Source organism: Microtus pennsylvanicus, chromosome 10 (genome assembly GCF_037038515.1).
Source record: "Microtus pennsylvanicus isolate mMicPen1 chromosome 10, mMicPen1.hap1, whole genome shotgun sequence".
NCBI lineage: Eukaryota > Metazoa > Chordata > Mammalia > Rodentia > Cricetidae > Microtus > Microtus pennsylvanicus.
The window spans coordinates 59,546,689-59,690,867 of NC_134588.1; the positions used below are offsets into that span (position 1 = coordinate 59,546,689).

General features: G+C 46.4%; 1 protein-coding gene and 1 long non-coding RNA gene across 3 annotated transcripts; one reads left to right on the forward strand and one right to left on the reverse strand.

The window, feature by feature from the left end:
* Positions 1-27,570: 27,570 nt before the first annotated feature.
* Positions 27,571-44,676, reverse strand: LOC142858784 (uncharacterized). 2 transcript variants are annotated; one of them, XR_012912084.1, is made up of 4 exons: positions 44,550-44,676; positions 30,405-30,468; positions 28,357-28,521; positions 27,571-27,694 (listed from the first exon to the last, which is right to left on the reverse strand). It is a non-coding gene; the product is annotated as an uncharacterized LOC142858784 (long non-coding RNA). The 2 variants fall into 2 exon arrangements; XR_012912083.1 differs by lacking the exon at positions 44,550-44,676 and adding an exon at positions 30,779-30,821.
* On the forward strand, positions 43,839-119,294 carry Fam78b (family with sequence similarity 78 member B). Its single transcript, XM_075988511.1, has 2 exons — positions 43,839-44,618; positions 118,583-119,294. Exons 1-2 carry the CDS (start codon positions 44,356-44,358, stop codon positions 119,103-119,105), a joined length of 786 nt encoding a protein of 261 aa, XP_075844626.1. The 5' UTR covers positions 43,839-44,355; the 3' UTR covers positions 119,106-119,294.
* Positions 119,295-144,179: the final 24,885 nt, after the last annotated feature.

Below are 144,179 nucleotides of genomic sequence, written 5' to 3' on the forward strand. Positions count from 1 at the left end.
GCACAGCACGGCACAGCACGGCATGGTATGGCACAGCACGGCATGGTATGGCACGGCACAGCATGGTATGGCACGGCACAGCATGGTATGGCACAGCACGGCATGGTATGGCACAGCACGGCATGGTATGGCACAGCACAGCATGGTATGGCACAGCACAGCACAGCATGGCATGGTATGGCACAGCATGGTATGGCACAGCACAGCACAGCATGGTATGGCACAGCACGGTATGGCACAGCACAGCACAGCATGGCATGGTATGGCATAGCACAGCATGGTATGGCACAGCACAGCACGGCATGGTATGGCACAGCACGGCATGGTATGGCACAGCACAGCATGGTATGGCACAGCACGGCATGGTATGGCACAGCACAGCATGGTATGGCACAGCACGGCATGGTATGGCACAGCACGGCATGGTATGGCACAGCACGGCATGGTATGGCACAGCACGGCACAGCACAGCACGGCATGGTATGGCACAGCACGGCATGGTATGGCACAGCACAGCATGGTATGGCACAGCACGGCACAGCACAGCACGGCATGGTATGGCACAGCACGGCATGGTATGGCACAGCACGGCACAGCACAGCACGGCATGGTATGGCACAGCACGGCATGGTATGGCACAGCACGGCATGGTATGGCACAGCACGGCATGGTATGGCACAGCACGGCATGGCATAGTATGGCACAGAATGGCCCAGCATGGCCGGTGGAGTCTGATATTCTGATAACCAGAATAAAGCATCTTCATATTGTAATGGTGGCACATCAGAGCTAGGGAGTTCTCAGAGACAGATGAAGCTACTCAGTCAGAGCAGAAACACCCTCAGTACTAACAACCCTGGGGTTATAAGTCTGTTCTATGTAAGTACAAAAGCATTAATAATAACCTGAACTTTACAAGTCACCCAAGCCTACTAGTGGTAATCCCATGGTGGGGGGACCAATAGCATAGATAACCCAAATAGTGGTACTTTTTAAAACAAATAACACCAATGCTGTTTCATAAAGTATCAAGAAACCTCATTGTTTTACATTTACCTAAAATTATACTACATATATATCTATTTAAGATATATTTACAATATAAATCTATATTAATATAGGAATATATAATAAAGTATATATGTATATACATGTGGGTATATGTATGTATGTATCTTAAATCTTAAAGAACATTATGCCACTTGGACTGACTATGTTCCCCCCAAGAACCATAGACTAACAAAATCTCCAGTAACAGTCACAAGAAACGGATGGTCTTTGTAGTCCAAATGACTCCCATGACAGTGTAGACTTTTGATATAGCTTTTGGTCACCACTAGGAAGTTGAAGGTAAATCCCTATTACCGAAGACACCACCCACTTAGGACATGCAACTAACCTGAAACTTTCCTGCCTGTGGTCTAGCTTCTATGGTACCTGATAATACTATGCAAGCTGCAAGCAAAGGAAGCAATTAATAGTCCAACCCAGACGTGATGCCTGTGAACTACAATAGTGACCAGCATGGCAAGACATCTATAAAGATGCAGGAAATGGCACTCGCATATTGGTGGTCACCAACAACTGTCTAATTGGACTTTGGGCCCACTCAACAGGACGGAAATCATACTTGGTACTAGAATCATAGCCAAAGCCCGGGGCTAGTGAGGTCAGAGATCTTAGAAGAGAATCTACTACTGCCACTTTGCTAAACCAGCATAATTCCTAACCTGAGTCTAAATCTTGTCTTTATATCCGCAGATAAATATAGCTCTCACCCCTCACCAAGGAAGTGTCTCTTTACAGCAGATGGAAATCATCACACACATGAACACACACACAACAACAAAAAAAAAAAAAAACAAGCAGGCACAATGAAATGATCAACTAATGGTAGGGCACCCAGCCCCTGAGGAGACATCTACATCACAGGTCCTGCAATAATGGCTCAGGGAGCACCACAGAAGAGGGGGCAGAAAAATTAATAGTGCCAGAACACCAGGATGTCTGCTATGAAGCAGTCTGTCATGGAAAGGGCTGCATAAACGAGACCTGAACAATGACAGTTATCAATTGACATGCTAATGAGAAAGAAGAGAAAAATCTCATGAGGCTACATCCCTGAACAAAGAACTATAGACAATTGGTGAATTAGCCTCTCCCAAGGATGAGGCCGCTGATAAGCTCTCCAAAACAAAGTGGTCTGCCCTGAAACCATATACATATGAATAACAAAAATGGACTCAGTAAGGTGTATTTGTATAGTTGTGCATGTGTGTGTGTGTATATATATATATATATATATATATATATAATTTAATAATAATGACAAAATAAAAAATTGAGAGTGAGGGGATAAAGACATGCAAGGAATTGGAGGGAGGAGACTTGGGAGGAGATGGAGGCAAGAAACAGAAGAGAAAATGATATGATTATTTTTTTAATTAAAAATGTATTAAAGGTAAAATAAAGTTCGCCATAGTTTTATAGAGAAAAATAAATAAGTAAAAATACTTTGATAACCTACCCATTCAAATTTTAGTTTATGATTCTTGTCCTCTTATCTCTTTCAAGTGCGTTTTCCCAGTTAGTCCAGAATCTTTGACAATAAGAAGCATTAACTTTCTGAAACTTTGAGAAACGTTATGGAAAAGAAGCAAGTTTTGCATTGTTCCCACGGTTTGGGCTCTTACTCGGGACTTAAAATCAGTACATGTATTCAGGAAATGTTTTTTTTCTTTTAATTAAAAAAATACTGGCTCACGGAACTGACACTGGCCAGCTTTTTGCTTGGCGCTAAGGCCCACTCTCAGAACTAGACTCCTTGAAGACGGTTGTTCTAAAAACAAAGGTGGCCACAATCATTCTCAATCACACTTCAGTCCCTTGCTCCTTTAGTGTTCAAACATCTCTCATATAGTACGCCAAGTTCTGCAGCAAGACAAATGATAGGAAGATGGACGGCTGCAATTCCTAACCTCAGCGACTGGATATGCGAGCCGACCATTAAAGCAGCAGTTGCAATAACACATGGTAATGATACCAGATCCTTCTGAGCTCTTACATAGGCCAGGTACTGCACCAAGGTCTCTTATATTCTTTGTGGTGCTTTGCCTTTGAACTCCTTGCTATAGGCTGATGTACTTAACACTTGATCCCCTGCTGGTGGCACTGTTTGGGAAGGTTGTGGAATTTTGGGAGGCAGAGCTTTCGTGGAGGAAGTGAATCACTGGAGACAAGTATGCTGGGTGTTTATTTGTCAACTTGACACAAACTGGGGTCTTCTTGGAAGAGGGCTTTATTCTGTTAAGGCAATGCCTCCATCAGATTGGCCTGAAGGCAAATCTGTGGGTCTTTTTTTTTTTCTGATTGATGTGGGAGGCCCCAGCCGTTGTGGCTATACCACTTCAGGGCAGGTGGTCCTGGAGTGAGCAAGCCATGAGGAGCAAGCCAGTAAGCAGCAATCTTTTGATGGCTTCTGCTTCAGTTCCTGCCTCCAAATTCATACCTTTGTGTTCTTGCTCTGACTTCTTTTAGTGATGGACCAAAAGCTAGAAGACAGACAAGCCCATTCCTCCCCAGGTTGCTTTCAATCATGGTCTTCATCACAGCAATAGAAAGCAAACAAATAGAGCAAGCCTTGAGGCCTTATAGCCTGGACCCATTCCTGATCATTTTCTGCTTCCTGGGTGTGGGTGGGGTACGATCAGACAGCTTCCTGTGCCTGTCACCATGCCTTCCCTACCGGTTCCCACGTCTCCACCATCAAGGACTGTATCCATCTAGAATGGTAAACCATAATCAACCCTTCCTTTCCTACCTTGTTGTTCTCAAGGTACCTTATCCCAGCAATAAGAAAGTAACTAGCTGTTTATTTTAATTCTTATAATAAACAAATAGGTATTATTGATGCCGTTTTATAGACAAATAAACTGGCAAAGTGGAGAAGTGACTTGCCTTAGTTCACATGGCCATTTAGAGGTGAATGTGGGGGCCAAGCTAGAGTTCATCATACCATGAGTTAGAGTGGGGTCAAGTTCCATAGCAGCATAAGGGAAGAAGCATCGAATGCCTGCAAATGAATTCGTTGCACATCACAGGAACCAGAACATTTTATTCGCAACTTATTGGATTTGAAGCATTTCTTTCAAGCAATAGGATCAGCATGGCGGATGCACAAAGATGGGAGGAAGCTCAGGGAAGCCTCTGGAATTCACCAGATCAGGGTAGCCGTGGGCATGAAGTGAGGATGACAGGGGGATAGGCGACATGGTCAGAGGTGGGGACGGTCCATGAACACGTGTCTTGATTATACAGGGTTTCAATGCCTCCAGAAACAAAACACATGCCATTTAATGCTGTCTTATTGTCTTACAGTTAATAGCTCTCGGTGCCTGCGTCACTCCAGCCTGAACTTGATTTCCTGCACTTGGGCCTACTTTCCTTGACGGATGGGCTCGCAGGGCGGCTCCTTATGTTTGTCGAGTCTCCAACATAAAGACTGCCACACCAGGTTTGTTTGCATCCTGATTTTCAGTCCAGAGGGAGATTTAAAATGATACAAATTATCTCCAGAACATAAGCTAATTAGTTTAGACTGGAGAATTTGGATTCATCAAAACGCATTGCTACTCCACATCATCACAGCTGTGCATGAATACAATCAGTTTTAAAGACGGTGAAAACACACCAGTCTTTTAAGAATGATGTGTGTATTTTTGTTGGTTTGTGTGTTTCTTTCCTTATTTATTGGGCAAGGGGGTCAACTCCAGGGTCTTTTAGGTACTAGGCAGGAGCTCCATCTCTACTACTAAGGCCAAGTTTTCCATAATGAACCCTTTGCTTTTTAGAATTAAGGAAAGAAGTTCCAGATTGGAGAGCAGACACCTCATCAAGTCAAAGTGATGGATGTACACAGTTCAAAACCTTTGCCAAGGGACTAATTAAGAAATAAAAGTTTGCCTTTCACTTCCATCTTCAGTCTTTACCTCTAAAGTCAACTCACTAACACTTCGGAATGTTCTTTTTATAGTTACACAGACACGTTGTAGCTCTTCTGATAGTCTGTATAAGTATATTGGTAGATTATGTAGCTCATGTTCATTACCTCCCTCTGCCCTTTGCTACTTCCCGATATATTCATGAGCCTCTGCTTAGCTCCTTCATGTACAGATATTTGGTTTTCAGTATTTAGAGGCAAGCCTTAGGCAAAAGAGACAGACAGCTCAGTGGTTTGCTTACCTTAGAGATTTGGTAAGTAGCACACATTTATTTCACTTGTTATAGATAGTCTCTTCTAACATTCCATTGGTTGCAAAGAGCACATGGATGCTTCTAGACTGGTCCTGACTCGAATTGGGACCATGCTTTCTCTATCAGCTTATTCTAGAATGACAGCATTTTCATCATTATTTAAATGACTGTGAGTGCATGACCTATCACACCTGCTTTTATCTCTCCTGATCATAACCCAATTCCTAAATTTTTTGTCATATCCGGTACCATCCCAAGTCCTCCTTTTCCCCCAGGCTGGTCTCCTAGAGTCACTCTCTTCTGGCTTCTGAACTGGCTGTCCTGTAGTAGAGAGCGTGGCTGGCTCCCAGGTCCCTTTTATAACAGATAAACAGAGAGACACAAGATTTAAATGCTTACTGAATAAATTTTCCCAGCACTACCCATTCCCTCTGTTGATTCAGCTAACTAGCACACACCACCCCTCCACACACAGACATTTCACCTCCATACCTGATGTATTATCTAATCTCAGTGTAAGCTCTATAAAGGAAAGACAGGGGGTTTGGGTACGTGCGTGTGTGCGTGCGTGTGTGTGTGTGTGTGTGTGTGTGTGTGTGTGCGTGTGAGTGTGAGTGTACTTCCATATGTCCACTCAAAATTATTCATTCATTTGTTCACTTATTTGACACTGGATCTTATATAACCCTGGTGGCTTTGAAGTCTCCAAACAGACAAAACTGTCCCCAAACGTGTGCTCTCCTTGCCTCTCTCGGGTGTGCTGTATTTATGGGCATGAGCCACTCACCTGTTAAGATGGTCAGTTTTGTCCTTTTTATCTTCTGCTTTGTCCTCAGTGCCTAGGACAGTGCCTGGCACAGTGTGGGCACTAAGGCAAAGGATTGAGGCTACCGCATCTCTTTGCTAGAGGCTCTTCCAGGAGTGGGCAGCCAAGGCCAGTGGGGTGAACGAGATGTGAGGAGAGCCTACACGTGATGCGGCGTAATAACGAGGTTAGCTTAATATGAAACAGCAAAACTTAATGAAGGGACAGCTTACAACACCAGGGATCCAGCAATGGGCAAGAAATACAAAAGGGACCGGCAGGGCTCACGCCCACCAGATTTATACATAAACATTAGCCCGAGGCGAACACACCCCGTTGGGCTGGGCTTCCCCTCCATCTCCCCCTTTTGTCTAAATAAGACAGAACCAAACCAAATACAACTATATACAATAGGAACAAATAATAAATATAAAATTACAAATAACAAACAATATTGAGCAAGAAACATATAACAAAAGTTTTGCTAAACATTTTATCTCAAAGAGTCTAAATAATGTAGAGAGTAACTACAGTTATCTAATCTTTAACTTTGTCAAATATCTGAGAAGGGAAGTAATATTACTTAAACAACCAGGAAGAACAAACGAGAAATTTCCAAAATGTGCAACAAATGACAGAGACAACTGACTACCTGGGCAATCACCCAAAGTCTTGTTAGTAATGTTGAGTCAACCAACTTTGGCTAAAACCTAACATAACTGACATACCATTATTAAAGGCAAGGAACTTTCTTAGAACTATCCTACCCTGTCTTGGCAAGATAAGACAATCCTGTTTTATCCACTTATGGATACTCTGTATCATTGTCAGTAGTTGAGGTATAGGCTTTTCTTAACCCAAAGGCCAGTTCTGCCAAGAAAAAGACAAGCTCCCAGTGGAATGTCTTTGGTGCTCAACTTTCTCTAGGGAGTAGAGCGGTGTTGCCAGGAGTGATTGTGTCTCGTTGGCATGGAATTCTAGGTTAGATTAAGGTCATTTTTTACAGTTCTTCGAAGAGGTTGAAGATTATACTATCTATACTAAATATAATCTCTATGTATCTAAAAAACCTGATTATCCTAAATATAAATGTGACAAGCATATAATTCTCAATACCTATCTAACTTGAAGACTAAGAGAATAAACAACTGTGCAATATATGAGGACAATGATCTCCAACTGTAAACAATGTCATTACATACCAAATGTATCAGAGGTAGAAATGTACATTGCAATATGGTAAATATATCAATACAATATAGACAGAGGTATAAGCATACTCTTATACAATAGAGGTAGAAGCACTCACATTCAATATTCAATATATCAATATACAAGAATTAGTACCAATACAATTTTCTAAAAACAGTAATTCACAAATACCAATCATCCCATAAACCAGTTAATCCCCCCTTTTTTTTGAAAGTACCCCTAATTGATGCGGCGTAATAACCAGGCTAGCTTAATATGAAACAGCAAAATTTAATGAAGGGATAGCTTACAACACCAGGGATCCAGCGATGGGCAGGAAATACAAAAGGGACCGGCAGGGCTCACGCCCACAAGATTTATACATAAACATTAGCCCGAGGCGAACACACCCCGTTGGGCTGGGCTTCCCCTACATACATGAAAGGAAATCCAGTCAGTCAGTCTCTCCAGAGATGCGAGAAAAGAAGTAGCTGCTCGGGTTGCTTCTGTCAATCATCTTGTGAGAAAGAAGGGGGTAACCTTGGGGCAAACTCAATGGTGTCAGGTCAGGAAGACATTGGGAGTCTGTACCCTTGATAATCCTTGAACCATTTAGTCAGGGAGCACTCCCTACTTTTGGTTTGTATTTAGGCTGATTTGAATGTATTATTTCATTCACAATTAAAGAATCTTACTGGATATCTTGGCTTTGCCCAGTGCAAGCCATTTCCCGTCATGTTTTGTTTGTTCAGTTTTTTATCTATTTGTTTTTATTGTTGTCATTTTGTTTGATTTAATTTGGTGTTTCAAGATATGATCTTGCCATGTAGCCCAGGCTAGCCTCGAAGTTGCAGTAGTCTTCTTGTCTCAGCTTCTCCAGTGCTGGGGTTGCAAGCATGCGCAACCACATCTAGTTTGTACCAGTTGCCTTTACAGAACCACGTCTCTGCTTTTCTGGACCCAAATGGCCCTTTCATGAACCCTGTGTCTCCTTGTGAGGCACTCCATGCTTAAACTGGAACATATCCTGGGAAACTGTCTATAAAATTGATAAAGAACATATTTTCTGAGTCCTTCCATGTCTTTAAGTGCTTTTCATTTCTCCCCTTGAACTTCTCTGATGAATTGGGTAGATATGGGACGTGAGCTTGGTGACCGCAGCATCTTAGGGTTTTGAAAGCACCCTCAAAATGCCTCTTATCATCCCCTTTGCTGATGTGATTCTTGGTGATCTTACTCTATTTTGAGGAATGGGATAGCTACATATAACAAAGAGAATACAGGAAGCCTGATTCATTTCGCATTTCAGATACCCTGTGAAATATCTGAGGCATACTCAAAAACTTACCCAATCTCTCTGCTATTAAATGTAACCAGTGTTCTTTTTATCGGCCCAACAGAGGCCCCCATTGCTATATTCTTAATTTACTTGGTCTATTTTTAGTACTACTAGTATTACTAGTCAGGGCTTTTCTTTTTGTGTTTTGAAAAAACCTCGTGGTGTTAATGTTAATTGAACACTAAGAAAAAAAAGTATGATACTTGTTGGCATGTTCAACTGGCAGATCACCTTTGCCTGGCAGAGGCCCCAACCCCCTGACAGCTTGGGTTTGAGGGACTACAGCAAGAAAAAAAAAGTATTCTATTACATTAACCATAGTGTCAGAACAGCTCTAGAGAATTCATTCTTAGAGCAGAGGCCTGGGAAAACTAGCCCGCTCCCCACAGGGCCCTGTAGCCTAGTTAAATGATCTGATTTAAACCTGACTACCCAACTGACATTTCACACAAGCATCAGTAAGCAACCTCTGAAGGGGGCTGAGGGTCAAACTGAAGAAAGCTTGGCTTTATATGAGTGAATATTCTAGATACATTTTTGAGCTTGCCACGTGATTGCTCTGCCATGACCTAGCAGGGAGATGTGCTATCTCCAAAGAAAAAGATGATTGGCTTTTAAAATACATATTTCTTGAAGTTAACACAGAGTAAACAGGCCAGAAAGTAAGCAAAGAGATACAGAGATAAGAAGCAAAGCGGTGGGAAAACTAGGCAAGGTAAAGATAAGTAAGACACAGAAGTTGAAAGAGCTATAGTCAGGAGAGATTTTGAAAAGATGATTTTTAGAATTATTGCACTAAAGATGACCTTAGATATCATCTAGTTGTTATCTAGTCTAGGCTGGGGAGGGTGCAGCTCAGTGTAGAAGAGTACCTACCTAACATGTAATAGACCCTAGTTCTGCTCCATAGCATGGAAAGGAAGTGGGAAGGGAGAGAGGGAGGGAGGGAGGGAGGGAAGGAGGGAGGGAGGGAGGGACGGACGGACGGACGGACAGACGGACGGATGGTCGGACGGACGGACGGACGGACAGACAGACGGACGGAGGAGTCTAATCCAGTCCCAGTTCTTCATTTTACAACTGACAGTAACAAGGAGGAGGCTTGCCCTGAGTCACAAAACCCAGGGAAACTAAGCTCCCCGATTCTCCAACAAGTGTTCGCTCTGCTCCACTGCCGCTGCTGTTCGGGACTACTGAACAGCGTCCCCACTCACGCCTACCCCCATTTAGTGATCTCGACATCCTCTGCGAGTGACAAACCTCCATGTTCCATCCCAGCTCAGGGGAGCAACTTCACCCCAAATCCCATATCACTAGGTAGTGCAACTCCACTGGGGGGGAGGGGCATATCTAAGAAAAAAATGTTCCCCTTACCAAAGACATTGCCTGTGTCCCTGAGCCTGTCCCATGAACATGTCTGTTGGGATGTAAATGACTACCTTCAGCGTTTTCCTCGGGTCCCTGCAGAAGGCCCTAAACAAAGGCAGGTTTGGTGGTACATAACACAGGACAAATGCGTTTTGATTGGGCGAGGGTGGAAGGGCTAGACAATGGTCTGGATTGCATCGGGACCCATCAGGTCGATGGCCGCAGGTGCGCACCCCACCATCGCTTCACACGAGAACAAAGCCACAGATTGCTTTGTGCTCTCATTGTGTTCCTGTCATCAGACTTCCCTTTCTGGCTTCTCGTGTCACAGCAAGATATTTTAGTAGACCCAGTTTCCCTGATTACGTGAATAATTCACATTTTGCATCTGAATATGGGATGTTTTCAGCAGAGCAAAACTTCCTTGAATGGCGATTTTGATGTTCGAATCAAGAATCACTCTGTCTGGCCTCAAACTTGAAAGAATTACTCGTCATCCATGAAGGTCATTTGTCTTCTCTCGGTGGCCACAAGTTAAGGAAGAGGTCCAAAAGGTCTCCTTTATTTTTTTTTAACAAATGGGTAACTTTCATTTTAAGCAGATGGTGTAATCAAGAGGAGAGATCAGAAAGCTGTTTCTATGTTTTATTAAGAAAACATACGTGGGAATGTATTAAAAATTAATTAGACAACCATTTTCGAGAGATGATCTTACTGTGTAGTCCTGGATATACTTGTATTCTCTATGTAGACCAGGTTGGCCTCAAATTCACAGAGACCAGCCTACCTTTGTCTGCCAAGCGCTGGGGCTAAAGGCATATTCCACCACATCTGGCTGTGTGAACAACTCTTAAGAAACCTGACTACGACCTAAAACAGAAAAATTTTATTGAAATGTTTAGGCGGCTGTCTCGTTGTTGGTTTTAAGGTGAGAGACTTGAGAGTTTCTGTTGGCTTGTGAGTATAAATGGGACGTCTGCTTGTTCATCTGGTTAGCAGCATCACTAATGCAACTGTGAACAAAGAGTCCATCCAAAATCATCAGTTAGTCAAGAGGTCAGAGTCTCAGTCATAAATCCAGCAGAGAACCAACTCCTGCAAGCTATCCTCTGACCTCTGCACATGTGTATGTGTGAGTGCTTGTATACAGCCATGTGTGTGCGCAGGCATGTGCACATGCACCCCCCCCACAAACCCCAGAAACCCCCGCCTTGAAACTTTATTTTTTTAAATTCAGGTTCTTCAATTCCTTGTATTCTTGAGTCCGTGCTATCTCTCCATTTGCTAAATATAGTTCTCAGTTGGCTCAGGTGCCATGACTGTACGAACAAGGCTGAAAAGAGCTGCAAAGCTAATGTGGCCATTGCAGGAACAAGGAAGCAAACACTTGATCGGGAACACGTTTTCCATACAATAAGCACGGGGAAGCACTTTACTGATAGTCATTTGCCCCTCCAGAAACTGTGCAAAATAGGTAAAGTTTTTGTACCTCTTTCATGAGTAAAGAAACAGATTCAAAGAGATTAGCAAACTTGTCCAAAACCATTGAATTAACAAGGAACAGATCTGAGCCTTAACCACTAGATTCTACTATCTCACAGGAGTAACGAGTAAGCCTGATTTAATATCACTACTTAGTAATGTAGGAAAGTATCATGACTTAGGTGGGCAAGACGGCTCCATGGATAGAACGCGTGCCGCACAAGCCCGACAGCTTGAGTGGACTGACTCTCTCTCTCTCTCTCTCTCTCTCTCTCTCTCTCTCTCTCTCTCTCTCTGTGTGTGTGTGTGTGTGAGAGAGAGAGAGAGAGGGGGGGGGGGAGAAGAGGAGAGGAGAGAATTATGGAGGAAGAGCCAAGGCCAACTTGGGGTCATATTTTCTGCAGGGTTACAAGGAGCCTTCAAGAGAGATTCAATCCTCTGCTGTTTTTAGCAAGTGGCACCTGGTACCCAGGGAGGAGAAAATAAAGTCATTCCATCAAAATGCCAGAACATGGGCCCTGGAGCTGCGTTATCAGAGATCCCAGTGACAGGATTCATAAGTAATAACCTAGAAAACTGTTTCAACTGGAACAAATTCTTAACAATATAAAGCAGCTTGTGGCTGCTGCCAAACTTTCCTCTTCAAAGTGACCTACAGTGAGCCTCTTCAAGTCTGTTTAATAGAAATTTCAGGCCATTGTTTTGGGCCAGACTGGAAATAAAGATGGAGATGCTAATGCTAAAGTTTTGAGGCACCAGGCTGAAACTGAGATTAGAGACATGGAGTCAAATTTCCCATACAGAGCAATTTTAGTTGATATGATAATGAAGTCCATTGTTCCTTAATCTTTATGTCCCCAAAAGGTGGTGTGAAATAATCCAGTATATACTACCATGATTTACTATTTTTCAAGTCTCTGTCCTCTTATTATATGGAAAATAATATATTGAAACAACCAAGCTGCTTTTGGTTTTGTTTCAACTTTCTTTAAACCCCGTTTGGTTCCATTTGAACACTCATTCTATTTTATATGTTAAATGGTTTCCTGGCTCCAGAATAAAAGAATCTATGTAGTTTGCACCTTTAACTCATAATAGTTAGCAGTCGGCTGTCAACTTCATCGTCGCTGGCCTGCTTGGGAAAGGATGTCTTAATTGGGTGAATTGATGTGGAGGACCCACCCTAAAAGTTGGCAACACCGTCCCTCGGATGTGATCCTGGTGTCTATGAGGAGGAGAATGGGAGATGAGCACAAACATTTGTCGTTCTCTTCTTCTTAGCGAGGGATGTAATGGGACCAGCTGCTTCAAGCCCTTGCTGCCTTGACTTCCCCTTCATGATGGCTCTCACTTGAACTGTAAGCCAAAGTCAACCCTTACCTCTTTGAGTTGCTTTCATTAGAATATGGCATCACAGGAACAGAAAAATAAATAAGACACTTGTAACTTTGTTCTTCAACAAGTCCTAGGACTCTCTGATGAGATAGTGACTTGCTAATAGAACACATGTATGCACACACACAAATGCACGTGCTTGTGCACGCATACATACACACACACCTAAAACATCAACAGATAATTTTTTAATATCTATCAGTTAGGAAAAATATAGTAGTTTAAAACAAAACAATGGAAAGAGCTCTGTCTGGTTTATCTCAGTACCCCTATGCCCCAGAACAATACCTGGGACATGGTATGTGCCTAGTAAATTTTGTTTAACGATTGATGAACACTATCCAGTATATAATGATGGTTGTGTCCACCACCTGTGCTCCAATCTTCCAAACACCCAGAGACACTCACAAAATCCACTTACCTGGATCATACTGATCTACATGCCTCAGGGAATTGCTGTAGGTTTTACCTTTTCAAACTTTTGACTTTAATACATTTTGGAGCCTTCTGACTTTAAGAAGTAATCCTGTTAGCATAGATAAGTTTCTAGACTAAGTATTAAAATCCTTTTATCTGGTGTTGAAGAATGATAGTCGCCAATACCACTTATATGATGGTTTTCCTTGATTGTCAACTGGGCTACATCTGGAATGAACTAAAACCCAAGTGGTTAGGTACACATGTGAGGAAATCTTCTTAATTAAATCATTTGAAATGGGAAGATCCCCTTTAATCTTGGCCACACAATCTGCTGGGCTATATAAAGAACATTGAAGAAGGAAGCTCACTGGCAAGTTCATCCCTTTGCAGGTATCAAAGCTTACTTCTTCAGGATTTCAGCAAACATTGAAGACCAGCTGAGATATCCAGCCTTGTACCTTCTGTTGATATATAGCAATTGTTGGACTAACAGGACCACAACCTGGAAGCCTCTCTAATAAGTCGTGTGTGTGAGTGTGTGTGTGTGTGTGTGTGTGTGTGTGTGTGTGTGTGCTCATTTTATCAGTTCTGCTCCTCTAGAAAACCTTAATACAATTTAGGACCATCTTTTCAGTGCAATCATGTCTAATCAGAAACTTTATTTGGAATTCCAATCTCAGAGAGCACTAAGGGGAATTCTCCTGATAGAATTCATCTTTGGATACAAGTACTCCTTAACCCCCTTTTTTCTGAGTACCCACTTACTCTTTTTTGCATCCAAATGCCTCCTGGCTCTCTGGTTTCCTGAGTCTCAGTAAATGGTACCATATGCCCAAGCTATTCTAGTCTAGTCGGATATTTTGCTATTATTACCCTGAACCCTTATATTCACTCTGTAGTGTGTGTGTGTGTGTGTGTGTGTGTGTGTGTGTGTGTGTTTGTGTACTTACATATATACACCCTATCCATCCATTGAATAGACTATCAGGTAGCAATGATAACCTTGGTCACTTTAGTTCAGCTAATTATCTTTCTGACTACTACCGAAAACCATCCCCGAGTTTCAGGAAAAAGAAAACTACCAATACAGTGAGCTTCCTCTCTCGATACATATCACATTTTCCAAGACATCATAAGCTGCCGTGCTCATGAACATAACGCTGGAGTAACTAATGAAGCTCTGGAAGCCAGTAAGATCTCCTAGAAAGGACTATCGTTTTCAGCACCTTGGAGAGAGCAAGCAGCACCCCAGGTTTAGAATCTCAAAAGATCCAGAAAGCAAGCCAGAATTAGAGTTGTAACCACTGTGGAAGGCTGCAAAGAGGGCAGGTTAGCCATTCTGCTCAAACAAGTTTGCTCTCTGACCCAGGAACACATCACATCCATTCCCCGCCTCGAGTCTTTGGCCCCAAGGCTTTTCCCTGATTGGATCCCTCTGCCCAGATGTTTTTGAATTGCTGTGCTCGGTTCATCCGCAGGTCTCCGCCCCATGACTTTGCAGAAAAGCCTTGCCTCACTCCTTATTTCTGTATTTTACTCTGTTCATTGTGTTGTCTACATTTGAAACCAAGCAGTTTATTCACTCTGTGCTAAGCTATTCTCTCTCTAGCCCCAAACAGAAAGTGGACCTTGTGAAAGAATAGACCATCTTTGTGTTATTCAGTGTTGTATTTTTAGGGTTTAAAGCCTATCTGATGCCTAGAATGTTCTCTGTAAATATTGGACAATTAAGGAAATGAAGTAAGACAAGCAATAGGACCATGAAATTAGACCTGAAGTGTAGGAGACAATTGACAACCTTGAACTGCACAGCTTGAGTAGACACCAGATGCTTCTTATTAGGATTTAAAACAGTACTATGGTTCAAGATAAAAAGGTTTCTGTTCGTTAGCATGGTCCATAAAAGAACTCGTATCTACCACACTCATTAAGTGGCAAAGCCAATCCTAAATTTTAATTTCTAGAGAAGTTAATGTCCAGAATAGATAATTTTCTTAGTGATGGGATATTTTGTTTTACTGTTAACCTGTTTTGGTGCTGACTCAGTGTCCCTGTTTACATAGTCCAGGCTGGCCTCAAAGTCTAGATCCTTTTTCCCAGCCTTCCTCAGCCTCCTGGAGGCTGGAACTGCAAGCATGTGACAGCTTTGAGATAACCAATACAACTTTTAAGATTTATTTTAAAAAATATTGTGTGTATGGGTGTTTTACCCGAATGTCTGTGCACCACATGTGTGCAGTGCCTGTTTAGGCAAGAACAGGACCCACCTGGAACTGGAGACTCAAACAGTTGTTAGCTGCCATGTGGGTGCTGGGAATTGAACCTGGGTCCTCAAAAAGCAAATAGTGCTCTTAACCATTAATTCATATCTCCATCCTCGATTAATACATTTTTTAAAATAACAGAAACTAAGCAAAGGCAATCCCTCTGTGGTTCTCTTAAAGGCAGCTGTTGTTCCCTCTTCAACCATAACAAAGAACTTTGATTTTCTCAGAGACATCAGGTAGAGACTGATAAGGCGAATAATTGAGTGTTGCCTGAACCCATAGCCCCTGTCATTTACTTGCAGAATTACTGGGAGATGAGAGCATCTCTGAACATGGGGAAGGGATGGATATATGCCAAATAGTTATGGGGAAGGGATATATACCAAGTAGTGGACAAATTGCTTATGAATCCAGCAAACAACTTTAATGTGGACCATGAAATGTCTTTAAGTCTTCCAAATCATTACCACTGTTTTTGAAAAGTTAAATTGAGATATATAGAATTTCTTAAAAGTTCAGAAGTTCTGGAATTATTGGCCTTGAAATTCTTACATAGAAATATAACCTAATGTGGGTTGGCCACTGCTTCTTTAAAGGTGATGTGTGGTCTCCAGGCAGTCATAGACCTGGCACTTTATCTGTGTAACACCCAGCCTCATTTGTTTACCTGTATTAACTGCATGGCCCCCAAATGCATTTGGGTCTAAAGACTTCTACTATATACTATGTTCTGATAAGTCTAAGGACTACAAGACCAAATGTGAGGATAGGTTTCTATTTAAATACTACACCACAATTTTCCCTCCAAAACTATCAGTCTATGGTATGGTGCCACAAGCATGAAACTTGAAGCTAAGTGCATATTAAAGACGTTTATAAGGACATGGCACAGTGTGAATGTACCTGCTTTTATACATATACAGCTGGTGTTAAACAAATAATTATTGCATAAATTCATAAAAGTATAAGAGCATTGACCAAAACTGTAAACCCTAAAATTATGACTTATTGTTATGCATAGTACAGTTTCTGAATCCACTATTTTTTCCTTTTTTCTCACACTTTCCTCCACCTTTTATCTCAAGATTAAGAACAGAGCAGGTACTTCATTAATTAAGGCTTAATCAGATCATCTATTAATCTTCAGTTGGGCAGTCGCATTACTGTGCTGCACCTCCATAGTGCTATCCAAGGACTGAAGTCGAATCTCCTTGGTTTGGAGAAGTGGGTCTGGCCCTGGTTGTCACTCTTTGAACAAGCCTCTTGGTTTTCTAGTCCAAAGTTCGTCCATCTGCGGAACCAGGTGGTCTCCACCTGGACTTCCTGCTTCATAGCCTCTGTCCCTGCAAAAAAAAAACAGACAAAAGGTAAGTGACTGGAGCTTCAGAGATAGCAGAGTCCAGCAGGAAAAGACGAGAAGAGACACCCGTACCCTATAATTAAGGCAAAGAGACTTCCAAGCGTCCTGGCAGCAATCCACGGAGGGCCAGCAATGGAACACGAACTCATTAGCAGTGTGTTGAGTAAGACTCAGAGAGAAAGACAAGGCCGATGAGGAGGAAGTCCAAACGGAGACAGGGGATTACAAAGCAAGAGTGGGGAAACTATTGCTAATTAGGTCATTTAGACACTGAACGACTGAATGTGATTCCTTCTGTAGCATTAAGAGAACAGCCAGGGGAGGCATAATAGTACAGGAATATATGCTAGTAGGCAAAAACAGGATCCCTGAGTAACTCGGGACAGCAATACCCAGGCAAGCTAATGGATGTCAGATGGAAAACAGCACCCGATTTTCAAGCCAATCTCACCTGAGGAGACAGACTTGGAAAAAAAATACACAAAAGAAGCACATATACGTAAGCACCCGGAAAATATTTGTTCAATCGGATTCTATCTGCAAGAGCTCAGGTTGCTTTACTGTTCTAAAACCCTAACTTGAAGGAAATGAAAAATACAACAAATCTCAGAGTGATAATTCCAAACAGAGTCAACAAAAATACATTCTGGGCAAAAAACCCTTTGTCCTTAAAATATAAAATTGAAATAATTCTATTTGCCCAGATTCATCGCTAGCCTACATCAACAGGATAGAGGCCAGGACCTATATTGAATTTGCATCCACTTGGGCCTAACAGCACTGGGCACAGTAACTTTGAATGCATACATGCTTACGTCTAGATTATTTGTTGGCATAAAACAAAGCATCCCAGATTAAGTCTCAGACAACAGCTACTTTATTCTCTCATCATTCCATGGGATGACTGTGTCTTATAGGAAGCTCTTTGGGGTCTCTTCCTTCTCTCTTGTGATGAGCGGCATATGTCAGTTGACAGTAAGTTATCTGGAGACCAGGGGGCTATGGTGACTTTCCCTCCACGTGGTTTTTCACCCACCACCACCACCCCCTGTGTGGACTCTCCGTGGAGTCAGCCTAGTGAGGTAGACAGACATCTCACATGGGGTTAAGTATTTCAAAGCACAAAATCAGAAGCTAGCAGGTCTTCTCAAGCTTTTGAGCTAGAGCTGGGACATCTGGAATATTCCGCTGGTTAAAGCAGATCACAGGGCAAACCTATGACTCAATGCCTGAGGCAGCGACGAAAGAATGAGTCTGGGGAAAGATGGTTCATTGACGTTTGCCCTCCCTCTTCCTGTGGAGCAAGCAGGCTTAGAGTCATCTACTTGCTAGCACGTACCATTCTTTAGAGACAGGAAGAATGACTCACAGATGAGACCCAAAGCCCAGAGGTTGAAACCAAGAGCTGAGAGGAATAATCCCAGAAATCAAAAGGGAGGTATGAACACAGAGAGTCCCTTGACTTAAGTGGAAGAAATCAGGGACTCCGCCAGCCTGGATTTCAGAATTGCTGTAATCCCCTTCCTCCTCCTTTGGAAGAGAGAGCACAGTAGTTTCCTGACTCTTTCACTGCTCCGTAGTGGCGAACAGGGGACACATAGATTATTCCCTTCCTTGATCTTTGTCCCTAAGAGGAAGGGCACATAAGGAGTCTCAACCATGTTGCGTTGTGATCCTGAACTTTCGCCTGATTTCACACAGCACGAGAAGACATGAATCAGAAAGGTGGTGTCAACAGGCCATGACCCCCACGTCTATTACTTTATGCAGATTCCTCTCCCACTTGCCCTAGGACTTGATGCAATGACGTGGCTGTACCTGGAGGGACTGACACTCCACTGGCTAGTGGGAGCCGTGTACCACTGAAAGCCTCCATTTGCTTCACTTTTTCAGAGACTGAGCCTCTGGGTAAGAAGTCTGGCAGTCACTGTTCAGAGACCACCCTTCAGGATGACATGGAGGCCATGCAGAGAGGGAAAGGCCCTGAGACTGATAGGAGAGAAAAAGAGGCCCAGCAGATCTAATAATGCAGCTAAGACTCCACTCGCTATCCCTATCCAAGAGAACAACAGAGATCCTGGCATATAAACTGTCAGTGGGGTCAACCATAACCATACGAAAGCAATAAAACACTTGGTTTTAGCCACTGAATTTTAGGACAGTTTACTAACACAGATGCTGGCAACCCCCTGCCATAAATCAGTGTGTGATCATGGGCAAAATATGATGCTTAGAGGTTATGTTTTTATATACTAAGCCAGTTTAGAAACTGAGACTATATGAGAAATATGAGAATATGATATGAAAAAGAATCCTCTCATCTATGTTGGCTAAAATCAGGAGATTCTCAAAAACAAATTATGAACCATGTTTATAGTCAAAACATGTCTCAACGTCCTTATGGCCTATGGATAATAAGAATTCCTTTGACCTTTTTCCAATTTGTTTTTTTTTATCTCATCATCTTGTAGACCTGTACTCTGTGTGTGTGTGTGTGTGTGTGTGTGTGTGTGTGTGTGTGTGAGAGAGAGAGAGAGAGAGAGAGAGAGAGAGAGAGAGAGAGATTGATTTAAATGCAATTCTATTGAAAAGCCTGTGCCCACTCTAGGATCCATTCTACTATCCTCTTCCTAAGTCCCCCCCAAAAGATACTGAGCTTAAATATACATTAAAATTCTTTCGATTAATTGCAGCAATTGAGTCATTTTGAAATTCCTCTCTATGCTGTTAAAGCAAGAGTTCCAACTGCACCTCACAAGAGGTCTCTGGAAATGACACCTCCAGAAGCCATAACCATCAACATTGTTGTTCATCTCTCAGTGCCATCGTCAATACAAAGGTCTGGTCTCAATCCAAGGAGTGTGTATTGAGCCTCTGCATTGGCATGGAGGAAAAAAATGGAGCTCCTTTGGATCCACTTACCTCTTTCACCCCGGGGAATCAGGCGCACCCTTAGACATAAGGAAAAAGTTTTAGCTGAAAGTTAGGCATCTCCACGCTATCGACTCCAGCATCCTTACAGTGGCCTTGAAGCAACAGCGGCAGGAAGCCTCCACTCCGGGGACCCATGACATGATAAAGTGATGTTTGAGGTGTTCATTTAGCAGGAGTATGGAGACAGGCTGTGGGGGTGTGGGATGGAAACTGATTTGAGTCTAACCCAAGGTGGACCCAAAGGAGAGAGCTGGGTGAAATATAGCATGTGAAAAATCACAAGGTTGGGAGAAAATGGTGCCATTAACATAAAAACGTAGGACTGCGAGGCAGCTCGGAAAGCAGTAATGGATGGAGATCCACCCAGAATTACACTCACTCGTTTGGATCAGAGGATAAATTAACAGGGCTATTGTATGGGCTGTGGGCAGCAAATGAGTGTCGGGAAGCAGACAGGTAACCCAGGAAGGTACGAATCCAGGATGCTGCCATGTGCATCCATGTGTGTCCCATGATAAACGTCTGCGACCGAGGGTTGGAATTCCAGAGAACTGCCTCATCAGACTTCTTCCTGAGGCTGTCGTCATACTTCTAGACAACCCAAGAGTCACAGTAGAGAGGAAGTGCACAAGGCACCGAGCCTAACTTCACACCCACTGGAGATTCATTATCACCTACCCACCAAGCAAAGTAATAAAATTCCATTACTTATGCTTCAAACAGGCACTGTATATGGAAATGAACTCGGTGCCTCACCGATAACTTGGTAACATCTCAGCATCCTCCAGGCCCTCTGAAGAAGCATCTGCCTTTCATCACTCGTGGGTCCAGAAGTCCTGTATTTAAGGCAGAAATTGGAAATGAACAATACTGTGACAAGGACAGCATGCTTGGGTGGCTTTGGCTCTGTCATGCCGAGTGACCAATTGTTTTATGCCTCAAAGTTTAAAACAATGAAACAGAATTTGAAAACCATGCTTAAATGAATCTGAAATCCAGATGCCTCTTTAATGTATTTTTATCGTTTCTTTTGTTTGTTCCAAGTTGCTTACTTGCATATATTGTGTTCTGTATATTGAATCCTTGCACCCCCTGTCCTCCCTTCCCTCAGCCCCTCCTTCTTCCTGTTGGTTTTCTTTGGTACCCCAGACAATTTTACTTCTACTCCCATGTCATGTATGTGTGTGTGTATACGTGAGCATGTATGTGGGAGGGGGAGATTTGTGTATTTACATAAAATCTGGGAACCACAAATGAGATAAACAATATTTTCCTTTCTTTTTTCATTTGTCTTTTAGAATACTTTTAATGCCTAACTTTTTAAATTTTTTGAGAATTTTACACAAGAGAGCTGTTACATCATTTCTGCCCATCCATCTTTCTCCTCCCTCCAACTCCTGTCCCCCCTCACTCCATCTCAAATTCACGAGCTCTTCCTTTTTAATTATTGTTACATATTGTGTGTGTGTGTGTGTGTGTGTGTGTTTGCTCCTCTGTATATGTGATTAGGGCTGACCACCTTGGGACTGAATAACCTATCAGGGGCCTCATCCCTGGACAAGACTCATTCTCCCTCTCTCCACAGCCATGATAGACTCTAGCTCTTCATCTAAGTGTAGGGCCTTGTGAGATTTTCCTCAACAGTGTCGGCATGTCAGCTGTCTTAATGGTGCCAGGCTTATTTAGGCGACCATATACTTGAGATCCTATGAGCCCAGCATCCCTGTTTTTTATAGAAGACACCATCTTTACAACAGATACCCTGGTCCACTAGTTCATATGATCTTTCTGCCCCCTCTTCCTTGATGTTCCCTTCTTGATCTATACCTAAGACTAATTTAAATTACTTAATATGATTATCTAATATGATTATCTACAGTTATACCCATTTCCCTGCTAGCAGCATAACTTAGTTCTTTATGGATTATGAGAAAACCTTGTTGTGCGTGTGTAACACATTTTCCTTGTCCGTTTTCTGTTGTTGGACACCTAGGTTGGCTTCACAGTTTATCTATTTTAATGTACTTTCAAAACCAAAGTACATAGTTGATACCTCTCCTATTAGGGACCAACTATAGTTTATATTATACCATTACAACTCTTCAGTAATTGCTTGTTCTTCAGAAAACAAAATATTTTCTTTTAGGTAGGGCCATTTTAAAACTATTGTGGTACATATTGATAATTTTTAATATACAAAATTTCAGCTGGCTTCACTTTCTTTTTAAATCTTTTTTCTTTTAAATAAACTTTATTATAAAACTTGCACGCAAATAAAAAAATTCAATTTTTTTATTTCAAAATTCTTCTCAGAAATGTGTCCCAATATCATCTGTGCCCATGGTGAACCATCCCTACTGGCCGTGCTGTGCTAGACAGTCTCAAACGCAGTTGCACAGTGAGATGGCACTGACATGCCTCAGTTTCCCCAGAGTAAATGGCTGTCAGTCAGAATGAAGAGACAGACTGGAGTTCTCTTAGTCACAGCTGAACAACCAATGTGGAGCGACATTGCTTCCCATTACCTCTCCCACACTGTCTCATATTCATACGACAATCAAAACAAGAACTAGTATTTTCACCACTTCCTCTAGGCCAGGTCTCACATGAGGGGCTTTACAGAGAGAATCTCATTCAGTTCTCACAGCAATGGTCCACGGCACTCCATCTCTCCTGCCTTGTCAGCAAGTTAAATTAGCTTGGAGAAGCCCAGCCGGCCACCCAAGGATTGAGTCAGTGCGCTGTTGCTTGGACTGCCAGTTCTCCACGGTATCTGACCTTTTCTCTCTCTTTTTCTTTGACATACTGCTAGATCGTGATCTTAACTCTATTGCATCTAGACTAACTGCCGCCAGTGGGATGGAGAGAAAGTGATTAATGCCACCCTCGACTGGTGCCTGAAACAAGTCCCGCCGGATTGCCCCTACTTGTTTTCTTTCTGTGTCTGCCGGATGAATGCAGGGGGTGTGTTGGAAGACTTAGAGGAAGGAGCCTGGACCCCTGCACTAGGGTTCCAGAGAGACATGGAATAGGATGGATATACACACCTGTAAATATACATATTAGTGAGTGCACACATCCATAAACTGGAAAAACATACAGGCACACGTGTCAGTAGGTTGGTTACGCAATCCTGGCTCACAGAGTTACAAAAACTGAGGAGTCTTAAGTCCTGTGAGGTGGGATTCAGCAAAGCTGGTGGTACAAAGGCCAGAGAACTGTGGGGAGAAGATTGATGCTCCTGGCCACACTTTCAGATGTGAAACCAGAGAATCTTCTCTTTCTCCATCCTTTTCTTTTCCTTAGCCTTCAGCAGACTAGATAAGACCCTCCCACACTGGGGATGCTAAACCTCTTCCTCAACACATTTTTTTATTTTTTGCTGGTCTCTTTAAGACACACTCTCACAGAAATAATATTTAATGAGATTCTTGGACATCCTGTGGCCTAATCAAGTTGACAGCATGAAGTTAGCCATCACAATCCCTGGATCTCTTCATGGATATATGTAAACACGATCAAGTTCAAACTAGTCTTCTGAAAGACGAATTTTCTGAAAGATGGAATTGGAATGAGCCATCTCTGCTGAGCCAGCTAAGTTTAGACAGCCCTCAGCCTTCTTTGCAGCTGACCACAGATGTGCAAGATTAAAACACACACACACACACACACACACACAAACTACAACATGGGAGACAAATGCATCCTTATTGTGAGAAGACACTGTGAATTTTATATATTATCACTGTTGCTTTTAATAAATTCCAAATCCTGTTCTTTCCAGAGGCAGAAAGGCAAGACAAGTGATGCATGCCTTGTCCTAGTGAAGTTCTCCATGGCCACCTTGCTGTTTAGAAAACTAACGCTAAGACACCTTACACGCGGGCTTTCACCAGTACTAGAAAAAAAATCTGGGGAAATACTCTCATGGGAAGGTTTTTGTTATATAACAAGCTGTCCCTAAACCGAGTAGCTTACAGTGAGACAACCCTGCATAAATACCAAACCCTTCAAAAAAAAAAAAAACCAACAACAACAACATATTTCAGTGCACAAGTTTGATACTCTACAGTGTTTGCTGGGTGCAGCTGGGTCATTCTGCCCCTAACCCATGCTCTGCTAATATCAGCTGGGCTCACCCAGATATCTGAGCAGCTGAGGGTTGAGCGGAGTGATGAAGTAAGCATGACTGAGCCAGTTGTCTCCAGTTGGAGTGTCTCTTCCTCCAGTAGACAGCTGAGCTTGATAGCTTGGTAGCCATGGCAGAGGATGCAAGAACAGCAAGAGAACAAAACTGCCTGCCGTCAAGTTATTTGGTCTAAAACAGGTTCTATGGCTATGCCAAGAAAAAGTGTGGGAGGCCATTATCAAATGCATGGGTATGGAGAGAGAGAACAAACAGGGCGGTTACTACAGCCATTCTGCTCCAGCATCCTAGGGTCATCATATAGGGACCAAAGTGCCAACAGCTACACCATCAAAGTCATTTCTTCTAGTCTCTGACCTTCAGACCTCCAGCTAACCAACAGTAACAGAATCTTCAGGACAGCAACACCAGTTACCAGTTAGGGTTTTTTTGAGGGGGTTGGTTCTTTTGTTGTTTTGTTTTTTGGAGTTTATTGGTAACCACACTTGGAAAGAAGTGACCGATTTGTTGCTCTTACGTGTTTTGGGAGGGCGCTGGGAGGCAGAGCACTAACTCCCTCTGATTGAAGCATGTTTCCGCAGGAGATGAGAAATCTCCCTGCAAAGAAGGAATTGTGAGGTAATGAGCACCCGGCCTCCTTGTCCTCCTCCACATGGCAAAGATGCTGTGTAGCGATTTCCTGAGACAGAGCCCTCCATCTTGGAGGGAAGCTCACTAGGCTGAGGGAGTGAACCTCTCACAGACTTCAGGAAACCCCTGGAACTGACCAGGTTTATTAGGTCCCTACCTCCCCAAGCGTATATAAGCAGTAAGAACTGCTGAGAGACCATCCCAAACAAAATGAACTGCCTACAAGGCTTCCAGACAAGCTGACCCGCCTAAAAGACGGTCAGACCAGCCAGGCTACCTGGAAGGAGACAAGACCTGCCAGATTACCTAGAAGGAGCTCAGATAAGCTGAGGTTCCAGAAAGGGACAGTCTCATACCCATTATGCATGCATTCTAGGTTTCCAGCTTTCATTGGCTGTCACATACGTGGGGGTAAACTTTTGGTGATGGAGCTGTCCAAGTCAGTTTGCTCCTATAAGTAACTGCTCACCCATATTTTTTCAATAACCCCAATAAAATTCACCGGATCAGTACAACACCAAGTTGGACTTCGGTGGTATCCTGACTTTGGTCTGTCCTTGGTTCCCTATCTGGGGTGAGTAGATGTTTGTTTACATCTCCACAGGAACAGGGTCACACAACAGAGGATGTAACCAGCTGAGTGTGGTACTCTCTGGCCCTTAAAGTGGGAGGAATACAGAAAGATAGTGAGGTTAAAAGAAAAATCAATGGAGCTACTGTCCAAGCTGCTACCCAGGTTTTCTTCTATTAAAGCTTCTTCTTTGCCTTGGTTTCTACTAACAAGGGCTTCTCTTTGTGACTTATTGTCTCTATAAAAGCACATTTCATTTAACAATATCTCAGCCAAGAAAAACAAAATGTCTCACCGCAGCGATAACTCATTTCAGGGACTTTAGACCAGACTGTTGCTAGTTTGAGCTGTGTCTGCTTCCAAACTTGGATGCCAATGTTCTAACCCCAGTAGTTCAGAATGTGGCCCTCCTTGGAAACAGGGTCACTGCAAATGCCATCAGTTAAGACAGAGTTGTGCCGATAATACACACAAAGAAAATAGCATATGGTGATGCCGTCAGAGACTGCGGTGGCCCAGCGGAAGCCAGAGAACACCAAGGATTGCCAACAAACTCCCAGAAATTAGAAGAGAGGCATGGATAGGCTGCCACAGATGACTACTCTCCAGAAATATAAGAAGCATTTCTGCTGCTTAAGCCATTCCACCTGTGGTCATTTGTTATGGCGGTCCTAGAAAAAGAGCACACCCGTGAATCATCACCCGAGTTACAGATCACTGCACACTTATCCCAACATTGGCTTCTTACCCTTAAGATTGCTGGCCCCAGTTCCATCTATGAACACAGGCTGATGTTTGCCTGGGCTCAGATAGCATGATCCAAAACCAATTCAAACCCTTATCTCCTGACCCTAACTATGCACCTTCCTTTGAACGTTAATTACTCTGTAGATGTTTCTAACAATAAAAAAGTTGAGACCAAAACAAAGGAGGGACTGCTGCTTGAAGGTGCCCCCAATTGTGAAATAGATTGGTTTCTAAAAGAATTAGTTCTTGATCGATTCCTTATCAACTCGATGGTATTTTAAGTGCTCCCAAGGCATTTCCCATTTAAAAGTGCCCTGTGGGGGCTCCTTTTGTATGGCGAAGGGTATTTTCTGCCATGTGAATGATTACCTGCTTCCTTTTAAATTTGTTTGCTCTCCAAGTGTAATTTCCTTTCCTCCGAGACATTTGTGTGCGTGCATGAGAGTAGGCTTGCCTTCAGTCCCCTGCCTCTCCTTGGCTGGCAGGGGTTGGCAAATGCTTGCCTCTGCCATCCTAGTTAGTGACCGAAATGAAGGCCTCCCACAAGCAGCAGTGTCTTTTAAGCGCACGTGGTGTCTGAAATGCCTCCCTCCCAATTTCCAGCCATTTTGAACATCCTCAACTTAATGACCATTGCTTGCATAGGAGAAGGGGGAAAGCATTGTTGTGCTAGATGCCCACACTGAGCCATTAGTTACTCCCTAACTATAGTGAGCTCCGTATTAATTGCTATTCCAGATACTTAGGTGTGTGTAAAGCGGCAGGTGCCTGCTTTCCTTCTCCGGGTTCCCATGCAGGAAGAAATCCTTGTGGCCCAGGAGAGAAGAGACGGCTGTGGCTAATAACGTGACAATCATGTGACTTTAATAATTGTTTCTAGGGGCAACAGAAGTGGTTCTGAGGTTAAGAACACTTGCCTGGGTTCGGTTCTCACCACAAACATGACAGCTATTAAATGCCTGTAATGCCACTTCTCAGGGATCAGATGCCCTCTTCTGGCCTCCTTGGGTATCAGGCATTCACGTGGTGTACATACATACACGCAGACAAAACATCTCTGTACATATTAAATCTAAATCTTTAATAACAGTTAACATTGTGGAATGAAAGTTACCAATGTTTTCATGGTTCTCTCTTGCTGTTGTCTTTGTTGCTGATTAATTTTATAAACACCCGTAGAAACCCCAAATGTCAGGCACACAAAGGTGAAGGACTCTGGCTCTGTGTCTCACATGTTCTGTGTCCGCTGAGAAGATAAGTATGTAAACAACAGTCACAGCAACCCGGAAGTACAGTGTTATAGGAAGGCACTTTGGAAACACAACAAGAGGGGCCACACTTTGCTGGAAATGAAAGAGCATTTCCCCAGAATTGGTGGTATTCTCATGAAATCTTGAAGAGTGAGTAGGTGTGTGTCAAAGGCATGATGTCATACAGGACCTTTCAAGAAGAGACAGTCATTCAGTCTGTGAGGCACTGATGCGAGCCCAGTGTTTGGAGGCTGGTGGGTGGCAGGACACAGGAAATGAGGACGAGTAGGAGATTACTTGAAAACATTCATGGTGTCAAGACCACAATGCAGCTTGGGCATTCATTTTTCTGCGGAAGGATTTCATCCCAAAGGGGTGTCTTAGTTACTCTTCTATTGTAATAAGACACTAAAACCGAAACAGCTTGTAGAAGAGTTTATGGAGGCTTACAGTTTGAGAGAGTGAGTCCACAGCCATCATAGCAGGGAGCATGGCAGTATGCAGGCAGGCGTGGTGCTGGAGCAGTAGCTGAGAGCTTACATCGCAAAAGAGAGGGGGGAGGGGGAGGGGGAGGGGGAGGGAGGGAGAGGGAGGGAGTGAGAGGGAGGGAAGGAGGGAGGGAGGGAGGGAGGGAGAGAGAGAGAGAGGGGTAACTGATAATGGCATGGGCTTTTGAAACCTTGAAATCCACCCTTAATGACACACCTCCTCCAACAAGACTGCACACCCTAACCCTTCCCAAACAGTTTCACCAACACGGGACCAAAGATTTACGTACACAAGGGCCAAGTACTCAAATACATGGACCATTCTTATTCAAACAGCTACAATAAGGTAAGGACATGATGAAATTCGGTATCCTGGGAAATGGTCCAAAATCTATTGGGGCTGAGGGCAGGAAAACTGAACCAGAGACAAATACAATACCAGAACAGCAGCTATGGGGAAGAAGAAAAGGCAAAGCATTTACACAAAAGTGGTGATGTAAAATTCTACAAGTTGGTGACTGTGAGATAAGAGAAAGAAAGATCTTGGAAGATCACACATCTCTGGCCTCAGCATACATGTGTCCTTAAGGAGGAAGAAAAGAGAGGTGACACAGCCAAGCAATAAGCTACTAGGACAGACTTCCTGAGGCTAGAGTATTCAGAAACTGCAGAGGGGATTTTTAGGAGTGAGATCCCCAGTCACTCCTACCTGCAGGTTTGGGATCTGCTCGCTCATTCTGACCCAGCTACTCCTCAGAGCTCTTACTTTCGGCCAGAGTAGAAATTAGCTTGATTTGCAGCCGATGGCCAAAGGAAGCAGTTGAGAACTGTATCTGTCAGAGCCTCAGTTCCACACAGCAGAATGTTCTGGCTACTTTAGTCAAGGAAGAAAAGAAATTATTAAAATATATGATTGGCTGATAAAATCACCCAGAAGGCCAGGGATGACACTTGGACCACACTGGGCCACTGATGTTGGGCTCTGGAACCATAAAATTCTGCCTTCAATGCTCACAGGTCATGCTGATTGATCAGAAAATCATGTTGATTGATCAGAAAAGTCACACTGATTGATCAGAAAATAGTCTCCGTCCTCATTTCCTCCCTTGACTTTTTCCCCACCAAACTCTCCCATCAATGAATGTAATTGGTAGAACTTGAATCTACAGATATTTCCAGAGGTGAAAATGCAAGAATCTGATTTTTTTTCCCCTTGGGGAAGTGAGATTTATGAGTGCAGGAAACACCCCATAAATAGGAAAACAAATATTGCTTCGGAGGGTTACTGTGAAAGACAAAGCTAGAACTAAGACCCCCCCCCCCCCGTTTCTAGAACTTGGGAGCTGGGATAATTGAAAATGTTACAACTTCATTCTTTGTAGGATAAGTCTCCCCAGATTGGAGAACTCACTGTGGCACGTGAAGTATTGTCAATTTTATACAGTACGTTGTTGGCACACGCAGCCAGTACAGCCTCTGAGCATGTGGTCCTCTCCAAGGCCACGGCAATATGAAACTTACGCATTCAGAGAGTACGGACTGTATGCCTATTGTGTCCCCTGACCTATATGTGGCATTAAAGTCAATTGGGCTGAAGTATTGGGGACATCTGTGCCCATATCATTTCGTGTCATGTTCACAGAGATGACACCTGGAGTCTGTCATGGCTGTGACAATCTGTCATTGTTAGGGAAGCAATTACAGTTTGCCATGACACAAAGACCTTCACGGTCATTCGGGGATGCGAGAGCTTGCTTGGCAGGTGCAGCCGGACACCCCTTTTCTACATCTTCCAGTCAGCTACTCCAGACTGCCTCAGAAAAAAGAGACCACAAAGGAGTGGCCTGAGGTCCAAGGAGAAATAGAGTACGATCTTCTAGGTCATTTGGCCAGATTCCTCGTGATAATCATTCCCATCTTTTCCCTCTGAGGGCAGTCACTGGGAAACTCGGCCCGTTGGACTTTCCATCCCTCTGCAGCACAGGAAGATTCCTGGTCCTTATTCCCCAGCTCCCAGAGTCTCTCCATGCCAGAAAAATCTGAATCATCCCGAGGAAAGAAAGCCATCTTGCTGCAGAATGAAGCATCATTCTAAGAGGCATTTGTGAGTCCTGGCAAAATGGCTTCTTGTCTGAGTCATGGGTTAATATTTAGGTGAGGAGAGGCCTCCTGAGCTTGGGTCTGTTTCCCTGGAAACATGGGCAGAAGTGGTCTTCACAGAAATTAGGCAAACACGCGATGATCAGGGGGTCCATGAGCACTTGGTTCCCTACAACTCTGAGTAAGGTAGTGCTGCAGCTTCCGGCGGAGCCAACACTCCTGCCCGGCTCTATGCAAGCTTTCAGCAGGGCCCAGTGTGCACTTCTGGAGTGAGGCAGGCAGAGCTGAGTGTGCACAGTTTAGGCACGTTGAAGGTATCTTAATGTTCCCCACCTACTCCAGGCCTCCACAGTTTCATTTCTTACAGCCACGGCCTTGTTCCTTTGAATTTGATACTCTCTTTAAATGAGGTCCTTTAGTAATCTCACCCTAAGATGTTTTATATCAGCTTCTGCTTCCAACAAGGTGGACTAAAGATGACCTAAATCACCACCCTTATGAAACATCAAAACTGAACACAGTCTATTGAAAAAGATTTTTTTCAAGCATTATACAATTTTTAAAAAAGAAAGGAGGAATAAAATAAGTGAGCACTAAATACGTCTTATGTCCAGGCCTGGAAAGTTGATTGGAGATCTCCTGCGTAAAGGGATTTACCTGAACTGAAGAGGTGGAGTCCTGTGTTTAAGAAGCCCAAAGCAGCGAGATTTCATTGAGCAAGCTGTCAAAGAGAACAGATGGTTTAGAGTTTGTGTCTAGAATGTTCCTCAAAGGCCTATATTTACAAAGGGGTCATCGGGGCTTCACGCAGTCTCTTGCTCCCTTTCCCTCCACTTTCTGGCCACGATGAGCTAAGTGGCTACATTCTCCCCACCATGGTGTTCTACCTTGCTCCAGGCCCAAAAGCAATGGAACCAAAAGACTGTGGCCTTAACTTCTAAAACTCTGAGCGAAAGCAAATCCTCCCTCATTGTAAGTGGTTTATCTCAAGCTTTTCCGTTATAGTGATAGGTGACCGACTAACAATTTACTTGCCCAGTGAGAAACCTGTGGAGATCGACAAAGGACTTCGCCTGGATAGGTGACTGAATACAGTTGCTCCATGGTCTCCATGGTGAATTGGTTCCAGGAAACCCCACAGACACCAACATCTACAAATGCTTGAGTCCGACATGTAAAATAGCATAGTTCACATGAGTGTAGCCTACACAATGCTCTGATAAGCTTAGCTCATTACTAGGCCACTTACACATATTACAACCCAATTGCTGTGTGAATCACTGTTACACTGAATTGTTTAAGGAGCAGTGAGAGGGGAACAAAAGATCACTACAAAATTTAATATAAATACAACTTTTTAAGAATATGCTCTGTACAAGGATAAATAAATGTGTAGACATGGAACCAGAGGATACAGAGGGCCGTCTGTGCTGATTAGCACTTGTGTATGAGAAAACCACCCGAGGCAGGAGAAAGGCCCAAATGGAAAAAAAAATTCCTGAAGCTCCCCCAGGACTGGGACTTATTTATATTTCAAACAGAGCAGAGAACCCTACAAAGCACGGGCTATAAGGAACGCTATTCAAGAGAACATTGCCAAGTTAGCCCTATGTTGAATGTTGACTGGTCTCAACCAAATCCGAAAGCGAGCCTCAAAAGGATCATGGTACTATTCAATCCCTAACAACTGCTTAGAACATACCACAAGGGCATGAAAGGAGCACAAAGCTTCAGCACCCACCCAAGAACCTGAAATATAATGTGTTGGACACTCAGTGAAAACTTGTCAGACATACAAACTGCAAACGACCATCCACAGGGGCCACAGGGGAAACATCCATCAACAGAGACAGACCTGGAAATAGTATGGATGGCAAAATCATGAAACAAGGACCATGATACTCCTATGATAATTATTTTCCCGCCTGGTAAAGTGGGTAACCGAAATCATGAGCTCGGAAAAGAGAGCCATGAATTAGTTTTTACAATACAACTGGGTATGATGGTTCATACCTATAATTCCAGCTCATCAAGAGGCTGGGGAAGAAGGAGAGCAAACTCAAGGATAGCTTGGACAATTTAACAAGACCTTGTCTCAAATTCAAGTTTTCTTTTTAATCCTACAGATATTGAAGAAATCACATTTGAAATAAAACTTTCCAGAAAGAAAACTCCAGGCCCAGTAACTTCTCTGGCTAATGCTATCGATTCTATACAACACAAACACTTTTGAAAATTGAAAATTACTATAGCAGGCAGAATAATGGTCTCTTCTGGATGCCCATGTTGTGGTCCCTGGAAGTTATGGCTAAGGATGTTGAGCATTTCCTTAAGTGTCTTTTAGTCGTTTGAGATTTGTCTGTTGAGAGTTCTCTGTTTAGGTCTGTTGGGGTTTGAAGAACTCAAGCTCACTACAGTCTAGGCCGAACTCAGGGTATAGCCCAGGCTGGCCCAAAATTAGTTGTCCTCCTTCTTCAGCCTCTCCAGTAGCTTATAGACACACACCACCACATCTAGCGTGTTTTCATTCTTTGAAGCCACTAAATTTGTGATAATCTGTTATAAGCAATAGTACAAAACTAATACCTGGGAAGGACATTTCCAACTTATTCCATGGGGCCAGCGCTATCTTAACAGCCCAAACAAACGTTACCGTAAAGAAACCCACAAAACCATTACCAAATTAGCAAGCCCATTCTAACAATATAGGAAAGGACAAGTCATCGTGACTAAGTGCAATTTATCCCAGGAAGGCTATGATGTGTTCAAACCCCAGGGCTTTCCTGTGTCCCAAATTCCTCTAATGGGTTTGACATCCAACAGCGTCATATGTCACCCTTATCTTTCCCCACTCTGCCCTCAACTCAGGCTTCACCCACAGTCGCTATCTCTCTGTTTCCGACCTCACGAAGCACCCCACCTGCTTCGACAAGCTCAGGCTCTGCCACAGCAGTCTTCTCTTACCGCTTCTTGTGAACATCTCTTACTGATCTGGAGCAGATGTGCCCCGGGGCTCTGCCTCAGGCTCCTCCTCCCCACCTCCCCTATCTTTCTACCACACTCTATTAGGACTTCTCTACTATGGCATCAATTTCTATTAACTGTTCTTTTTTCTAGACGATGAACTCCAACAAGATGAAAGTGTTACTCAAGGCATCTTTGAGACTAAATGCCTAGCACAGTGCCTGGAGCATGGTAGGTTCTGCATATCCATTTGTTGATTTGTATCTATTGAATAGTTGGTAATTTCTAGAGATAAAATCCAGTGTTCTGGGGGCACAGAGAGGACTAATTCAAAAGAAATAAACAGTCCTCCCTGGAGACTAGAAGGGTTCCAAAACCAAACATGTCACCTTCTCACTCAAAAATACATCCCATAGTTTGCTTAAGTTCATAGGCTCACCATGCCAAATTATTCATAACATTCCATTCTATCTGAGACTCTAGGGAGGGTGTGGTCAAGTCTATTTCTCTGGTGAGAAAACTGAGGCCCAGGAAGGAAGAAATATCTGCCTAAGAGTCTGGTGTGGGATGCAGCAGAGCTGTTCCCATCTCCAGCGGGCTCATTCACTGGTCCTCCACTCTGTCTGCTCCTTCTGGCATGCGCTGCAGCCCCACCCCTACCTACAGAAAACAGAAATTAAAAGGACTTTTGCACTTGCCTTGGGCTCTGTGCGTTCCATCTCTATTTCTGTTCTCTGCCCTCTGCATGACTTTTGCAACAATTGAATTGCTGCAAGTCTACTCAGCCCATAACAACCCCAGTTAACCCTTTGGTCCCTAGACTTTGCTTTTACTTCCAGGCAAGCAGGCTACCTCTTTTATTCCCTTCCTTAAGTGCTAATTTAAAGAAAATGAAAATCTGAATTAAAATTGATTAGCTACAACTCAACAGGCCAACTACCCCTGAGTCTTTCCTGATTCACATATCCTAGCCACTCTCTCAACTCAAGACACAGCCAACGAGGTCGACCATAATCATGTGATCCACCTCAGTGATGGTCAGGAATCACCCATCCTGTCCAGTGTTCCTGAGTGGTCGGTCCCTCTGTTCTTGTTTGATATGTATCTCATTGTGCCAGTTCCTTCATCCAGCCTTTATTCTTTAATGTTTCTGCTTTTTTCTTTTTATCTTTACTCAACTGCCCCATTGCTTCCATGTCACTGTGAAGAGAAGTCTTCTTCCTTTTCTGCCTCTATTTCTCACCCTGAGAACTGTCTGCAGGTTCTGTTATTCAGGCCCCATCACTCTGTCTAAAAAATGATCTGCATTTCCTCCCACTGATTACTTATTTTCTCATTTGTTTGATGCCATATTGTAATTTCTTCCTTTACAGCCATCAAATTGTTCAGTCTCTTTACACCTCTGCCAAATTCCTCAGATCTGCTTTTTATTTCCTCAGACTAGTACTACAGCATCTTCAGAGAGATGCTTTCCTGGTGGGTGGTCCTTGATCCCCAACAACCACGAAGAACAAAGGAACACCTTTGTATATTACAGTGCAAAACAGAAAATTGAGTCCTGTATTAGTCGGGGTTTCCTAAGGGGATGGAAGTGATATAATATAAATACATATGAAGAATTTATTAGACTGACTTACAAGGTATGGTCTGGGTAGTCCACCAATGGCTGTCTCAAGTTGGAAAGACCAGGAATGAACTGCTCATTCCATGAAGCTGGACACCTCTTAAGTCCTAATTTGGCACTAAAGGCCTGGAAGGTTCCTGGATTGTCAGTGGGCTTCAGTTTATTTTAATATCCGCCCCCCCAAAAAATAGTGTTAGTATTGGTGAATGAATTCCACAGCAATGGGACAGATGAATTTGCCAGTGGGAGTGAGGGCCAAAAGTCAGAAAGCAAAAAGCAAAGCTTCCTTCATTCATGCCTTTCTATCTAGAAAGATCATAGAAGGTACCTCCCACATGTAGGATGGCATTCCTGCTTCAGATAACATGATCAAGAAAATCCCTCTTGGGAGTTCCCCAAAGCTGTGTTTCAGGTGATTTCAGATGCATCCGGTTGACAGGCAGGATTAACCATCACTAGCACCCACGTCTGGGGACACGCAGACTGTGCATTAAAGCCCCTTAAAATGGTGACACGAGGCACTTATAAAGCCTTCCACATGTGTCATATGTATAAAGAAGCCACAGAAAGAAAGTATCCCAAGGCGGTTGCCTGCGGTAATGAAGGTACTCACTCCAAGAGTAAGTGCTTGTCAAGAAGTCTGCTTTTGTGCTGTGTTTTGTACTTCCCCCGTTTTGTGTGTCTCCCTTCACCTTGAGGAAGAATTGCGTTGGCTCAAGTGCCCAACACAAGCCCACAGAAAACCCATTCCCCTTTGTAAGATTTCTGTCGCTGTTAGGGAACTTCAGTTCTCCAGTCTTCTCTGAATTTGTCTTCATGTCACTTCTGAACACTTGAACTCTGCTGTCAGTCATAATTGTTCCTGCATCTTTATCCTAGAATTGAAATCGATTCAGACATGAACTCAATCTTATTCTTTAAGCTAGAGGGCAGGAGGAAGAAAGAGAGGGGGAAGCACTTTTTAGTGTAAGGAACATTGGTTCAAATTTGGAGAAACAGAGTAGCTCGTGAGTGTGTGTGTGTGTGTGTGTGTGTGTGTGTGTGTGTGTGTGTGTGTGTGTGTGTAAATAAACCTCTTAAAACTGAGCCTCAGGACTTCTTTGCAAGGGATAGATTTCCCCATTCATTTTGGGAGAAGCTATATTTGGATCTTAACTGTCCCTTCAAAGGCCAAAATCTTGAGCCCCTGACTTTACTCCAAGTTACCCTGCTGATATGTCATGCTGCTTTGCCACAAACCAAAAGCAACAGGCTCACCAATCCTGAGTCGAAGTAAACCTCTTTTTGTAAACTGATGACCCTCAGTATTTGTTACAATACTGGTGACCTCTCCTTTGTTTTCTTGCTCTGTTCTCGTCCCACTCTCAAAATTCATGTTCATTTATCTGGGAACCCTTAGTAGCAGCTTAAAGAAACTAAAACAAACAAACCTGGGTCTTAAATTCTCTGCAATAACCCAAGTAAATGCGGGTGTGCTGTGGGTGAGAAAAGGCAACACCCCTGGAAGAATTGGGGCCCTCAGCAGGATACTAACTAGCTGTCAAGGCATTTCCCATGATAAAATGGGGGGTCCAGAGACAGCCATGAAGATGGCTATTTTTAACTGTGAGTACAAACGGGGAAACTGAGGTGTCCAAAGGAGTTCATATGTCACCGCTGATTCTTTTTTTTTTGCATTTTTTTGTTTTTTTATTAATTAATTAAAATTTTCCACCTACTCCCATCTTCCCATTTCCCTCCCACTTCCCCCCACTCCCCCTCCCCCTCGCTCTGCAGTCCTAAGAGAAGTCAGGGTGTATTCAAATCGGACTCTCTGAATGTGGCTGACAATGAGGGCGGACTGAGGAGCCAATGATAATGACACCAGATTTGGATTCTACTGCATGTACTGGCTTTTGGGGAGCCTAATCTGTTTGGATGCACACCTTCCTAGACCTGGATGGAGGGGGGAGAGGGCCTTGGACTTTACCGCTGATTCTTTGTTAACTGAAAGACACAAAGCCTCTGAGACACCATTTTCCATTACTGTTCCTGGTGCTGGGCTGCGGTCCTATTTTAAGATACAATCAATTGTGTTTCGAACATTTTAGGGAAACAGCATGGACTTCTCCATCCAGCTCCACGGGAGGTCTGTGAAATAGAATTGCAATGTGTGACCTGCGCAGGGTTTGTCTCGTGTCAGTACAGGATTCTGAGCGTTCTCCTCACTTTCCTCAGGAAGTGTGAACACTAATGATATTTCGCCTCCACTGTAGATGATAGTTATTGAACTGATTCAGATAAAATTAGTTTCTATTCCGGTAAATACAATACTTAATTTAAAGAGAATCTCGGGTTTTCTCTTTTCCCTTCTGTATATTTTTTTTCTCTACACTGCTCATTTCCTTTATTATAATGTGATTTGGGTTTTCTTTCTGTTCATAAACCAATAGTTTGCAGCAGTAATAAAATATAATTACAAACACCAATGGTAAAGGTTCACAAAAATTGCCACCTTTATGTTGTATTTACTTAGCCTAGACTGAGGTCCTTGTGGGGCTTTTTTTTTTCCTAACAGTGTCTCACGATATAGCCTAGGCTGTCCTCAGACTGGCAACTATTTACCCATCATTGTTATAAAAGCTAGAGAAGCAATAGAAGATTTTTAAAAAATGTCTCTACCATTACAGAGCTTCTAACTTTGCAAGAAAGATAAGTCATAATTAAATAATCAAGCCAGAGGCTGCTGAGGTGAGGAAGAGATGTGGGACCATCAGGAGCTCACCACGGTGATTCCCAGCTGGGTCTAGGAAATTAAAATGGGTGTGGCATTGGTGGGTTGAGCTTCAAAGGTTGAGTTAGCTAAGTGAAGGGCAGAGGCTGGAGGTCAGAGATTGGAAAGGACAAGAAGGAAGAAGAATCTATCAGGAAACAGAACCTTCCCGAAGGCCTAGAGGAGGGATGTAGCTTGAGTCAGTCAACAACATGGACTAGGGAAAATGTCCGAATGGAATAGAAAAGACAGAAGATGGTGCCTGGGGAGGCAGATAGGCAGCCAAGGAGCCACATCATGAAGGATCTCAAGCATAGTCACAGCCCTCTGAGGTCTCCAAAGCAGTGGAAAATCATTGAAATGTATTTGTAGATTTTTTTTTCAAAATAAGCAATGTAATTGTTTTTAAAAATTAAACTTTTTTTAAAAAAAGATCCTTGTCAGTTACAGTATAAAAAATAGTTTAGAGGGTCTCAGTTGGTAAGGTGTCTGCTTACAATTGTGAAGACCTTCAGATCCCCAGCACCCACAGAAAAAGCTGAGCGGATCAGCACTAACCTTGGCACTATAGAGACAGAAACCGATCCCCGAGCTCACTATCCAGCCAATCCTGCCCCCTCAGTGAGTTCCAAATTCAATAAGAGATCCTCTCTCAAAAAAATAAGATGGGGAGAAATTGAGGAAGACATCCCAAAATGGAAATCATGTTGCACATATGAATATGTACACTTGCACATACGGGTAATAGTTTGGGGTTACTGGAGAAAGAGAAACGAGGGAAAACCAACTAAGTGGCTCAGAAGAGTCAGAAAGAAGCTGCTGCTAGACGTGAGGGTGGGAGGTGGGGATGGAGACCGTGGCCAGGACCAGACTCAAATGAACACTGTGTCTGTGAGGCTCTAGGTCACGTTCAGCCAGAAGTTGAGGTTTCCCTGGCATGGCTAAGTCTTGGAGGAGTGGGTGGCCTCCTATCTCCACTGCTAATGAGGAGCAGATACAGAGGTGTCATTGCTGAGCACTGAGCTGGAAAATCCTAAAGCTAAATCTCACCACCTGATTCATGAGGAGCAGTCATGGCAATGCATGTTTGTCCACGGTTAGTGTTTGGCTGAAAAGCCTAGTGGTGTAGGAAGAGGGGTGGAATGACGAGGACAGGGAATGTGAATAGTCCAAGGGGATTTAAAGAAGGTATCTACCTTCTACTGAGGTTGTCTACAAACCTAGAGCTACCTGTAAGTGGCCATCCCACCAAGGCCACATCTGTAGAACTAGTTTATAGCTTACCCCTTCAAATTTGGAAATGAAATTAAAAAAAAATGGAGGAGCTGTCACTGGAGGCTTCTTCTCTGTGGTCGTCTGATCACTCTTGACATTCCTTCAGGCATGGATTGTGGGTTTTCTGCTTGCCCACACCTCACATTGCCCAACATATTCAGTCAAGCAGTCTTCACAGGGTAGGGATGGACCACACAGTCAAAGGACGGGGCCTAGCTAAAATGGAGAAAGAGGCTCTTATAGGAAAGGCGGGGCATCTGCTTGAGTCGAGGGCTAGGGTGGGTGGGAAATGGAGAGACAGATGGCAGGAAAGTCAGGGTGGGTTCTCAGTGTCCTACAGAGGGGTCGCAACCAGCCTGTGTCTTGTTTGTCCCTGACAGAAGTCTGATGAGCTAGAAGAGTCGGGGAATGGAGATAGAGGAATCTAGATTAGTTTAGGCTTTCAATACTGAGGAGACACTGGGAACTTCAGCCAGAAACAGTTATCAGAGGAGACAGTAGCCAACTGGAAGAGAATATCAATTCATTAATACAGCAGGGGTGTCACTTGAACATCTAGCAGGTAGAGTGGAGCACTTGCCTGCAATGGAAAAGAAATGCCTGGCTGGAGGGACAAACACAGAAGACACCATGACAATAACAGCGAAGTCCAATATCATGGATGAAAGTCCTGAGAGACTCCAGGAGAGCCCCTTAGGAAATGGTCAGAAACTGAGGGAAATCAACAAGGAGTAAGAGTCTGGGCTTGGAGAAAGGAAATAATGTTGTGCTCGTAAGAACCAAGAAAAGGGTTTTAAGAATGTCAGAAACAGCCGTGCGATGGTGGCGCACACCTTTAATCCCAGCACTCGGGAGGCAGAGGCAGGCGAATCTGTGAGTTCCAGGCCAGCCTGGTCTACAGAGCTAGTTCCAGGACAGGCTCCAAAGCTACAGAGAAATCCTGTCTCAAAAAAAAAAAATGTCAGGAACAGGACCTTGTCAGCACAGGGAGAAGCCAGAGCACATCCCTGCGAGCTTTATGAAGCCCATGATCATGGGACAGTCCATGTTGAGCTTTTTTATCCCGCCTAGAAGAAAATCTGGTCACTCTGGCCCTAAAGGCACAGTCCACAAAGCTATAAACCTACATGGAACTGTGCTTCTCTTTCCCTATGCTTTATCTAGCCCCTTGCCTGCCTGTCTTCAGACCATCGCAGCCAGATTGGAATCTGTCTCCCTTTTTAACAGTTTCAGAGACAATTCCTCAACTCTTGGTAGTCTGTTCTTCAGTTTCTGGAAATTCCTGCCAAGGTTCACAAGAAGATAGGCCTTTGTGACCCGTAATTTCTAAAAGGCATGCTTGACAATGAGCAATGACTCAATCAATAGGAAAAGTAAAGTCAGAGATCTCCCCCTTGGGAAAAGTCAAGAGCACAGGGTCACTGCAGCTGAGGAACCCAAGCTGGAATCCCTCGGAGCATGCTGGAGGGCCCCAGCTAGGGAACTGAGGACCTCTGTCCTACCCGAAACATCACAAGCTTGGGCTACAAAGGAGCATTTGTGTGCCGCACCCAGAGAATGAGCTCCGATGAAGTTATGCATAAGGAGTGATTGTTGTCAAAGTCTTGTCACTGGAGTTTTTCCAAGTTTGGGTACCCAGAATTGATAATCTTTCCGACAACGTACAGTGCTCAAAGATAAAGAGCATCAATTAGCATCAGGCGATCATACTGAAAACCCAGTGGAATGAGAAAGAATCAGGACCCAAAGGCATCCTTACTGTAGGTAATAGAGCTTGCAGAGGTTGTCGGGAAGGGATAGGAAATAAGGTTTCATCGTATTTCCAAGAACAGATTTAGTTTTAAATGCTGACTGAATACCAGACACTGAACTGGGTGACAGAGTATGAGGGCACATTCTCCTGAAGAGGAGACTGCCTGCTTCAAAAGATAGCGTGAGCAAACACCGTGAACCGCATGAAGGCCGCCAAGAAAGGCAGGTGTGTGGCGCTGCCGGAGGCAAGGGAGACTCGTGTGCAAACACGGAAGGAGAAACCCAAGAGGGCCTGCGTGTAGTGCAGAAGCAGGGCGCTTGCCTAGAATTCAGCGGTCCTAGGGTAGATCCCCAACAGCAGAAAGGGGAGAGGGAAACACAGCAGAGCCTCACAGAGAAGCTGTTGAACCTGTGAGCGCTTCGTCTGCACTACTGGCACAGGTGCGCTGCCACTTAACGACCAGCAGCTGGGAGAGGGGAACGGTCCCCACTGGATGTCCTGAAAGGTCCATGTCGTGAAGTAATTTGCTGAGACATAAATTCGAATGGGCTTCCAGGAGGCTAAGGAGTCCCTGCCGGGCACCTATGCAGTGTGTGGACCTCACTGAACACCTGGCGTTTGTGTCCCCATACAGTTCACCTATGCTCTTCTTTGACATTTGCACAGGAAGTTGCACACTGACCCTTTTTTTTCTTGCAGACTCAGTTAATGATGCGGTTGATAAGGTAACAATACAATGTAATGAAATAAGTTTATTTGAAATTGCAGTTTTTATTTAAGTACCTTTAGAAAATATCATAATCCCATATTTATAGAACCATTAAGAGTCTAAAAGGACTCCTTACATTTTATGACTACAGCTTACTGTATTTATGGTTGAAAGTGTATGTCATGATGACATTCATGATTCTGGAAACGCACCAAGGTCACGGGTGAGTGCTTCCAGAGAGTCCCGGATCAAAGTCTGCAGATAATAGATTTTATTGGCCCTCTACTAGACACAATAAAGTCTCAGTTTGGGTTTTGAAAATAAAAAGATTCAAGCCGGGTGGTGGTGGCGCACACCTTTAATCCCAGCACTTGGGAGGCAGAGGCAGGCGGATCTTTGTGAGTTCGAGACCAGCCTGGTCTACAAGAGCTAGTTCCAGGACAGGCTCCAAAACCACAGAGAAACCCTGTCTTGAAAAACAAAAACAAAAAACAAAAAAAAAAAAGAAAAGAAAAAGATTCCCCCTTACACAATTTTTCTACAAGTTGAAGACAGCTAACATGCCCTTCCCATCTATGGCATCTTGGCTTGTGCTGCCAGAAGACAATGGAGACATTTATCCGCACAACCACAGACCGACAAATTATCCAAATGAGAAAGATAACCTGATTCTCCAGCTGCATGTTTTCCTCTGAGTCTATTCCTAGAAGGGAATAACCACCGAAACGCCAACTCTGGCTCCCTCCCCCAAACAGGCTCTGGAGCCCCTCCAACCTAACATGATTTGACTCACCCCCCCCCATACTCCTACCTTTGTCTTCTGATCACGTGCTTGATTGCCAAAGCTGGAAAACCCAATAGGTGGCCCAGACCTCTCTCTAACACTAATCAATCACTGAGTAATCAAATTTTCCTCCTAATGACTCTCAGATGCAGCCAGGCCTCCGCAGCCCCATAGCTCTCCCCTAACTCCAGGCCAAATCATCTGGCATCACAGATCCTGAAATCTTGCCTGGATCTAGTCTCCACAGTGATACAGAGTCGTCATCCCCGCCCCACCCTGCCCAAAACTTGCTCTCATCGGCTCCTTCTAAAGATCAATAACCGGCTTGGGGACAGAGATGTGACGCCCACTGCCCACACGTAACACTGAGAAATACATGGACTACCAGCCACTCCTCCCCAAGTGTGCCCAGGTTCTCTCACATCTCTATGCATTTGCTCTTGACACTCTCTTCTCTGTCTCCCCTCACACTGAGCTCTTCTTAGCCAGCCTCCATCAGTCCTTCAGGAGCAAATTCAATTGTCATTTTTGAGTAGAGCTGTCTGCCACCCCCCCCCCCCCCCGTGGCACTGGGTATATATTCTTATTACAGCAGCCTCACAGACGACTTTAACTTGTTAGCAGATTTACCATCTCGAGTGAACCATGGGCTTTCCTTCAGCTCCGAGTCTCTAGTACCTAGCACAATACTTGGCTACCGCCAAGCCACCAGGAAGTGTTTGCTGAATAAAAGGACCAGTGATTGAGGTCTTCGGCGACATCAGAAAATGGACCATGTCACCAAAGAAGAAAACAAAGCGACCCAAAGTGTCAGAAAAGCTAAGACAAGGATGAAGGCTGCTTTCAGATCTTGGGCAACTTTTACATTACTCATCATATCCTGCCCTAACCAAGGGCTAACCCCAGCAGGCTCCGGGGGTTTGTTAGAGGAGCTCACTTGAGTACCAGATCCAGGAATGTGCAATGATCATGAAAGAGAAAGAAAAAAGCGGAAAGAAGCTGCTGGTTCTAAACAATGTGAGAAGATGCACAGTAAAATAAATAAATAAATATTCTTCCTCTTTGACGCCTGAGATCACAGTGACCATGTGTTGATCACTATGCAACTTCCAAAGAAGCAAAGACAAGAAAGGATCCCTGAGACTCCCAGCTTTCTGTGTCCTGAATGGTTTACTATTCTTTAATCCTCCCGGTTCCATACTGTCCGGAACTTCCCCTTGTATGTAACAGGCCTTAGGTAACATTAGGAAGGCAGCTAAACATTCTGATCTAGCTAAATGATCGTGCTAAGCACAACCTGTCTTGGGATGCGAGACATTGAAAAGACAATGTTTCCCAAGGAGCTTCAATCCCCGGCGTGTGTTGTTCTGATGAAAGAGTATGTTAGGGGGTGTGGAGAGGTTGGATGAAAGCAGGCCACGAGGAAGCTGAGCTTGCGCTTTGACTAACACTGGCATTTGGGTGACTTTGTGTCAGCCTCCAGCGGGATTTCTCAGGTACCCACTCTCAATACAATGGGGCGAAGAAAAGCTTCTCCTAGACTCTAGTAACTAGAGGGAAAGGAGGGCCAGGGAAAGAGGTAAATCCATTTAGTGCCACTGCTGGAGCCCACACTTCAGCCTTTCTCCGGATAGGATACTGGAGGAGGTCACGCCCAACTATAGCAAACTGTATCACAAATAATTCTCAGATAAAGCTGATTCTCCAGCCCCTCAGCTGCCTCAAACGTTCTCTCCTCCAGGAGTCCCTAACCCGGCTGTGCTTCCCACAGGTTTCTGAACAGCAGCGCCGCGCCCTCTCGGCCCCACCCAACACATAGGGTCCCGTGTCTGCACCCCACTACCACTCGCGGGGCGCCACCTATCGGGGTCCCCGCCCCGCTCAGCCCCACGTGCTGGGCCCCGCCCGGGAGCTAGAGGCCCTTTAAACACCCCCACCCTTGCACACTACCCCCCCCCCAACCCGGACGGCAGCCGAAGAGGGACAAACTCATGGCGTACAGCCAGTCCCTTCCGCGGAGCGCGTCCCCCGCAGCCCTAGCCCGCCGGGCTCTCCACCCAGGGCTACGACGCCCTGGCGGCCCCCACGCCCCCGAAGCCGGGTGCAGGAGTGTGGGCGCTGTCCGACTCCCGGGAGGGGCGGAGGAAGCGCGGTCTCGGCCGCCGCCGCCTGCCTCCGCCTGCCGCTCGGGCCGCCCGCTCGCCCGCCGCTGGGTGCGCTGCACGCGGGGGGCAGCCGCGGTGCAGAGGTTCATGCAGCGGCGGCGGCGGCGGCGGCTGCTGCTGCTGCCGCCGCGGAAACAGACCGGGCGCTGCCGCCGCCACCCTCTCGCAGCTCCATGCCGCCGCCGCCACTGCAGCCTCCTCTCCGGCGAAGGGCGGGGGGCTCCGGCCCGGGGTGGGCAGCACTCCTCGCAGCGCCGCTCCCCTCCCTGCCCTCCGCCGGGGCGCGGGAGCCGGCGAGAGCGCCCGCCGCCTCCTAGGAGCGCACGCTCCGCGCGCCCTTGCTAGAGCGAGGAGGCGGGCGTGGGCGGGCGTCGGGGCAGCCGCGACCCAGCGCGCGGAAAGGGGAGGGGGCTTCCCCGGAGGATGCCCCGCGGCGGCGGCGGCTCCTCGCTCTTAGGCGCTAGCTGAGCTGGACCGGGAGCGAGCGGCGCGTCGCCATGCCGGCGTGACGGGCGCCCGCGGCTGCCCGCGCCGGGCCCCCGCGCTGCCCCACGCCGCGCCGCGCCGGCGCCGGGCGGCAGGATGGGCTGTATCCAAAGCATCACCTGCAAGGCGCGGATCCGGCGCGAGAACATCGTGGTGTACGATGTGTGCGCCACCATCGACCAGTGCCCCACGCGCATCGAGGAGACCTCGCCCATCGTCCTGCGCTACAAGACCCCTTACTTCAAAGCCTCGGCCCGCGTGGTCATGCCCCCCATCCCCCGCCACGAGACCTGGGTGGTGGGCTGGATCCAGGCGTGCAACCAGATGGAGTTCTTCAACACCTACAGCGACCTGGGCATGTAAGCGACCGGCCACGCCACGCGGCGCGGGGAGCGGGGTCCCCTCTCTCCGCTCTCCATTCCGGCCCCCTCCCCAGCCCCTCTTATCGTTGTCCCCATCTCTCTCTGAACCTTCCTCTCGCCTCCCCACCCACCTCCCTCCTCCCTGCGCTTTTGTTTCAGTGACAGGGCGGGTGACGGGAGGCTCCTAGCGAAGGCATTTTCTCGTTCTTTGCTTCTGACTTCCTCAGAAAGGCGAGGAGGATAGTGAGGGGCAGGAAGAACGCAACTGGGGAGGTTCGAGAGGCAAAGATGGGGTGGTTGGCGAGTATCATGGGAGTTTGGGGACACAGTTTGTGCTTGTGTGTCTCCCCTGGAAGAGTTTGGAGAGAGGAATGGAGTGCCGGGGGCGCATGGTCTGTGTCGTGCGTCCTTTGGAGAAAACCTAGCGGGCTTGAAAGAGAAGGTACAGGGTGTCCGAGTGGGAGTTAGAGATTCTGCCATCGCCCCCCAGGCCAGGGAGCATGGCGGTATCTTGGTCTGGAACCTCCAGCCCGGCAGAGAGCCTCTCTAGCGATGCGCCCCAAGGACCAATTCTGGGGCGGTGGGAAGCTGGAAGGCTCCCGGGCCAGGCGGAACTGGTGGCCTTGTGCTAGCAGCCGGTTGGTGCGGCACGAGATGTTTCTTAGGCTCAAGTAAAGGATGAGTCTTTTCAACTGTCTGGGGTCTTTACTTTTCAAAACTTTCCTAATTGCAGCGCTGGTAGGGATTCCCAGGCGCCCACCGCCGAATCCAGTCAGCTGGCTGGGAGCTCTCCAACTTCCTTCAGCAGCGCTGGTTGGTGCGCGCTGAGGGTTTGTCAGCCGCGGGTGCACCTAGATCGCCAGGGCTCTGCCGCCACCAGGGGCAGACATCCTGCCCTGGAACCACAGGCTTTGGGAGGTCGCGTTCTGGACTTTTTTACTTACTAAATTTTCGTCTGCCCTCCAGTCCCTTTTCAGAACGAGACTCCGTGCACTTGGCGACCATAGGAGATTTGGGGCCTGCATTCTGCCTCCTATTACAGCGTCAGTCTAGAACACCCTAATTATCAGATTGTAGCCTTTAGGGAAACCCCTTTTCTGGAAATCCAACCTCATTTCACTTCTTAAATCTAAAATTTCAAGATTTACCTATTTAAAATGGATATGGGATGGGGAATTCGCGTTTTAAAAGGTCAAATCATCTTTTTAGCAGCCGTCTTGGGGCTTTTTCTTGCACTCTCAGAGCATGTAAGTTAACACTAGTCATAGGTGCTAAGAGGAATTTTGACAGATCGTTTTGTTTCCTTTTCCTCCCAGAGTTTGCACTTTGCTCTTTAAGCATAAAAGCTCAGTGGAGAAAACTGGTTGGTGGTGAAGAAACGTGAACCCTGCTTTGCAGTATGCCTAAGCACACTGTGTTCTTGTCTCTCCGGAAGTGAGAGAAATGGGAGACATATTTTTTTGGGTGAATCATTCCATCTAAAAAGACACAACCTGAAAAGAGTGGGGTTTTTTTTCTTTACACGTGTGTGTTAGAACTGTTTGTTTTGCTTGGGCCTGTTTGAAACTCACTCTTTTCACCCAAGTAAGAGAAAACCTGACTAGGGAAGAGGGTATCTATCTGATGCCCCTGGCCTCACCCTGATTGTGGGTAATCTTTCTGGAGACAGTCACAAAGCGTGAATCCCTTAATAAAGGGAGCATGGAGAAACTGAGCAGGAACAGCCCCACATTTCCCATGACTACACAGGAGTGACCTCTGTGGCCTCAAGTCCCTTGCAAATCAGTAAATACAAAGCATATATATAATATACATATATATGCTAATTTCTTCTATAAAATATATCCTGCCAAAGAAGTCAAGTTGAGCTGTAAACATATGATAGCAGAACTTCCTTCTGTCTAGGGGAGGGTGTGTCTACCTTGGAATCAGTTTGCACAGGCATGAATTCCTTACAATATAGTACCTTGACATACCCCACATTTGGGTTTGGAATGATTTTGCTTGTTTCATTTAACTTCTACTTTCGATATTTTAAGATTGCTGGCTTCTGTGTTGTTCTTGCAGGGAAGCAAGAACAGTCCCCAAGAAATCATAAATTGCATTATTATAGATTTGTATCCAGAGTCAACTGATCTCTTTGTGGTTGTAATAATTGCTATGTGTTTAGGGCCACTTTGGAGCCTAGGCATTACTGAACCAGTTTCTACAGAATATTTAGGCACTGAAAACTTTGCCAATGTAAACTTTTTAATGGGAATTTGTATGGCACAGAAGTCACTGTCGCCTGCTGGTTGGTTGTCCTGACTGCTTTCACCCGTGCCATGAGCGGCAGACACTGCAGGCTGGATTTTCACTCCAGTCCAGCATTCTGTCGCAGAAGCATGGCCCAGCGAAGTTTGGGTTAGAAGGGTGCCCTTTTGAGATTTTGGGAAGAATTGTGCAGTATGAAACCCACAGCTAAAACAGCAAGAAACGTCTGGTTCCAGGATTAAAAGAGAACATGGCTTTGTGCTTTAAATGTTGAACTTCCTCCAGGGAGGGAGAGCATAGAATTAGGTTTCATTATGGCATTTTTCAAACAAAATTTTTGCCGCTGTTTCTCTTTGCCCGCCTCCCCCCCACTAGTCCTCTTCCCTTCCTGTGCCTTTTGACCCCTGTAGCCTCCTTTCTACCTTCCTGTTACATCTGACCTTTTGACCTTTCCCCCTTTTTCTCAATAGTTCTTGTTCCCCTCTTGGGGCCTCCTACCTAAGTTTCATAGTCTATAAGAGAGAACATGAGAATTTGGGGAGGGGTTGTAGTTGTTTTGGAGGCTTGTTTTGTTTTGGTTTTGTCTTTCTGAGTCCAGGACACTTACTTTAAAATGATCCTTTGTGGATCCATCCATTTTCTCGCAGATTCCATAATTTTATTTCTCCTAATGGTTAAGTAAAATTCCACTGGGTGTATGCACCACGTTCTCATTCTCCATCCTTCTGCTGATGGACTTCTGAGCTAGTTCTATTTCCTTTTTCTTGTGAATAATGCAGCAACAGACATGGATATGCAGATATCTCTGTAGCTGGATATAGAATCCTCTGGGTATTTGCCTAGGAGTGATGTGGTGGTTCTATTCTATGGTATGGTATGGTATGGTATGGTACGGTTGGTATGGTGTGGTACGGTTGGTGTGGTATGGTATGATATGGTACGGTTGGTGTGGTATGGTATGGTGTGGTGTGGTATGGTTGGTATGGTGCAGTATTGTATGGTATGGTAGTTCATATAGTAGTTCTATTTTAATTCTTTTTAGACAGTGCCATACTGACTTCCATCATGGATATACTAGGTTTACACTCCCACCAATACTGAATATGGGGTCCTCCTTCTTCACATCCTTGCCAGCATTTATTGTCATCGGTTTCCCTTGATCATAGCCATTCTGACCGGAGTGGGATGGAACCCCAAAGTGGATTGAGTTTCCATTTTCAAGGGAAGACTTCTAAAGGAACATTTGAAGTCATTGATGGCGACGATGATGTAATTTGAACTTAAGTGACTTAGTATTTTCCCAAGTGACTATGACGAGCCAGGTGCCCACTTGCGGCTCTTCCTTCTTTCTGACTTGAGTCTGGTGAGTCTGGTTAATGCGGTCTTCAGTACAATGTTCAGTCTTTCTCCTCCATCAAGAAGAGCTGCCGGCTTCCCATCAGCCCCCAGTGAACACATACTTACCAGGTGTCCTGACTTACAAGCACCACAGAGCAAACAATGGCTTTTGTAGTGGCCTCCTCGCTCCCTCGCACCAGGGAAACCAGTACTGTGCAGGGGGTGAGAAAAATGCCTTGAGAAGAACCAGGAAGGGTTTTCTGAAGGCACCGTGTCTCTAGATGGTCTCTACAATATGGGGAACATCCACCAAAACAGATAAACAAGAGGTTCAGGGGCAGGGGAAGAAAGTGTTGTAGAGGGCAAGGACTAGGCTGTGTGGAGTGTGCACAGACGGCAGTGGCTGGAATCTCGCAGGTAGTTGGGGCTTCTTGGGAAGCATCACATACGGTCTAGAAAAGGGAAAGTTAAGGTCAGCTCTTCATCACCAGGGGATGGTAGGGGTTTCTCTGTGCCTTCTTCCTACCTCTTGGGTGTGCAGAAACTGTCGAGCAGAGGCAGAAGAACAGCCCCAAGTCCTCAATCCAAGAGATTTCCTGGGTGAGGTTTGAACAGGAAGAGAGCTCTCTTGCCAGGAATGGGTGAGGTGAAGCTGAGATCAGGGGAAAGGCTGTGGGTAGAGAACCTCTTGCCTACATTGTCTTCTAGGATTGTAAAGGGAATCTTCCATGATCAGCTCAGACCAGCCAATCTGGAGAGCTTTAGCTTGGGTGAAATTTAGGAGGTCATAGCTCACCTTCAAGAGAGTCTGCTAGTTCTCCACTCTACCACTGCTGCAGCTGGCGAGCATCTCACTAGCCTCCTATCTAGACCTGCTCACTCCCATCCACGCTGCTCCCATCTAGGCCTGCTCACTCCCATCCACGCTGCTCTCTATCCATTGAGAAACATGCTCCATTTGAGTTTTTAATTTCCATGTTTCTAACTCCAATAGACCTGCTTTGAAAGACACTCACTTTTCCAGGTGGCTGACATCTTTCTGTCATAGTTAATTAATTACTCTCAGATTTTAGCATCCACACTCTTTCCAACTGCTCTGGCCTCTGTCTTACCTTAAATCTTACTCTATGTTATTCAAAATACATATTTCTCTTCTCATTCTGTGCTTTCTCCTGGTAATTCCATCCATCCTAGTAACAGCAGATGCTTTCTCTCTGGTATGCAGCCAGGTACATACACGTATCTGTGTGTGGCTCTGCTTGACTGTTGGAAAGGTATCTCAGGCTTAAGATTTCCACACTTAAGTTACTTTTTTTTTTATCTCTTTTGATGATGTTGTTGTTGCTTAGTCTTTTGAGAATTATTGTGCCATGTAGCCCTACGTGGTCTGGTGCTCACGGTGAGGCCCAAGCTGGCCTGGAATCCATGGCAATCCTGCTATGACCTCCTGCACACTGAGGTTACAGGGCTGCTCCGCACCCAGCTTGGCTCATAAACGGTTGATCTCCACTGAAGCATTTGCCAAGTTTCTGCGTCCGCAATCCTTGCCTGTCTTCATAAAGAATAGCTCCACTCCCTGCATTACAGAAAGCCAGAACATCTCTGTATCGTTCCAGAGATTCCTCCACACATCCAGGCTACCATGAGACCTACTGACCCCACTCTCCATACCTGTGGTGCAGCCTTTTCTGTGTATTGGTGGCTGTCATCTTGTGCTTTTCGACTGAACTTCCCCTCCATTCTTGTTCTTCTCCCCCTCCCCCCAGTCTCTTCCCACATGGCCGGCAAAGATACATTATAAACACAGGTGTTATTACTCTCCTGCTTAAACTTTTTTGTAACTTTTGGCACAGTGGGTATACAAAGTATAAACCACTTCCCACTCGGGATTTCTGTTCTTAAACCACGTTAACCATATCCAGGTCTTCAGTGGAACTAACTCCACTCAGAGCTTCACCCCAGGCTGGCCTCTGTCTGAAATGCTCCACCTGCCTACCCTGTTCTACCTAGTTCTTGCTCATCATTCAAATCTCAACTGCCCCTCAGAATCCATCATTGACTTCACAGTTTCAATGAGGTTCTCCAGTTCTGCTCCTCCATAATGCCCTGTTCCTATACTTTATAGCAAGGGCGAGTGTAGCGGTTCACTTAATTTGTTACATGTATCATGAAAGTAGATATTATATCTGTTGTGTCCTCCATGAAAACTGCCGGGACCATAGATAATAGTCAGAAAGCATGTGATCTTGCTAAATATATGAGCCATTTTTATCACTTTAAATCACCGGTGTCCCCTTCAACAGATCATGTCTCTTCAAAATTAGCTTTACATGTGAACCCTCAGTCTAATCCACGAAACTCCTGACACCCGAGGGAATGCTTGACAGTAGCACACAGCCTCACTCCCCCATGCTTTGGTGTCCATTGTGTTCTGTTAGACTTCACTGGAAGGTCTGTTTCTCAGTATCTGCCTTGTATCTTTCACCTCCCCGACCTCCCTTCTGTGTCCTGGTCATCAAATGCTGAAGCCTCACTCTCATGTCACCTACCTGCTACAAAGTGGCACTCGGTGCCCACCCACAGAAGCTTGGCGTGGAATCCCTAAGCCCGTTGCTCCACCTGAACCCCTGATTCTGCACATCCCAGGATCTGTGGGAATGGTGACATAAAGGTCATGCCTGGTTGAGTTGTGTCCCCCTTAGCTAGTGCTTGTTTTGTTGTCACAGGGTGGCTGAGAGGGTGGCCCTCACTGTTAGGCATGACTTCTTTGAGCATTTTGCTCTTCAAAACCAGATCAGCCATTTGTCAGAGGAATCTACTGAGTCTCCTCCAGGCTGCTGGACCGTTACCCATGATCCCTTCCCGTGACAGTCTCTTCGGGGACCCTAGTCTAGAGCATCAGGTGGAAAGCAAGCTCGTGTCCTGCGTGCCCTTGAAGGGGAGATGGCCTAGCCCTTTTCCTCTAATCTCCTCCATCTCTGCAAAAGAGGAGCAGCAGAGGATTAACTGGTTTTATCAGCAAAGCATTAAGCTCACAGGAGATAAAGCCAACTCCCAAAGGGATAGAGAGTACACACGTGATTAGGGGAAAGGTAGAAGGAAGGAAACAAGACGTGCTTTGTGCCTGGGTGCCAGACTGTGGCTGCCTGGCCATGGTGGGAAGAGGGGGAACAGGGAGAGGGTCATTTGAGGGCACTGGACTGCAGGACACAAGTGACCTTCCACTGGGCAGCAGGAGTACATGATGTCTTTTGGGGCAAGTCTGAGGAGGCATCAGGTTCCATCTTCCCAGGCTCCTTCTCTTGTCTACATTGTTGCATTAGGGAAAGTTGTCAGGGATGACAGAGGCCACCATTTCTGTTCTGTTAACACTAAGCAGGAAGTGGCTACAGTTTAGCAGCTGATTATTATGGATCCCTTTAAGAGGAAAAAAGCAAGGGGAAATAAGCAGAAGAACATCCGGGTGAATATTAGAGACGGGAAGAGCGCACGTAGAGCTGAGAGTCTCTGGGAGGGAGGGGCCAGACCCTGAACTCCAACAGCAGACATACCCACATTGTGAGATAAGCACCCACAGAGGTATTGTGGGGTACATTGCCTCTCATTCTTTCAGGCTCAAATCAAGAACGGATCCCATAGTTGTGATGGATTTCAGTACAAAGCAGGTGGTGATGTGTGGGGAGAATGGTCCACAGGGAAGAGTGCCTAGATAATCTGGTGGAGTTCCTTGAGAAGGGAAGGATCACAAACTAACACGTGTTCTACATGTTAGAGGCCTGTGTATGTGCCACAATACTGAGCGTCTTTCATATGTAGTCTCATATAAGCCTTACCCTGAAAAGAAGGGTCTCCTAGTACAAGGTACAGGGAAAATCAGCAACCTGCCCGAGACCCGGCCAGGAAGCAAGTCTGTTGTTCCGTGGCCCTTCCTTTTCTAATGGACCGCTTTGCCTTCCAGGAAGGAGGTTCTCCAGACTTGCTCTGCTAAATAAAAATAATGAACTTAGTCTTGCTGTTTTTTTACTGATTTGTGCATTTCCTCAATAATTTGGAATTGAGTTCAGAGAGCGTGGTAGCAAATATCTTTGAGTCTCCATCTCATGTCCCCCCTCCCAGAGAGAAAGTTATAATAGTAAGAATCACATCTTCGTAGGAGGGTAGGAGCTCCATCCATGCCAGAGTTCATCTTCTGGGAACAGAGGTGCCATCTCCGGCTCCCAGACTCCCCACAGTGGCCAGGCTGCAGAGTTTAGCTCTGGGCCTACAGCTCCCCTGTGTTCCTATGGATGACTGGGGGGAAAAGCGGGGAGAGAATGTTTTCTGGTGACTCTACCCTTAGGTATTCAGACATGTTTCTGGGTCCTACAATTCTTGGGCTATCCCTTTCATTAAAGCCCATCAGACCAGTGCTAGTGGGTGGACCCTGCTTTCAATTAAGCTCCAGGAGGCACACCAGTTGGAACTAGTCACCATGCCAGCTTAAGATCTAGCTGCTGGCTCTCCAGCACAGAACCCGAGTCAGAAAACCTGGGTTCCAGCGCCAGCTCTGAGACCTTTGGCAGGATCCTCCAAATTCAGTGTCTAGTCTGCTTGTACATAAATGAGCAATCATGTCTAGAGTTAGGAATCAACTGAGATGAAAACTGTGGAAAGGGATTCTAAACTGTGTGTGGTGTGCTGTGTACACGTTAGTTCGATTATAGCTTATCGGTTCATGTTATACTAGTCGGTGACTCCGGATAAGCCTTAAGGAACTGTGGCCCTGGGCCCTTGGCAGAGAGAATAACTTAGAGCTTTGAGGGGACCCCTGACATGGGTGTCTGCCTAGAAGTCTTCTCCAGACCTAGAGGAGGGAGGAAAGGCTCATTTTGTACCTCAAAGGCCATGTTTTCCACTCATGTTGAGAGGCAAGTGAGGAAGACACCCCCATTCCACGAAAAAGTCACTTCCCAGTTGCTCTCTAGACAGCATTCAGGACCCTGCTTTGAATTCCTGAACCTGAACCCCAAAGCTTAGCCACATTCTCAAGTGGGCCTCCGGCCCTACCCAGAAGCCTCCCTGGGTCATAGCTTCACTCACTTGTATTTAAGAAGCTACAGTGTACCCCATGCAAGTAGTTAGGGACAGAGCCCTGCTTTTTGTTGCCTAAAAAGTCATGAGTTTTTCATTCTAGAGAAGAGAGAAGACAGCATTTAAAATCATTTATGTCTTCAACTATTTTTGTTTGTCATTCTTTCCAAGCCCTTTGCACAATTTCATCTATCTGTAAGGGGGTGTCCCATAATTGACCTTACAATAATCATGAAACAGATTTTGGGACAACAGTTATTCCCTATTTTAGACAAGCAAGTAGAGGCTCAGAGAGCTGCCATAATGTGTCCAAGGTCATCTTGACAAATACTGGTGGAACCAGGCCGGGTGTGTGATCCTCCACACTCTTCCCCAGTGTCCTCCCACAAGTACACAGGAGTTGGGCTTGGGAGAAACTATCCTCAGCACTATGTGTATGTGTGTTGCTTGTTCTCAGCTTGTTTAGAGACGTCATTTATAGTCTACGAAAACCAGAGAGCAGAAAACAGGAACATCTAAATGTGTTCAACAAATGCAATGAGGAATTTCAGGCTGTCAGAGAAACACAGAGTAAATAAGGCTGTCTGATGGTCTGATGGTCCATGAGTGGGGTGGCTGTGTCAGTCCTGCCTCTGCAGCCTCCACTGGCTTAAACCCCTGCGGCCCGACCTTTCCCAGCGGGCTTGTGAGCCTGTGTCGGGCTCCCGCACTCAAAGGCCGCCAGAGGTCTGGCTAATGGGAAACAGTAAATCGACATCCTCAGTCAGCAGCCACGGCAGCATCCTGAAGGGGCAGAGAAGCCAGGGCTGCCAGGGAATGAGTGGTGCAGGGAACAGGCTCCGGCAAAGCTGAGAGCTACCAGAGACTGGTAAATTAGATCTTGCCTTGCCCTCTGCCATGGGGGTAAGGAGTGAGGGGGTGTCAGGAACTGGACTGTGAGAGGAAGGAGAAGCTTCATGGGGATCAGAGATGCTGGTTCTATGAGGAAACAGGATCAGACCTGCCCCCCCCCCTCTTTCGTCTCTCTCTGTTTTGTTTTACCATGAGAATCATACTATGAGCCTCCATTCCAAAATGGCAGTCTCCACCACACCTGAGCTAGGAAAATCGATTCAAGAACTGATTGTTTTAAATGACTCAACTCTTCCAAGTTTTCATGAACCATCTTCACATTGTTTAGAGAAGATAAGAGATTGGTGCCACCAAACTAAACCGAAAGCTCCTGCTGAAGAGGAGGAACTTTGGCCTTTGGAACCAGGGAGCCAGCCTTTTCTATGGACACTTTGAGTGACTGATAAGTATCTCCCTTGCATGTATCCCTGTGTAACAATAACCAGCTTACCCAACTTAGTGATTACAGAGCCATTTGTTGAAGGCTTACCTAGTGCCAAGTGTTTTATGTGCATGGCCTCTGCAAACCATTGTTTTCCTCGGAATAAAATAATGAAATAGGAATGAAGAGGTTCAGGTGTCATGTCTAGCATTGGGCAACTAGTGAAAGAGGCATAATTAGGAACAGATAAAACTAATTCTAATGACTATGATGAGCTGTTTGGAAGAGTTGAATAAATGGATGGATGGAGGGATGGATGGATGGGTGGGTGGATAGATGGAGGGATGGATAGATGGAGGGATGGATAGATGGAGGGATGGGTGGATGGGTGGGTGGATAGATGGAGGGATGGATAGATGGATGGATGGGTGGATAGATGGAGGGATGGATGGAGGGATGGATGGGTGGGTGGGTGGATGGATAGGTGGGTGAATGAGTGGATGGGTGAATGAACATTGGATGTCCTAGAAAATGTCTGATTGCTTGCTAAGGAAATCTGAGAAACAGCATGTTTAAACCAAATTCGTTATGCCTAGTGTTCTTGCATCCGGCTGCCTAGTTCATTCAGCTGGTCAGGATCTGGTGCTAATAAGATCAAGGTTTTAGGAAGAGACCCAAGCATGTGAGCACCTGAGTCAGTACTCCTTGCTCTTCCATCTCCCTCCCCAGCCAGCTCTGGTTCATAGCCAGGTTTAAACTGAAAACCAGGGAAATAGCTAGAAAATATGCAAGTGGTGGTTCAGCAGAATCCTGTTTGCCTGGCCAGATGGTAAACAGCATAGTAAATTATGTACCCCAGAAGCACACCTTACAGACATGCACGCTGAAGCCCAGAGAAGAGCAGGGTGAGAGTGTGAATGAGAACCAGGATTCGAACCCAGGCCTGCCTGATGCCATTGCTGATGTTTCCCATTCCTGGGCCTCCCCACTGCTCTTTGAGTTTGTAAGTCAGCAAATGGCTTTTTACCTTCTGATTTTACACACACACACACACACACACACACACACACACACACACACACACACACTTTGTTTGAGGAGAGTCCAGGTCAGCTGGCAGAAGCATCACCTATGTCAGAGGAAGCAGACAGAGCATAGGAGGAGTCAAGTCCCTTGGCAGCACAGAAGGAAGCACAGATCAGCCCAAGGGATGTCTGCACAATTGCCAGGAGCAGAGACCAGCCTCGTGCCAGTGTCTGTACACAGTGATTAGCAAGCTAGAAAGGAGAGGGTCTCCCCAGAGACACCCATCACAGATGGCAGGAAATAGGAGGTCTTGGCAGCCAAGAGAGGCTGGACGTATGGAGAGACTGGGACTCAGCTGGGATGCCCAGCAACTCAGAACCCCTGTTCTCCAGCCGTCCCGTAGCTACCCCCACCCAGCCCAGGTGCTGATGGCGATCACGGTCCTTCCTCCTGGCTCCCTGCCCACAGACAGGCATGGTATCCTCATGTCCCCTGGCAGCTCCAAAAGAAACAAGATCCAAGTGGTGTCAAAGATGACAGATTGTGAGGGGGCCAAGGGCCCTCCCCTGACAGCAGGGCTCAGCTGGGAGGCTCTGGAGAGCAAAACAGATCGGGGGTAGTCTGACAGGGATATCCTAGCAGCCTGGGGACTCTGTCGCTGTTGTGGACTTTAGTTGGGCTTCATTTATTTTTTAACATCTTCTTTTTGTGTTAAGGGGTTTTAGTATAGGGACCTAATAATGCTATGTCTGCTTACTCTAATGGAGGTGGGCTGGGAAGAACAGGGAAGTATGGGTCCAGGCCACTCTCTTGTGCTTTGGTCTTTTGGGGACCTAAGATGAGTATAGAGGAAGCCCTTCAGAAGGGAAAGTATAGACCTCCCAGCAGCATCTCACAACTCCCGAACTGTCATCTGTGCCTTTTCAGGCCACATCTCATGGGGACGCTAGAAATCCAGGGCTACGTCAGGTGATCAGCCTCCCGTACTTGACCCTCTTCCACGTCACTCTCAACATCTGCACTAAGTCCTGGTTCCTGCCTTCCCTGGAGGAGGAGGCAGCCTCAGAGCTCATGGGCAACTTAGACCCCCACTCACACCACCTATGCAACATGGTTCTTACAGGTCCCGTTACTCCAAGAGCCCCTGAAGTCTGGTTAGCCTGTGATTTGCTACTGTTTGCTGCCAGGCTCCCGAACATTTTTGTCAAGATCTGCTCGATCTGTTGTGTGTATGTGTGTGTGTGTGTCACAATTTCTCGCTGTCTAGCTCCCACCCGCCGCTTTCTTTGGACCTGTCACCTTTTCAGACTCTTAAGCCTATTGGGTCTCCTGAATCCTCTGACTTTTCGTTGGTTCCCTCCCTTGGATTCACCCACCTGAGGTTGAGAGACAAATGCAGAGGGGGCCACAACCCAAGCAGCAACACCACACACCCTGAAAGCGGGATCTCCTGCCCTGCTGGAAGCCCATGAACTACAGAGTCCGCACATTCCCTGGTAGCATTGGAGGGCAGCTGCTTTCCAGAAGAAAACTCACTCCTGAATGATCTTTAAAGAAATTTACCTGTGAAACTCTAGTTCTGAATACCCCAGATTGGACCATAGTGTTGAGGACTCGGAGTAGGAAGGGTTTGGAATCCAAGGAGAAAGCAAAGAGGAAGAGGGAGATTTAAGTCAAGCTTTGCCTTTTTCCATAAGCACAAACACTGGACAATATTCTAGTATAAATATTGCTGGTTAAACTGGTAGAATGGCCAGACAGAAAGACATGGCTGAAACACCCACTTTATGTCCGTGGGGATAGGTCAAGAGCTAGATATATCTGGAGTTCAAGAGCAAAGACCAGTTTACAAGGTAGCAAATTCTAGGGCTTTTAAGACTTGAGTGCTTCCTGTCTTGAGTGTCTGAAGCTGACTCACATGACCCAGCACAAAGCTGGTGAAGCTCCTTGGCCTCTAAGTTCCAAACTAGATCACAGTCTTGCCTCTGGGTTACAGCATCAACCTTCCACATGGTTCGGAGTTGTTTCTGTATATGTTTTAAAAGAAGCTGTGTAGAAGATTCAACTTGTTGAAAATGTTGCAGAGGGATTCTGTGTTTTAGATGATTCCATCTTGAAAATGTTGTGCAGATGTTCTATGTTCTAGATGATTCTATCTTGAAAATGTTGCGGTGGTATTTTGTGGTCCAGATGAGTCTATCTTGAAAATGTTGCACTACACAGGTGTTCTATGTTCTAGATGATTCTATCTTGAAATTCTTGTAGTGGTATTCTGTGTTCTAGATGATTGTATCTTGAAAATGTTGCACTGCACAGGTGGTCTATGTTCTAGATGATTCTGTCTAGAAAACATTGCTCTGCACAGATGTTCTATGTTCTAGATGATTCTGTTTTCTTGGACTGCCAGTTATGAAGATCTGGTGAAGTGTCTCCCTATTCTAGAGTGTCCATGACTCCTTTTTCTGTTTTTACTTTTGTTTTCTTTTAGGATGAGTCTTATGATTTGAGCTTTCAGTTTTTGCTTCACTTTTGACTCCAAGGAATTTATTTTGCAAACTTAACCATGCATTAAGAAGAAATTTGTAATGGGAAGATTTTCCAAGATATTTAGCTTATTATGGTTTGCTTACTAGATTCATCATTACTCAGTTATGGGCAGAAGTTAGCTTTTAGTGATTACTCTTTCTGGATTGAGTGAATATTTTTTAAATAAATTTGTGTTTGGCAGCACTCTTAAAAGAAGTACTGTGTCTCAGCATTCTGTATTCAGAATTGAAATGAGAGCCAAGGTACCAGGAGACTTCTGACTGAGGCCAAGGTCAAGGGAGCCCAGCAAATTACCCCACCGTGCACTTGACACAACCCACAGAGGCATACTGATGCCTCAGCAGATCTACTTTTGCTGAAGTATTACAAAGGACTCTGATGAATGACAATGATCTTTGTCATCCAACTGTACACATACTGTAAGGCCTAGATTACTATGGCAAACCAGAAGATTCTTCTAGAAAGGAACCTGCATTCCTAAGATGCCTCCAGGCCCTACTGAAGCCCAGCAACCCTCAGTGTCTCCCTGGAATGTCAGAGACACCAGCAGCTGGCTTCAAGTTTTACTGCACCTGCTCTCTGGCCTTGCATCAAGGGCTCATTTTGCACTGGCATTTGGCTTCAGGCAGGCAGAAGCTTGTCTGCTTCCTTCTTTTCCAGATGGCTCTGAGAAAGACCAGCAGAGGAGGGGGGTGGGGATAGAAACTAGGACCAGGAGGCAAATTCCCTGCCATTTGGAAAATGCAACCAGGGACCCCTGAGGAGGCACACATGCCTAAAGTCAGCTTGGCACTTGATGATCTGTCTCTATGTGGGGCAGGGGAGCAGAGCACAGGAATCCTGTGCTGGGTTATTCTGGGATGCGTGCGGAGATCTCAGGTTTGTTGGAGCCGTATAAACCTACACTCTCATAAACAAATGAGCAAACAGGCAAGAAACAAGCTAAAAGGCCAGGCTGTAACCAGGACTCGTAGAGTTGCTTGCATGTGTTGGTTCTATGGAGCCCCTACACGCTGTTAGAGGTTGGATATGGAATTACCTTTTTTCATAGAACCAGTGGGCAAACCAAGGTTCAGCAAGAATTTAACAGACAGGTTTGTGCAGTGAGGAAGTACTCACACTCCCCATTGGATTCCACACTGAGTGTCCCCATAAATAGCTAGTGGGGGGGGGGGGCTTCAGAAGCTAAAGGACCAGAGATCTTAGTGCAATTCCTTTATATCAAAGGTAAGGAAACAGATTAAAAAGAAGGTGAACTTCCTAAGGTCACTCAAAAAAACTAAGAAATCTTCAAATGATGGAGCTTCTTGTAAAAGTCTGTTTTGAAATATTTAATTAAGTTAATTTCATTTTCATTAGTGTTAACATTTCTCTTAGAAACCCACTTTATCAGGGTTGACAAGTCTGTAGGAATGACCCAGCCTAATAAACAATTAATTGTATGGGGAGAAAGGATCTTAGACCCCATTTTCATTTTTGTCTGTGCCTCTTGGTTCAAAGACACAGAATGGGTTGTCTCCTCTCATTTAGTCTCCATTAAAAGAATCTGAACTGTAAAATATCTGTCACCAATACTTAGTAACAAGCAAAATTCAGAACAAGGAAGAGGGGGGAAAGAAGAAGAGAAAGAGATGCTAACTGTTTACACAAATTTTAACTCATTTAAAGCTCATTCAAATTCATAGTACCTCCATTCCATATGCAAAGAAATGGGGGCTTTTGAAAGATGGTGTAATTTTTCCAAGCTTGCACTGAAAGAATTCGAAATGAACACCGGATCACCAAGCATATGGGTGTTTATCTTTGAGGGGAAAAAAAAGTAAATATCAAATTGTAAGTAAGATTTGAAAACACTGTAAACAGCCAATAGTTGGAACATTTCAAACAAAATCATTACAAACACTCTTCCCAAATTGAAACTGTACAAAATGTATTCGAGACTCATCTACAAGCCAAAAGCTCCAAAATCACTAAGGCATTGAGTTCCTTAAGTTTCAGCTCTCTGGGCCTCTCGTGGCATCCCATGTATCCCTCAGAGGTTTCCTGGTAGGCAGAACACAGTACTGAGTAGCCACCGCTGTTAAAGTTAGAGGTCCAAGTTATCAGAAGGGTGTGGCTCAGTAGAAACAAGCATGAGATCCAGAAACCAGCAGTCAAGAATTCATTACCCCTGATTCTCCTTCATAGGAGACAACATATAGAAAGCATGGGCCAAGGAATCTCAGTAAGTAGGTTCGAATCCTACCCCAACTACTTACTAACCTCTCTGCCTTTGCTTTCCCATCTAGAAGAATAAATAGTAATGGTCCTACTTCATAAACTTGTTGGCAAGATTAAATGAGTTAACATTTACAGAGTGCTTCAAACAGTACCAGAGACACTGTAGATGCAATGTTTTGTTAAACTTTTTAAAGAAAAGATGGACACCAAGGGGTATCATTTTCTTCAGTTGTCCATGCTCTAGCAAATAATCTTCCACATCCTCCCCTAAAAAAGAATAGATAGACAAGCATTTATTGCAGAGATGTTATAGTCCAGAAAGTGTGTTGGGTAAATTTTTATGTTATGAATCATCTGGCTGGTTTGGAATTACCTAGGTATGCACCCAAGGACTTAATACAAGCACATCCACCATGGGCTTCCCAGTTAGGGAAGACCACCCTGAGCAAGATAACCCAATCGACCAATGAAGACCTTGACACACTGTGTATGTATACCTTTGCATCCAGCCTTCTGCAAGAGGAATCTTGCCAGTTCCTTGCAATATTCTTATGCTTTTCACTTGGCCCAGAAGCTCAAGCCTAAGTCATCCACAGCTCTGGAAGGACCTTACCATTTCCCCTGCTCACTAATCCCACCTAGAAGTTACTATACTGGCATGGCAAACCACAGCATGCCAATAAGAGAGTTCATTTCTGATCCTCGACAGCCCTAAGGCTATCTGCCATTATCACCATACAGGCACAAACTTTCCTACCCTAATGTCTAGCAAGTTTCCCTGTGTCATACTGAGTTCAGCTTCCTTCCCTGCTACGCATCTTTCCAGAGCTAGGCTCTTTTGAACATCTTAGACCTGTTCTCTCATGAATCTAGACAGGCAAGAATCAACTAAATAAAAGCTCAGGATTCTGGGAACCCTGATAGCTTTTATGTGTGATTTGGGTGGTGTGAGGACCATGGCATCAGACCTAAAAGAAACTGTAGGCCATAAAAAAGAATAAAGTGGCAAACTGAGCCTGAGTACAGAATAGAGAAAGAGATGAGAGATCTGAAATGGATAGTGAAGATGACCTGCTGCCTCCTGGCTCGGAGAGAAGCCCAAGCCAAAGTTAGTTGCTGCTACCTTTATCAAGATCAGTGGTTCTCAACCTGTGGGTCATGACCCCTTTGAGGGTTGAACAACCCTTTCACAGGAACTATATACCAGATATCCTGCGTATCAGACATTTACATTACAATTCATAACAGCAAAATTACAGTTCTGAGGTAGCAAGGAAAATGATTTTATGGTTGAGTGTAGCAAGCTTCTTCTTTGGATTTTGAATCGCCAGCCCCCAAATAACAACAGAGAGAATTCTTACTAATTATGAAAGCTTAGCCTTTAGCTTGGACTTGTCCCTAACTAGCTCTTATAACTCAAATTAACCTTCTATTAATCTACATTTTGTCAGGTGGCTTTTACCTTTCCTCAATACAGCACATCCGGTTTGCTCTGAGCCTGCTGGAGAAATCCATGCACCTAGATTCCTCTCCTGCCTCCTCTTCCTCTCTCTCCCCAGAAATCCCATCTATCCTTTCCTGCATACCCATTGGCCATTCAACTCTTTTATTGGGCCAATCAGAAGGCACCTTAGGCAGAGACACATCTTTATACAGTATACACAAATATTCCACAACATGAGGAACGGCATTAAAGGGTAACAGCACTGGGAGGGTCGAGAACCACTGGCCAAGAACTTGACTGCTATGTCTCCTAGGATTGATGCCTTCTAGGCACTGAGTGTGAGCATTAGCTTATGTACACCCTGACCCGCTGTGTGTTCTCTAACTTCCTTTCTAAACCATCTTGGGAACTTCATAGGCTTCAGCCTCCCGCCCTCTTAACTTCATATCTTTGCTTTTAGTACAGCGAAGCACAGATCTCAGAATACTGTTGCTGGTAACTGAATCTTCTAACACCAGTAAATAAAAACAATGCACTTTCTTTCCATCCCTGTGTATGCCCAGAGAACCACATCATCCTAAGTGTGCTAAGTAGCCCATCAGTTGATCCTTATTCATTATTTTATCAAATATCTTTAAGATTTATAGTAACCGCTATTCTAAGCATGGTGTGTGGGGGGGGGGGGGACAATGGAAATCTGTAAATTTAACTCAGAAGTAGATAAACGTAGCACTTGGTGTCCTCGAGAACCATAAAGCCATGATGAAGAACAGAAATTAATCCTTGGGGTCAAAAGCCTTTGCAAAAAAAAATGGTGATCATAATGAACTCTGAGGCCCAAACCCCCTGCATTATCCTCAGGGAAGATACTGAACCAGCCAAGCCATGCTGATTCTCGTCCTTCCCCGAGGTCCTGTGTTCCTAGCATGCGTTCATCTGCCGCCTTCCCTTTGCTCCTCTCCGTGGCTGTATGAGGAGCGCAGGGAAGGTAACATCTCTATTGCACATGAAGAAACTGAGGCTGAGGCTCTAAGAAGTTTTATGATTTGTCCAAGACCCGGGGGAGCAGACAACAGACTAACAAAGTGTCTCTGCCTCCCTGCCCACCACTTGCCTACATTCTCCCACTAGCCTTCAGGTTCTGAATCTGAATACCAGCTTAAGAAAAAGGAGTTAGTCACCTTTTCTTTGGAAAGCTTGAATGGGCTTCCCTGAATGCCAAGAATGTGTCTGTTGTGAGCTTGTCTCTGAATCTGTAGAAGTTGCAAGACTGGACATTTTGCTGACTTTGGCTAAGGAAATACATCGTGGCCTACCTTTGCCTCATAAAGCATCTAGAAGGGACTTTGGAGAAATATCTGACTCATGTCTTCCTTCCTGCAACCCAGAGGCAAGTGAATGTCTCTGTGCTGTGTTCCCAGTGTCTACTGAGAAACCTCCTTCCCTGTTAAAGGCTAGACAGAGTGCGTGGATGGCCTCAGGCATCAGCTTGCAGAGTGCTGGGATGGAAGATGCCAGGCATACTTAGAAGGCTGGATTGGGCAGTGACGTGGGATAACAAAAGTTCCTCGATGTCAAATCTCCACCCCCGGGTCTGTGTTGTATGGGGCAGCCCTCCAAATTGTGTAGATGAGTCTGGAGCCGCTTTGACGGAAGTGAGAGGAGTCAGGAGCAGAGGTGGTGACTCCTGCATCTTGGCTTTTTGAATCTGTGTGTGTCGGAGAGCAGTTCAGCCTCAGTGTCCTAGGGCTAGCCTTAGCAGTGACGACTACAGCGAACTCTTTCCATTAGAGAGCATTTCTCCAGCCTCCTTTCTGTTCTCTTTGGTATAGATTGTGTTCGGTTACTTTTCTTGTCTCTAACAAAATACCTGATCAGAGTGACGTAAGGAAGAAAGGTATTGCTGGGCTCCCAGCCTGAGGAACAGTCTATCACGGTAGGGAGATGACGGTGCAGGAGCTTGACACAGCTGCTCGTGTCGCATCTACAATTCGGGAAGCCGAGGCTCCTAGACTTCGTTCTGTTCCTGTGACTAAGGCAACTTGGCCAAAAGCAATTTGATTTATGCATCCTGAGTCACAGTCCTCTGAGGGAGGCCAAGGTAGGAACTCAAAAGTAGGAACCTGAAGGTAGGAACTGAAGCAGAAACCATGGAAGGATGCTGCTCACAGGCTTGCTCCTCAAGTGCCTTGCTCAGCCTGCTTTCCTTTATACAACCCAGGAGCACCTGCCTAGGGATGGTGCCATGCGCAGCGAACTGGGCCCTCCTCCATCAATCGTTAATCAAGAAAATGCCCCACAGGTTTGCCTGCAGGCTGATTCATTGGGGACATTTTCTCAGTTGAGGTTTCCTCTTTCCAGATGACTTTAGCCTGTGTCAAGTAGAAAAAAAAAAAAACCTAAGCAACAAACAGAAAGTACTGAGTGCTGATTGACGGCTCTCGTTGTCCTTTTCTTCAGTCCAATACCCCAGCCCCCTGAATAGCACCTCCCACATTTAGGGTTGGACGTCTCACCTCAGTTACTCGAATCAATAAACTCCCTCACAGAATGCCCAGAGGTTTATTTCCATAGTAAGTCTAAATTCCAACCAGCTGACAATTAAAATTAACCATTGTGGTTTGAGATGCAAAGAAGTGGGTATGAGGGCAGGCACGTGCCTTCAAAATGAAATTAAGTTCTCCCACATTCCACTCTACTCCTGAAGCCTCAGAGAAACCCCAAACTTCTTCATGAACAAGGACAAGAAGAGGGGTTGCCTCTTTATGGGAAGAATGGGTCCACAGAGAAGCCTCCGGTCAGTACCAGGACGAAGGGAGAAAGGTTTCTCCTAGGAAGGAATGGTGATGAGCCTCTGTACCTTTGATGTGCCCTACTGCAACTGGAGATGTGCCCCAGAGGAAGTTAGTTTACACCTCTTTACTGAAGAAAATAGCTGGGATTTCAAAGATAAACAGCCACCCACGCCCTGTCTATCAGGCGCGAAGCCTGTTAAGATGAATGGAGACCTCTCTCTTCTCGACTCCCCACCCACCCGCCCTATCACTCTCCAATCCTCCCTGCCCCATCAGGAGGACACCAGCCGCCGCCTCCCCATCCCTGCCTCTCACCTTTGGAAGGAGGCAGATCAGACTTGGGCTAATCCTTTCAGAGATATTTCGTGCTCAGGTGCCTCCCTTGCCTAGAAGCAGTTTAAGGGTTCCTGTGACTCTGGATTTAAAAGGCTTTCACTTCCTACAAATTTATTGCCACCTGTTGATTTCATTTCCGTGACACCCACATCAGGATCATTCATAAGGAGGATTAGACCACTCCTAGACCCCTCCTCCCTTGCTTGCAGCTTGCTCCCATTCAAAAGAACTAAGCCCAGATCTGAAATCTCTCAATCTCTCTCTCTCTCTCTCTCTCTCTCTCTCTCTCTCTCTCTCTCTCTCTCTCTCTCTCTCTCCCTCCCTCCCTCCCTCCCTCCCTCCCTCTCTCTCTCTCTCTTTCTCTCTCTCCCTCTCTCCTCTCCTCTCTCTCTCCCTCTCTCTTTCCCTCCCTCCCTCTCCCCCTTTCTCTCTCCCTCCCTCCCTCTCTCTCCTCTCCCTCCTCTCCCTCCCTCTCTCCTTCCCCCTCCCTCTCTCTCTCCTTTCTCTCCCTCCCCTCCCTCTCTCTCTCCTTTTTCTCCCTCCTCTCTCTCTCTCTCTCTCTCTCTCTCTCTCTCTCTCTCTTCCCTCCTCTCTCAACTGTCAGGCAATCTTGAGTTTGGGGGTATGTGTCATCTCTTCCTTCATCCCCAGAGAAACCTGGTTTCTGTAACTTCTATTTGAGCAGAGGATTTCTGCTGTGCCTTTTGTCAGCTCTTTGATCTGCCTCATCATTACCTCTTAATGAAACTGCACCCTTTTCCTTTTATGGGAAGGGCAGGGGCAGGCTGTGGCCCATCTGCTTCAGCTCCTCAGCACACTGCCCCCTCTCCATCATTCCCAACCCTCCTCTACCACATGCACTAAAGGGTTTGGATAGCCACTGCAGAGGTGCTTTGTAGGCTGTTGGGCACAGGGCCAACACACACACACATGAACTGCATGCGCGCGCACACACACACACACACACACACGCACACACATTCACACATAGATTAAATGATTTGCCTAAAGACTTTTCAATCATTAAGAGCTGGGGCCTAAATTCAATGATCTGACTCCAAAGTCTACATACTCTTGGAGTTCCTGGGCTCTGTATCCTCAGATACTATTGTGCTATAAACGGAACCACAGCTATTCTAGAAGGTCTCCTGGGACTGAGAAAACATGTGTTGCTACCCAGGTTGGATTCTGGAGCCTGATGGGGGCCACAAACATGATCATTTTCTCAGTGAAGCCCTCTGTCCACCACCCACCTTTCCTGGATTGTCGTGCTCAGTGGATTAATCATAAGGCTAATCCACTTCTTTGAGCCAAAGGCCACATCACCCCAATAGACCTGAGTTGTTCGGAATATTGGAACTTTCCTGAAGTGAAGTCTAGTCCCTACCTATTTATGTTTCCATTCACTGCACAGTGTCCCTTAGTGACCTATGTAGGTATACAGCGCACAGGACAGCTTACCTCTTCCATGTGACATGCATGACTCAGGTCAGAGCAGAGCTGATCATCCCAAAGCCAGTCTGACCTTCTAAGGAGATGTGCTAAGGCCCAGGAAACTCTGTCACTGTTGGTCTGTCTGCTGGGCCATGCAGAGAGAGAGCAGTGCAGCTTTTCACAGGCAACCAGCTGCTGTTCACCTGCCTCCTCTCCTCCCCTCCTCCTCCCTTCCTCCCCTCCTCCCCTCCTCCCCACCATCTCCAGAGCAGTAGTCTTCCCCCAGAGCTGGATGAACCTAGCATGAACAGCTGTGCCCATCAGGTGTCCACAGAGGACAATGCAAGTTGTCACAAACTCTGCATCCAGGTAGCAGTCAGAATAGTCAGAGGTAGCTGTCCTGTGTCTGTCAGTCACACTTCACCTCGATCTACACCACCATAACGCCTCCACGCTGCAACTTTTCTGCCATGGAAAGTGGGAATAAAGATACTACATTTGCAAATTGCAAAAATGCTTCTTGAGTACCTGTTATGAGCCCAGCTCCCAGCACAAAGTAAATATTTAAGAGTAGATTAATAAAGGCTCCCGTAGATGAAGGATATACAGTCGGCTGAAAGCATGCAGGAAGGGAAGGCTATTCTGTTTTCTTCCGGTGGCTGGCTGACCTGTGTGACTAGAACATGCAGGGTGTCTTGTTCCATAAGCAGAGTACAGTTGTGTGGTGTTCATGCCCCCAGGATCACCGCTTGTCCCATTGTTTGTGTTTGTCTCCCTGTGACACAATTGCATGTTGGCTGTGTCTGCTGTGAGAGATCATCAGCTCTGTGTCCCTAATAGACAGATGACGTCAGTTCTTAGCCTCTCACCTCGAGTAGACCATCCTGGTGGTGTCCTGCAGGGACCTCCACACCAGCTGTTTGTGTCCAGGGAGCATGCCTGACTACTGAAAGGGCACACACTTTTTTTTTTTAGAAATTTAATGTTCCCCTAATTCATTTTTTCTTAGAAGAGGGTTTGTTTTTCAAAGAGCAGATTATAGTCACAGGTAGCCTGTTACTTGCCTGTGAACTATGAGTAAAAGTGCTTGCTTCCTTTAAACCATGGTTTCTTAATTTGAAAAAAAAATGGCTGCATGGTGGTAACACCTCCCTCACGGGGTTGTTTTAAAAGCAAACATAACCATAAGAAGCCATTGTGTAAACTCCAAGACCTTTCCCCTCCATAGTACAGACAAGCAGAAGCCCAGTGGTTAGGGTAGATACCGCTCATGCCCCGTGTAGCTCTTTTGCTGTGTTTTACCATGAAACGTGCTCTGAGAGCGCCTCGGCATTCTTTAATTAGTCATTCTCCCACCACTTCACTGGAAGATACGATGCATTGCCTTGACAGCATCAGCTAGGGGTACAAAGACCGAGGTCCCCTGCACATCAGGCCCATCATTCTTCCCTGGTGTAGATGGTGGCTCCTCTGTCTGTCTTCTGGCTTAGTTAAGACGACAAGATTCAGATTTATTAGTGGCCCTAACTGCTATTTTCCTTGAAAGCCCTGAGCTCTTTCAGCAGCTGTCTGGATTCTGAGATTTATAGTCACCATTTCTAGCCACTAATGATGTCTGCAGTTGGGTTTGCATGTCCACCGTCCCTGTTCAGTCTTCATCCGCCCGAGTGACTGTCATGCTAGAGGTGGCCCTTTCCGAGCGAGTCAGCTTTCTTCGTCCTGCAGAGTGTGTTACTTCACAGCCGTAGGTTAGCAGTGGATCCGGCTATGGGAAAGGAACGGCATGCAGCCTGCGTGGTGGAGGGCTGGCAGCGGGAGAGAGTGGTGCTTCTGCTCCTGGAATGGCCATACTGCCACTAGAAAGCCTCTCTCGTAACTCAGAAGAGTGGAGCCCCACCAGGATGTGTCAGAAGTACTCTAAACTCTTTCCTATTTACTTAAAGCAGTCTTCCAAAGACAACTGCCTAGAAACCCATTCTACCTCCCTCCTCATTCTGCATGACCTTCAGCATACCCCACCTCTCATAGGGCCTCCGGCAATGCAAAGATTCATTGCCTCCTTCCTCCATCTCCAGAACACAGCAGCCCAACTTGACATTCCATGAAGATGTAACAGAAAGGGAAGGCCCTCAGAAAGACTGTACTAGGGTACTTCTGAGGCAGTTCAGAACTGGCTGGTGGTGTCCATAGGAAGAGTACCCTCTTGGATTCACTAGTCTGATTAAGGCCAGCCTGCAGCCTCCTCTTCCAGCTGCACGCTGGACACATGCAAGTAAAAGCAATTCACAGACCTACCTTAGTTAAGGTTTCTATTGTACAGTGAAACTCCATGGGGAGAAAGGGTTTATTTGACTTCCACTTCCACATTGCAGTCCGTCATTGAAGGAAGCCAGGACAGGAACTCAGACAGGACAGGGACCTGGAGGCAGAAGCTGAAGCAGAGGCCATGGAGGAGGGCTGCTTACTGGCTTGCTCCTGATACTTTTGCTGGGCCTGCTTTTTTAAAGCACCCAGGACAATCAGCCCAGGGACGTCACCATCTGCGTGGGCCAGGCACTACCCCATCAATCACTAATAAAAAAAATGCCTTACAGCTGGGTCTTATTCTGATGGAAGGTCCCTCATTTTACATAACTCTAGCTTGGATCAAGTTGGCATAAAACTAGCCAGGACACTATCCTAGGCGGAAGTTCAAATGCTGCTGCCTCTGCAAGGAAACATTGTCTGACATAGGGACTTCTCTGTTACCTTCTGGGATCCTCATACCATTATGGTCAGTTTGTGGGACTGTGGACTGTAAATGACAAATGTAGAGACTTTTGTTTTTCAGCTTGGCCTTCTGAAAGTCCAATGTGGGTCATAGTACATGGTCATTGTGTCTGATGGATGAAAATGAGTCCGGTGTAGAACTGGGAGTGTAACTCACTGGTGGGGGCATATGCTAAGCATGTGAAGGATCCTGTGTTCTCTCTCTCTCTCTCTCTCTCTCTCTCTCTCTCTCTCTCTCCCTCCCTCCCTCCCTCCCTCCCTCCCTCCCTCCCTCCCTCCCTCCCTCTCTCTCTCTCTCTCTCTCTCTCTCTCTCTCATGCCTGACTGCATCTAAATCTCTAGTGGTTTGGTTTGGGCTATATTAAAGAACTCTGCTACCTTCGTGAACAGCATCACAAAGATTGTAAAGGCCTTGGTCTCAGATTTATTTTCCCTACAAAGTTTCTGTAGTGTGGAGCCTATCACTCTGTTTCTTATAATGCCCCATCTTTCCCTCAACAGTCAACCTAGGTAGGCTTCTCCTTCCATACAGCTCCGTTTTCTTCTCTTCAGAATGAGAGTGTTGGTGAGAGAAGGCTTCCCGGTGTCCCCTGATGCTCTGTGATTCTGAAGCTCCAAGAAGACAGAGGGTCTGGATTTTCTTCACATAATTTTCAGGGAACTATAAATGTTTTGTCAGGGAAGGAGATGACTTGGGGAGCATGACAGCTGTCTCATATTATTTTAGGGGCTGTCATGTTGAAGATGAAAAGGATTAGGTTTTTTGAAAGGCCCCAAGGACTGTATACAAGACCAATTATTAATTCATTCAACAAATATTTTTTGAGTGGCTGCCATGGCATGCACTCTTCTGGGCAATAGCAAGGAAGATATGAGGAAAACACCAAAAAAAATCCTTACCTTTTAGGAATTTACATTTTAATGAAATGAGATTATCCAGAAATGAGTGAGCCCAATGGAAAGAAACTTCACAGACCCTCAGCGTGGGCTTTCCGTGAGCTCGTTAGTCAATGTTCTGTCATTGTAACCTGAGAAAATCTACTTTTATTAACCAAATATGGTTTTGGCTCATGGTTCCTCAGGCTTGGCCCAAGATCACCTGGTTTCACTGCTGTAGGCCGGAGGCAAGGTGGAGTATCACAGTGATGAGAGCTTTAGCCGGAAGAGGCTGGTCACCTCCTGGCAGCCAGGAAGCAGTAAAGTAAAAGGATAAAGAAAACAAATCTGGAGGAAAATGCACTCCTCAAAGGCAGCCGCCATGGCCTACTTCCTCCAGTTAGACCCTACCAATAATAGCCAATCCAGCTTGGAGCTCAATAGATTAATACCTTGATGAGATCAGTGCTTTCGTGATCCAGTCACTCTCAAATTCCCTTCTCTGAACATTCCTGCATCAAAAACCAAGCCTTCAATTACCTAATTCCGGAGAATACTTTATATCCAAACTATACCATCTGCTCTTGGACCCCAAAGACTCATGATATCTCATAATATAAAATGCCTTTGTCCTATATCCAAAGGTCCCCAAAGGTGTCATAGTTCCCGCATTGCTCAAAAGTCCAAGGCTTCTTAGCGACGCATGGCGACTATTACCTTTGTGCCTGTAACTTTTCTACCGCTGTGCTAAGACTCTGTGACCAATGCAACTTAAGGAGGAAATGGTTCCTTGGGTTTACAGTTTCAGAAGGCGAGTCCGTGACCATCATGATGGGGAGCATGGCCGCAGGCAGGCAGGCGAGCATGGCGCTAGAGCAGTAGCTGAGAGCCCACCTGTTAAGACAACAACAGGGCAGAGACAGAAGTGACTAGAAATGGCATGAGCTTCTGAAACCCCAAGCCTGCCCCCGGGGACATGCCTCTCCCAACAAGGCCACACCTCCTCATCCTTTCCATACAGTTCTACCAACTGTGGACCAAGCATTCAAATACAGAAGCCGATGGGGGACATTCTCATTCAAACCACCCCCTATAGACCCAGTAGATACAGGGTAAATGTTTCCATTCCCAAAGGGAAGAATGAGAAAACAGCAAGGAGAAGTAAGGCCAAAGCAAGATTAGACCACACAGTGCAAACAATAATCCTATATACAGTTGTGATATAAGCTGCAAAGTGCTTGAACAGCCACACCTATGTGGCCTTGCTGACTGCAGCCCAGATGGCCATTCCCTTTGGACTGGCTCCACTTGCTTCCTGTGGCTTTTCTCAAGGACATTATGTGCTCCTGGCATCTCTTAACTTCCTGGGGTCTTCGCTGCAGCTTCAGCTTCAATCCTGCCTACTCAGGAGCTTCCATCAAGGACTCTAATCATGCTGCATTGTTGCCTTACTTTGAAACCCTGGTGAGAACTTCCATTATGCTGTAAGTCTTGCATTCTGTTTTCCTGCCAAATAAGCATCAGGGGGAATAGCATCAGGGTCTGCTTCCAGTTTATGCAGAATATGGATCTGCTTGGTCCATGGTTATATGGACCCACAAGTGCCAGAATGATAACACAAAGAGATGAATCCTACAGTAGCATCGTTTGAGGCACCCCCATCTAAGGAAAGTAATGAAGCACTTTTCTCACACAGTCTTTCTAAAGAGTTTATACTTGTACAGGCTTAGCAGTTGTTGAGATGCTCTCGGGTGTCCTGCCCGGTGTCCTAGCACACATTACTGGGCTTCTCACAATGGAATTGTTTCTTCAGCACCAACATTACTGCTATTTCTTCTCTAGCCAAACTGTAAGGTTTTCACATTATTGTGTTCTGATTTTGCTTTCAGTTCTCATTGTAAACCTTGCTAAAAGCAGCTAGCAATACCCATGCCACAGCCTAAATGCTTTGGTGTCTTCAAGTTTCCTCTATCAGGCTAGCCCATCATCTTTAAATTCTGTAGACACAAATAAAAGATAGATAAATGTCTTTCAGACTATAAAACATAATGGCTCTGATCTAATTTCCAGTAAAGTCCGTATTTCTTTCTGAAATCTTACAAGCATAGCCTTTGTTGTTTATATTCTTCTCAGAATTTTGACCTGAGTGCCATCAGAATAGACTGTTAAGTTCTGTTAATGACATTTTAACATTTTAGCCACCTTATCTAAACTTCCAAGTGTCGTCTACAAACCAGTTCCAGAAGCTTCCTAACCACATCATCAGGTAATACTATCACAGCAACCACCCCGTTCCTGTTACCAACTTTCTGTACTAGCTTTCTCTCAGTGTGAAAGATACCTAGGAGTATTATTTAAGAGATTAATTTTCTAATTTGGGCTCCTAGTTTCAGAAGCTTCCATCCACAGTTGGCTGGTTCTCTTGCTTTGGTCTTGAAGCAAGATAGATTGACATGGTGGCAGGAGTTTGCAGTGGAAAAGGCTGATGACTTGATGGCATCTAGAAAGGAGAGAGAAACAGAGATAGAGATAGAGAGGCAGAGAGAGACACAGACAGAGAGCAAAATAGTCCTTTAAAGGCATGCCTCCAGTGACCGACCTCCTGTCCTTTAGTTATAAATGCAACTCACCGATCTTACTGCTGAGTTTAGTGCTTTTTCCAGCTTCCCCTTCAAACCCCACTTGGGAAATGTTGAATCATAGGTCAAGCCTTCACTCCACAAATCTTTGAGGGAGGGAGATAGTTTCTATTCAAACCATAACAGTGTTCAAAGACATAACTACTACTTATGACCCATTTCTAGTGGCTGGCTAGATCAAGCAACCCTGTTAGTTCCTGCGAGTCCTATAATTGCATGAGTATAAGACTAGTTCAGATGAGTGATATCTTAAGTTCTAACATTCCTAACTCAAATTATGATCTCCACTCTGGGCAGCATCTCATCGAGGAAAATGTTGTCCATCTGTCTCTTTGGGGATTAAAGGTTTTGTGCTCCCATCCCTGGCTTGAGGAAACTGATTTTATGTTGAGTCATTGTGAGTCTCAAGCTGAAGAAAGAGACCATAAGAGTTGGACAATTGAGTTGAAGAACCAACAGAAATGAGCTGAAAGGAAGAGAAAAGTGAGAACAGGCAAGGGGAGCTCACACTTTCTCCGGGTCATTCTAGAATGCTTCTTTTCGATAAACAGCCTGGAAATGAGAAGGCCTCAGGACAGGCCCCTTTCCTGGCCGTTATAAACTTACGTTTTCTTGTGTGTCAGGGGATATAGTTGGGGAAAGTACACCGTTACGGTGGATGAATACTTTTCTAAACTGTAAAGTGCAGTACTGGTCATTCCCTTGGCAGACCTGGTTGTGTGCCCATTCTGTGCCAGGCTCTGTGCTAACACACAGGGCCTTAGGATCTCACCAAGCTGTCTCTGGGGCTGCGCAGGTGCCTACAGTATGGCCCACTGGGCAGACCATGTTGTGCCCTGTTCATCATCTTTCTTTTGGCGGATCCTCTTGCTCCCCTTCCTTGCTTATTGGCTTTTTCATGTCTTTATTCTTTGCTTTGCTTACTGATAAGGTGCTGCTGCTTAAAAGGGGAGAAGCGTGGGGGGCCCAATTCCTACTACTCTGGGACTTGGAGTTGGCAGGGACAGCAGCAGTTGAGAGGGCTGAGAGATGGGGCGCCTGCTCTCCACATCACTGCCACGCTCTCAGAAGTCAGCACACAGCGAGAAGTCAGCTTCCGCAGCCCTCACCCTGTCCCTGCAGGCGCAGGCTTTCCATTACCAGGCTCTGTGAAGATTAACGTGTCATCTTTAAAGCACTTGGCGCTCCTTGGGAAAAGCCATGCTGTGAATTCAGGCATCGCTAAAAGATTGAACTCTTATTAAGTTTCTGACGCCCTGCATGCATCAGAATCCTTACAGCCTTTGCTGTTACATCTCCAGTGTCCTGGGTTAGTTCCCAGCTGGTCCCGAAGACAAGCAAATTACTGGCAAGCTCCGGTTAAGACACTGTACTTAGCATACCTAGAGTATTGGTGAGTGACAAGACTCCTTTTAAAAAGCCCTTTGAAAAAGGTTTGCCGCGTTCCCACACCCCTTCCTCCACAGCTTGAGAGTGCAGGGACCTCTTGGGATTTCATAGGTCTTGGGAGACTAGATCTTTTAATATATCAAAACCAACCTTGGATAATAGACTTTCTCTGTACTGATTCTAAAATACTTGAATGTTAGCCTTTGTTCTCTCTCTCTCTCTCTCTCTCTCTCTCTCTCTCTCTCTCTCTCTCTCTCTCTCTCTTCCCAACAACGGAACATATCTGTTCAGTGGGGAGAAAGCTCATCTAGACCTTGGCTTCCCTTCTTCACTTGGCAAAGTCATAGGACAGAGTTTCACACCCTGTTCCTGCATCTGCGTTGGGTGAGGCAGGGAATCAGAAGCAGACCATGGTGGAAACTGTTCCACTAGGAATTCTCTCTGGCTGGGATCTGCTTCCATCCCTCTCCTGCCCTGACCGCAAACTAAGACCTAAGAATGCCTTCTGACTGTTCTGTCTTTGCATGGATAAGGAAAACATTTTCACCCAACATGTCCCTGACTGTTGGGCCAAGCAGACCAACACCCAACTGAGTCTTAGTCCTCCACAGGGGAAACAAAACTTGATGAGCAGGGAGTCTGGGTGGGTCTTCCTTCCAGAGGGTGGCTCCTGGCAGTCCATCTGCCCTTTTTAGATATTGGAGTTGGCTAGCTCTATCCAGTAGGAACCAAAGTGTAGTTAGTTGTTCTGTGAGCTTTGAACTTTGAAAACAAAAGAATTCATTTTCAGGAGTCACCGCCGGCATATCTTAGCTATGTTCTTTGGCTCTCGGCCCGACTCATTGCCATCTTTCTTCTTCTGGTTCAGAGGTAAACTAGGCCCGTGCTGAAGTAGGTTCCAAGTGGAAATCATCTGGGGAAAGTTAGACCGTGTAAACGGACTGAACTTTTCCAGGACACTTGTTGGAACCTCAAAATTGGCCTAATTAATGTGTTTGCATAGTATTATGCCTGTTTTCATTGTCGGCTTAATTAGCTTCTTTAAAAATAATTCTTCAGGTGAAGGATGTTAATGGCTTCTCATCCTGCCCTGCTGCGCGAAGCCAGAGAGCTCGACGGTTTTAAGGCCAAATAGAAGGAAGTAGTACTTTACGCCGCAGGTAGTCAGCGTGTGAAAATCGTTCCTCTAAGTAGCAGTATGGGCTGGGGTTATAAATAGACCCCAGGAATGAACTTTCAGAGAAAGTCACAGATGACAGCTATAAACTGGGTTATTAAAGGAGACTTGGGACATTTTCTACATTTTTAAAGTTAGCATTGTAGCTAAGTCACCCGTGTTCTCCCAGGGCCATCCTGATGCTGCCTTCCGGGACAGAACGGGAGGCAGTGACTGCTGTCTGACCTACTGAGCTACTTCAAGATATTCGGGCTCCGCTGTTCTTATGTCTGTTTGGTCTCTTTACTCCACTTGCTCTTGCTGTCTGTCTCTCCCCCTCAGTGTGCTGATCTTTTAAATGGCCATTCCTTCAGGACTCTGAAGTGACTTTAGAATGTTTTAGAATGATCAGCCTAACCATAAGACAGGAAACTCAAGCTCAAATTCCATCTCTGCAACTAAGTGGTTTTCTGTTTAATGCTTAGTCCCCATTGGGGCATCACTAAATCATTATATCCTCCTGCTGCTTCATTTAGTACTGGTGGACCCAATACTGCCCCAGCTCCCATTGGTGGCCGAAGACAATGTTACATGCACTCATTTAGGGACCCCTGAGATGAAAGGGTTGTCACCAAGAGAGAGCATAGAGGAAGGAAGTAGCATAGGAGGGTCACAGGCTGCATCCTGCAGCCACACAGGGACACATTCTAATTAAGTCAGGTATAATACATTCTAACCCCTGAACGTCAAATGCGGTGTTCCATATTATGCCTCGGTTCAATTTTTTTTCAAGATTTCTCTTCAAAAGCTGCCTGTCTTTTAATTAATCACTGGAAATCATTACATATTTGTGGAATCTGGGGACGATCTTGACATGAAACATTCTCGCAGTTTAATCTGTATTGCTGCCGCCTGCTGGTGGAGTAGGCAAATTGCAGGTTCTTTTAGAGAGTTCCCTCAGATTCATCTCAGAAAGTGTTAACACTTAGCCTAAGGCCTGTGCAAGAGCAAGCTTCGTCCCTGCTGTGAGCCCTCCTGACTGCAAAGCAGCCCTTGTAAGGAGCTGCAGATCGGGGTCAACAGCTGGGCTATGCTCAGCCCTTGTATCCACCCAAGAAGCCTTGGGAAGAAACAGATTTGGCCTCTAGTGGAAAGCGTCTCATAAGGAAAAAGAGCTGCTCTGCCATTCTCACTAAGTGAGCAGTGCCCCTCCAACATATCGCCAGTTTAACAAACAACCCACCCTTTCCTTTTTAATGCAAGCTTCGAGTTCTCAACAGATTTCCATGACCTGACACTGGCCACAGAGATTGCTCCCATACTCCAGAAAGCTTGACTAAGACGGGGCAGCTTTGCAATGTAGGATGTAAGGCATCTGGGGCGCTAGACTCTGCCTCGGTCGTATCTGCTGCAGACCTACTGGCTTCTACATCAAGGCTAACAGACCAACAAATCCTTCTTTCCCCAGGGTGTCTGGTTCTATGTAGTCTTGGGTCAAAGGTATAGGAGGTAAACATTTCCCACTGGGTAGGACTTGAATTCTTGTGTCCTGCTCCTTCTAGCTCTCACACTGAATGTCCCAAACCTGTTCAGTGAGGATGAACGCACAATTGTAGCCAGGGACACTATAGCCACACTGTAGCTAGATTTCCATCTTCTCAAAGGAGAGTCTGCTGGCAGCAGGGCATCCTACTGCAGAGAATAAAGACTCCGGGATCCCTGGGTCTCCACTCTTACAAACTGCTTTTACCTCTCATGGTCTTGGAGAGTCATCGCATGCCATGAAGCAATTCTTTCTTTATGTTGAACTGGTAGTACAACTGCAAATTATTTAAAAATATTAAAAGAGCTGTGCAGAACTAAGAGAACCTGATTGGATCATGTAGTGGGTGCTTCCTTTACAGAAACAACTGGAGGAAAGTGGCGTTTGAACTTTGGTTCTTCATCCAAACATGAGAATCTTTGTCTAATCTGGCAGGATGATCTGATATGAGAGAGCGACAGTTAATCAATTAGGGGTGGAGGAAGTCTACATGGAGGAGCCGTGTATTCTGACGGCTGGCCTTTGCTAGCCTTTACTCCACACATGGTGCTGGGTGTTCTCTCTACTTTATGTTCTCCCCAAGGCTCTCACTGGATCCCTAGCAGTCAAGTAGAAAACTGCAGGGAAAGTTAAATGACATGCCCAGTATAGTTGTGTTAAATCACACCACCGGATTTTGAACTTAGACAATCAGTATTGGTCAAGCCCAACAGAGCCTGATCTTCATATTGTGGATGTTGGGGGATGGGTAAGTTTAGGATGACCTCTGAATAACAAATACAGAACAAAGGACCCTTAAGCTTTTCATGTGGATGGCTTTATACACAGCAGCCATGACAGGATACCCCCAAACCTGTCATATTCGTTTTGTGATAATCGTGTTTCATAATGGTGACTGATACATGCTCAGTCTTTATAACCTGTTCTTATTGTAGAGACATTTCCTGACAAGTTGAGAGGTTTTAATTTGTTGTTATTTTTGTTTTCTTGAGAGTTTTTTGTTGTTGTTGTTGTTGTTGTTTTCTTTCGTTGAGACACCGTCTTACTTGCATCCCTGGATGGCTTGGATCTTGCTATGCAGACCAGGCTATTCCCAAATTCACAGAGCTTTGCCTGCCTCTGCCTCCAGAGTCCTGAGATTAAAGGTGTGCACTATTGTGCCTGGCTTCTGACAAGTTTTTTAGTTGGGAATAAAAAAAAAACTGGTTTGTTTTTCATCTTTCCTGGCGTTCTGCCTCACAGGAAAGCAGGCGTCTTTCCACTTGAGGGCAATTTTTCACTGCACCCGGGTCCTCTGCATTCTGCAGAGTCCCCACCATTTCGGGGTAGGACATTCCAAGTTTCATCACCTGCTAAGGCTTGCTGTTGTGGCTTCATCTCAAGCCCTGCTATTAGCACACAGCGTAATCTACTTTTTGCTTTCAAAAAATATAACAAGATCTTAGAAGTATCTGATTCGGGCCTTCTTTAGTGTTCCTTAGCAGTCACGCAGATCACCCTGAGCCCAGGGGCCGGAGTCTTGTGCCATTTTAGACAATTCTCATTCTTATCAAACTCAAGCGCAGCATGAAGCCAAGTCCTACCCACCAGAGCCTCTCAGGATGCCATCTGCAGGTCCACGTGACTGCCCTGCAGGTACTGAACGGTGCTTGTGACCCTCGGCCTCTTCTTTCTCACACCAGGCCTCACAGCAAAGTCACCCATGCTGGAGGGTCCCATACCCATCCTTTGCGGGGCTTTTTCCCTTTCTCTGGCCCACTAGAATGAGACTTAGCTGTGCTCTGACCTTCTAGTATGGCCACTCCCACTGTCCTGTTCAGTTGGAAGGAGCTGGAACAAACACCTAGGGGAGGAGCTAGTACGCCAAGTTCCTCTGCCTGCACCCTGTGACCTGTGGCCGCTTTGACATCTACCGAGCTGAACAATGATAGTATTCTTCGTCAGGTGTGACACTTCTGGTTCCTGCCATGACATCAGATTATGCAGGTGGAAACATGACCTAGGAGGAAAAACACTCAGAGATTCAAATGTTAGTTCTCACTCCTGTTAGCTGTTACCCTGGGAAAGAGGTGCAATTGTACCTCAGTTTCTTCACCTGGAGTGAAGTTAATGCTGTTTAACATGAATTCAAGGTTTCTTGCCATTACCATTTTCGACATTTTGGCCTGATAAGTTAATTTTTGCTGTGTCGGCTGTCCTGTCCATTGTCAGATGGTCAGCGGCATCACTGACATCTCCCCGTAAATGCAAATAGCACCTTCCTGGTGTAACAGCAAGCATTGCCAGACTTTTCCAAGGACCCCGGCAGTCAAGCTGCCCCAGGTGGACTGTCCTAACTCATAGGTTTATGGAGATACTTTCATTCTCAGCATGAGGAAACACTTCCTGGTTGTTTTCCTCCTCTTCCTCCAGCATCTTAGTTTTCTCCAGTTTGGGTATGCACTGTTATAAAAATAAGAAGAGAGCCATTTTTCACACCAAATCCTTCCCTGGTCCAGAAGGTAACTTGATAAGCCTCTGTGTTATGCAGTTCAAGGAAGCGTCTCCCTTTTAATGTCTTTAAGAGCCACTCTGTGTGGAGAGTCACAAAGTAGCGGTGCCTGTTTTCTTGGCTGATACATTCTTAGGGGAGGAATATTTCAACAAAAGTGACCAGAATACAAAGTGTCCAGGTGTAAGACAAAGTAAGTGCTTGGGGAGCAGGGAAAAAAAGGCTCCTTGTAGAAAGGTGGTGTTTGGGATGGGTCCTGAGGGGCAAGCAGGACCTTTTGTTGAGGTGGGCAGTATAGTCTGTAGGTGATTGAGGCAGAAGAGTAGCATGGTCTGGGGTAGAGAGCACAGAGGATCAGCAGGAGGGTAGACCTCGTGGCCAGTTCATGACTGCTCCGATGCCAGGTTTGGATGGTGTGGGAGATTGTTCCTGAGCAGCAGAGTGGTGTGGTCAGAATCTGAGAGGTAGGAGGAACCGAGTGAGCAGGGATGAGGGGAAGCCAGTTACCACATAATGACCACCGGATTCGACAAGGAAAGTGAAGACAAGCTAAGACAAGCTAACCAGGGTTGGAGAGGAGCAAAGAGAGGAGAGGGGTAAGTTTGTAAATCTGAGTCCCTGAGAAAGGGGTTCCCATTAATAGAACAGTGGACAAGAAGAGCCAGGAGTCAGGAACTTTAAGCAGTGGACATGAGCCAGGGAGCAACGTTAAACTAGGGGGTTTCTGGACTTTTCCACACCCATGTCTGAAAAGTCGCCTGTACTTCCTGTGAGAGAGCATGAGGGTTTTTCTCGGAGATTTGTTTTTTCCTGGGGTGGGAGAGGATCTAGTTATAGGATTCTCAAAAAGTAGCATTCGGGGCCCTTTGTTTCTTTGTTTTGTTTTGTTTTGGAGTGGAAAACAGCTCATCTGGATCCTTCCCCTGTTCTCTATGAGTATAGAGAGAGGTCAGATTTCACTGATTGGACAGCAAGGACAGAACCGCATGTGGCGTGTGTGCCATAGGCATTTCCTAACGTTCTAGCAACACATCAGGACGCTCTGAGTCAGTCCCCAGCTCCAGAGTGTGTCCTCAGCGCAGGAGTGAGTGTATCCCCAGCAGGGTTCCAGGCACTAAATTGCTACAGCTGGGCTTCCCTCTACGTTCACACAGCCAGAGAGCAAGTTATGGCCTGGACTTCAGAGAGCATGGGGCAGATCCCACGTTTGTATTCTGGCAAAAGGCTCCCATCCTTCCCAGGGACTCTTTGGTCACATTTCCATTCTGTCTTCTCAGTAGGTGACTTGGCTTTTCATCCATTATTGTTCCAAGGAACCTTGCCTTACCTCCCCCAGTCTTTGTTACTTCACTCTGACATTGCATGTGATACAGTGCTGAGCTCCTTAAATATACTAAAGGAGGGACAGTCACGGTCATGACTCCCAGAACACCCATCCATCGTCCACCCAATAAACATAGTCACCCTCCAACCCGAAGGATAGATACTCGGTGTACCACTGGGTCCACCCCCTCGGGAGGAAAGCCATCATTCCTCACCATGCTCATTCACAGACCCTGTGTCGTGTCTGCTCCCAGTGGGACAGAGGGAGGAGAACCCAAGGACCTGCCCCCACGCCACTCTCACTCCAGGTGTGAAATCTCTACTCCAGCTCATATCCACAGACCGGCTTCTCCGTGGGTAGCTCTCCACAGCTCTGTGAGCATCTTCACCAATACCAGCCCATCCTATAACAATGGGACCTGATACAGGCAATATCTCCCTGCTTCTTAAAGGGTGATGGTGACTATGGAAGACCAGACCAAGGCTGTGCCTGCTCACCACTTCTCACCACCACCTCATCCTGTGTTTTCTTTCCATCTCTTTCCACAGGCTCCCTCTGCTGTGCTCTACGGTTATTAGGGACTGCGTGGAGCGAGAAGTAAATCCGGGAGGGATGAACTAAGTGAATAAAATTGATGAATGAGTAAAATGAATGAATTAATATGTAAATAAAAGGAGAGGCAGGGTGAGTCAGATGGTCCAGCTAGTGAAGGCACTTGCCACCAAGTGTGACAACCTGCGTTCAGTCCGAAGGACCCACATGGCAGAGGGAGGGAACTAATTTCCACAAATTGTTCTCAGACCTGCATCCATGTGTGGACTGTGGTGCACACACACACACACACACACGCGCACACGCACACACACGCACACGCACAATAGATAGAAGGTTAAGGCACTGAAATGCTAAAAAAGAAAAGTCAGCTTCTGTTAACAGGCCTGATTCGGGTATCAAACTTGTACATTTAACTTTTCTGGCCCTCAGTGTGCACACATCCTTCAGTTCCTGTGTTCTCAGCTTCCATTTCTTAGGAATTTCCCAGTGTTTACAATTAGGTTTGTACTCCCGAGGACACTTTCACAGGTTGCTTTTATCAAGGACTACAATTGCTTATCTGTTACTAGTGGTTTCTAAAATAATCCTTGTTGCCAACCAAATAAGTCTGTGTGGATTCATTTACCGCCTGATAGCCAGGGCAGTCACAGATTAGGTCTGGTTCCAGGAACTTCCTGTGGCCTTCAGGTCTACCCAGCAGGAGCTCTGTGTAAGAACTTACTTACCACCCTCAACCTCAAGGAGTGGTCAGACAGTCCTGTGAACTAAACATGTCTTCTCTTCCATTCCAAAGTTATCTTTACCAACATCTGTTCAAACTGGCTATGCATTTTTTTGGAACCAACAAATACCAACTGATAATTTATGGATTGTCTAGCATGTGTCTCTAACTCTTCAGACAGGCTGTAAGTTCCGCCTGGTAAGACAGAGACCATGAAGTATTAAGGCTAGAGGGATGCAGAGTATCGAATTCTGAGTGCCTTGGGGGAAAGTTGGTCTTGGGTGCAGTCTCCCTAACCTCAGGACCAAGCACCCCATTGGAGGTGGTGATTGGAATGGGCTATCCATATATGCCCTGTCTCTGTCTGGCTACTTGATGACGGTCAGGGACTATCACTGGTAGAAGCCGGGGAGGGACACAGGAAGTGAAAGAGGAGCTGCCAGCGTGTTCAGAGCCCTTGCACGCTGATCATTTAATCTCATCTTCCCACTCCTATAATGTTGGAACGATTGTCTTTATTGCAAAGTAGGAGAACTGGCAGCCAAAGACCATGTTGTATGTCACCCAGCTAGAGGAAGGCAGACCGGGCTTGAGCCTTGAAGTCTTTCTTCCATCTCACCAGAATTAGATCTCTGAGATTCTTTCCAGCTCAAAACGTTCTGAGCCTCATGTCCTGTGCAGCTTCATCAGCTTGATGGGGCAGACGTCACTTCTTGGCTTGCCATGTCTTAGGAGGCATATCTTGAGATGAAAACATGAGCCTGGACTTAGGTTCACTGCCTACTCTGATATGTGTATGTCATGTCATCTTGAAGGAGACGGACATATAGCCTCTCCCCACCCCATTTTCCCCATCAGTAAAAGGGAACTCATAGTGGCACTTGCATTGTGTCCCGTATAATAGAACAATGGTGCATCTCACACCCTACATGATATGGCCCCAAATCACACCTTATCCTCATCTTCCCCCAGCTCCACTCCTTCCTGGCCTCACTAACCCCTGTCCTTTCCCTAAGCACCCCAGGAAGCATTCTCCCCCTTAGCATTTTGCCTAGAATGATCCCCAGATATGCATATGTAGATACTGTCTTAGGGTTTCTGTTGGTGTGATGAAACGCCATGATCGAAAGGTGACTTGGGGAGGAAAGGGTTTACTTTGCTTACACTTCCAAGTCATAGTCTATCAGTGAAGGAAGTTAGGGCAGGAACCTGGAGGCAGGAGCTGATGTGGAGTCCATGGAGGAAGAACACTGAGGCAGATTATTAGAATGAGTCTCCATGGCAACTAGAGAAACTAAGTTAGCATTAGAAACTTATTGCCGCAACACAGCCTGGCTGCTGGCCTGCTGACCTGATGGCCAACAAGTCTAGCAACTGAAGGAAAAGTGAAACTCAGTCAAGGAAAGCCAGGGCCCTAGTGAGCAGCACCCCGGCGGGTGCACACGGAAGCCGCAGCAGTGGCGGCTCCCTGAAGAAACTTCCTTTTCAGGCCCCCCGCTGGAGGCGCCATCCCTGCTGCTCTAAGGATCTGATTGGAAGTTGGAACAGGGGTGGGGGAAGTGAAGAGGAGTGGCCGTGTTAGAAAGGGACATTTCCACAGAGGTGACCTTGAAGGGTGTAGGGCTCTAGGTGGCTTATTTGATGTCCTACGACGCTGCTTATACCAAGTTTGCAAGGACAGCCAGTTTGGGGCTAGACTTCTGTGACCTGTTTCTCCGACAGCCCCTAAAAGTCTAATTCCCATGGGCCCAACTGGCCGCTTCTTCCTCTTTCCTCCTCCTGCTGCCCAGTGAAGATTCCATTTCATTCTGTCAGTGTTGTGTGAGTGCCTCAGTTAGCACCAGGAAGTATGAGGCCAGCTGTCATAAGCCCTTTCTCATAGGCCAAATGGGCAGACTGGGGCCTGCTGAGTTAGTTCTAGAGCGCAGACTCAGAGCCACTGGGGTTCTACTGTTGGCTTTGTGGTCTCAGAAAAGTATGTGGCCCACCTGACCTCAGTTCACTACCTCCAGAAACTGGGACTGAAAGAGCGCATACTGTTAAGGGAAATACATGAATTTCAATTAAAGTGTATCCAGTGCCCAGAGCGTGGCTTGGTCTATAGTGAGTGTGCCTTGTGTTTGTTTTTACTACCATTCTCCTCCCGTTGTTCCTTGGTATCCTGTAGCAACTACACTAAAGGCACACGGGTGTACTGGGAGCTCCCCCAGAAGATACTTGATCTAGTCTCGGAGCCTAGGGACTGCTCTTGGAAGATGACCATATACTGAATCTCTAAGGATGACGTGTGTGTGTGTGTGTGTGTGTGTGTGTGTGTGTATCCAAGTATATCCAAGCAAAGAAACCATACTAGGCAGAAGGAGGTGAGTCACTAGGCAGGCCCTGGCCCCACAGTGGTGTCACCTTCAGGGTAGGGAGCAGGGGGTGGGGGGCAAAGATGTCTCAAGGTCAGATTGTGGCAAGCTTGGTTTTTATCATCTCAGCACCTCTTGACCTCTTTAGCCCTGATCCCACTCCCCTCCCCGACTCCGGACAAGGCCCAGCCTGGGAACCCAGGTACCAGCCCATGGCATTCTTTCATTGTGTTGTCCTCAATGTGGAAAGGAAACACAGCTTGATCTGGCCAGTCGTGTTCACTGGGGTTTCTGCCAAAACGGCAGCAGCATGCAGCTCGACCCTTATGGCGGGTTATTGGGAAGAGTGGTTTGGGGCCATGGGAGGCCTTTGCCCTTATCCTAGGCCTGGCCCTTGAGCTCCCAAGAGCCCTGTGATTGTCCCTTCCAGGAAAGTCCCTGTGTATCTTCCTTCTGTGCTATGAAAGTTCCCAGTGTCCTGCCAACAAAGCTTTTTTTTAAACAAAAGTTTCTTCAATCTGATTTCTTACATCTCTGCATGAAAAAGACATTAACTAGTAGACTGAGGAGTGTGGATCTCATCCTTTATGCACCAAAGAGCTATGGAAGGGGCTTAAATTGGGGTCAGCTGAACGTTTTGAAGCTGTCACTCTAACAGCAGTGTGAAGCAAGACTAAGAGAAAGAGAGGCTGAGGATGGGGACACTGGGTAGGAGCCATTGTCCATTGTCCAGGAGAGAAAAACCTATAAAACAAACAGAGAAGGGGATGCTCTGGGAAATGTCAAGGAGGTGCTAAGATGTAGTAAGGCAACCAAGCCAAGATTCCTTGACAGCTGTGTTTGCATCTGTGAAGCTGAGGTGGCCTGGGCATGGAAGAGGTCAGGTCCCAGAAGCAGGGAGTCTGCAGAGGCAGCCAAGTCCTGCTCTCTCCTTGTCGTCTGTCCACGCCTGCCTGCCACACCTCAGTGTCACCTTGTAGGTCAGAGACCAGCCCTTACTGCTTTGATATCTCCTCCACTGAAAAATTTCTCTTAGATTTATTTATCTGGTTCTGCCTTCCTGAGAGCATTCCGTGCCCAGAATAGGCCCTCTCCCTGTGGTTTTTATGCCTGCCTTCTATAGCCTGGCCATGCTTGCCTCAGAGAAAACAGGATCGCTGTCAGCTGTAAACAACCCTCTCCACAGATTCTTGAAGATAACCCCTGGCAGAGCCTCAAGGAGGGGAATGCAGAAGCTAGAAATGGCCTACGAGGGAGAACGTGACATTTTAAATGCATCTTTTATACCCCAGAGATGTCTTTCTTTCCATTCTTGCAGTAATCCTGTAAGACGTTTCCATGTAAGGAAGCCAGGGTTCAGGGGGAGCCAATATTGTAGATAACACCACACACCTGCTAAGGGAGTGGATGAGTATTTGAATCCAAACCTAGAACTCACAGCACACGCCCTCGTCCACCGTTGTTGTTGTTGTTGTTGTTGTTGTTGTTGTTGTTTGGAGTGAATAGGTTGCAGCCAGTCTCCATTCTGAAGTCTGCTAATGTCTAAGCTGTGAACCGGCTTGTTTGTTATTGGATGATGAGCCTTACAAAATGTGCATAAAAATTAGGTGGGTGGCATTTTCCTTGGCATCCACTCTGTTTTGGAGTGAGTTAGGCGCCCAGGAAGACCTACCTCAGGTGCAACAGCACTTTGTCTTTGACTCATACCTCTCTCCAGGACAAGGGCGGCTTCCATCGCTCAGTGCCGGAAGCCCTGCTCATCCGAGGTTTGTCTCTTGCTTCAGACTCTCCAGAGCCCTGCGCTGAGCAATTGTCTGGTTGTCAGCTATGGTGTCCAGCCACGAGTGTCCTCCCATGGGAATCCCACGCTTTGCCCCGGCTGAGCACTTACCTCCAGTTTCCCAAAGTGGCGTGTCAGCAAATCCATGCTTAGAGCCAGGAAACTCACTCATGAGTCAGCGAAGTCTTCAGAGTGGGACTCTGGCAAAGAGAGGGTCTGGACAGCCACACGGGTAGGCCACAACTGTACAGCAGGCAGTCCAGCTGGGAGTTGTCTTCAGGCCTGAGCACTGAGAAGCTGCAATAGAAACTGTGTCCTAAAGATGAGTTGGACCCCATGTAGAGGGAGTATAGTGTGTGAATAGGAGGAAGGACCTAGCTCCATCACTGAAGAATTCTGTGTAGTTGCTCACCCACTGAGCCGTAAGCTCCTCCTCTGGAAAACACGAGCAGTAATATTTTACAAAGTCCTATGAACTTAACACGTGTGTAAGTATCGGGTGGGTGGCATTTTCCTTGACACCCACTCCGGTTTGGGTAACTTAACACATCTAACTAGCTTAGGGCAACTGTCAGTGATAAGCATCCTTAATACACAATGTATGATGAGTATTAGCAAAGCTTAGAGCTCATCTTATGCTTGTCCTGGTCCCATGCTTCAGAGAGCTCCACTGTAGCCCTCTTCTATGACTGTTTTCATGGGGTTTGAAGTTCCGAAGGCCCCCAAACCATTCTTCTAGACCATTCCTCAGTGGCAGCTAGGATCCTGGAATCTGCCACGTAAACAAATTAGAGTTCCAGAACCCATATGGATATTTTTCTGGGTGGTTGTTAAAGTGGACCCTACTGCCTTGTGAGCTCTCAATGGCCTAGAATATGTCAGGAGGTCGGAGTGTGGCGCTGTCTGATCCTGTAGATGTCTATGTCCCACTGCGAGTACGTGGCTCCTTGAGGATGGAGGTGTCAGGAGGTCAGAGTGTGGCGCTGTCTGACCCTGTAGACGTCTGTGTCCCACGGCGAGTTCGTGGCTTCTTGAGGATGGAGGTGTCCACGTGTTCATTTCTGTGTAGCTCCTCATAAACTCAGGATGCTATATTTCAGTGCTGGTCAGAAACAAAGATAGTTGTTGAGGTAGGGGATTGTCACAAATTTAGCAACTGTTAGGCTAAATTGATAGCCTTTAAATATAAAGGCATATGATAGGTGGGATTGTTTTATTCTTGGCCAAGACCATATGAGCTGATCCTGATGCTGGTGAAAAATGAGACGAGAAAGCCTCCCACCTGGAAGTGACCCTATTCCTGCACCAAAGTGTGTGCTCGCTTCCTCCTCCTGCTCGCTTTGCTCAGGTAGACAGGGCAGGAAGGGTTGGAAACAGTGTTTGCAGACAGGACCAATCTCCTTAGTTCATGGAGTCTGAGTTAAAGATCAGATGGCATCAACCCACTCCTGCTCACAGAAACAGCTCTTAGCCCCTCCCACTCCCGCCCCCAGTCCTGGTCAGGCAAGGACTTTGTTGGCTTTCTGTCTTAAACTTCCTTTGCAAAGTCTCTCAGGGACACCTCTTCATGTCCCAAATGAACGCAGTTTTCTCTACAGCTGGCAGTATCCCCGCCATGCTCAATTCTCACCGACATAAACAAGAGTATCTCCAGGAAAATCAGTTGTGCTTTCGTGGTCCACTCCTCTGCCTTGACTCTACAAATGCTCTTGAGTCTCTGCGTGTTCTGTTTCAGTTGCTGTACATGCACTGAATGCGTCTATGGCTCAGTGTCCGTTCCTGGAGCTGCTGGACACCCTGCTGATTGGGCAAGAAACACGGTCATTCCGCAACCCCAGAGAAAGAACATCTCTAGGGTGGGAGGTGATGCTGTGGGACTGGATGCCCCATTCCACCACTGGCTCCTTCCATGTCTCTGCAGCGCTTAGCTGACTTTGATGGGTGGGCACTGTATATGTAAGATGAGAACAATGCTGCTGACCTCGTGGCTGTGTGAGGATGTAAAGAAACAGCTTATACAAAGCTCTAGTGCCAGCACCGGGCACAGACTTCCAGCAAATGTAAACATAAAAATGCTGTTTGTCTAACATCCTCAGTGCCATGCCCAGTGCATCTTTCTGCTGAGAGGAGCTGATTTGTGGGAGGGGAAGGCAGAGTGCTGAGGGACAGGTAACAGGAGATTCAGTAGCTGAGCCCCTAGCAGGGCTACTCATCTTCTCTGTCAGCCTCAACTTTCCTCCCTCCGTGGCTGCAAAATGTCACCCTTGAAATGAAAGCTTATGTCTGAGCTGGGCAAGAGTTCTTTGACCCAGGATAGCACAGGCATGTTCAATGAAGTGTATTGCTTTGTTGAGGCTTAGGGGGTGTGCGGGGTGGGGTCTCGTGTGAGCACTTCTGACTTGCCTTTTTCTCTCAGCCGCTTATGTTCAGACTGTTAATGTACTTTAATCACGTCTGTGAATATTCATTCCTGTCTGTCTAAGAAAGATGCTCGGTAACCTAAGGAGGCTGACAATGAGAAGGTGTCTGACTATGCAGGAGGATGCAGAAGCCTCCTGGGGGCAGCTGGGAGGATGGTGTACAGTCCTGGACAGTTGGAGATTATTCTGGAGGTCTGATTGATTCTCATCACTCTGGGAAATCTCACGCTTGGAAGACAGAAGCCCGACGTGGGCCTCAGGTTGGCCATTTGTTCTTTTAGATGTGATTGTGGGCGGTGAGGGCTCATTGTCCCCCTTCATGCCGTTCCCTTTGGAGTCTCTTGTTTCAGAGAAAGGTAAATATCAGGCTCTTGGATGTTTCTGTCTGTAGCAGATGCTGCCGGAGGAGCTGAAGACAAGTAGGTGTGTTAAAAATCGTCTTAACCCATTAGGACTGCTTGGAGTAATTTCCCTGGAAACCTGTGGAGAATGTTCTCCAGTGGAGCTTCAGACAGTTGTAAATGTGTCCTTTTGTTGGCTAGCAGAGGTGAATGCTAATGCTGGGAGGGGCTCAGGGAGCCAAGGCGTTCTTGACTGCAGAGCGCTTGCTCCCTGCCTTCCTCGCCTGAGTTCCTTCGCCCATACATCGTGGTTCCTTCTCGAGGTCAGGGCCTGTCCTGTGCCGAGTGGACAAGTGTGGTGGTGACCCTGGGCCTGTCAGTTCACCTCTGCCTCTCGGCCTCCCAGTCTGTAAAAAGTCACAGTGCACATGATCTGGGGAGATGCCCATGCTCACAGCATCCAGGAATGGGACACGGGGAGCCAATGTGGAGTCACACACAAACACACAGAGACACACACACACAGACACACACGCCCAAAGCGACAATGCCCTGCTTCTCATCCTGACTCAGTCACCAACCAGCTCGCCTAAACTAATTTATTTTACTTGGTCAGTGATAGTTTCCTTGCCTGCAAAATCAGGGAGTCAGATGAGACCAAAGCTGAAGAGCCAGATAATACCATGTCTTAGGCTCCAGGACCCGTATGCTTTCTGTCGAAACTGCCCAGCTCTGTCCCTGTGACATAAAAGCAGTCCAAGATAGCCAAGTGGTTGGCCATGGCTGTGCACGCATGGAACTTAATTCATAAAAGCTGACCGCAGGCCATACTCTGCCAACGCCTGGATTGCATAACTCTAAGATTCTTTCTTAAAGTTAAGGAATTTTATCTTATGAAGCCTTTTTAAAAAATTATTTAGGTGTAAAATTATCAGTTCTTTTATTTACCGTGTGACCCACTACTTTCTTGGTGTTGAACTTTCTAAAATGTTAGAGCGCTGATGCTCTTAGAGGTCATGAAGTCCCAGGCACTTTCCCCGCTAGAAATTCCTCAACAACTCTCTGGCTATGAGTATTTATCACAGTGAGTGTCTCATCTTGAGCCACAGACACTCCATCCACCCCCACCCACCTGTCCAAGGACTTAATGAAGGCAGAACCAGCTTCTTGATGACCTTTCTTCACGGTCTTAGCTGCGCCTCCTCCTTTGTTCTGCCTACTCCTCCTACCATGGACAGGGCTGCTGTCTTCCTGCTGAACCCCTGAAGCCTCAGCTCCATCTCCTTCACACTGACCTAGTTACCACCCCACCAATTGCCTTGTGCTAGGCTTACTCTTCTCTGCTGGGTCTTGGGGGGGGGGCGGGGGACAGTATTATAGTACTGCCTGCCTGTACTAGCTGCATTCCTGTCTAGCGGACCCCAAAGGACCTATCTTATGTACTCTTTCCAGACACCCAGAAGCTACTTTGGTGGCCTCAGTTTGCCCAGAGTGGAGGACTGGAATATTTAATACCCCTCAGGTATTTGAAGTCCACTCTTTCCAGGCCAATCAGAACTCCTGTGAATTCCACTGTATGCCTACAGTTCAGCCATTCCTGCATGAATAAAACAACTAGCTGCCTCCCAACAAAAATCTATGCTAATACAAGAATGCATCCATAGAAAAATAAATACCATTAAGACTGGAATGAAGTGGAGGCCCTTGGAGTAGCATTTCTCAGATGGGAGTAAATGGATACTTACTGTTATTAGCCTATCAGAGAAACAGCAGCTTGTTGTTGATGAGGGAATGTGGTACGGGGATGCCAGGTCTGTAATGGCTGCTCCTCTAAACGAAGGGAGGAAAATGTGCTATCTGGAAGCCTATTAATCTGTTGTCGTATTTACTGAGCACCAACGGCAAACGACATGCTCCCCACGATGCAAAGTGCAAAGTGAGACACAAGTCTTACCCAGGGAGTTACCAGCTTCCGAAAACAGACAGGAAAAAAGAAAGAGCATACAAAAGCAAAAGCCAAGGTCAAAGACGAAGGGCATGGTCAAGAGACATGGTTGAGGGTAGGTGACAGGGCCCTACCATCAGTGACAAAGGGCTGTGAAGTCCAGAAGGCTCAAGATCGGAGAGATCTCGGACTCTTCCATTTCAGCGTTCCTCTTTACAGATTGTCATTGGGACCTGAAGAGAGTCCTCAAGTTCTCGAGCCTAGCCGCTGTTTTCCTATAAGCTAAGAGTAGGCATCTCCGCCAAGGAAGTAGACTTACTATGGGACAGCTTTGACAGAGAGAGAAAGCGCAGTGCAAGGTGGGATGGATAAGTCTTGGGTTGAGGAAGGAGACTCTTACCTGAAGGGACTCCAGAAGAGAGAGGTGGCTCATGTATCATTCCAACTGCATTGTTGGGAGTTGTTTCGTTTGACACTCTGACCTGGCCAATATGCCGATGGAAATTTACTCCTGAAATGGACCTTCTTTATAGAAAGTGCAAATTCTTCTTCCCTTGGCTGAGTGCCTCTAGCTATAGAAAAACACAGCTCTGGCCCGAGCCATGCCTGGCTTATAATAGAAACAGCATCCCACTCCCAAATGCAGACAAACGGCAGTACAAATAGCCAAACACCTGCAGCCTGAGGAGCGCTTGGGGTTCTTGTTGGAGATCATGAGGCACCCACATGCAAAGAGGATGAGGCACACATGTTTGAGCAATTCCAGTTAACTATTATGGTAGATAGCGCAGCAGTGGTGTCTCCAGTAGCTCCACCGAGAGCTAGAGTGTGCACAGAAACCACCCGGCCCTGCGAGAAGAAGCCTGAGAGCAGATCCTTATAGAGCAGGTGACCAGCCTGGATAGATCCAGAGGATATGTGAGGAGCGGGTACATCTGCCTGTGCACATGCCCCGACGGGGTCGTGGGTGGACGGTGAGATGATAGCAAGGGTAGCACATTTATCGAGGATGAGCAGTCCTCAAAGCATCTTCACACCTTGACCTTATTTTCTCTTCAGAAAAGGCTTGCCGATCTCTTTAGTGCATGAGGGAGTTGAACCTCAGAAAGATGAAGATTAGACCAGGAGGGAAAGAGGGAAACTCTGGGTGTGAAGCACAGCCACTCTGCGCCATGCCATTGCTGTCCCTACAACGTTTAATCTGGAAGCCCTGCCCAAGCTCTGAGCCCCTCCAAACACCCCAGTGCTTGCCCAGAGGGTCCTCGCCCATCTCCTTTTTCACCTATCATCCCTCGTTGGATCATGAGATGCATGAAGTCAGGGCCATGGTTTGTTCATCTTTGTGTCTTCAGACACTAAGAATGGTTGACAGGCTCATAGAAGACACAGCAAATGCTTCCAGGGTCTCAGAGTATCTGCTCCACTGCTGTGCTCGCTACCTCTTTGACTTCACCTCTCCCCACCTTCCCTAAGCTGGCCTCAGGGGCACGCAATAGCATTCGCACCTCCATGTACTGGGAACATCTGTCACCAGATGTCCCTTCTCTTCCTCAGCACTCATTTAAAACGGCAAAGAAGCGTCTTCACGCTTCGGTCTAGAAAGCAGCTCCATTTCTCATTGGCTTTGCTTGTTGTCTGCAGATAAGACCTCCCAGGGAGAAGGGGCTTTATTCACCGCTCTTAGAGCTTAGAGCAGTGTCTGCACCCAACAGGCATCTTGTAGAGGGGATGTCAGGTCACATGGTCCCATCATGGAGTAGCCAGAAACTGCTCTGTCACTGTTTGGATTTCCCTCCACCTTCCTGAAATTTGAGACTCTCCTCTCTGTTGTCAAGTGGAGAACGCTAAAGGGAACTTCTTCTGCAAGATCAGACTGTGGCCTGTGACCTTAGTAAAGAACTCCAGACAACTAAGGAACGCTGGAAGCAGGAGAAATATTCTTCTCTAGGGACGAGCACCCAACTGACTACCCAAACGATCAGCACTGAGATTATATACATACAAATAACATTGCATCGGATGAGTTAGTCATGGTGATATATTTAAGAACAAATGTATACACACACACACATATATATATAATATATATATATATATATATTATAGAAAAAGAGGCCATGTGTTTGAAAACGATTAAGAGAGCACATTGGAGGGAGGGAATGAAAGAGCCAAAATGATAAAATTGTATTTTAATTTCAAAAAAGTAAAAAGTTATATAAAAAGACTCCAAGACCAGACTGTGTCCCTGGGCACCAGGAACCCCTGAGAGATGCTGTGTCAGACACGGGAGGTGCTTGCTGGCATCGCTGTGGTTTCTGAGTTTGTGGAGAAAATGGGCAGCAGTAAAACCTAAAACAAAGAATCTAAACTTACAGTGTTGCCTTTTAAAATAGAGAATCTTAGATTGTGGTCCCCCCCCCAGGCAGGCTCCATGGCTTCCCTTGCTGTACCCGCTGAGGTAACTGGCTAAGAAGGGCGTGCCATGGCTGCCTCCCCCTCACCCCTCACCCCTACTCTGTTAAAATGCAGGCTGGACCACGTCTCAGTCAGTATTCTTTTGCTGTGAAGAGAAGCCATGAGCACGACATATAAAGAAAACATTTAGCTGGATGGTTTGCAGTTTCAGAGGTTTGGTCTGTTATCATCGCGGCAGGGCATGGTGGCGTGCAGGCAGCCGTGGTGCTGGAGGAGGAGCCAAGAGTGGAGAAGGAGCTACATCTTGATCCCACAGGCAGCAGGAAGTGGTCTGAACTAGGTGTAGCCTGAGCATAGGAGACCTCAAAGCTCTCCCCCCACAGTGACACACTCCCTTCAACAAGGCCACACCTACTTCAGCAAGGTCACAACTTTCAATACTGCCATTCCCTCTGAGCTTCTGGGACTAATTATGCTCCCACTACCACAGACCGCATTGTTTTAAGTCCTGCTGGGCATCTCCTACCTAGACACCTCCCCAGACACCAAAGTTCCCTGCTTAAAGGGCAGGTCTTCTTTTCTTTTTGAAAATTAGTTTAGAATTTGTTTCAACTTTTGGGGAGATGTAGGGTATTCAAACTTCACACATGACTTTCTAAAGGCCAGTCTTTGTCAAAAGTTGACAATCTCTGCCAAACAGCCACAAAAATCAATCCTGAAAGATCTCAGCCGTTTACTAGAGAATGAGCTGGTGAATGAGTGAAACTTAGCCCAAACTCTGCCATTTGATAACTGTGTCTTAGGACGCTCTTTCTGAGCTTTAGTTTCCCAGCCTCGAAGTGGGCGTTAAAATCCATCAGTTTGTTTCGAAAATTGAGTAAACTCTGTGTGCGTGACTACCTTGAAATTTCAAATGTGCAATAGTTCTTTTATATTTTATTCATACCTCCCAAAGGTGCCCGGTATAGTATACACAGAGAGGCTGCTGGCTGAATAGTGAGAGAATAGATAGGATCTGAGTGTTTCTGTCTGCTTTGTTTTGTTGTTTCTTGCTTTTCAATGCTTAGCAAGCCCTGCTAGGCTGAGGACAGTCCTTCAAACACGTGACGGAGTGACACGTGGACCCCCGTGGCACTAATGGGTGAGCCACAGGCCCACGGGAGACTCCTAAAGCACACTATGTGTTTTAAGACAACTCAGTGGGAATTGGAATTGGTATGTAAAATGAAAAAAAAGATAGTTTTTTTCCTTTAAAAGAAAAAGGCAACTGAGAAATACCACCCAAGGTTATTTCCAACCTCTGCGCGCGCGCACACACACACACACACACACAACACACACACACACACACACGCAGGCAGCCTTCACACGGGCACATACACATAGAGACACAAAAAATAATTAATCTGTGCCTTTAAGCTGTGTGGGAGATCGGATGTGGTTGGCCACATTTGCGGTTTGGATAGGCTGCCTCCTTTTGCCCTGGGTGTGGTCTTTACTGGTTTGGAGTCTGACACCGCTGTGAGGTGGCGGCTTTCCCGTCCTCCCACCCCCATCCCAACCCCATCGTGGGACAGATAGCCATATTCGTTCACATGCGGGTCCCACTGAATCGCGACACCAAGTCATTGACTGCTGGGCTGCTCGGTGTGCAGAATGGCAGCTGGAGAGATCTAAGGCAGACAGGCCCCGTCCCAGTCCTTGCAGCCAGCTGAAAGAACAAACAGAACTCTTGAGTTTCTAATACTGCCTACACACACATCTAACTGGAAGATCATTTATTAAATTCCTCTTTCAGTGATCAAGTAGACTTGGAATCCTAACTGTTATCCACACCCTCATGGAAACACATTTAGTTATGGACTTAATTACTGAGGTTTGTAAAAGCTTCGGTGTTCTCACATCACACATTTCATCTTTATCACTCTGTGAAGTGGCTGTGAGCCCTGTCTTCACACCTAAGGAAACTGGAGCAGTAACCTGGACGCCGCAGGCAGAGAGGAAGGATTGCAGCGCCGTCTTATCTCCCCACTGCGCATGCCTCTGCAAGTCTGGAGCAGGCAATCCCCTACTTAGGAGAAGGGTTTCAAATCGAGGACCTACTTAAAGCCAGCCCTGACTAGGGCAGCCCATGTGGTCTAGAGGCCCTGGAGAGGGTCAGCTTGACTATCTACTGGCCGCTTCCCACCTCTATCCCCTCCCCACACCTCCCAAAAGAGAATACCTAGGGTCTAGGGGACATTGATCATCATTCAGCTGCATGACCGTCAGCTGAACCGGGCATACTAAAAAATTTCTGTGTTTTCATTTCTTCAATTGGAAAGTGGTTGTTTAAAATCTCTCATGTCTCTAACTTAGCCAACTTTAAGTTGCTTTCCCAAGATTATTAGAGATGCGAGGATCTGAGGGTTTAGACCCCAGTGTGGCATTCGTTAATGGTATAATTTGGCCCTCTCCATGGGCCTCAATTTCCATGTCTCTAAAATGCCAGTAACCCACACATGTACCTCGAGCAGGTGGTGGGAAGGTGAAGTGGGGTGACTGTTACAAAGAGTAGTTAGCACGTGACAGGCATGTAGGAAATGCTCCGAGAACCTTGGGTGGCCCAGGGTCTGGTACTCATAACCCCACGCGCTCTGTTTGAGGACAGAAGTTTAGGCAATCCCCCGACCGGCCCTTCCAGTGGCAGCTCCACTCCTTAAATAGTGGAGAAGGGAGTGGCAGGCGTGGGAAGTTAGCATATGCTGTCTTTGCTCAGAAGAGTCCGGCAGTCACAGCTCCATGGATGGCCTTTCAAAGATCCATCTGAGCTGAGGCGATTCCGGGAGATCCGAAGCTGGGTCTCAACACACTGGAAAGCACAGCCTGAGACGAAGCCCCTTCTCAAGCTCCCAGATTTCTCTTCTCAGCTCCTATAGACTGTTTACCTCAAAACCTTCATCATAAACAGGGTGACATGGAGATCAGAAGAAGGAAAAGAATAGGTTGGAGCCGTAGACCCTGCTGCAGGCTCACGCCTGGCTTTCCCTCAGCCACTGGCTGTTTTGGGTCAGTCTGTCCAGAGACCAGGCTTGTGAGCACAATTAAAATAGAAATGTAATAGATAACACACTCATCTCTAGTAAGTCTACCTAAAAGGTAGGAATGAATGAGCTGAAAGAGAGATTCGGAAGCACGGGAGAGTTACACCCTAAGAATTTAGGCAGAGGCAGCAATACCAGAGAATCCCACCTGCCTTGGGACAAAATTGCAATATTGTAGCCTGGGAGGCCACCGCACAGGGTAATGTCTCCCGATGTTAATAAAGCCTTTGAAAGCCTGGATCGTGCAACTTATTGCACTTAATTTATATTCTCTTAGGCAAAAGCACCATGACCTGGATAGAAATTTAGCCCGAAAGTAATAAAGCATGGAGAACCACAGGTTACAAAGCAATCCAAGAGCAGCCAGGAGCCCTGCTCTGTGACTCGGTATGTCTTAAATGTTAGAGGAAATTAGATAATATTGGACATTTATTAAGCGAATTCTATCATGTGCCAGGAATCGTGTTGTGAACTCTGATGACCCCACATTCACCAGTCACCCTCAAAAGAGCCTTCTGCAGAAAACATTCCAGTCAGACGTTTTCTGTTATAGCACATGCTCTTTGACCTTGGGAGTTTGACTTTTCTTCCATTCAACGTGTCCAAAAAGAAGTTATATTCCTAGTTAATTATAAAAAGATCAAGAGACTTCTTGTATTTCCACAGCAGATCCTTAGCCAGGCTGAAACACTGACCACAGACCAGAGGAGTCCACCTGTCAACGTGGTAGACAGCTATTCCACCTCTGTGGCAGGGAGGTCTGGACATTTCTGAGATTTCTAGGTTTCACTCCACCCTTGGTGAGATCGTGTGAAAGATACCCAAGCTCAGAAATCAGGGACCCGCAGGCTGGGGTGAGGAGAACAAATAGGAACTCCAGCTTAGCATTGCCCTTCTGCCCTGCTACTGACTCGGAGAGAGTTCTCACAAATTCCATAAATCTGAGGACTCTTCCATAAAGAAGAGAGGCTATCGGATCCTGCTAGAGCCCAGCTACCTCATAGTTGCTTTACCCAGGAGAGATAACACCAGGACCTGGTCTGGGCCAGTGTTTTTAGGATGGCCAGAAGACCCTGGTATACAGTGGTCCCTCTGCTTCTCTCCTTCTCACAGAAGCCATACACCTTCCACCCTAGGAATTTGTTTGTTAAAACTGATCCATGGTTCAGGGACTGGAGCTGTAGCTTAGATCGGTGAAGTGCCTGCCGCACAAGGACCTGAGATCCCCAGCACCCATGTAAAAGCTGAGCCTCGCCTTCGGAGGAGGTGGAGACAGGCAGATCTCAGAGCTCACTGCCAAGCTGCTCTAGCCAATAGGGGCATTCTGAGCTCAATGATAGACCCTGAATCAAAAAGATAAGGTGTAGAGAGAGGGTGGGGGATACACGACAGCAACCTCTAGCCTCCTGACGTATGCATATGTACTCACGCACACGCACGCGCACACACACATGCACTGATCGTTCAGACTCTTACTTCATTTATCGCAGCTCTCGCATGCTTGTTCATATTTGGTGATGGGAACTTTTGAGGTTTTTCTAACTCCTATGCAGATGTATAGGACGCAGGACCTTCCAAAGCTGGGCACAGTGCCAGGATCAGCTCACACTTAGGAGGACTCCATTCACAACCTACCCTAAGACCACTCTGACTTCTTGGTCCGTCTGCTGCAGAGTTCCTAACATACTCAGTCTCTCTGCGCACTGCCGGATGAGAGGTCAGAACTGGAGTCTACTAGTCGGAGCCACACTCTCTTCTCTCCAAACCTGGAGATTTTCAGTTGTTCCCCTGTGACTCTGTCTCAAGTTTCCTGGCAACTAAAGTCACTGTTGCCATCTGGCCCCCTGTGGTTGTGCACATGGGGTGTCTCCGATGCTTCTGTGTTGGGCAATCAATAAGGAGACAGGGAAGTTAGCTATGAGTGGGCTTTGGGCAGCCTAGCATGAGAGGAAGAGCCAGTGATTGCTCATCTCTCCCAGTGGTATCAGGTAATGAATAAATGCCAAATTGTCAGAAGAAATCAGTTGCAGTCTCGGACTGCCTGACTCTTCAGAGATGGCCAGCTGTGCAAAGCGAGGATCTGAAGTCTGCGTTTCACGAGGCTCAGGGAATAATGAGGTCAGGGCCAGTAATAAACCTAGCTTCTCTTTCCTTTGAAGGCAGTTCCTTGTCTTCTCTGGATCCTAGGACTCCAGGCTGGAAACCAGCTGGGCTTCGGAATCAAAAGTGAGCCGGAAGGAGTAGAATTGAGTGACCTGCCTGTCACAGGCAGGTATGCAGGGTGAGGGCCAGCTCCTGGGGACAGGTAACAGGCTTAGGAAGGGAAAACAGGATGTCAGAGCAGTCTTTTCGCTCTTTTAGGCAGTTAAAGGTGTTCTCTGCTTTACCGATGAGCCGACAGCGGAAGGAAATGTTAAGCTCACCCTGGGTCACACCCGTGGGTCACTGTAGAAACAGATTAGATCTGTCAGGAGGAGAATTCCCCTCCTTGAACAAAACACCACCAGCCAGCCAGGGAGAGACTGTGCCTCTAAGGCTGTTGTCTTGGAAAGCTGATGGAGGCATGGCTGGCCTTGCTGGTGTGAGCTGACCACCACAAAGTGAACAGACCAAGTGCCCTGCCCTACCACTGCAGAGTGGGCAAACCATACGCTGACCGGTGACCAAGACCTAAGAGAAAGCTGAAATTCACACGTATGTTCTTCCCACGGGCTGGGGCAACTCCGGATGGATAATTTGCTGTGAGCAGAAGAGACTCCTGGGACGAAAGGCAATTGGAGTTGCTCAGAGACAGACAATATGTTGGTACCAGATGTCATTTTAAGCTAAAAACCTATGGTTATGTTGCTTAGATGATCTTCTTTATTTACTCTAACCAATAATCCCCAAGCCATTCTAGATTGAGTGTGGGCTGCTGCGCATTCCTGGGAGAACCACAGCTCAGTATTTTTAGGTGTTGCCATTTCCGGCTGGGGAGTAACTTCTGCCTGCAGCTTCCTGCCATTTCGCATCTGATTACCTCTGCATTTGTTCTGTCGCAGGTCCTCCAAAGCCTGCACCTTGCTCCTCTCTCCCAGGGGAGTGTCACCCCTGAATGGTGGGCTCATATGCCCCAGGCCTAAAGGGCCTCCCTGGGAGAGTCTGTGCCTCACTGGCTGGGTCTGTCACTTAGACATGTCTCTGTCCCTTTTCTGCTGCCCCACCTCTGGTCTAGGCATTACTGAGAAGCAGAGACTCAAGAAAGGATGGGGGACCGTGTGGTTCACAGAAAAGGCAGAAGAGTGAGCAGCCTCTGACAGCACAGTGCCTGAGTCTGGGGGAGGAGCCGGCTATCGTGAGCCTGTTGAAAATGGCGCCAATACCCTCATTCCCTTCCCTTGGAGGCTTTGGACTTCCCAAGCCCCAGAATTGCCCCCACATAAACCTGAGCCTCTGTTCCACCAGTCTATGTGTCCTTCAGTCTGTCCTGGTCCTGGCTGCTCCCTTGTTTACCTAAATAACTCGTCAACAGTCCAAGTCCTCCTGGAACTGGCCTGCTTGCCTTACCTACCTTTGTAGGGGCTGCTCAGGCCTGTCACTACTGGGGTGGTGGGAAAGGCTTATGTGTAAAGTTTTCCCCTCTAGAAGGAAGGGAAATCTCTGGGACAGAGGTCCGTTTGGGAATGGAGGAAGCTCACAGTCCCAGAATGGGCTTCTGGAGTCTCTGCATGCTTTGTGTCAAGAGAGTTGCTCCTGGAGGGTAGCACAGGCACACAGAGTTGACAATGCCTAAACCTGATGCAGGGGTGTCCTGAATGTCATGGAGATCTGCCTGCTCAGCCACCTGTTGACTTAGTTACTTTGGACAAGTCTCTTCAGCACCCTGAGCTTGTTTGTTTCTACTGATGCACCTCAACCTAGGGCCTGCTTAATGTTCTCTCTCTTAAAGTCTCTCACCAGTTCTGAAGCTGGCTGATCCAACGAGGCTGTCACTAAGGTTACAGGTGCATGTAGCATGCCAGCTCTTACTTGGGTGCTAGGGATTCAAAGTCAGGTCCAGCAGCAAGCTACCAAATGAGCCATCGTCTCAGCCCTTTGATACAGCCATTCTGAGTTTATCATAAGTTTCCTAAAAGTACTTAATATGTCTAACCTACTGAGCACCGCAGCTCAGCAGCATGCCGTAGGTTGTCAGGCCTTTCCACGTGTGGTTGGTTGCTTACTGCCGCTGCCCAGCCGAGCATTGTGAGAACATCACCCGTGTATTGCTAGCCCAGGAAGAGTTTAGTCTCTGTTGAATTCTGATCGCTGTTGCACCATCAGAAAGTCAAAACATCCTAGGCTGAAGCTTTGCGAATCCGTAACTGTCTGCACATGAAGTGGATCTGATCAGCTACACAGTGTAGAAGGGCTGTTCTCGGGATTGAAGTGAGGGGCCGTGTGGATGTAAGATGCTCCCTCTGGCATTAAATGGAGCTGTTGACCTCAGTGACTAACACTGTTGCTGCTGTAATGCCAGAGAGGGTGGCATAGCTCAGCCTCACTGTTCCCCTTCCCCCACTCTCCTGCTCCTCTCAGAGTCCCTTCAGCATATATGACCATTCTGGTTCAGAAGGGGCATTCATGCAAGGTCAAAATATTCACTGAGGAAAAATTAAGGCCTAGCCCACCCCCCCCACACACACACACCTACAGCAGACTCCTGCACTAACAGTCCTGAGAAAAATCTGCCCTGACAAAACATGACAGCGTGAACTCGTAGACCAATCTCAACACAATGCAGCGTTGCCAAGGGCAGTTCTGGGTCCACTTTGATTGGATAATGCCTGCTGTGACACTCTGCCAGGGTGCAGGGATAGGCATCGCATGCACACAGCCTGGCAGGAATCATGCCATAGCGTAGAGCCTATTTCTATCCAGAGTACAGGGCACAACCCGCATGCCTGTCCCCATGCAGAATGATGACCACCTGCTTATATCTTTTTCTCTGGACGGCAACTCTCCTCTCTGTTGGGACCCACATGATGGTCATCATCCCTATCTCCCTGTCACTGCCCCTTACTTGAGACCCTTCTCTTCTGGCATCCTAAGCACAGGCCCACCCTGATGGTTTCTCTCTAGGATTCCACTGGGATATTAATGTTAGGCTAAGCCCCTCTGCCCCACTCCCTGCACCCCTTTGGCTCCATAAAACATGAGCCCAACACCACACCCAGATGTTCTCTCTACATCCTTCCACATTCCTGTGTGAACTAAGCTCCCTTCGTGATAGCCCTGTCCTGGATTATCTCCACCAGTCAGGGGCTATTGAGAAACAACTCACGTCCTAAAAAATAAATCAATGCTTGCATTTCCTCCAATGCCCAGTCTATACCTGCTAATTTTGTCACTTTCTTTAAAAATATAATAGAAAGTGTGTCCCATGTGACTGCTTGTCTGCCATTCATGGGTCCCTGAGAAGCCTCCAATGATCTTTTATCCTGCCAGGAATTGCTTTGACACACTTCTCTCATGGATCTGTCCTCTGTTAATCTAGCACAGGCTCAGTCTCTTAGAGCCTTCACATGTGAGAAGGGCTAGAAGGATACTATGTTATAGAAAGCCTTCAAATGCCCCCCACCTTGTGAGCCATAGGTCGCAGAGGGTCCAACATGTTAGCTCAGAAAGAGAAGGAAATAAAGGAAACAAAGATGCTCCCTGCCCCTGTGTCCATCTAAAAGCAATGGGAAGAGAAGGCCCTTGAATGATGGTTGGAAATGAGACTTTAAGGCCATCACAGTTTCCCCCTGCAGTTCACAACCACAATCTATGCCCATAGTGAAGATACAACTTGTCCATGTAATCCTACCCATGTGCCTAATACCTGTTCTGGGCAGTTCTCACAAACTGACATGCCCACTTCAGAAAAGTGGATAGAAAGGGAGAGGGGGACATTTGATTCTTTTTATTTACTTATTTATTTATTATGTGTGTGTGCGTGTGTGGTTGTGTGTGTGTGTGTGTGCATATGCTGTGAATCAAACTTAGGACCTCACAGACATGCTAGCCAAGTACTATACCACCAAGCCACTCCCTATCCCAGCCTCTGAATATAATGCATTTAACAGTGTGACCCTTGGTAGGTCAACCATGTGCCAGGAAAGGCCACACATTCAAGAATATGTAATCAGTACCAGTTATACTTAAAGGATTGAAAAAAAGACGCAAGTTGAGTGAGTAAGGAATGGGATGGATTTGGAAAGAACTGGGGAAAAGAATGGAAATCATTAAATACATTGTATGACATTCTCAAAGAACTAATATAAATCAGGAAAAATATAAAACAGGAGAAATGAATGGGTGCTTGTTTACATATTCTATTCAAATGATGCTCTTCCCAGTGCTCCTTTTAAGTAAATGATGTTTGTGTATATTGAATTCTTCCTTCACATACCCTTTCCTGTTACTGAGTTTACAAGCACAATTGAAAGAACATAGATTTGGGAACTCAGAACCTGACCACTTAGTGGTAAGTTACAATATCTCCAAGATCCAAGGCGCTTGTCTGCAAAACAGGATGGTGAAAATTGTTGAAAGGATGAAACAAGCATGGTCCTTCATTCACCAAAAATGTATATTATGGGCTGGCAAAATTGCTCAGTGGTTAAGAGCACATATTGTTTTTATAGAAGACCTGATTTTTATTCTCAGCATCCATACTAGACAACTCACAACTGCCTGTAGCTCCAGTTTCAAGGAGTCAATACCTCTCTGACCTCCATGGACACACTCACAAACATGCATCCATACACGTAAATAAATAATGAAACTTTAAAACGTGTGAGAATAGCATCTCTCTAAGCTATTAATACAGAATAATAGTAGTCCGTCAGCTGTCACCAAGTTTAAAAGAGTATATTTGAAATGGTTGGAACTAAAAGTTGTGGCATATTGCAAAATTTACTCTGAGAAGGTGGTGAGCCCATACCCTTGAGCACCAAGAGTCAGGATTGGAGTTGTCTATAGGCAAAGATGACTTACATTTCAGGCATACAGAGTAACAAGGACAAGAGTCTGTATTCTAGATGACAGGAACAGATTTCAGGAAGTCATAACTAGAGAGTAGACGGAGAATCAAAATGGATCTAAGGTGAAGGGTCTCTAGGACAGAAGAGGCAAGGAAGGACTTTGTGGGGGAGCAGGATGCTGAGAGCCCTAGCCTAGGTGCCTTTGAAGCCCTTGGATTAAAAAAAGGCAACCGGGGGGTGAGTCAGGGCTGTGGTTCAGGCTGCACACTTGCCAGGCCAGGGTAGCTCACTCTCCATGGGACATTTTCCATAGCCTTTCATACTCCACATCAGTGCTTGCCTGGATTGACTCAGATGATAACCACTGATGATAGTAACTAATTAGCTAATTATTTCTGCCTCATATTTATCAAGTATATTACAGGCGGTTTGGACTGATCTCCTTGTGACCCAAGTTCTGGAAAATTCTTTAGAAGAAAGACCTCAAATAGGTCAAGGTACCAACTCTTTTGTTCTGCAGAAAATAGTGATGGCTCCACCGTTCAGACCACAGTGTTCAGGTTCTCTGTGGTCTTAACTCAGCGAAAACCAAGAGAGGCCAATGGAAAGCACAGTAGCTTATAGACACGAGTTCGAGCCTTGTCTGCATCCTTATGAATCCTCAACCTTTCTGAGCTTTGGTTTCTCTTCTGTTAGATTAAGAACATAATAGCTACTTTGTGGACTTCTTGTGAAAGTGGAGAATATTTTATGGAATGTAAAAGTGAATGTTGGGTTTGAGTTCTTTTCTCTTTCATTCAGTCACCAAGTAAGGGGGAAGCATCTCCATAGCAGGAAAGATGGTGGGACCCCAACAGACTTACACTTTGATTGCACCTTCTGGACCACCCAGCCACACAGGCTGAGGCCACCATTTCCCACTCTGCCTATTTTTTCCTTCTTGAACCAACTGTACATTCAGTTAATAGAGAAAGCTCTTTTACCCTCTCTGCCTAAGACACTGTGTGTTGCTCTTGTCTCCTGCTCATTCTACATCAGGGTTTGCTCAGTAGACAGTCAGCCTGTATTCAAATTCTCTGTTGGTCAAGGCTGGGTCCTTTACGTCCCCAAACCTCACTCCGCTATAAACAGACATAATGGGAGTACAGATGCTGTAGGACCTCAGTGAGAGTTCCTCAGGAGCAGCTTGTCGGAAGATGGGTGGACAGACAGTGCCTGTGCAGCGTGAGCTCTTGGTCAACACAGACTGTGGTGATTGTCACAGACATCCTGTCCTTCCAGCTGCCCAGGCCCTTTTGCTGCTGATCCACCCTGATACCTCTGTCCCCAAATAGCTTATGTTGTATTTATGTGATTTCTATAAGTCTTTGCTCTCCAGATAAGGGAGGTTCTCTGTCAGAGCAAGAACACTGTCTCATGAGTCTTGGGGTGCCTCACATACACGGATGCCAAGCGCATTGTAAGGAATCAAGAATCAGTGAGCTGGTGTCAAATGAACCCTCTTTCTGAAGCGCTTTTCTGTATTACTCATTTTGACCGGGCCTATGTTCTCTCCAGTAGAGTTGGTTGTAGCCAAAGAAGGGCTTGGCAACCTTTTGATCTTAAATGACTCTCACTACATTGGCATTGGAGTACTGGCTTCGTGACACCCATTGCCCTGCTGGCTTGCACCTTTCAGCCTGTGCTCATAGCTGAGTAAGGGATTATTTTCAGGGGTGCAGTGTTGCTCTCGGCCTGTCCAGAGTTGCAGGCCCATCTATCAATGAGAAAAGCAGATGGTCTTAGTGGTCTTGTTGGCCTCTGCCTGGAGATATAGAGAAATCACTTCTGGTTGTGTGTACAGGAAGCCTAAAAAGTGGCATGTGTATGTGCTTATGTGTGTGCATGTGTGTGTGTGTGTAGGAGAGTTCTCTATTTTCCAATTCTAATGTGGGCTGAGAATTCATGACCCTAGAGTGGACATTTGAGGGGAACTACAGGACTCTGGGAAGGATGAGAAGGGCTTTATATAACTAACCTGGGTCTGAACTCTTTCATTTTAACCAGCTGCTTCTGCAGTCGGCAATTACCAGCTTCCGGTTTGGCTTTCTGTCCTCCCCTGCCTCTGCTGCTCAGTTTTCTAATTGCTGCTGAGAGAACCAGGGACTTGGTGTGGTTCCTAGACAGCAGGAATGGGATCTAGGGGTCTAGCCGAGGGCTGCCGACTGCAAATGAAAGGAGGCTATTGGCCCTGCACCCCTGTGCTCTGCTGTGAGCAGAGTCCTGTCTCCCCCAGGCAACTCCCTCCTCCTGAGTCCAAGGGGCACTGCCGAAGTTCTTGTCCTCTCAGATAACTGTGATACAGGACCATCCATCCCATACGGATGATGTCTGACCCCTCCATGGAGCCCTCTCCTGCTTCCTGCCTGTTTCTGAGTTCTCAGAAAATGCTAGATGCCCCTCACTTCAGCATCGCTAAGGGCTCCCCACCTGCTGTCTTCTTGGAATCTCATAGCACAGCCGCCTTCAGAACTGTGCCCCGAAGCCTTAAAGGCACACAGCCCACTCTGGGACTTCTTACTATATCTGTCATTCCCTCCGAGCCCCTGCTGCCCTGCCTGCACTACCATGCTGCCCTTCTTCGCTGACCCCATTGCTTCCCCAATGGCCTCTGCCATATTTCCCCCAGAGGAAACAGACAGTAAGCTATAAATGGGTGTGTTTATACTCTACTGTGTAACTAGAAATGGCATTTGGGTGCATGAATCAGAAAAATATGGAGTTCTAAAAGAGACCTAATTTATTTCAGGGTTGAAAGATAGAGGTAGGTGGATCAAGGAAGGTGCCCCAGAGGAAGTGATTCTTAACACGTCAACTCACACTTACCCATGGATTGCTCACTGTTAACCAATTGAGCAGCAGGGAAAGGGTACTTTGGGGCACACACAAAGGCCCTGGGGCAGAGGTTGACTTGAACAAGAACTGTGTGAGAAGCCAACTGCAGGAGAGTGCTGAGAGCATGGGAGAGCGTGAAAGGAGAAGAAGCCAGGGGTGTTGTCGGGAACTAGACTGTGCAGGTCTCTGAGGAACAAATTAAGGGCTTGTGCTGTGCTCTGGTGACAATAAGAAATCTTTCAGGAGACGCACACTGGGAAGGTCACCTGCCCAGCCCAATTTCAGATTAGTCCCTTGTCACTCCCTCTGCCTCCCACCCTAGGGTAACCACGTGCTGTGGGATAAAGCACACAGCCCTCCAGAATCAGGAAGAAAGGAAACTAGAAAGCCCATAAGAAAGAATCAAGTGGTGGGGATGGCCTGTCCACACAGTTGGACACAACTTGATAAAGCCTGAGAATCATATGCATAATCTAACACTCCAATGTGTCACATGGTGCCCTGTAAGAGGACAATACTATTCTGTTTTATCAGCTTAGGACACTGAGGCTGGGTAAAGCCTCAGTGATAAAGTTATATAGCCTAGTAACAGGCCAGAACACAGACCCAGTACTGTTTCCGAAGCCAACACTGTTTCTGCCCCACCCAGCATGGTCTGCACACAGTCCCCAGGGGAGACATAAGTAGAAAAAAGCATCTTGCAGGTGTCCTGGCGTGCTGGTGTGCCTCAAATTCCCTCCGCAGTTTGAGGGGCCCCCACTGAAGGCGCTCCTGATTTCAATATAACATCTAAAGAGTGCGAGGTTCTGGAGACCTGTGTTGCCTGCTGGCTCCCCTGCTGGCTCCCACACTGACACCAGAATCACCAGAGCAGAGATGATCCACCCAAGGACAAAAGCCAGCGCCCTGAGCCTTTGAAGGCGAGCAGAATGGGCTCAGAGAGCCTGCAGCCTGGCTTTTACTAAGAGCTGACTACCTCTGAACCCCAGGGAGTGGAGCGGCAGCACACACTGATGTAGCCTGCTGTGCCTGGCACCCCAGAACCTCCTCTTGTCTTCCTAGCACACCTCCCATCCATCCATTCTCTGTGGTCACTGATACAGAACCTACGCCTGCCAGGAATCAGGTCACGGGCATCTTTGTGTCCCTCTCCACATACCACCTTGGACACATAGAGCTTAAATAATCGCTTGTTAAAGGGCTGAGCCCATCGATCCACAAGCATAGCGGATGGGAGGACGCGAATAAATAATGCAGCTCGTAGAAACGGAAAGCTGTGTCAGTCACGTGGGGGTCTCCCTCGTGGATCTGAGTCTCAGCTCTGACACAGCTGAGCCAGTGGACCAAAGTCACCTGTCGCCCCTCCACCCAAGCTACAGCATTTGCAAGACAAGGCTAGCTTTGCCCCCACCCACCAGAACTGTGGAGCACCAAGTAAGCCGCCAGCATGGCGCAATGGGTGAAGGATGGTGGGCTTAAGGAACGCTAGTTTCCCTCCCTGGGGGCTTTGCAAACGCATGAATGAGGATACTGCCACAGTGACTTAACTCCAGCTGTCATCCTAGACATCACGCAAGCTCTCTCAGGCCCGGTTTCCTCCTTCGCAAGATGGGGGTGGCACTAGAGTAGCCACCCAGGGTGTCACAGTAGATTAAATGAGAGGAGCAAGTCCCTGAGCCATCTGCATCTGCAATAGCTGCCAGGGCCTCCCATCTAAATTCCCTGCCTGTGTGTCAGGGTGGCCCCCCAGCCTCTGCCCACTGTAACCATGTACCCACTCTGGGTGCTGATGGGACACTACCATGGTTCTGTCATCAGGGCACGCACAGATGTGAGCCCCCTGGTAGTTCCTGCCCAGGCTGAGCTGCAGCTGGTGGCCCCTCACTCACATCTGTGGCCCTGCCCAGCAGACAGCGAAGTGCTACATGCTGCGAACACCAAGTGGAAAGCTAATGAAAACAATAGAGCCTGGTTTTCAAATCTCTGCCATTAGACCTCCATCCTTCTGTTTCCCCATGCCTGCCTTGCTCTGAAGTACGGCATGCCTGAGCCTGGCCCCTCCCTCCATCCTCCCTTCCCTCCTGGGTACCAATCGGCCTGGAACTGAAACACCTTCCACCCTCCCACCTTTGGTACCACACAGGAAATGTTCCCAGGAGCACTGGCCTCCCCTGGGAACATGCCTCAGCTCTAACACTTCCTGTGAAGGTGAATCAGTGCTTCGGGGATGGTGGGGAAAGATAAGGTTAGAGGGCCCAGGCCTGGAGTGGCTGTGACAGCCTTTGATACTGACCGAAGAGTGTGTCTAGGGGGCTGCTGAGTCTGGGTCAGGCCACTCCCATCTCTGCCGCATCCTTACTTTGTGACATCGTTGAGCAGATTTTCCTGAGCTTCAGCTCCCTTATAAAGAAAACATAGCAACATGCCTGCTGTAAAGTTGCTGTGTGGACCATTTGGATGCGTGGCACATGGTAGCCTCCAGTAGATATCAGTAGTGGCAATATCGTAATACCTGACTTTTGAGGGTTCTGCCCTCTATCTGCCCTGATGATCTCAACTTAGTAACCACAGATATTTAGCTCTGTGGTTCCCTCAGCCTTGTTCTTGTGCCAGTAAACAGATTTCTCTGACTTTGACTTCATTTCTTGGCTTCCAGACATTGGAAGTCTGCTAGACCACTGAGGCCAAGGAGCCTCAGCCTAAACTCCTTGACCCCAAGGTCCGCAGATCTTGGCCCTCCTCAGGGCCATCCTTGACTTGGGGACCAAGAACTAGAGTTTGCCAGGCTCTGTTCTGGCCCACCAGACTTTTTGCTCATCCTTTCCCCATTCTGTTTGCCCGAAAACAAATGTCTCTTGATGGAGCCTGACCCACTTTGTCCTTTCCATAAGGGGGGTGGCAAGGACACGAGGGGGGCATCACCTCTCTTCCCCATGGTATAGAGCAGCCAGGCGATCTGTGAGCCTCCTGTGGCTATGATCAGAGAAGCTTGGTTTAAGCACGGAGACAGTGAGCATGGCCGAGTAGTGGTCACTTCTCCCTGGGTCACTGATGGCCACTGAAGCAGGAGAAGGGTGAAAACTCTGTCCTGTTCTAGTGGTGTCCCTGCCCCCTACTGCCACCTGGGGGGCCAGGAAACTGCTCTGCTTTGTTTATTCAGTGCATAAATGTCTAATGGCTCCCTTTGCATCTGGAGATCTGACAACTGTGTCTTCATCAATACGTTCTTGGCTTTGAAGATTTGTTCTTCTTAATCAGTTGGGGGAAATCACAAGTACTTCTGGTCCAGCTAATCTGAAGAAACACATCCTGACCTCAGCTTTTAAAGCTAACGCAGTTTAGATCCAGGTGTCAAGGCTTGACAGAGTGGCTCTCCTTCCCCTAAGGGCTGCTCAGAGCCCACCTCTAACCATTCTCGCTGTGTTCATTGTCACCAACAGATGATTGGGACCATTGCATTCAACCACAAAACCCTAGCCATACCTTTATAAAGAGTTCCACAGCAAATGCTCTATGCTTAAGCAGGCAGTGAGATTGCAGACCCAGACTGTGTCAGCAAAGTACAGCAGGGTAAATGGGAAGACCCCGCAATGTCCACATCTAAGGACCCGCCAAAGGATTTCATACCAGGAATCCCACGTGGATGTTGTAAAAGCAAATAAATGAGCCGCATCTCCTCCCAGTTAGTGACCAAGTACCAAAAGTAGGGGGTGGGAATTCAAGTAAGTTGAGTGTCATAGTTAAGAGCTATGGATCCCTAGATTATATCAGGGACTCTAGGAGAAGCTTGACTTTCAGGGATCCGGATAGTACACAGGCAGAAGTGGTACCTCCATCCAACATCTGGCACTTAGAGAAATTCATCAGAACTCAGGCCACAACATCATCTCAGCTGCAGACGGTCCAGAAAACTTTGAAGGGACAAGGGACTAGAAGCCTGGAGAGGACAGTCATTAGACACCTGGGCCCAGGGATGTCCCCTGGACCCCAGAGGCCCTGGAGCCCAGGAGAGCCAGTTGTGTGGAATCTTGTTATAAGATGGACAGCTTATCTCTTGGGGACAGACACCACATGTCTTTATTGGAAGTCACAACGCCTGTTGTGGTCCTCAGAACCCACCTCTGTCAGCACAATGACCAAAGTCTTGCATCAAAGTACAGAGGTGCTAACCCAGGACTTACCCATTAGGGTGTGTATTCTGCCCCCTTGGATGTGAGGGAAAATTCAGAGTGAAAGAGCTTACCAGGGAGTCCGAGCTCAGGAGTCTCTAGAAGGAAATGAACGACAGCCTCTGAGCATACCTCGGTTTTAGGAGAGTAACCTTTCCCCTGTGAGGTGTTTGTAGTGTGAGTGAGGGCAAGCGTGTGTGTATATTTGTGTGTGTGTGTCTTCTAAATTGTCTGTGTCACTCACAAAGTTGAACATAGTGTTGGAACAAAGTTAAGTGCTCACCAAAACCTTGTGAAAAGAATTTGAAAGAAATGTGTTGTCTTCTTATTCCATGACTGGGCCGTTTCTCTTTTTCAGCGTCCCCACTGAATAATAAATAAGGTGAGGCTGTTTACCCTCCTTCCACCTCCCCCAGAGGAAAGTGAAATACTCCAATTCTGTCTGCATGAGGGGAAGAGAGTTCCTTTCAGGGGCTCTCAGGCACAGTTAGTCGACACTGATTTAAAAAGAACAACATACATATTCGTACCCACTTGTCAAGCACCTGTGATGCGCCAGCCATGGCCTCCTCTTGGCTCACACGGCACCAATGCATGAACAGTGCTTCACTTCTTTGAAAGAGCATCAGGACCATGGTCGTCACCCCATGGGCTCAGAGCTTCTTGAGGACTGGGGAAGAACCACTCCTTGTCAACCATTAAGCTTTGTGCGTGTTAAGGGACCATGTTAAGTGACCAAAAGGGCTTGTTGTGTGGCCTGTGGGCATGGTCCTTGTAAGAGACACAGGCTGGGTCTCAGAATTGCCCTGCAGGCATGACTAAGCACCCTTCCATGAGCAAGGCTGCCAGTTTGTGCAGCTGATGGGAAGAAAGGGCGCTCTGCTCCAAGAAGCTTAGCACTGAAATCAGAGGCAAACCATCCTTAGACGTGACCCAGAAAACTGGCCTCCAATCCGAGATGGCAGGGCTGTCAAACAGAGAAGTCAGCAGAGACCGTTGAGTCCCAGGTGGGCTAGAGGACTCCACATTCTAAAGAATAAACGCGTCCGGAGGTGTGGTGCTAGAGAAAGTCAATAGAACCGAGCATGAGGGTGGAAATGAGAGAAGCCTCCACTTAAACATGAGGCCTCTGCCAGGACTGTGGAATCTTGGAAAACATGGGAAATTTTCTTTTCTGCCATAGAAGGGGGGGAAAAATGTCTGCCTGTGTGCCAAAGAGAAGCGGATGTGGTCAGAAAGGAAGGAGGCAGAACAGGCGGTGGGCGGGTGGTGTTTACGGGCTTCTCGGAGTCTGACATAAACAATGCAGAATGAGGAAAATCCTAATTTTAAAACTTACTCTGCAATCATGGTGCAAACCATTCGAGAACTGGGACATGGGCCAGGGCCAGGGCCAGGGCTGGGAATTGGTGGCTGAGAAGTTGAATGGCTGCTCAGAGGCAGAGGGATTTGTGACTCATTGGAGACACACAGTGCCTTGGCTGGGTGGTTGCCCTCGCTCCCCCCCCACCTCAGCCCCCTTCGCCACAGCCCTGAGCCAAGCCCTCACCTGCTCCATACCTCTCTTTTCTTCAGTAGCCTGACAAGGACTAAGGCCAGATCCTGTCAGGGTGGAGTTTGGAGCGAGCGGTGCTACAGAACCAGAGATGACAAAGAGCCTGAGACTCCTGGGTGGGAAGCGCGGTGCTGTCTTCAACACCCTGTGTAGGAAAGTTTAGTCCTCAGAGTGGGTGCCATTCTCTTCCACAGAATGATCGCTCCTTAGGCTGCATCAGCAAAGGTTAAGGGCGAAGGTCTGAGCCCCCTCACTACCCACCTCGCCCCGTCTAAGTGCAGCATAGTTGCCTCAGCAGCTGGTAACCCTTTAAAGACCAGGCTCCACGCAGTGGTTAGACAACTGTACCAGTAGTGAGGATGTTGCAGTCAGCTGTGAGGGGGTGACATTGTCAGAACTGATCTCAGCCTCACAGGGAGAACAGGATGGTGGCGTCCCTCTGCTCTGCCTGTATTAACCCTTGAAGTTGGTCAGTTACCTAAGGAAGCTTAGGTAAACCTGGGTAGCCAGGAAAAATGCCCGGTGAGGAGGACGAGAGAATGTCTCGGTATTTGATGCTGATGTGGCCACACCAGTGCACATCAGTCACGGTCGTCCATGACTACTACACCCAAGAGTCTGGGGCCATTGAGCACCGGAGAGGCCCTGTGAGAAAGCGGGGAATTTAGAATCAGACCTCTGTTTGCCATCTAGTTCTGACCCTCCCTAGCTGGATACTGAACAAGTTTCCTGTCCAGCCCTGCTACCCAGCCCCCACCTCCTCAGTGGTTTCCCCAGGATTAGGAGTGGAGAGTGGTCCTTCTCGGAGAAGCTGCTCGGTCCAGGCCCTTGTTCACACTGGGGACACTGGCCAGGTCAGAGTGTGCTCAGGGACAGCTCATTTGAGGGAAATGTTTAGTGTGAGCTGTGGGGTTGAGATCTGCTTCTTCTAAAAGAGAGACGGAAAGCGTGAAGGTTGCCATAATCGATGTTTTCATTATTAGGCCCATTGGCGGGCGCGTTAGCTGGGAGCTTTGGGTCAATGGCTGATTGTTTAAAATGAAAACACTGTTTATCACAGTGAAGAGAAAGGTCGTGGGAGAAAGCGAGGAGTGAGATATAACTAATACAGGCATAGAATGGTGTACTTTACAAAGTGTTCGCGCATACGCCAACACTCTGTCCTATTCTTACGATAACTCTCAGACGAAGGGATTACCAGGAGCTTTTTTTTCTTCCCATTTTACACATGAGGAGCCTGAGGCTGAAGGAATGATTTGCCTGAGGTCCGCAAGATCCTAAGAAACCATAAAGAGATGGAAAGGAAAGAACAAATGATGGAGCTTTCCAAAGTTTAACTGTTAAGAGGTGTGGCAAGACCTGCAGAGAACCCTGGGAGAGAGGAGTAAGCTAGGGATGAACCAAGAGTGTCATAGATACGCCATGTCCCTGCCACTGCATTCTGAGCAAAGGACACAGCAAGCTTGGCCCTGTCTCGCTCTTCTGTGGAGAAGTTGGGAGGTTTAAATCCTAAAACCCCATTATGGTTGAGCTCAAAGATGAGGATAAGATGTCAAAGACAGACCACAAGCGTGTTCCTTCTATAAACACTATAGACATATGCAGTCTCGGCTCATCTGACTGACACTTTGGGTTTGTCTCCCTTCTTGTGTCTGTACTACGTGATTGGCCCCAAAGCTGAGAGGATCTGCCTCAGTAGTTAGTGGCTTTGTGATGTACCCCTCCCTTACCTTCAGCCTGGGTGAAGGCTCCTTATAGATTCTGTAAGCCAGGCTCAGTGATAGAGTGCTTGTATAACCTGAGCACTTGGGGCAGGAGGATCCACAGTTGAGGGATATCCATAGATCATACACAGCATGATCTTGTCTAGCCTGGACTGCATGAGACCCTGTCTCAAAATAAAATAGATAGATAGATAGATAGATAGATAGATAGATAGATAGATAGATAGATAGATAGATAGATGATAGATAGATAGATAATCAATAGATATTACCTACCGCTTTGCAAATGTTCCTACTCATCCCAACTCTCTCTCCCTCCAACACGCAAATTCTCCTTTGAGGAACCTGACCACCCCTGGCACAGCAGCCTCCAGTGCAAGTCCCTTCGCTGCTCGGATGAAGTCTGAATGCCAAAGCCCATTATTCAAGACACCCATCTAGCCGAGGCCACCCTAGCCACCGCTCCATTCTCACTCTTTCCTCCGTTCACTTCCCCAAGTTGTCCCTTCTGTTTCCTGGACATTCTGTTGCATGCTTGATGTTACCCTGGCCTTTGATGAAACCTCCCAGCTGAGAAGGCTTGACTTTAGCTCCGGTAACCCATTCCCTCTGCAGAGCCTCCCCAGCTCTTCTGCCTTTGTGGATCTCTACACATCCGGAGCCGGTCGCACTCGGGAGTTTTGCTACTCATTTTCATATGTTTGCTGTGTGCTGGCAAAAATAGTCTCTGAAATACATTCATGCTTACTAATTCACTCATTTCAAGTGTGGCTCGCCTCCCCCGAAGACAAATAACGTTCAGTGCAAGGTGTGCAGCTATCCTAATAATAGATTCTAGATGAATAATAGATGTTGGGGTTTTAGAAGCGAGCAAGTATCTAAAGTGTAGAGCTGTGATAAAAGATTCTGTCGTGCGCAAGTTCTATCAAGCCCCACACATGAAGGCATGAAAATGATCCAAATACAATATTTAATCCTTTGAGAAATATTAAGGTTTTAGAATATATTTTATTAATTCTTTGAGATGCATACAATGTATTCTGATTATATTCACCTTTTCTACTCCCTCCCAGACCTAATTCCTCCCAGGTTCAGCCCTCGCTCCCCATTCTTCCTCCTAAGTTCATATTGTCTGTCTGTCTGGGGTGGGGCGGTGTTTAACAGACTGAATCTTGTTTGTGGTGCTCATACAATCACGGATGTGGATCCATCCAAGAAATAGTAAGTTTTAGTTGCATGCCAGCTATGTGCTAGGTGCGGATTCAAAAGTAAGTCACAGTTCCCAGGAAACTGACGTCTAATGAAGAAAGAGACATAAAAACTAAAAGTTAAGATGTAATCTGGCACCTGTCAATGGTGGGAATCCTGCTCCTCCTGTAGGGGAGTGGCTCATGATGAGTTCCAGCGGGCGAGTGGATAGATACAGGGGATTTTTATTAGGAGGAAGACCAGTGTGAGCAAAGGGTGCGGCAGGAGCTAAGGAGTGAAGGAGAAAAACAGCAGTGTACGTGGGATCAGAGAGGACAGGTCACGTTGAGCCAGATCTGTGCCGGTAAGGAACTCAGATTTTATCCTATGAGTGACCCAGTGATTTTCATGTAAAAGAGTCATAGAAACATTTTATGTATAGAGCAAACAAGTTTGAGAACTTATGTGATGAAGTGGCGGTGGGCGGGGGGGGGGGGGAATCAGCATTGAACACAGTTAGTGGGGCACGACAGTAGACCGTTTAGGAGAGATGCTAAAGGCTTGCATTATATGAAAGCTGTGAGCAGTAGACAGAGAAAAGGAAGTAAATCCACACAAGACTTGTGTGGCAAAAGTCACAAGATGCTGAGTGGCAGCGGTGGTGGTCTCTGTGAGGGGTGGGAAGGTCAAATACAGCCCTCACTTCTGACCTGAAAGGTTGGATGTAGCAGAGAGGGGAAGGTCCAGCTCTGAGGTGGTGATGGGGAGTTCTGTTTGGACCACGCGGGATCTGACGTGCTTCAGCATCCTGATCACACACATCCTCTAAACACCCACCAAGGGACTCCAGGCGACCACTGTTGAAACTTAAAAAGGACCTCTGGGAAAACCATTGCCATCTCCATCTTCTACATAAACCAGTTATGCATTTTATAGGCCAAGCTCTTTCAAGCCGCTGTCTGGGAATAAATATCTAATTTTCATATAAGAAATAAAAATGCAATAATTTTCTGATAGAAAGCCATTCTCCTTCACTAGGTTTTACTCTTGATGAGTTTGGTTATTTCCTAAGTTAAGCCACCCTCCATGATGGAGGTAGATATTGGCTCCATGGGGCTGTAAGAAAGATCCACTTTGAGCTTTAGCAACTGTAAGACAGGAGCAAAATGAGACAGAAGTGTAGCCTGCTAAGGTCACAAGCCCAAGCCTATGCTCTGCCAGATACATTCTTGCTGGGGTGTGGTGGTGAAGAAGCTCAGGATATGCATGCATTCCAGAGCATCCTATGAGGCCACTCTCTTCCTTCTTTTCTGAGACAGGCACACTTGTGCTCCTCATTACACCATCTCCGTTTGTGAGAAAACCTGGAACCAAACTAAATTTGATTATCTTCCAACCTGGCTGTCTTCGAGAGTGTGGTCTCAGGTCTCTGCCCTTGGCTCTGGGCAGGGAGATAAAGGCAAAATGTAAATTGTAACTCCATCATAGCCAAAGGAATTGGATTGACCATCAGGGTACACAGTCCCGAAAAGGTCAGCATTGTAGTGGAATAAGAAGCACATCCACTGGAAACAGAGTTCTCCAGACTGGACACAGCACAGTTGGCTGTGAGAAGGGCAGGGAGCAAGCCTGATCTGGCACTGCTGGGAATGCCTGTCCCCCAGCCACTCAGAAAGTGTTCACAATGACTACTAAGAAAAATAAAAACTGAGGTTTGTAAATAATATCTAGTGATGACATTGTCTTGGCCCCTTAGTTGGGGCACAATGACTCCAATGTTGTCATTACATGAACCCAGCAAGCAGATTAGCCAGTTGGTTCTCTACCATGCTAACTCATGCATAATTATATTACACTCAAACAACACACTCATTTCTGTACAGTAAAATGTGAATATATAAATATATATACCACTGTATTTAGGAATATATATGTGTGTGACAACAGTTGGTTTTAAAAAGAGTTCATGAATTTCAAAGAGAGCCAGGAGAGGAATATATATTAGAAGTGCCCCCAGGCATGGTGGTGAACACTCTTAATCCCAGGAGGCAGAAGCACACAGATCTCTGAGTTCAAAGCCAACCTGGTCTACATAGCAAGTTCAGAGACAGCTAGGGCTATATGGGGAGACCCTGTCTCAAAAAGGAAGGAAAGAAAGAAGGAAGGAAAGGAGGGAGGGAGGGAGGGAGCAAGAGAGGGAGGGTAGCCTGGGAGCTACAGATAGATCTGGGGGCTCCGCCTGGCACAGCACACCAGCGTGCACAGTAAGATGAGCTCTCTTCGACTTTGTATCAGGTCAGTTTCTGTCACTTAGCTTCTGCCAACCATAATACACTACAATTATTCTCAACAGTCATCGAGGGCATGAAGACAAGAGAAAAGCCTCTTGCAGCTGCGGGCTCACCTCCTCCCCAGGCGGTCCAGCCTTCCCTTCACTTATACTGGGGTGACTGGCATAGAAAGTACCGTGGGGGTAGCCAGAAGCAGCAGTGTTTCCATGTTCCCTAGTAGGGGATGCTGAGACATCATCAGTGTCAGCTTGAGCAAGTAACTCCCTTTTCTACCATTTGGGTAAGCCCTGCCAGATCTTCTGTCATCTCTGGAGAGGAAGAACTGTATATCAAACAAGGCCATCACCTCTTAGCTAATAAATGGAAAGCTCACCATTCTTTAATTATTGACTTATAAGCATTATTGCCAAGCATTGCTGTCGTTCCTGGTTCCGGGGGTGGAAATACGTAGAATGTCACTATTAGGGTCCAGTCAAATGCCCCATGACTGTGCTAGGGGCTGTTAGTTAGATCATTGTACAGCATAGGTTCCCTTTACCATGGGTACTTGGAAGTAGTATGATACAATGATCAAAATCACAGACTCCAGAGTAAAACAATTTAACCTCTTAGAGTCTGTAGAATCTATAGGACACGATATATACCAATGCTTTTAAGCCTCTACCCTCTCTTGGAGAAAAAAAAAGACAGAAAGAAAAGAAAATCCAGGTACGGTGTGGAATCTTTTGAACATAAACTGTGATAACAGAGTACATAACACCGTGGTTGGGATGAGGTAGGTGCTCTGTAACTATCAGTCATGATCATTATGATTATCATTGATATACACAACATACCCTGGGAGGAGGTACGTGGGCTAAGAATGGCCACATGTGCTCCTCTGTCATTCTGTGTAAGGACGGGAAATGGACAGGTACTCAGAATGCCAAGGTCACACTCATGGCGATGAAGATTCCAGCCAGGACACTAAGCCCAGGGGAGAGCGGCAGGTGAGCTGCCAACCATAGCGGTTCCCGCAAAGCATGCTAGCTTTAGGGGGAAAGTAGCCAGTGCTCCATCACGGCTTTTCTTTGTCCTGTTTTCTGAGTGCTGGTTTGGTTTCATGGTAGAATTTAAAGATGCTCTGTTGAATAGATACTCTACTACTGTGGCTTTTCTAAGAAATTAATATAATGTTGACCCTCACCTCTTTTACCCCTCCTTTCTTCTCCTTCTGTTTCATCCTTTCAAGTTAAATTTTGTATCACCTGTTCTGGGTGTCAAACCTTATTCAAACACATTCTCCCCATGAATGTGCATCCTGTCATGGGTGACCTCTGCACGGCTCATCTCAACCATCCCAATGAGCAGATAACTATTGGTGGTCTCATTGATGTTCCTTTGGGCTTTTCCATTGGGTCAGCTAGGCTTTTATTTAACTTACTTTGGAACCGCGTTTTATTTTTAATTTCAATTTGATTGGTTTTTTTTCTCATTTAATCCTGATACAGCCCAGCATGGAACTTTATGGCCTAAATTCCCCCTCCCGATTTCCCATTTTGCCCAATTTGTCTGTGTTAGTAAAGTGGTGGGCACCTGTCCAACTTTAAAAAAAAATTCATTCATCCTCTTCTTGTGTGTCCCTTTTGCTTTGCCAGGTCAAGCTGGGAACTGCCTGATCTGAGGGAAGGGAGAGTAAAAGCCATCAGTGATTCAGACGGGGTGAGCTACCCCTGGTACGGGAACACCACAGAGACTGTGACCCTGGTTGGCCCCACCAACAAGATCTCCAGGTTCTCCGTCAGCATGAATGATAACTTTTACCCCAGCGTGACATGGGCAGTGCCAGTGAGTGACAGCAACGTGCCACTTCTCACCAGGATCAAGAGGGACCAAAGTTTTACCACCTGGCTGGTAGCCATGAACACCACCACCAAGGAGAAGATCATTCTGCAGACCATCAAGTGGAGAATGAGAGTGGACATTGAAGTGGACCCTCTTCAGCTGTTGGGGCAACGGGCCCGGCTAGTGGGCAGGACTCAGCAGGAGCAGCCCCGGGTTCTGAGCCGGATGGAACCCATCCCCCCTAACGCACTCGTGAAGCCCAATGCCAATGATGCCCAGGTCCTCATGTGGAGGCCCAAGCGGGGGCCGCCCCTGGTGGTGATACCTCCTAAGTAGAAGCGGACTGCCCAGCTGTGTGTTGCCAGGGGTGGCAGGAGCCAAACTGAGTTTCTGAGCCAAAGCAGACCTCTTGGTTTGCCAGCCTCTGCAGCTGCTTGTGAAGAGTCCAGCTGCTCCTCGGGTGGTAGAACCATAACCCTTAGGAAAAGCCCCTTCCTCTTAGGAATAAAGAAATCACTGATTTGACAGACTTGCTGTGATTACCATGCAAGTAGCCATATTTTGCAGCTGACCGGGATGATTCTTTTATTTGAACTATTGACCATTTCTTTCCTGTGAGATGCAGGGGAGGTAAATGAAACTAAACAGTGCCTGTGGCGGATGCTGCTTCCCAACCAATTAGAAGCGCGCGTGGAAACATCCACACCAGGTGTTCGTAAGACAGTCCCCCGTGTGTGACTGGAGGGTGTTGGGGAGTTGGGTGAAAGATACTGGGTGATGGGGAGAGAGAAGAAGTTGTTGCTACAGATTAATATCAAATATTAGTTGATGATCAGATCGTCAGCACGTTCTCTGGAAGGAGGGGAACACGTAAACACTCTGTCTCAGAGCTGCCCTGGGAGCTGTCCAAAGTGCTGACTCCGCAGCCCTAGTGGAGACTGGCTGCTTCCATACACTCTCGTTCAAGAGATGGTTCATTCTAAGTGTTAGTCACAGTATTGGCTATGTAGTTCCTGTTTTCTGCAGTAACTGTGGCACTGGGTCCCTCCCGGGTTTTTTAGTGCCTCAGTCTGTGACTTTGTTTACAACTACAGATTCCTCACCAGCCCTTGGTTTACAAAGATGTACAGCCTCCTGTCATTGCAGGGTTTCGGGAACATCTCCACAAATGAGAAAGATACTTTCGAGTTTTAATCTCTGACTTGTTTGGGCACAGGAAGTGTACACGTCTGTGCATGCACATGTATTCTCACACACCAGTATTCAGAGATCATAACAACGAGTCTTGCCAGTAGTGCCTGAATGTTCATCCATGGCCTTTAAACACACATAGTATGTACACCATAAGTCCACATAGGTTAACTTCAACTATACTTACAAAACTTCAACTTTAACTGCTTGTCCAGCTGTAGGGAGGAAGTGTTTCTTACTTCTTTAGTGAAAATCTGGGCATTTTCTTTAAGCAAACTTGTATCTCTGAGATCCAGCCAATAAAGGTGGGAAACCAGATGTCCTTAATCCAGCTGTGTAAAACTTTCTAATGAGTTTCCAAGTATGTACAGTGGTAAGATTTCCAACCCTTTCAGCCTAAATCACCCCCTCCCAGAAAAGAGCTTTCCTTGTTAATCTCAATAGTGAAGGTTGTGAGATGGAGCCCTCTTTGTTCCAAAACTCCCCGGGAGAACAAACTACAGAACTCTCACAATGTTGTACATTGAATAAGTAAATTCTTCAAGCTTAATTTCAGAAGTGTGAGATTCCAAGTCTGGAGCCATTATACTGATTCTGTCATTGACCCCAAGCCTGCCAGAGTTTGGGGACAGAGAATGTGAACTGGGAAGGCTTGTCCATTGCTTTTGTTTAAAATGCACTGTAGTTTAATTGCTTTTATGCTCTAGTCCCAGAGGATGCGACTCAAAATTATATAGCACTAACTTCACGCCCCAGCCATCAGCTCCTCTCTCATAGACTAGTAATTGATGGCAAGTCATTTATAACAACACATTAATGCCCATCTGTGAGTTGCAAAGACTCTTCTATTTAGAAATAATTCAGCTGTTAGTTTTGTTATTTTCTCTGTCCTTTCCCATGCTTCCCTCCTTCTTTATGGCAGAGCTGACCTCAGAGAGCTACAAGCTGAAGACTAAAGCTGCTTATTTTCCATGCTGACACAAGAAGCTCCAATCTCTCCCTCATTGAATTAGATGCCACTTTTATGAGATTTGGGGCAGTGGATGCTGATCTTGGAATCCAAGCCACATAGCCCCACTTTAAGAAAACCTGATTTTTCTTTCCACATCTAAAATTGTAACAACAGATGAATAAGAAAGAGTTTATATTAAAAATCCTATGCGAGGTTTCAGTCTTTAAATGTCCCTAGCACATTAAGATATGAGTCACACAATTATATTTCCATAAAATATAGCTTTTCAAAGACCTGTCTATACTTATAAAGCAAGGTGCAGCATGCTTACCTAAGCTTATTCCTACTTAAAAAGAATCACTTCAGATTTTTAAAATAAACTACCCCCAGGTGGTTTCCTGGGGAATGATGTAATAACAATTGAGAAGAAATATGTGAGAAGGGCTTATAAAAGGTAAAATCACTATGCAAATATGCTTTACCGCTGTCATTTGTTACTTCTCTAAACTCTCTCTCTCAGTCCTGAAGTCAACCTGGCAGAACACTCAATTACCCAATAGCCAATTATGTTAAAGTTACCATTGTTTTACAAGGAGGTGACCCCCTTTCTCTCTGTCTGTGGATCATTGACTTTTAGCTTAGTCAGGATATTGCCAAACAAAGGGCTCTCTTACAGAAGAGAGTTAACCTTGAGATCTCTGCCGGGGGTCACCTGCATTTTCCCATCAGCCTGCATGTGCCTTGAGAACGGGGGTCTGATGCCAGACGACATCAGTTTCAAACGGACTCACTCTGAGCCTTTGGTGTGAGTTGGGTGGTCTCTAAACTATATTTGGACTTTATATTTGGGTCATAGTTTCTTAGTGACACAACAGTTTAAAACCTCCTGTATTTGGAAGAACATTTCATCAGGTCTTAAATCCTTAAATGAGGTCACCCTTGAGATCCTCTAGTCTATGATCTCCAAGGAAATTGAGGCCCATTTAAATTAGGTCAACTATTCAGGATCACAAAGCTCATCAGCACAGGCCTGAGTCTCCCAGACCACCGCTTACAATACAGACACATTGCCTGGGACCTGGGGTCTTTCCTCGACTCCAGCCAGAAACACTGCCATTGTTCCAGAATCATTCACCCACAAATCAATTAGCCAAGAAACTAAAAACAATTGGGTCCAGAACCCTTTCCGTTATAATGTCAAAAAAGGAATATTCCAGATTACTTTCTATCTGTGACAGCTGTTTTGATAGTGAACCCTTAATCTGTTCTCTGCTGATTGCATACCACATCGGCAGGTCATTGCTGCCATCCACAACACATGGGAGGCTGGAGGCTGGTCCCCTGTCTGCCTTCCAGTCAATGAATCATTTTGGATCCCCCACACACAATGAATACCTCAAAGGCCAAAGTCATGGTCTAAAAAAAACTGCATAGTAAAATAAAATAGCAATTATTTATAAAAGATTTTGCAAAAGGCTTCCACATGCGTTTTCTCATCCACAGTCATCATTAAGAAGTGTCATTCAGTGGTGATGGTGGTGGTGTTATTGTCCTCATCTTACAAATAGCAAGTTGAGACCAAAGAGGGTAAATGATATATCCACATGCACACAAACAGGAAAAATGCCAAAAGCCAGGATTCAAACTGGGCCTTTTGGCTCAAACCCCCATTTTCTCCCTCTATATGGTGCTGGCCCTTAGTTTACCCCTTAGCACAAAGGAGAAGAAAGAAAAGGAGAAGGCAGGTCACTGTCATCTGCACGGCCATGTAGTCCTCCCCTGCCCACCAAGTGGAGTCATTAAAAATGAGAGAATGAAAGCTGTTTGCTTCCTCAAAGAGCCTTGTAATCCCCAGGGAGGTTGGCCCAGAAAAACGCCTGTCAGGGACTGTGGTGTGGGGGAGGTGGCTGTCACTTGTAATTAATGGAGTAGGAAAAGCCGTTCCCCTGGTCTCCGAATCCCTTAAACACAAGTACAAAGACAGACAGGAAGCATGCATCCTACAGCTGAGGTCCCAGCTGAGCACTGCCCTGCCACCCGTGGTCCCTCAATGCCTGCGCAGGAGCAGCCCATGGGGCGGAGGCAGTGAAAACAATGGCTTTCCAAGGCCTTCTTGGCACATTGAGCGTTCTTGTTAAGAATAGAGGGCGCAATTAAACATCGCTAGAGCCAGCTCCCAACTGAGTTGCAAAGAAAGATATAAACGCACACATATACACGCGCACACACGCACGGACAAAGACCTACCACACTCACACACTTTCCAGGCTGAAAAGAAAATTAATCAAAAACCCAATGAATGCCTGAACTCTATAATTAAGCCTAAATGATCCTTAGATAGAACAGGAGCCGAGTGAACAAGCTCAGTGAGCAAGCACACAGATATTTTTACCCCAGAGTCTTATTGTCATTAATTTCTTTTGAGATCTGGAGTACATCTGGTCCCCATTTTTCTGGTAGGACATCTGCCTATAGAAAGCTTCCCAGAGAGTTGCCAAGGTTATCTGACCATTCCCAAGCACTTCTATAGGAATTCCTATGGGGAAACATGGTATCATTGATCCCCGAGTCAGGCATACGCTCTCCTATAACAAAGCCCATGGCTAGCCTCAGTAGACACTGGCGTGATCTCTGAAACACTCCAGTGTCTCAGCGAGGCATTGCCTGATGTAAGACATTGTTTGTTGGATCAGTAGCACATGGGCTGCAGCTGGTGAGCCGACTTTCAGAATCCATCAGCTTGGAAACCCAAAACCTCATTCAGTCCCTGCGGAGCAAAGCCTGATCTCTGGGAAGGTTGGGGATCTCTCAGCTCTCCCCAGCATTGGCCACCTGGCTAAAAGAGGACTATCCCCAGGCAGGGGCAGAAAAGAAAAAGACGAGAAGGCCACATGGTCCTGTAGGTAGCTAAAACTCCTCCTTGAGGAGGAGACAAGTGGCTAAGTGTCAGGACAGGGCCAGATGGAGAATCCCAGCACAACTGGCTGGGTTGAAATGACCACAAAAGTCATCCCAGAACAGCTGTATTTTCCTCATTTGTGGTCACATAGCACAGAAGGGTATGTGTGTGTGTGTGTGTGTGTGTGTGTGTATATATATATATATATATATATATATATATATATATATATATATATATTCAATATTTATATATATTCTATACACACACACACACATGTTTAAATCTTTTCTTGGGTCTCTACTGGCCTTTCTGTCCCTACAGTTTTGGCTAAGTCCTTAAAGTTTGCAGGTGGTTTTACAGACCTGCCATCTTGAAGGAGATAAAATGAGGAAGTACTTCCCCTCACCCTGTATATACACAATATATCCCAGGCTATCTCACAATGGTGGAGGTATGGCTGGTTCTGTCTTCTCTCTACATCTGCCTATAGTGACCCCTTTCTTTACGGTCTCTTTTGGCCCCGCTGCACAGTTGTCTTTAAGCCTGTCCCAGTCCCTATTCCATGCCTCAATTATTCCTTTCTCCCAGCTGGGCCAAAGGATGCTCCCTAAAAGAACCAACTCCTCTTTCCAAGACAAATACAGATCCAGGCTCTAGGCAGTGGGACACATGGCCAAGCATCGAGCTTCTTTTGCCTCTAGGCCCATGTTTGTCTTCAGCTTACCTAGAAAAAGTGTGTTGATCCTTAAAACAGCTGAGTGCTGGTTCAGAAATACCAGGGGGTATGGAAGATACATATGTCACAACTGTACGGTGAAGAAGAAAGAACCAGACACAAGCAGAACCCAGTGCTACTGAGGATTGTAAGGAATACAGACAGTGCTGTGAGATATTTAAATGGTAACATCGTTGAATCTGGGGCTGACTGAGGGCTGGCTGAGGCCCAGCATTACTGGAACAAGGAGGAGATAAAAAGGAGAACAGGATGTTTTGTTAGTTGCCAGACCTAGGGTGAAGGTGAGGCAAGCAAGGTACTAGGACACGTAGAATTTAAGAAGGCACTCACGCTCAGGCCTGTGTGCTCACATGCCCCTGCAAGAGCAAACCTTCTTGGTGTTTGCCTTTGGTGCCTGGCTTGCTCCTTACTCTCGGCCCCGCTTCACATCTACCTCTAACTCTCCGCTATCCACACAGAAGAGCAAAGCAGGGAAGGTATCATGGGATTCTCCAAATGCTCATTCTTCCAGCACGTCTTTCTACAAGTATTTCCTACATACTTGGCAAAACAGAATCCGTGCCCTCAGTGGGACAGTGCACATAGGAAACTGTAGAAGGCGGTCCTTGTGCCACTGGGTCATGCATTGGGAGGTAGCCCAGGACCTTGTAAAGTGTCTCAGAGTCATCTCTGTACCCAATGGGTGCTTCAAACAGTCTACCATTTTTAGAGACTGGTATGACCCCTCTCTCATGCCTAAGATAAGTGAGAGGACAAGACTCCTCAGGCACACTGTCCTAATGAAAGCACAGTACACACCCCAGCACTCGGGTTATCTCTCCATCTGCTGTGCCCCCACCCTAGGAACCAATTAGAATAGTCCACCCAAATGTGATCCAATGACACGCTAATTGTAAAAATAACAGGAAGGATAATGCATGCACTTCAGGCTGAGAACTATTTCATTAAACTGGGCTTTGAAAGCAAGACAGCCAATTAAATTATTTCCCACTTTACTCTCTCACATACCAGAAGCTAAGGGAGGCTATTACTTCTAATTAATCAGAGAGAAAAGACTGTGCACATGCATATCAGAAGAACGGAGGTAGAGACGTTGCCACCGCTACCTCCGTCTGCTTGCACATACGCATGTACACACACACACACACACACCAGAAAACTAAGGACTATCTCACCTAAAGAATTCCATGGATCTTGCTGGGCAATGGTGGCACACACCTTTAATCCCAGCACTTGGGAGGCAGAGGCAAGTGGATCTCTTTGGTTCGAGGCCAGCCAGGTCTACAAGGTGAATTCCAGGAGCACCAGGGCTACAAAGAGAAACCCTGTCTCGAGAAAATAAAAACTTGCATGGATCTTCTTAAATGGCAAAAACAAAAACAAAAAACTTCTAGTCCCAAGAGCCACTAATAAAATCAAAGCATTCCTTCTTTGAGTACATCCATGGAAAGAGAAACAGGACATTTTGTATACAAGAATAAACAGCTTTACAGTCAGTTTAATTATGAGCTTGTTACAGAAAAAAAAATGATCTTGTCTTTTTGCATTTAGTAGATTATTTCCTCCCAGCTCTCTATATCCCAAATATATTATTCATTGGTACAGGAGACCAGGGGACTGGGCTCCTGGGCCCTGATTTCGTATTGATGTCATGCTGACCTTGACGTATTTGTCTATGGCACAAGAAGGAGGCCCCTTGTCAGTGCCATGTGCACCCCACAAAGTGTTTATGAAAGCACACTTAACAGAGCAAACTTAACTGGGTTGCTTGTGTCTTGCCTTAGGAAAACTAGTAGACAAAAGTAAACTACACACTTACAATATTTTCTATACAAAAATTATGCTGTTTTTAAATTGCTTTTATATAATATATGATAGAATTAATAGACTAATGATATATGGATTAATATCAATAATAAATCATAAAGAGCATGATTAGTGAGGCAGTCTCCTTGGTGACGTGACTTTCATTCATGAGCATCTGTGTGGTGTGCTCTGTGATCACCAAGTAGGCTGTGAGTTCAGCTTAGGCCTCTGCTCACATCTGCTTACCTTGTACCCAACCTCCTCCCCACCTCACCACGTTTGTTCTTCTTTGCCAGGTCAGGTACCAAGGGCTGGCAGAGTCTGGCACACTCAGCACCTCTGACCCCTTCTGACTAATCACATTCCTGCAGAAATGGGAACTGGCATTTACAGATGCCAAAAGGCATGGCTGCTATTCTGGTGAACGGGGTACAGAGAGGGCTGCTTTCTAAAACATATCTTAGACCAAGTCCCTGTTTGTATATGAAATGGGTTTATCTTCTAATTTCAGAGTGTCAAGACAAGTTTACTTAACTGACTACATAACTTCCTAAACTGAAGCCATATAATATATATAATCAGAAAAGGCAATGACATTATTTAAATGTGGAATTATAAAAACATTTGCACCCTAGCGATCCTGTGAGCAAGTCCAGCACACACAAAATCTAGACAAGTGACTGGGGAGGTGGCTCCCTGGGTGAAGTGCTTGGTGCACAGGCATGAGGACTTGAGGTCAGATCCCAAACACCCACCAAAACCCAGACATGGCAGCATGTATCTGTATGCAACGCTGGAGTGGAGTGGCAGAGGGGACAATCACTGGCTAGTTTGCTGACTAGCCTGTTTAGCTTGACTAGTGAGCTCCAGGCTCGGGGAGAGGGAGAGGGAGAGAGAGAGAGAGAGAGAGAGAGAGAGAGAGAGAGAGAGAGAGAGAGAGAGATCCTGTCTCCAAAGACAAGGTGTAGAACTCCTGAGAAAGACACCCAAAATAGACCTGTAACCTCTGCACTTAGGTGCACACATATACACCCACACACATACAATACACATACACAGGTGTACACACACACAAACGTGCACTCTGACATATATGTGACATATATATACACACACACATACACCAAACAAAAGTTCAGGAAAGAAAGAAAAGGATTCACAACATCTACTTTACCTAAGAACAGCTCCCTTTGTGCATTCAAAAATGCTTTTTGTTTTATTTTTTAAAATTGGGTCCACCCACTTTTTTAGGACTTCAGCTGTTAAGTGGTAGATACACATGCCCACAAAAAAAAAACAGCTGGTGTATATTTTCTTCCTAAAGAAACTTTGATTGACAGCTTCAAATGGCATGATATAGACACATAGTGAAGACGAAGGCTTTGGCAATTGTCCTGAGTCAATGACAGAAATCCTGGTTTACACCCAGGTCTCCAGTCAGTCCGGTTCCTGCACCCGGAATTCTAAGGGGCACTGCTGGAATGTCCACCCATTTCTGTAGTTCTTTGTGCTTTCCCAATGGACTAAACACACAAGTGACCTGAGATCCCTTCACACTGCTTTAGTTTTTAATCTTTGAAGAATAGATGAAAGTTACAGACCTCCTTTATAGAGATGTGTACATGAAGATGCTCAGAACTTTGCACAAAATTCAAGCTATTATCCATTTGAAAATCTACTTACAAAGCTTGAATTATGAATGTCTGCTTTTAAGGAATGGTGTTTCCTTGGCCACTGTCTCAATGTGCACTGTTTACGTGTTTCCTTGTCCACATGCAGGTCTCCTAGTAGGACAAGGCAAGCCCAGCACACAGAACCACACGGCAAGACACTGAGGAGGAGGATACGAGCAATGGCTGGTGGCGCTAGAAGCTGACGCCCTGGACAGCTGATTTCCTATTTAAAAAGAGTGCCATCTTGCCTGTCTCCTCACCACCCTCCCATCCTGTGACCAGTACCTCCTCTCCCCACTGCGTGTGTCCAGCCAGGCCAGCTGGTTGGCTCATGGGGGAGCTTTGTTAAAATGGAAGTTGTGCCTGCTGCAGCTTTTGTGTGTGGAAAAAATCGAGTTCGCCCGCACCTCCTGCTCATCCCCTCCTTCCACGTGAAGCCTCCCAAGGACAAGGCTGGCCATCCTGGACTGAAGAGACCCCACACGGCCCAGCCCTGGTTCCCAAGCCTGCCTCCTCACCCCACACTTTTGGTGGGAAACAGGGAGAATATCTCCCCTTCTCCTCACTCTTCTCTATGTGGATAGCCAATGTCAATCATCCTCTGAGGTTTCTCTACGGTCTTTGGAAGGCAACTGTTCGCCCTACCATGGACAGGCTTAGTGCCTTCGGATGTCCAAGAGCAGCCCTCACGTCACCAGGATCAGTGGAGTGAGAGCAGAATTTCCCCCAACAGGGCAAAAGTGGTCTATGTTGTTTTCTTGATTGTTTTATTTATTGGTATTCTTCCCAATTTATTTATTTATTTATGGGATCTATATTTATTAGACATCAAGAAATCTACTTCCCTCTCTCAAACATCAGCCCCAGATCTGTCTTGTCGACCCCTACAGAGCACAGTAAATGATTCCTCTTTGAAGCCACAAAAAAAAAAAGAGAGGAAAATTCTTCTCCCTAGTCCCAAATACTTCCACCCCAGCCAGCTTTTCAACCCAAAATGGGATCAGAAACTACCAGCTAGTAGCAATCAATCCAGCCCCACGAATCAGCACAGGTCCAGCTAACCAGACGGAAAGTCAGCGTCTTCCAACCCCCTTCCTGCCTCTGCACTCTTTCCCTTCCGCTCCTTCACAAACCCGTGCAAGACTGAGCAGCAGGCTCCAGCCTGACTGTTAACACTGGGTCTCTCCTTCCGCTCTGGTGCAGAATGCTTGACACCAGATGCGCGTTAGCGCTAGGTCAGGAGCTCAAACCCACACACCTGGTTCCCATCTCAGTTATCCGTCCTAGAGGCTCCAAGGAGCTGAGCAGCCGAGGTCTTTTGAGGAACCCAGATGATTCTAACTCGTCAATGCAGTTGATAGGAAAAAAACACCCTTCTACATCCCTGTCCACCTCCAAGACCCCTTCCTCCTTTAGTTCACAAGCTTTCTCTAGAGTCCCCATTGCTCCACTTCTTTTTCCTCGTTACACCTTCTCCCCACCGGCACCATCAACCTGAGCAAACCCAAAGGTTGACTGGGCCCGAGAGTCACACCTGAGGCTGATGCTTGCATTTGCCCTCTAGAAGCAAATGCTCGTCCCCTGCCCAAGTTCACCTTCCATCTGCACATCCCCACCATCACCACCACACATGCCTCCCTCCAAGAGCATGAAGGTTCCATGGGTTTCCCTGCCTCTCTGTCCCAATTTTGAGGCAAAGCTTATTCCGGGCTTTATAACCCAAGGGTTGGCTGTTTCTGCAGAGCAACCTGAATTACCCGAGGGCCCACTGGTGACAGGAAAGGGTCATCCGTAACAGGAAAGTATTGTCCCCCAACAGCCCCTTTCCCAATAACCTGACAGCAACCCGCCCGCTCCAGTCTCCAAATCATAGATGACTAGAGACTTCTCACCTCTCACGTTGACGAGTTCTCAAACAATGAATATATAAGTGAAGGGGTGTGTGTGTGCGTGCGCACATGTGTGCGTCTGCGTATGTGTGTATGTGTGTGTGTATGTGCTGTGTACCGCCTTCATATAAACGACGTGGACTTTTGAAGATGCTGAACTTCCACTTTACAGTATAGAACTTTACCTGAAAACAATCAAGAACTTGTGCTGTCTTGCACTCGGCGGATTCCCTGAGCACCTTTCCTCGAGGGCCCAAGTGAACGCCATAGTAGTGCTCCCTGCAGAATGCTGTAATGTCTAAGAACTGTTGGGTGTGTTAGAGAGTGTGTATGCTGTATGCACAAGAGAGTGCCCCAGCATAGACAGAGTCTGTTTTTGTACCCCGCCTCCTTAGCAGCTTCCCAGAGCAAGTAGATTTCTCCTGCATTCATAGCACCATGCCGTCTTGCCCTGTTAATCAGACTGTCCTGCACCAAGTCCCATCTCTCAGGGTCCTGCTCTCTGATAGAAAACGGTTCAGTCGGTGGGTGCTAAAGAGTTGAGTGTTACACTTCTTAGGTGACATTTACCTTTTCATTGGGGCTATAGACGATGCCTTAATCTGAAGGAATAGCTTGAATGCTGGGAATTCCAGGTGCAGAAGTGGGCCAGTAAGAGAGATTATTTTTATCTCAGGAGGGCATTTTAGAGCCTCCCCTTCCCCGTACCTATCTTTAAAGTCAGCTCATAAGTACATGAGCATGAGCAAGCACACTTACCTACATCCACATCCCATAATTTTGGAATACTTCCCTTGCATTGGACCCATCTTTAAAATAAAAAAAAATGTAAAAAGGAACCAGCTAAATTAGTTTAAACCTCATTGGGAAATGCAGCCTATTTTTTCACTGGCCACCAACCATCTGGTCTACCCCATCCTGTTCCATTTCCTTCCTGCTCCTTCTCTTTTCTGCTACTGGCCTATCAGTTAATTAATGTGTACATGTCCTCTCTGCTCTCGCCTTGTTTCCCCCGAAATGGATTTTCTTCCTTAAAATTGTGTTGTTTTTGGTGTCGTCGAGGACAGAAGTGGAGGCTAAGAGCATGAGCATGTATGTGTGTCGCTGAAGACAGAGAAGCCAGGTATTCTGCTACAGTTTGAAGAATAACGCCACAAAGGAAGAGATGAAAGCTGGCTCTGCAGAGTGCCTTAACAATGACTTTAATTAGGAAATTCTGAGTTGTCAGTCTTTGGATGTTACATAAACTCAAGTGGATGTTGCATCTCACTTCTCTGGGATTAAAAAAAAAAGTTAAATACAGTATGTATTCAACAATGACAAGTGTATTTTTTTTCTTTAATTGGGTCCTTAAAGATTTAGTACTGAGGAGGTGGGGGATTCGAGGGTTTGGAAGATGGCTCAGGGGTTAAGAGCACTTGCTACTCTCCAAGGGGATCAGAGATCAGTTCCCAGCACCCATGTCAGGTGATCCACGGCTACCTGTAGCTCGAGCTCTAGGGGATCTGACACCTTTCAGACCTCTTCAGGCACCCAGACACGCATACATGCACACACATGCACAGAGAGGGAAGGGGGGAGGGAGGAAAGAGAGAGGAAGAGGGAAGAAGGAAGGAGATACACTTTCCCAAAAATAAAATAATTTTTTGTTTATTATTTAGTACCCAATTTTTCATAAAACCAAGGGAAGGCTCCAGGTACATACAAGCTTTGGGATATATAGAGGAGAGGCACAAGAGTCAGGCTCTGTATACTTAACAAAGCTCTGCCAATGAAGGCCACATACTGCAACCAGATTCCATTTACTGAGCAGTTTTACAAGGAGAAATAAACATAGACGTTGTGAGCAAGGAAAAGAAATATATTCCCCCTTCTTCCTGAAGATACATTATTGGTCTTCATCTGCTAAGGCTGCCGTAACAAAATGCCACTTACTAGGTGGCTTACACACACACACACACACACACACACACACACACACACACACACAATTATTTCTCACAGTCCTAAAGGTTGAGAAGTCCAAGATCAAGTTCCCTGCACACTTAGGGTCTGCTAAGGACCCAGGTGCTGGTCCATTGACAGCCTTCTCCTGTGCTCACATGTAAGAGTGAACAGGCTCCTTCAGGCCTCTTCACAAGGGCACTAATTTAGATCACAAGTTCTCCATTATCATGACTTAATCGCCTCTCAACGCCCCACCTCTCCCACCTCTGACATCATCATCTTAGGATTTAAGCATTTGGATTTGGGGAGGAGAACATACAATCAGCCCATACCACTATTCTAGTCTCTGATTCAGGGAGGAGAAGTTGGAAGAATATCACAGAAATTGCCCTTCACCTCTTTCTCACTACCACTCCTTCTTAGAGTACCTTGGTCAGCCTCTCTTCCTCTCTCCCTCTCCCTCCCCCTCTCTCTCTCTCTCTCTCTCTCTCTCTCTCTCTCCCTCTCTCTCTCTCTCTCTCTCTCTCTCTCACACACACACACACACACACACATGCATACAAAGTTTAGCTGAACCTTTGCCATCCAAGGAGCTAACCCAAACCCAGTTATTTTGGAACGATTGAGTCCAGGCAGGCAGTTAAGTTTCTGCACCGTTGCCTTCTCTCTCACAGTTGAATTTTTAAAAGGTCAGATATCCTCTAAGCAAGAGTGGAAGGGCAGAGTTGGCAGTGAAGCCCTAACATGCACTTGGATCCTGAGAAGTCAGTGTAGTTGGGAAGTAACTGAAGTCCCTAGCTCTACCAGGCCTCTCCCCTACCTCTCCCAACCACCTGCACCTTGTTCTTGCATTGCTGGCTGGTTAAGTGGCTGGTGTCATCCAGCTAATAGCTGCTCTCTCTTTTAGTCAAATCTGTCATGGTTATTTTCCACAAGAGGCATGACTCTTCTCTGGGGCCAGCAGTTTTAAGAAGACTGAGAGCCACTAATTAATATTCATTCTCTCTCTCTCTCTCTCTCTCTCTCTCTCTCTCTCTCTCTCTCCCTTCCTCCCTCCCTCCCTCCCTCCCTCTCTTCTTCCCCTCCCTCCCTTCCTCTCTTCATCAACCCCCCTCACAAGCAAGGAGACACAGATAAAGAGAAAAAGATAATCGCTTCTACTAACCTCCATCACGCCTCTGTCAGACAAAATTATGAACTCAAATGGATGAGGGAGTAGATTTAAACATTTGTACTCATTTTTGCTATGTTTTGTTTTTCAGGACAGGGTTTTTCTTTGTAGCCCTGGCTGTCCTGGAACTCTGCAGATCTGTAGACCAGACTGACCTCAAACTCAGAGGCCAGAGGCCCTCCTCCTTCTGCCTCCCAAATTATGGGATTAAAGGGGTAAGCCTCCATTGCTCCACGAAGCATTTGTGTTTTTAAGACAGCCACACCCCGCCCAAGTCAGCAGAGTAACACATGCTCCACTCTGTAGAAAGCAGTTCCACAGACAACTTAGAGAAGGGAGTCCGGCATCATCCCTGTCATAAAGCATGATCTGAAGGCCACCACCCATGAGAGGACACCTGCTAGGTAAGTATAAGGCCTTACATTTGATTTTTGGCACCAGCACACACACACACACACTTTAAAGGACATTGGTAGTTTTCCTTAGTTCGTTCATTCTAAGCACCAAAGAGTGGCCCAGCCATCATGAGTCTCACTGTAGAATGTATGAGTACAAAGCTCTTCTGTAGGCGTGAGGGCTAGAGAGACGTGCGACTGTTGGGGTAAACTGGAAATAGAAGTTGTATTTGTTCCCCATTTTAAAAGAACCTTGAAGCTTGTATTGAACTCTGGTGACCTAGGAGAGGGAGCACGAATGTTTCTGATTTTCAGAACTAAGCTGGCTACATTGAAAGAAGATACTTGGGAACGCAAAGATAGAATATTCTCCATGAGGGAGTGATATAACACGCCTAAGCATCTTGAGCTACAAATCTGATCGCATAAAGTATGTAACATACTAATTACTGAAACCTTCCTACCTTCTCATAGCAGAAAACACAATCAATCCCTTTCTGAAGTTGTTTTACTCACTCACCACCATGTTCCCCAAAATAGAATCTAGCCAACTGTTCATGCTAACCGGTGCTTCCTCTGACTCCTGCCTGAAGCAGACAGCAGTTCACAGCAGTCAGGATGTCAGGACACTGGCTGAGCATGCCACTAGGCCAGTCACTGTTGCCAAAGCACAGGGTGTTAAGAGAGCCAGGACTGCATTTCATCAGGTCAAAAGCCTGAACCCTTCCCCTCCCCAGTACAACCACCTCACCATATTTCCTAGGCTCTGAGCCCAGACCCAGGCCCCTGGGAGACTCTAATGTCCAGCCCAGCTTCAAACCTTGGGAAGACAAATTGAGCTGCCATTCCTCGACTCCCAGAATGCCCCAGGTTCCCTTGGCAAATTAATCCTGTTCTTCCACGTCCCACGTGCTCCCCTTCTCCAAGGGAGCCTACATTTGCATAATTAAAGGCTCCTGGTGTGACCTGCAGAGTGAAAGGACCCCCTTCTATCTGACTGCCAAGTAAACAGGATCTGTCCCTCTGAGAGGAAGAAAAAGAAAATCAATACAATAAGAAAATTAAATACTAGAAAGTATAGGAGGGGAAGAAAGGGCAGGTAAGGGGAAAGGAGAGGACTGGGGAAGTTCCTGCCAGGTGATACTCTGTCTGGATTCTATTCAAAGTAGCTGTCAAATAAAACCACTACTTGAATGGCTCTAGCCTCCTCAGGCCTCCCTCTTAACCTCCGCAGGCATGGGCTTCCTAGGCCACAGAAGCCTCAGCTCTTCACATCCCAGATTCTGAAGCAGAGCCAAGTTCATTGCTCTTACTGTTGCAGAAACCCATGGAGACTCCTTTTACTGCAGCTGAGAGAGAGACAAGGTGACTTTGCCAAAGTCACACATCTGCTGAGTGTCAGAGCAAGGATCCCAGGATGGCCGCTGTGACTCTACTGTATGACTTTACCCAGTGCAGTGGGAAAGAGCATAAGCCACAATTCCAGAAGATCTAGAATTGAGAACCCAGGCTAGGGATGGAGCCCAGTGGGTGGAGCGCTAGCCTAGCGTTCTAAAATTGAAACTCGATATGGTTTCCTACTAGGTGTGTAAAACATGGATGGGCTCCCTGCAAACATAAGGTAAGACAAGATATGAAATTCTGATATGAATTATAAGACACAGAACAAGCGTGAGGCTTTGGGGCAGCTCCGCAGGCTATCTCAAAATGCCACTTACCTACTCTCCGTGTGAGTCATTAAGTAAATAAATATAATTAAAAGGAGCTGGTTTTATAATATGCTACACACAAACTCCCAAAATAATCCTTAGTCAAGCCAGAAAAAATTAAAACAGTATGTATTTTCTGTCTTTAAACTAATTATCTGATTCACAAGGACTCAAAGCAAGCCCACTCCCAAGGTATTTTCTAAAAGTATGTGCATAATTGCCCTAAATATATTGAGGAAGCATGGCCCTTGTTAGGAGTCTCTAAGCGCTTCCCACAGCAGCCAAGAGTGGAGCAAAGGACTTCACAGGTGACGGTTCCCTGAGAAGTGAGTGGAGCCCAGAGCATCCAACCGAACGCACTGTGCTTTTGCAGAAGCCTGCTTCCGCTTTGCTCCTCCAGTCACCAGAGCCGTATTATGCTGAAAGGCAGCTGGTACCAAGTCCATCCGTCTAAGCTGCCAAATAAGACAGCCCGGCGTCTGGACAGGCTTGGAAGAAACAAATTCTAAGAAGGAAAACCAATTCTGCTCTCTGACAGGGTCCTGAAATTTAGCGAGTTTCTCTGAGAGAGATATTGTAGCCTTCAAAACATTATATTATACTGCAAAAAAAGGGGAAAAAAGGGAAAGAAAAAAGCAGACTTATCGCAAAGAAATACGAAAGTAAAGCTCGTCCTCACAGCATTGCCAAACGTCGCCTGCTCTTTTCTCCCCAAAGGCAGAGTATGCGACCGCACAGGGGTAAGTCAGCCTCATCGTCATCCCGCCAGCTTGGGGATGTATGACATGTCTTCACCACCTGACTCAGGTTCCTTCTGATCAAGATTTCAAGAGAAATTAGAAAGGAAGCACGCCCACGCCGTAGACAAAGATGAAAAGGAACACCGTGGCTGGTTTCATTCTCAGAGAGGATGGCCAGGATAGAGGAAGGGGAGAGGTAGAGATGAAGGAACTCTGGAAACAAGCAAACAGGGCACGGGAGATACTGAAAGTCATGGCGACCCGAGTCTCCAAATTGGAAATCCATATCCCAGCCCGAGACAAGATGTGGTCTAAACGCACTCTTTCCTCCCAGTGCTGGACTTTGTCTTTATCGCTAACCAACTGCCGAGTCTGTGCTGTAGCAATTACTCATTCCCGGGAAACGGTCTTTGTTGTTTTCTATCACTGTGGAAAGACAGAGAAATGGTCTCCGAGTGAAACTGTTGGTGGCTTCTGTTAGGGTTTTGAGATGGTGAAGAGAATGGCAACTGATGGAGAATGTGAGCTTCCCCCTTCCTAACACCCTCGCCCCTCCCAGAATAGAAACCCACAGGACACAGACAATTTCTGAATTAACTACTGGCCCTTTCGTCTAAATCCCAAGGTGTTAAATGGGTATCTAAAGGTGTCACCTCGTGCTGGGTGTGAAATCCCCAGTCTTTGCCCCCATCTGCACCCCATAAACACCACTAACATAAAGATATACCACTGAGGGGGCTGGAGAGATGGCTCAGAGGTTAAGAGCATTTGCCTGCTCTTCCAAAGGTCCTGAGTTCAATTCCCAGCAACCACATGGTGGCTCACAACCGTCTGTAATGAGATCTGATGCCCTCTTCTGGCCAGTGGGCATACAGACAGACAGAATATTGTATATACATAATAAAAAATATGAAGAAAAAAAAGATATACCACTGAGCAATAACTCAAGTCAGAGTCAATAGATTCCCCAACTCATCCACAAGCCCGCTTGTGGTCATGTGGTCAAAGACTGGACCCTGGCCGCACCCAAGCATCTTTCTGTCCTCAGACTCTCAGACAGTGGGTGCTGAGGCTAGATCAGGCCTCCCGGGGTCTCTGGTTCTTCTGCTAAGCCCCCACAAAGGTTGATATGCCCCCCCACCCCAGCTCCCCAAAAAATCTTGTCTTCTGAGTCAATTCTAGGACGGTTGATTGGTAAGGAAACTCCAGGCTAGCTTGTGCCTCTACAAAGAGATGCATCCTTAGGAAAATGCCCTGCCTAGCACTAATCCCACTGGCTCGCTATGGTCTTTTTCCTCCCTAGTCTAGCCCTTCACAGTTTGTTCCTGGGAAGGCTCCTGCCACACAATCCTCATTTCCCCCCAAAGGCAGGAGAGACTGCTGGGAAGTCTCCGAGTTGATAGAATAAAATCAGAATCATTCCCAGGTGACAGCGAGTCTGGGAGGAAGAGTCACTCAGGAACCAGATGACCCGAATTCAAGAAGCCCAGAGGAAAGAAAAGGAACCAGTGCTCACAGAGTGCACAGGCTGGTGCTGCCTCTTCCGGCCCTGCCAACAAAGCACCTTCTTGCTGCTGAGTTCAGGCAGGTGGACACTAGAAGCTGTGAACAAGGAAATCTTGGGCCTCTCGTTAGCACCTGTTGCTCCATCACACTAGGAAAAGACCACCGAATATAGCAAGAAGGCTCTCAGGGCAGTAAGGGGAAGGGAGTTCAGCTTAAAAACATCAGCGGGTTCCCAGTATCAGGAGAACAAAAGAAGACTGCCCCCCTCAGTCCCACAGCACCTACTGGGTCAACTACTGGCTCTTTCTTCTAAATGTCAAGGCATTAAATGGGTGTCTAAAGGTGAGCCTGTGACCAGCATCTGGTAGAGGGATAGGATATCCCTAGGAACCAGCATCTGGTAGAAGGATGAAATACCCCCTAGGAACCAGCATTTGGTAGAAGGGTGAAATACCTCTAGGAACCAGCATCTGGTAGAAGGATAGGATACCCCTAGGAACTATCATCTGGCTCATAGGTGGTTTTTTTTTTAATATTTATTTATTTATTATGTATACAATATTCTGTCTGTGTGTATGTCTGCAGGCCAGAAGAGGGCACCAGACCTCATTACAGATGGTTGTGAGCCACCATGTGGTTGCCGGGAATTGAACTCAGGACCTTTGGAAGAGCAGGCAATGCTCTTAACCACTGAGCCATCTCTCCAGCCCCAGAACTATCATCTGGTAGAAGGGTAGGACACCCCTAGGAAAGGACCAAGGGCCTTAGAGTCCAGTGGATGTTTCCTAGAGGCCAGGCAGAGGATTTCCCTGTTAGTCTCCCTTGATGTACAACTACTACCAAACACTTGTCAGCAAACATACAGAATGAGCCTTCATTCCCATCATTTTGTCCTAGAAACAAAAGACCCATTGCTTTTTTTATCCAATAAATATGTGGGGTACATCTATTGTGCAACAGATAGTGTTTCAGTGCCGGGGCCCAGAATGGGAATCATCTTAAAGGTGAAGTGCTAGATAAAATTGGTACAACATGAAGCCGAAGATGAAAGTGTATTCTGATGAAGGCTTAAATCATTGTGGTCCAGGGAGAATCCTTAAAATGGTGGGACGGAGTTTGGCTTAACAGGGAGGGAATAGGATATGTGGAGAGCTAAAGAGATGTTTAATGGGAAGAGAAAATGAACTAGGCAAGGGTCCTGGGGTGTTGTGGGATGTTTGTACACTGTGTGAAGGTATATCACTGTGTTTGGTTTAATACTGAGCAACCCGTAGCTAGGCAGGAGGTGTAGGCAGGACTTCCAGGCTGAGATGAATCGGGATACACAGGAGATGCCATGGAGACTTGGAATGAGTTGGACTCACAGAATGGGGGAGAGGTAAAAGCCATGTGATAGAATGTAGATTAATAAGTATATAGGTTAATTTAAGTTATAAGAGCTAGTTGAAAGCAAACCTAAGCTAAAAGCCCAGCTTTTGTAATCAATAATATGTCTCTGTCAATATTTGGGAGCTGGCGGGTGGCACAGAGAAAGACTCATGACCCTGGGTTTCTTCTCACAGGCCTGGAACGTGAGGTGGTTGCCGTGGGGCAGACTTTCCCAAACCACGGCCAACTGAACCCAGCACAACTCTCCATCATGAGGACTCTCCAGGAGCCACTGCCTCTTTGGGGAGAGCAGTACTCAGTAGCCATAGAAAACATAAGCCAAAGTCTAGCCAATTCCATTTTCAAAAGGTTGCTGGGGCCAAACAAACTCTAGGCAAACAGATCTCAGCCTTACTTATTTGTTGCCAAGGTGAGAACCCAGCTGTGACATTTGCTGATCCAAGAGTTTAAGGGCTTGATCTCTAGTGCCCAACACTCAGGGCTGTTTGGCGACAGGGATGGAAGGTCACTCTTTGGTGGGCAGAGGCAGTAGCGCAGGGGTATCCACAGGCTCCCCACAAGAGCCCAGGGAGGACAATCTGACGTAAAATCCATCTTCCAGACCTTCCTAATGCACAGAGCAGCCTCTGGTTTACAGCCACCACACAGAAACAACACTGGCAGCCGCTCCAGGTGTCAGCGAGGCAAATGGATTTTCTAGGATATCGGAGTGTGGGGGAGCAAACCCTCTGCAGGACCAACGTGGAGAGTTGCACATTTCAAACCACATTTCCTATGACGCTGGCTCTCCACTGAGTAAAACGTCTTCTAAGTGGAAATGACTGAAGCACAACAGAGAGACGAAGAGTCCCTGCATGACAGCCTGGGGGAAATACAGCTGGTTTGGCCGCGGGGGTGGCTTTTAGTCTCCAGCAGACTCCCTACTTTCTGTTAGAGTTTCTATTGGAAACTTCACAGCACAGCCTTTACTCTCTGAATTTGTATCAATGTTCTCTTAGTCCTTGCTAGGGCTGTCCATTCATCTACATTTATCACATTCTAGAGTTTCTCTAGCTTGCTTCTCCGAGTCTTTCCAAATCCCTTCCACACTCCCATTCTGAAGGCTTCTCCACGTCCTCTCAGGAACAGTCACATCAAGGACCTACTTCTCAGTCGCAACTTTCTATTTGATCATCTTTCTGCTGCTATGATAAAATGCCTGAGACAATCACTGGAAAATAAGGAAGGTTTTATTTCTGGCCCATAATTTCAGAGGTTTTGTCCATGATCATGAGAACGTGTTGATTTGGGCCTGTAGTGGTATGAGTCTTTGTTGTGCTCTGTGGCACTGTAGGTTGTTCACCTCATGGTGACTAGGAGGGGAAGAAGGATCTGGGGTTCCAATCCCTTCAATGGCATTCCCCTCAATGACCTAAGACTCTCCCCCTGGGCCCCACCTACTAAAGATGGGCATCCTCCACAGGTCTTAGAATGCACTCCCTGCAGCTGTCCTTTCCCCTCTCGCCCTGGTTTGTACACAAACCCCAGCTGGCTCACTTCCCCATCTCTGAGCCTTTGGGTAATGTTACCTTCTCAATGAGACTCACCCACATCACTTCCAATAAAACCACAATGGTATGTTCATCCCTGGTGTCTCACTTAACTTTCCTCCAAAGCACTCAACACCTCTGGTAACAGATGACTTCCTGTAGGCACTGTTCTAGCCATGTGATACCCACTTAGTAAAATGGTCTTTCATTCTGTGAGGATGGCGGTGGTGACACAGGACATAGCAGACACAGGAAGGAAGTCACACCATTATTCTGTTGAGACAGCCTTTCTTCCCCAGTTATGACAGGGGTTTGCTCAAATAAGGAGTGATTCACAATAAGAAGCACTGTTACTGGAAATCAAGCTTCAAGCTAGAAATGTACAAAGGTCTAAGGGACCAGGTGAGGACCGTCTACCTCACCCCCTCCATGAGCAACTTTGTCATCTCTTTCATAGTTTTATTCTTCCCTTCAAGAATCCATTCCATTTTCCTACTAAGTCCCTGGCCCCTTGTGGATTCTTTCCATCCCTGGACCACATGTGTCACATCTGGCTTCTCCCCTCTGGTCTCCTTGTGATCGCCCTATATCTGCTCCCACTTTGAGTTGGGTGCTCTGTTTTCTGGGAACAGCTGTCTCATTGGTTTCTCCTTGTCAGGGTAGGTCAGCTGACAGTGGCTATCTTCGAGTTGACTGTGTTTCCTCCAGAAGACCCAGGGACTTTGTGGTCCCATGACTACCATCACTGGCAGTAAGCAACAGTGGCTGAAGCTAGGACTCAGTCACCAGCTGTTTTTCCGTCTTATAGGGATGAAGATCAGGAAGTCAGGGGATGGAAAGGGGGGTGTTTTGAGTAAGTCTGAGTACCGTGCATGAGATTTTCAGTCTAAAGACACTGGGCACCCAGAAACTCTAGGTCAGGGATGGGAAATTGGCAAAGCAGTTTCCACAGGAGAGAGGAATGAGCAATCTTCAGCTCTTTTATCATCTTGCCTTAAGTTAGGCTTGTCCTAGCACTTACCCTTGGCCTTTCTTGAGCCCTTTCGGTTGCAGCAAATTTTAAAGAAACTCAGGAGAAAAACTCCAAGTGGGTTGATGTAGTAGGGATGCTAAAAGGAGAAACGTGTAGAACAGTCCTGTCTCTCAGGCCCACTGATCCCTTCTCCTCTCAGAGTGTTTGAAAGGCCTGGCCTAGGTGAACCTCTGGTGATTCTCTGTCCTTATATTCAATCTTTTCTAGGGTTTAAACATCTTCTCTTACCTCAAACTCTTGCCCTTCAAGGTAGCATGGCCCAAGGTGCCTACAAACCTGCAGGTAAAGTGATGTTTGGCTTGATGCTATTCCCAGCCGTGGTAACAGAAAAGTGTCTCCTTATCCCTAAAAGGCCAGAACAAACTAGGTTTCATTTGATGGAGTGGAGATACCTGTGTGTGTCCAGGGACAGTAACGGCTGTACATGCTGTGTCCATGCTCTTCAGCAGGCTAGACAAGACTTCCCAAACAATGAGGGGCTGGCCAACCCATCCTACCCCATACAAATGATAGCAGATCTTCTGCAAGATCAGCAAGTGCCCTTAACCAAAGTACCAACTCCCCAGACTAAATAAATATTGAGGAAATGGCCTTACTATGTAGATCAGACTAGCCTCAAGCTCTCAGAAATCCATCTGCCTCTACCTCTCAAGTACATGTACTAAAATTATATCTATTTTTTTAATGAAGGAAAGCATGCATTCAATCATCTATTCCCCACTCCACACACACACACACACACACACACACACACACACACACATAGATACACTTTCATGAACCTGTATAGAGAACCTTCTGGGCTCTGCCTGTAGATAGGGTCTCCAATAATTGTCCCAGCCTTCAAACTCCATAGGCAAATACAGAGGCCCTCTGCACTAGCGGCCATCTTTAACAGCCTTCCTGGGGTCTCTGCCTTTGGGGCACTCACAGAGCCCTTTAGGGCAGGCAGAGCTCCTTCAGGAAAGGCACATGGCCCAGAGCATTGCTCTTCCTCAGGTTCTGAGAGATTATTATTTACACCTCCCTAATGTCTGCTTTCCATTCCTGGCTTCTTAAGAGGCAATCAAACAGGAGACACACTCCACCTGCTCCAATGCTCACCTGGCTGCAAACCAAAGCTTCTGGTGACTTAGGTCCCGCCCTCACCATGGGTCCAGGCAGGGTTTCCCACATGCTGTAATTACGCTTTTGTTCGAGGGGATCTGGAGCCTGCCTCTTGAACTGTCTAGAACAGGGTGGTGTGTTTACGTGTTAGTAAGGGCAGGCCCACTGACCTGGAGGGGTGGGGGCTGAGAGCATGAATTAATCCAGGCGCCTGCCAGCACTCAGGATGGGCAACCCATCAATAAAACATCAAAGGCCAGCACCATTAGAGAGGCAAAGCAGGATATTTTATTCATGACTGTATTTTGAAGGGGCTTGCTCATGACTCACAAATTATTCATGAGCTTCTATTTTTAAATGTAAATTACAAGGGTGTTTAAAGGGGCGGAAGTCCAACACCCACCCCCTGGTACCACTGTACTATTTTGGGAAAAGACTGTCCCCTCTCAGGTGAAGTCCTGTCCCACAGTACAGTCTGTTGCTCCCTGGGAGGCCCTGTTAACTTGGGAGGCAGACTTACCTGCTATTCAGTGTGACATTTCTCGGCCAGGCAGAACCAAGCACATTCCCGGCTACAGGGACATCGGTTCCTAAAACATGTTAGGCTGAGGAAGTGACCGCCTGTGACCCTGCTTCTTCACACCCCACCACCACCCCCTAGTTCAAGGCACACATCCCTGGATCCCTTGCTGGCTGGCTGAAACAGAGCTTCTGGAGTGGGACCCAGATATTTCCATTTTATATAAATACCCCCATAAATTCTTACACAGGAAGCTCTGAGTCCCATGATACTTAACCCTGTTTCCATATTATCCAAACAACCTGTGAAAAGTAGACCCTGATTCTGTAGGTTTGAGGTGGAATCTGAGCATCTGTATTTATAGCAAGTTCCCAGGGGATGTGGGGAGGGGGTTTCTGATCTGGGAACCGCATTTTGTGCTCTGCTAATCAAAGGCCACCATTTTTTCCTTTTTGATGATGTCCACACATCTGAGGAAATGAGTGGTACTGTGACCTCAGATCTCCCTGATCTACTGGGCCTCGATTTACCATCATCTCTCATCACATCTCAGAATGTCTCTCATTACATTCCAGAAGCTTCTCCCACTTTTGAGTCTGTTCCCAAGGCCCTCTAGCCAGCCGGAATGTAGCCAAAGTAATGACATCATTCAGATACCACCACAGTTTAGAAAAGGTTTACAAAGTGCTTCTTTTAAACCCTTCATCCCGGAATTTTCCACAGGAGCTGCAGAGACTTTTCAGCATGCCCTGGATGCATTTCTTCATACACCAGACACCAGACTTAACTGTCCTCACTATGTGTCACCAAGCGTGCAAACACAGTCTCTGCCCTCAAGGAATTGACACCACAGAGGGACACATACAAGCAGGTAATTATAGCACACTCAGGTTCTAGGCACTGACATAAATGGGAACGCTTGGACAAGGGGTAGGAGCCTGAGGAGCGTTGACACTGGAACTTAATCTTGAAGATGGAGAAGGGAGATCAACCTCTGTAATGGAACAAGTAGCGCTCATGAGTAACAGGCCCAGGAGCAGGGAAGGTGAGTTTCTGGGGGTCCTTGGTCTTTGGTGAAAGCCCCCCTCATGTTTTCTAGAGCCCCACCCAAGTTTGTGGGGAAGGAACTTTAGGATGGGAGCTAGGGCACTTTCTCAGCTTTTATAAGCTAGGCCAGAAACAAGAATTAAAACAGAGTTGTGAGCCTATGAATAA

Excerpts from the sequence above, each read along its gene's own strand:
- Fam78b (XM_075988511.1), top strand. The coding sequence starts at position 44,356 with ATGGGCTGTATCCAAAGCATCACCTGCAAGGCGCGGATCCGGCGCGAG. Across the intron at positions 44,619-118,582 it reads ACCTACAGCGACCTGGGCAT|GTCAAGCTGGGAACTGCCTG; the intron begins GTAAGCGACCGG and ends TTGCTTTGCCAG.